Here is a 107067-nt window from a genome sequence, read left to right as displayed (position 1 = left end):
TAAGGCGCGTGGTGAGGCCACGTCACGGCCCAGGCGACATGAAGCTTCGCGATGGACGCTCACGCCTAAGCTGTATTTGAAAATTTCATAAATATCCTGACGAGTATAAAACGTTTGACAAAAAAATAGAGCAATTGTGTAGTTCTGCAAATAGTATAAACTCCGAAATAATATAAACTCCACCAAAATGTTCCGTAACAATTATTCAGCACTGTTATAATAGTATTCCTACTACGAGACAAATTATATCGCTGTAACTCAATGAATAGTGTCGCAATTGTTAAAAATATCATTATTTTAAAATGTCACCTACAAGTCATTGTATTCGTAAACCTATATACTTTACCGGCGGGGGAAAAATAAAAACAAAACTTTCGTGTTAAGAACCAAAACGTTTTACTTAGAAGATTGGTTGAGCGGCAAAGTGTTATGGGCAAATTTTTGTAAACACGAAATGTTTCCGGTTTGTAAATCCGAAAGACCAATGAATGTGTATAACAGAGAAATATGTAATATAATTAAGAGTAGACAGTATAACAACGTAACGTGGCATAAAATGTTAAATCAGTTTATACGACAATTCATGACAGATTAATGGCTATGTAAAGTCACCTGAAAGGCCTGTGTATTTGGCATAATTATTTGGATATTACATTTCTTGTTAGTAATATTCTCATAATCTCGCTCAAATAGGCTGTAATGTGTCTTGCGTAGACGACTCTTAAACAGTAGCCTATATAAAGTAGGCTACTTAAAACCCTCTGCACGTCTCGACAGTTCATACACCTTAAGAGCCATAAAGTTAATGCTATTGAAATTAATTCTAGAAACAGCGTTCAGTAGCTATTTTTGTGCAGCGATATATAAGCAAAAAACGGAACCCTCACCCAGTGCACAGAAAAGCGATGTAAAGGCGTTGACGGTGGCTGCTTTTACTAGTGGAAACGCGTTATGCGCGCAATAGCAAAGTAAAGATTTAAATATTCTCGCTCATTAATAAATTTCTGACTTGGAACGGGTTTGTCCGCACACCATGCTGTCTAGGAGGGTATGGAGTCGCTACTTATGCATGATCTGAGAGATTACATTATACAAACTACACACAAAGTGGACTATTTCGGGTCCTACCGTATGGGAAAGCCCCTGCAGGATACGCAGTCATGGTCCGTACCCGCAGTGCTTAAAGGGGGCCGCTACTCACCGGCAGGTAGTACCAATACCTCTTCGTTTTTCTCTTCAGAGTGTTGGCACGTCTTAGTACCTCTTAGTACTGAATAACAACGGGAGTGCCAGCACCTGTTTTTCTCCACTTAAAAAGCACTTCTTTCTGGAATTGCCATGGTAAGCACATAACACCTGTACATGCTTCGGTATCACTACATACTGCCTTAATATCAGTACATATCGGTTAAATATCAGTAGGTACTGCAGTGCCCACTGCCTTACTGTCCATACACACAGCCTTTTTATCTGTACACACTGTTTCAGTATCAGTACATACTGCAGTATCAACACACACTGGCTTAGTATGAGTACCTACTGCAGTAATAGTACATGCTACTTTATTAACAATACGCCCAGTCTTAATATCTACTTGCCAGCTGCAGTACGTGAGGCTTCAGAGAGGAAAGAAGCTGAAGTGGTGTCCCCACATATTATGATAATAAGCAACTACCATGTAGAGGGAATTTTAATGTGGGGCGTTTTGGCTTTACGCTAAAAGATGTGCGTATAACCTCTATGTAATCCATTTTTGCTGCATAAATAAGCTACTGTTTGAATTTGTGATCCAGCTCACTGCTACCTGTTCCTTGATGGATATGTAGCTGTTGTTGATAATGATCTGTTATTTTCCAGGCAAATCTCTTAATGTCCACAGTCACTATCTTTCCCTTTCACGCTGCGCGTGAAGAACCATAAAAGCAACTAATGAGGGCTCACACGAGGTACTGACGAGCCTTGATGGTAGCTGCAGACTTTCTAGTGAACACAAATGAGCAAAATAGGATGCTGATAGTTCGCCATAAATAACACAGAGTGCTGTTTTATTATTATTTGGAAATGTTTTATTCGTTTTTGGCGTAAATCTCCAATTACATTTCAAAGCCGTAAGCTTTTTTAAACAAAGCACTCATTTGGCGCCATCTAGCGAGCAACTTTATGAAAGTCTACTCAGACCCTACTGCGGTACCACCCGTCTTGTGTTTTCGAAAGGTTTTACAGTCTCTCCATGGTTTCCACAGACGTCTGTTAGTCATTAGCATGTGTTTGGGGTAGCTGTAAACGTAAATGCTACCGTTGGTGCCTTAGATAACAATGAGACCAAAGAAAGAAACGTGTCCAGCAGGTCTTCAGAAAGCAGGTGCTCAGAATGAAAATGGGCAGGTCCTTCGTACGGCATAGCTTCTGGAATAGGCTCCGGGCCCCCCGCCCCCAGCCTGCATAGGATAAAATAAATGGATGGATGGATGGATAATTATAATTCATTACATTATGTGTACTTTATTACCTTATGCTACCGACATAAGTGGTACAATAATCTGGGATTATCCGTTAGTAGATTTTTCAGTATCATGACCAGGGGCGTAGCTAGAAATGTTTAGGCCCCTGATAAATTGTCACCTTGGACCTCAGGGTTGTGCTGCCTCTTTCAGGAAACATGGGTCCCTTGTAAAGTGCTGCCCCCCTGAAACTGCCAGGATACCCTGCAATCAATCCATCCATCCATCCATCCATTTTATCCTATGCACTTCCTGATCATGATAATATGGGCTGGGTTAGGGATCTCAGTCCCAGAGTTAATTTACTTGAAAAACACAGAGTACGCCACCATATATAGAAAGTGTTTCGTTTACAGAAAGTCACTTTTCAATTTGAAGTTAATCGGTTTGCACCAAATCCATTATCGTGACTAGATGACAGGTTCACTCTTTTATTTTTAAGTTTATTCGGAAGAAAACAGAACACACTTTCACCCCAGCTCCCAGAGATGCCCAGTTTCTGGTCTTCTCTCAGTCTGATGCACTGTTTGTTTGCCACATTCATGCTGAAACTCAGACAGCTTGCATCACACTGTCCGGCGGATACCTGAGGCATCTTACAGCCTCATGCTGCGCAGACAATCTTTAAACGGGAATCAGTGATTAAGCGTTTGACTCACCCAAGCACACAGCACTAATCAACATTACACGAAGGGGCCCAGTGCTGTGACTGACTGACATGAAGGCATAGATTTCAGCTTGGGATAAATTTAGTCTTTTGATTAGTTAGATGTTACTAAAAAAAACTACAGCTAGTTCTCCTCAGAATGCTGGTCATGCTGCCTTTATGACTAAAGTTTGCTGCCTGACTGTTCTGCGTTCATGAGAAAAGCAGGTGGCGGAGTAGCTAAGGACATAAAATGCAGGGTAAATTGCAATCTAAGTGAAGTGATTCAAGGGAAAATAAAAGAAGAGCCACCAAACTGCAGGTAAAAAGAAAATACCCTTAAAACCTGATCACCTGTCTGATTTTTCAGCCACGTGTGCAATGCAGGGTGACAGGATGGTGCTGCAGACCAGGAGTCCCTCGCAGACAATGTATGTTTGTGGGATAAACGTGAAGCAGGGAGAACAGACAGAAGGCTCTAAAGATGGAGCCGGGGGTGGTAATTAGACACATTGGAGGCATTGTAAAAATACTCCTGTAATATTGTTGCAGGTGACCCTAATATCCACAGTTTTAAACAGACATCACATCTCTCTTAGTTATTTTAGAGATGTCAGTAACCTCTCACCCAGTTTAGAAGGCAGAATACCACCATTGTCTTGTTGAAATCAGGCTGGCATTTAAAGCAGGAGCTTCTCTGAGCCGTGACACTCGATGCCTCGGAGTATGATGTGTGTTTCTGTCTGCTTTCAGGAGCTCGCTTTAATGAGCAAATGTGTTCTAATCATGGCCCGGTGGCTCAGTAACAATGCAGACACTGAGCTGCCTCTGTGGTGTCTGAACCATCCCTGCAATGCCGGACCACAGAAAATCGACACCAGGGAGAGAACCGCAAATCACAGCGCAAAGTAAAATGTTCACAAAAAGAAATATTTTAAAGGGCTCTGGCAGGCCTGTGCCTGATCAGCTATGTAGCGCGGAGGGTGAGTCCCAGGAAAGAGTGAAAGGCACTTCATCTGATGTGCATCCCATCTGTTTATGACCTCTACAGCAGTTACCCTGGAAACACAGGATTAGTGGACACAGGGAGTAAAACTGGCTCTGGTAAATGGACAGAAATAGACAGAATCCATCTGAAAATGAAAGAAACATATTTTTCTTTAGAAATCAACAGCACCCCCACCCCCAAATGGGCTTGCTCACAGATCTGGGTGTAGAGCAGGACAGTCAAATCACAGTTGCTGGAGGACTTAGGTTCGAGGCAGCAGGCAGATGTTCCTCTCTGCAGAGCTCTGGCCTGGTGTTCGGTTCCGGCCCCCCAGTCCCCAGGCCACCCCTGGCCTATGGAACACTAGTGGTTCTGTGGAGGGGATGGTTAATTCCCAAAAGTGAAGTATGTATTCTAAGGCCACGTATATTTTTCATGTCGCTGTTCTATGTATGCGTTCGGATCACATGTAAAATAACAGAAACGGTTACATTTATTTAATCTACCCCACTGATTGATCTGCTTCCAGTACCCCTCTGCCCCCCCCCCACCTTCTTTGATAGGTCTTACTGTCTCCATGACATTTTTGTATGATGTAAACCGGTCCATGGACATCAAAAAGTGTGGAAGCCCAATCCCAGTGCACAACCACGAGAGCAGGGATGCAGCAAGTGCTGTCACATATGCAAATGTGTGTGTGTGCGTGTGTGTGCGCGTGTGTGTGTGCGTGTGTGTGCGCGTGTGTGTGTGCGTGTGTGTATGTGTGTGTATGTATGTGTGGGTTTGCATAGATCACATTTGAGGACCAAATTGTCCACAAAGTGTAGTAAAACCTGAAATTTCCCTACTTTTGGGGACATCTTTTGAGGTCCCCATTTGTATAACCTCAGTTTTATAAAAATCTGTGAATGCAATTAAAAAAGTAAAAATCTTTTATTTGGGTTGGTTACTTATGGTTAAGGTTAGGGATGGGTAGAGGTTAATGGTGTTGTGATTGGGATTATGCTTTTTCCCATAGAAATGAAAGGACAGTCCTCATTTAGATAGGAAGACCAACTTGCGTGTGTGTGTGTGTGTGTGTGTGTGCGTGTGTGTGTGCACATGTGTGTGTGCGCACGTGTGTATATGTGTGTGTGTGTGTGTTCATGGTGCTGAAAGGTACCAGCTATTATTGCTGTGTGGCAGCCACAGGTCAGACATATCTCACTACACGGCCGCAGTATTAGTGCTGTGAGGGTGATCTGTCCTGTGAGGAATGCAGACCACTGGGGGGGGGGGGGTGGTCTCACCATCCCTCAGCTGTGCTGCCAGCTCTGCTGTCAGTTATGGTGCCTCCTGCCTTTGGACTGTGCCAGACAGGCTGCTGATGCCTCTTTGCATTTATTCATTTAGCAGGTGCTGTTTACAAGTGGCTTACCAGGCCTTAGGGGATGAGGCAGGGTCTGAAACACAAACCGTGTGTGTGTGTGTGTGTGTGTGTGAGAGTGTATGTGGGTGAGTGTGTATGTACATCCACAGGGTGTCTCACACGGGTACGAACAGCCACAGGGTGTCTCACACGGGTACGAACAGCCACAGGGTGTCTCACACGGGTACGAACATCCACGGGGTGTCTCACACGGGTACGTACATCCACGGGGTGTCTCACACGGGTACGAACATCCACAGGGTGTCTCACACGGGTACGAACATCCACAGGGTGTCTCACACGGGTACGAACAGCCACAGGGTGTCTCACACGGGTACGAACATCCACGGGGTGTCTCACACGGGTACGTACATCCACGGGGTGTCTCACACGGGTACGTACAGCCACAGGGTGTCTCACACGGGTACGTACATCCACGGGGTGTCTCACACGGGTACGTACAGCCACAGGGTGTCTCACACGGGTACGTACATCCACAGGGTGTCTCACACGGGTACGAACAGCCACAGGGTGTCTCACACGGGTACGAACATCCACGGGGTGTCTCACACGGGTACGTACATCCACGGGGTGTCTCACACGGGTACGAACATCCACAGGGTGTCTCACACGGGTACGAACATCCACAGGGTGTCTCACACGGGTACGAACAGCCACAGGGTGTCTCACACGGGTACGAACATCCACGGGGTGTCTCACACGGGTACGTACATCCACGGGGTGTCTCACACGGGTACGTACATCCACGGGGTGTCTCACACGGGTACGTACATCCACGGGGTGTCTCACACGGGTACGTACATCCACGGGGTGTCTCACACGGGTACGTACATCCACGGGGTGTCTCACACGGGTACGTACAGCCACGGGGTGTCTCACACGGGTACGTACATCCACGGGGTGTCTCACACGGGTACGTACATCCACGGGGTGTCTCACACGGGTACGTACATCCACGGGGTGTCTCACACGGGTACGTACATCCACGGGGTGTCTCACACGGGTACGTACAGCCACGGGGTGTCTCACACGGGTACGTACATCCACGGGGTGTCACACGGGTACGTACATCCACGGGGTGTCTCACACGGGTACGTACATCCACGGGGTGTCTCACACGGGTACGTACATCCACGGGGTGTCACACGGGTACGTACATCCACGGGGTGTCTCACACGGGTACGTACATCCACGGGGTGTCACACGGGTACGTACATCCACGGGGTGTCTCACACGGCTACGTACAGCCACAGGGTGTCACACGGGTACGGACATCCACAGGGTGTCACACGGGTACGTACATCCACAGGGTGTCTCACACGGCTACGTACAGCCACAGGGTGTCTCACACGGGTACGTACAGCCACAGGGTGTCTCACACGGGTACGTACATCCACAGGGTGTCACACGGGTACGTACATCCACAGGGTGTCTCACACGGGTACGTACATCCACAGGGTGTCACACGAGTACGTACATCCACAGGGTGTCTCACACGGGTACGTACATCCACAGTGTGTCACACGGGTACATGGTCTTACTCTTTATAGGACAGGTCTGTGCAGTTCTGCTGTTTTTCATGTATATTAATTCATGGGCTGGCTTGGCACTTATTTAAATTCTGAATGACTCACCATCAGTTGTCTGACTCATACTGACTCTCAGTGTCATTCCTCTTATTACACAGTGTAAGCTGCCCTCACCAGAGCAGAGCAGAGTCAGGAAGCTGATACACTGCAGCTCGTCCTTAGAGTAACTCACACTGCCAGTTCACTAAACAGAATCTGTTACTTTGAATGCAGTTTGGTGTTTGTGAAATATGCAGTTGTTTTAGGTGCAGCATAACTGTAAGTAACTAGGGCTTTAATGAGCTCTGAAACTGTCGAGCTTCCCGTTAGATTACAGATTTGGTTACGCCAGTGAGTTCCAAATTCCAGCATCCATCTCCACGCAGGGACGGGGATCATGGACAGGCACCTCTCCCCACCCTGATCTCCCCTGCCCCCCACCACATTTCCATGGTGCCATCTAACGTTTACCCTTCTGAAAAAGCCAGCACTTCAGGTAATGATTGTGCGTGGAAGCAATTACAAGAAACATTGAAATGAAGGTCCTGCATGTACTGGGAGTTTCTGTGAAAGTGAGACAGGGCAGTTTGTGTGCATGTTCGTGTGTACATGTTCGTGTGTGCATGTTCGTGTGTGCATGTTCCTGTGTGCATGTTCCTGTGTGCATGTTCCTGTGTGCATGTTCCTGTGTGCCTGTATCGCATTAGTCCAAATGGGTGCATTATGCTTTAATGAAATAATACGAAATTCCTGCTTATTTACTTTACAGGTGATTTTATACAAACCAACAGCAAGTGGGGTTGGCCTTCATCAAGGGCTCAATGGTGCAATCACTCTCCTGACCACGGGATCTGGATCAGCAGAATTATGCTTACAGGTACAGCGTCCAATCCCACTGAGCCATACTTCACCCTTATATGGAGAAGCCTCAGCCAGCAATGGCACACTAAGACATTAATGACAGCAGTCCCGGGTAGCAATGGAAGTGGTTGCCATGGAAATCCACCACACCCCGCGGAGACTGCGCCTCATCCAATAGGGTATAGGGATACCACTGGCTGTGTGGTGTAACATTATAATGAATGTCCATTGTAATACATCTGAAGGAGGCTAAGGCGGGCGAACCACCATACGGAGGGAAATGCTGGTTTGAGGCCGGGCCCTCGGCGCTGTGCCCGCTGTGATAATCGCTTCCTTTATTACACGTTCACTGGCCGTAAGGCTCACCCCCGACACACGTCGCTGCGCTGGCCAGCCCTCGGGGGGGGGGGTGGCGGTGGGGGATAATAGAGGTGATTTAAATCCCCAGTTATTCCCAGCTGAAATGGACCTGGGCTGCCCGGTTTAGCTATCTGTAGTGCCGACATGCCCCTGCCAACAAACCCCCCCCTGCCATTGTTGGCATCCAGAAGCAGAAGCGGTCCTCTGTCCCCAGCACGCGCCTCTCCCATAACAGACCCACGTTCTCCGCGTCTGCCTGCGGCCTGGCTGGCCCCTCTCAGCTTCTCCTATTTCTAAAGGCTAGAGTACGACATGAGCTGTTCACCCTGCGTGTGCTGACGACGGGCTGGATCAGGACTTGGAATCCAGTGCCCTGATATACAGTTTCAGGAGGTCCTGCCAACGTCCCGTTCACAACGAGGGCAGCAGAGAGGGGGAATTGCGGCACTCTGTTCAAGTCTGCCCGGCGTCACCGATTACTGCCGGAGGAGAGCATCAGTGGGCTGTCTGCGGAATTAGTGGGTAGAGAAAAGAGCCTGAATGTGTGATCATGAAGCACGGCACCTCTCGCATGGATGGGGTGCGGGTGCAGGAACACATGCACAGGTGCGGTCATCACTCGCTGCATTGCTCACAATTACGTACAGTCACTCACTGTATGCCTGATATGGTCAAAGTAATGATTTAACATATTGCAGCGTAACAGAGAGAGTTACATGATGACATCATCACACCGCTCACGCAGTTCTGTGTACAGCTACTTGGCTTGCTGTGTGTTCTTATAGAGTGACCCACAAAGTAATACACACCATCACATCATGTAGAGTGACCCACAGAGTGACAGACTGCCACATCATGTAGAGTGACCTACAGAGTAATGCATACCATCACATCATGTAGAGTGACCCACAGAGTGACAGACTGCCACATCATGTAGAGTGACCTACAGAGTAATGCAGACCATCACATCATGTAGAGTGACCCACAGAGTAATGCAGACCATCACATCATGTAGAGTGACCCACAGAGTAATGCAGACCATCACATCATGTAGAGTGACCCACAGAGTAATGCAGACCATCACATCATGTAGAGTGACCCACAGTGTAACACTGGGGATTGTACTGGAGCAGGTCAGGTAGTGCTTCCTGGAGTTTGAACTAGGACACTTGGCCAAAGCCCTAGCAGACATCTAGATATAAATAACTATAGACTCAGTCAATAACCATATCCCAGCAGATTAAAATGAATAGAAAGATCATTATAATCACCTTATGGGTTATATGTGCACTAGACTGACCAGAAAATCTTGGTTAATCAGTGTTAATAAGTGGGAATGGGTGTTTCGGATGCCGAGACATTAGCAAAACACTGCATTCTGGGTAAAATTGTCACAGCTATATTTAATTAAATAATTACTATGAGGAAAGTCACTTGCCTGTAGTTAGGGTACATTCATAGGGCGTCGTCTGTACATCATCTTTAACGGGGTTCACTTCATGTACAGCTCTGCACATCCGTGCATTACAGCATAACTCTCAGTCCATGGGGCAGTCAATGTACACAACATTAATTCTGTAATATGGCTTAAAAAACAGTATTGATATGTACAAGGAGATGACACAGCACAAGTCCAGATGACCTCTGACCCTTGAGCGCTGCAGCTCGCTGATGCTTTTCCATCGTGTTTCCACATTCAGGGATAGCGGTATGCGTGGAACATGCAGCAGATCAAGGGGGGGTGTCCCTGAATTCCAGTCGAAACCCCCAACCAAAACACCACCTACTGCCTGGACCACAGGCTCTCTGAGATGCCAAGATCGGTACTCTGCCGCCCACACATGGTAACTGTACAGATGACACAGTGAGATATCATTACCCAGAATCCTTCAGTTTTCGTCGCGAGAGCATTGTGGTTGGGGCAGGTAGTCAGATTCACAATGAATATCGTCACAATGCTATAACATCTTACACAGATCACGCAAAATTTACAGGAGTAACAGCCAAGGGTCAAAGATGGACATGAAGATGTACTCAAATGACATGGTAATCGACAGAGTCTGTCAAAAGAGAAACACCACTCCGTGGTTTAAAATAAAATCCAGCTACAGGAGGAATGTGATTTCTTGCACAGAAAGAAAGAGATACACTTCAGTCTTCACCCTCGAGGAGCAGATGTGAGCAGTGCCCCCAGGGGGCGCTGCTGGCTGTGTCCCCGTTAAAGGTTTGCCACGTCTTTATAAACACAGCATGCTAGCTGACCAGCATTTTCCCATCTACCTGAGAAACCCGTAAATATTTTTACTCCGCCGGGCACAATTTCAACAGAAATGCTATTTGGTGTAAAAATCATAATTTTTTTTTTCTCCCAGAGATCAAATAAGGTGTAAAAATATAATGAAATAATGAATAAATCATTAGTTTGCTGTACCTTAGTAGGAGATTCGTGGGTTTCTGAAGACGTATAGGGTTGTGTGAAGACATGCAAAAAGGGGGTGTGTACGCACACGCAGATACACACAGACAGACACGCATACGCAGAGCAGCCAGAGTAGGGGCCACAGCACGCACTGGGAACACCAGGGGACCAAACATGACAGACATTCAGCGACGCTCCAGGCCCACCCACGATGCCGCTGGTTCTGGCAGAATGCCGACTGCGTGGTTCAGGCAGGCAGCTGTGCCAGAGGGTCCAGGTTTGACTGGGCCCTGCACCAATGAGGTATGTCTGACCCAACGCCCGAACCAAAGCATCAGATCATTCTGACAGTGTGCCGACACTATAGAAAGCTCTAGAAACCCTAGTAGGGTGAGTAGAGTTTAAAGAAAATCTACGTATCACACAAACGTGAAATCTGAGCATGCGTAACGATGCAATGATGAGCAGGGTTACTGAGGAACACAGCTCTGTGGAGGGAGGGGGTTCATGGGAGTTTTACTTGATGGAAAAATGATTGGTTCAGAAGAATAACCAATCAGAGTGTAGAGGAGGTGGGTCCAAGCAACTAGAAGAGGCAGGACCAACCAATCAGATCTCTTGGGCCCACCTCCTCTATAATCTGACTGGTTATCTCTCTGAACCAATCATTTTTCCTTCTGCCCTCAGAACATAAAACTCCCACAATTAGCCCGTAGGGCTAGGAGGATCAGCCACGGTGGGATCTCTGGACCTCCCTTCCTCTGTGACGTTTCAGCTCTACTTCTTCTACGAGGTCCACGCTACATGTATGTACATTTTCCCATTAGCAGCGATCTAAAACCTGGCGGGGTGGGCATGCAGCATCTGGGACGTGCTGTGAGGACGCGTCTCCACGCGGCTGAAGCTGTCCATGCGCTGAGTCCACCCAGGGGACGGCGAGACAACACCGTCGCCAACGTCATCCGGGCTTTGGAGAGAACTTCAGAACGTCCAGTCTCGGCCCAGGGTTAACATTTCAGCGCCTCGTGGTCAGAGGCCTCCGAGTCCAGCTCAGAGTCGAAGAGCGAGTGGCCGGTGCCGTCCGTGTCGGGTGAGTGCGAGTCGGGCAGGCTGTTCCCGGACACCTCTTCCCCGAAGGTCTCGGTCCGGGAGTACAGGCTAAAATCCAGCAGTCTGGATGGTGAGGCGCTGGATTCGCTCGAGCCGTCGTAATAGAAGTCGTCAATGTCCACGTACCACTCGGGCCAGAACTTACGACGGATCCGCTCGCAATACATGGCCAGGTTAATGAGCTCGCCTGCGGAGAGGGGACAGGTTACCTACCGTTTGGCACGAGAGCAGAAGCCACACTCCGCAATACCAAAACGTCAAGCTAACAATGTGCTTCAACCACATCTGTGCATTTAAAGATCTGGGAGGCACTTGTTTATAAATTCTCAATACATCCTACACTAATGTCTTTCTTTTGCTGCCAATACCATCTGTGATATCTACATACTGCCCCCATTTTCTTGCCACTGTACTGTACGACAGTGCCACCTAGTGGAGCTCACCTGACTTCACAGATGCACAGCCACATTGTAAGTGACATGCTTTCAATGTTTCCTGGCGTTTTTTTATTATCTCTGTGCATGCTTCTTGGTCTAAGTAATGTTGACAGACATTTCCATCATGATTCACAATCACACCCAGGATAACTGGTTAGGATGGACGGACTGGTTAGGATGGATTTCATAGTGATCAATAATGCATTTGAAATTAAGTGCATTTTTAGATCTTCAGCGGACACTTTTATCCAAAGCAATACAGGGTCAGACAGTCACTGGAGGAACTGGGGGTTAAGGGCCTTACTTAAGTGCCCAACAGTGAGATCTCTCTGCCAACCCTGAGATTTGAAACACTAACTAACCCAGACACAGTGATGCTAACCTGCGGAACTACACACCACCCCCAAATACAGAACACTTCACAAATTTGCATGTCATTCTTGCGCAAGTGCTGTACTCTTCTGTACTATTCCAGTTTTAGTGTATATGCTGCTGTAACATGTGCTGCGTGGCTTTTTCTGTGAGATAGTGACAGAAGGTAGCGAGCGGCTACGTCACCTTTAATGAGCCGTTCTGGCCGCGTGCCAGGCAGTGTCCACATGGCCTGGGCGAGGTGGCCGAACACAGTGGCGTCTAGCGTTGACAGTTTTGGTCCCATGATGTACTTTTTTTCTCCTGGAAAATGGGTAATAACAGCAATTTTCATTGATGGCCTGAATGTATCCCCAGAAACCACCACTAGACAACTATTACCCTATCCACACAATAATGCCCTGCTCTTACCCCCCACCTGCATAATTAATGCCCCACCCTCACAGTCAAACCCCCACCTGCATACATTCATGCCTCGCCCCAACACCTGCATACATTCATGCCCCGCCCCCACAATCAAACCCCCACCTGCATACATTCATGCCCCGCCCCAACACCTGCATACATTCATGCCCCGCCCCCACAATCAAACCCCCACCTGCATACATTCATGCCCTGCCCCTGCTATCAAACCCCCACCTGCATACATTCATGCCCTGCCCTAACACCTGCATACATTCATGCCCCGCCCCAACACCTGCATACATTCATGCCCCGCCCCTGCTATCAAACCCCCACCTGCATACATTCATGCCCCGCCCCCGCAATCAAACCCCCACCTGCATACATTCATGCCCCACCCCAACACCTGCATAGATTCATGCCCCGCCCCAACACCTGCATACATTCATGCCCCGCCCCAACACCTGCATACATTCATGCCCCGCCCCTACACTCAAACCCCTCCTGCCTGCATACTCATGCTCACACTCGTACCCAGGCTGATGCATATAATCCCCACAGTCATACCACACCCCTCACCCACCCAGCAGTGTGGCCAGCGTCCGCATGTCCTTCTCCATCAGGGTGTAGACCTCCTCCTTAGAGAAGCGTCCAATACCATGACCATACATCTCCCGCCTCACGATGCCACCGGTCAGGTGACTCAAGATCCACTTCAGGAGGTCACTTAGCGGCCCAGTAACCGCCAGCATTTTCTGAGTCTCTTCCAGGTTGTCCACCCACTGGCAGTATGCGATGGTCCTACATCCAGACATACAAAACACTATGCATCCGCCATGCTGATCTTACACGCAAAAATACATCAATGCTGATTTTCACTCCTTGTGACATGCATTAATTTGTCAATATCTATATTCACTCCATCTTGCACACACATTAATATGTCAATGTCTATATTCACTCCATCTCACACACAAATACACCAATGCTGATTTTCATTCCATTTCACACATCTCAAACAGACATAAATATGTCAATACTTGTTTTCCCTACCTCACATCCACATAAATATGTGGAAACCAATTTTCACTCCACATCACACACATAAACATGTCGAAACCGATAATCACTCCATCCCACAAACATAATCAAGTCAAAAGCGATTCTCACTCCATCACACACACTCCTGGAAACTCCAATTATCATTGAATCTATACACTCATCTGCAGACATAGATATATAACACACATACTCAATAATACAAGCCACATAATATTCATTTGGTACTGAAAAACAAAACCATTTGACTGCTTAATTATGTTGGTGCTTACTGTTAATGCAATCACTGGAGCAACATCTCTTTACAAACTTGCTAGGTAATAAGTAAAGTATGTAGATAAAAAGTAGCATTTCTGCAGAAGGGAAAATGTATTACATGTAATTTTTATTAAACATTTAATTAAAAAGACTGCAGTATAATTACAGTTTCTGCTATCATCTTCCCCGCTTGAGAATGGAAATGTTTGATTTAATTGAACCTTTCATTCAGAAACTCAAAGGATTGACACAAATGCTTTTCCACAACATGGACGATGAAATGCGCATATTCTGCAGTATGCATGGGGCTTTTCAAACCAACAGTCAAGGGGAACGTTGATTGGTTATTAACCCATATGGGGATTTGGGTTCCGGTCTGAATCTTATTTTACAAAGTATCCTTCTGATCTTCATCAATTCTATATTTTTGAGGGGTACTAGGATTTTCCTACCTACATACACGCAGTGCACTTTCGGTGATCACACGCCCAATTTAGCCTTGTCTACTTGTTCTTAGGTTCTTAGGATTTACTGAGCTGTTATTTCTGTACTTGGGGCATTCCTGTTAGCTGTAATCAGTCTGGCCGTTCCCCTCCGACACTCAATAACAAGGTGTTTTGAACAACAGAACAGCCACTGACTTTTGGTTTATTGCACCATGATTTTGAACTCCAGACACGAGACTCCTGAGATACTGAAACCACCAACAATCACACCAAGCTTAAATGACGGCACTCTAATGCTTAATCGAGCAGCAGCTGGACCTTTCCATCCTGCCTGTGTTTAGGGGTGGATCCCTAATGCTTAATCGAGCAGCAGCTGGACCTTTCCACCCTACCTGTGTTTAGGGGGCGGGGAGGGTTCCACGATGGCCCTTACTGCTAATGAGATGATGTAAAATGGATATAGTTCAAGGCATCAGCATATTCCACAAAGAATAAAGAAATAAAATGAACAGAAAAGCTTTGCCCCCCAGCTCACCAGTAGAAGTGCTCCTCCACCATCTTGGTGATGGCACGGGACACGGCCCTCTCCTGGGGGTTCAGGCTCTTGTTAAGGTCCACGCCCAGCTTCTCCTCCAGGAAGTCGATGATGAACTCAGTTCCTGACACCTCTTCATGGTTGTACTCGATCCAAGGCATCTGGCCTTGAGGGGACAGCTTCCCGTCAAAGTAATTCTGCAGGGACATGAGCAGCCTCGTGGGCACAGCGACCAGGAGTAAAGAGAGCATCACACAACACAGCTCCTTCTGAAGTTCCTCACAGTCACCATCATGCGCTCAGAAGAGCACCCACAGAAGAGAGCATCTGCAGATTAAGCTAATTTGACATTCATGTGTTCCCTACACAACCCCTGATGCACATCACCTGTCACTAGCTGTCCACAACAGCGTTTGTATTTATGCAACGAGTAACAACAATACCAGTGAATAATATCTACACTGCCTGAACATATTCAATACCTTAACAAACCTCTATACTCATCGTCTGTGATACCTGAACATATTCAATACCTTAACAAACCTCTATACTCATCGTCTGTGATACCTGAACATATTCAATACCTTAACAAACCTCTACACTCATCGTCTGTGATACCTGAACATATTCAATACCTTAACAAACCTCTATACTCATCGTCTGTGATACCTTAACAATCCTCATACTCAACATCCCCACTACATGATCACATATAACACGACCACACCTCCATATTCAACATCAGTACTATTTAAATACATACAATAATTGAACAACCCTCCATATTTAACATCTACACAACCTCAGTACATACAACACTTTATTAGCCCTCCATACTCATTCTGCCTGTATCATGAATCAGGATTACCTTCTTAGCTGGGTATTTTTTGTTGGATTTAAGGTAGAGCTGGGCGATATGGCCTAAAAATAAAATCTCCGATTTTTTTTCACAATAAATCCGATTTTCGATTTTAATCGATTTTCCCAATCCCCTACTCAAAATCAAACTATAGATGACAAATAAATGGTTCAAAACAAGTTTTAACTTCATTTTGATTTTTTTTTACTTTAGAGTTAAAGTGCAATCTGACAAGCCAAAAAAATATGCTTGTAAGTGAGATGGCAGACCACACCATTGTAAACACTTTTAGAAACTTGTAAAAACTTTTAGCATGTTAATGAATCCCGGCTTTTCCACAGTATGTATGGACACCGTGTCTTTTGCAATATACATCGCGACAGTGTTTATCGCCTTCCACTGTGCCTCATTCTTATCATATGGCACACAGTTCGAAAACGTGTCAGGGACGGTTGCTTGCTTAATTTTGGATGTTGTGCTGGTGCTGCGGGTATTTTAATTTCGCTGGGAGCTGCACTTCTCCCACTCCGCTGTGTGCCTTTGCTTTAGGTGCTGGAATAAATTTGTCGTGCTGCTTCCTTTGGTTTCAAGTTTTTAAACAGACTTTGCAACAAGGACTTGTTTGGTCTGTGACAGTGTCCGACGGCGCAAAACCGAACCATTTAATTGCCATGTTGTTTGTGAATCCACTACAGTGTTTGGGTGCGCCGCGCTAATTTACTCGTGAAGAACGGTGCGTCGCATTAGTTCCGCTTTTGGAGCTCGCGTGTAAAATAAGTACAGTAATAAAATCGATTTTCATAAAAACACATCGTCCTGAACTGTAAATTCGAATTAATCGATAAAATCGATTTATCGCCCACCTCTAATTTAAGGTAGTCCGGGCAAAATGTAAGTGAAATAAGATAAAGTCATTTAAATTGGGATACCTTAAATCTGACAAGTTATCTAGCTAACCAGCAAATCTCATTTGTGATACAGGTCCATTATCTCTGCTGCCTGATCACAAACAAAAAAATGTACATCCCTCGCTACCTGAATACATGTGACAGCTTAACAACCCTCCATACTTAACACCCACACTACCTGAACACATATAACATTTAAACAGCCCTGCAGGCTCAGAATCTGTACTACCTGAACATACACAACACCTTTACTGCCCCCTTATTCAACATCTTCATCCATATAATGTTTTGCGAAGTGGTAACATGATCCGTCAAAGATCAAATTGAGTAAATAGAGTAATAAGGTCAGAGTTATTCTCTTCACAAAGGCACGTGTCTTCTGCAGTCACCCTTCCCTTTGCTGGCACCGACTGGCATATCTTCAGTTTTGGTGCAATATTCCTCAAAATTTGAACAGGTATAGACCTTTCAGAGATATTGCAATAACAAGATCAAGTGCCTGAGGCTGTCCTTCTCTTTGCTATCACTGTGTGGCGCTGCTTTAATGTTGGTGTGATTTGTCTCAAATTTTGATCACATCCAGATCTTCACCCAAGCAATGTGTTTGCAAAGTTTGAAAAAGGTCTGTTGTCAGAGTTTTCACTCTCATCACGTCACCTAAATGCTAGTTCCTGTCAAGCTAAGCCCATAATCAGCCTTTTTTCCTCACCACGTGGTTCTGTTTGGCTAACTGGAGACAAAGGCACACCATCGTCAAGGAAACTAGGGCTGCAATGATTAGCCGGCGTAATCGACGACGTCGACTAAAAGAAATCGTCGACGCGGATTTTGTATTGTCAACGCGTCACAAACAGAACCTGAACTGAATCTTTTACACATTGTTTTATTTTATTTGAGTCTAAGCTTTATTTAAACTTTTGGACTTTAAGACACACCAGTGTCACCAATGTGCACTTTAGTTTGTATTGTTTAATGTATTTCTTTTTTATTGTGGTGGTCACATTAATATAAAAACATCTGATTATTTTCAAATTCATATGTTTCACTGGTTGTTATTTTAATTTGATTATTATAAATTTGAATCATCCTAATGCAGACACACCAGGGGGACATTCACAGGGGGACATTCACAGGGGGACAGACGTGAGCAGATGAGGTAAGACATGCACTGGAGCCCAGAACAGGATGTGCAAGCACAGGCCACAGGCATCAAGACAGTCAGGCATAAAATAAAAGTGACTAATCGACAAAAAATACTACCAAAATAATCATTAGTTGCAGCCCTAGATGAAACTATCAATTCTCACTAGAGTTGCCATTTTTAATCTGAAGAAATAAAAGAGGCCACACTTCAGGTCCACAGCAAAAAAATTTGTGGGGTGTGGATCGATCACATGATCCGAAAAATAGTGACAAATCATACCATTTTATTTTTCAATACAGGACAATCCAGTAATATATGGGATGGGTGCAAACACGAATCCTCACATTTACCAAAAGACTGAAGTGCACAACTGGACTGACATGTTTATTCTGCACAATAAAAAAGCGGAATAAATAATTAACATTACTATATGCACAGGATTTGCTACAATTAACAAAAATTGTATTTACAAATCAAATTATTTTTAACTCTTGGCTCTTTCAGTTAGAGTATACCAATTCCTTGTCCACAAACCAACAAGGAATATTGACAAACAAGTGAGTTTATCCGGCCTGATGGCTGAACATCAGAATGGTTAAAGGTGTGTCAGTCATCTTTTGGTCGAGAACACACAAGAGGGCACATAATTGGTAAGACTAGATGAGGCACCGCTTCACTGGCTATGTTTATATCCCGTCATATTCCATAACTATCCAATCAACTACTAAATAGAAAGTGATAAGAAATATAATGAAGTCTATTTGCTTAATGAAGCAGAAAATATTTTGCTTCACAGAAGTCCTTTTTATCAACCTGAGTGGTGCTGTTTTGCCCAATACTTCGTCAGACATTTTTTGAACAGGTGGTTTGACATGGGTATGGTCATTGTGACTGTATATTGGCTTTAAAATGATATTATTTGATTATATGATATGAATGTTACTTTTTTATTTCCCTTTTCGGTGGAGTTCTGCTTCACCTGCTGTCGTAAAGAAACATCCACTGCTGAACACATACAACAATTGAACAACTGTCCTTACTTAACACCTGCGCCACCGAAACACGAAACATACCTTAACGACTTTCCACACTTGCCCTATCATACAACTCCTTAGCAACCTTGCACGTTCAACAAATGTCCTACATGAACACATACACCACCTTAGAGCCCCGCGTGTTCCACACGTGTTAGAAATCCACTGCTGGAAGAGGAGAGCAGAGTAGGTGGCATACCTGATAAGGCAGATCCACCATACGCAGGTAGGTTTCCATCTTCAGACAGAAAGGTGAAAGGCTAGGGGCTCCACTTTTTGGCCTGGAGAATTGGTGCAAGATGATGGCATCTTTGGAATCTAACTCCTGCTCCTTCCTAGAAATGATGAAAGGCAATATTCACACATGTGCAGTCACATGACAGCAGGCTGCATTGCCCGGTCTACTTCATACAAAAAGCTGTCTGGACTCCTAGCATCTAAAGCTACGTGTATATAAACATACAATTGATCTGAGCCTCTATATTATAATAATGCAATTAAATGAAAGTTCTCTCAGTATTAATAGTGAAATTTCACATCCCCGCATCAGAATCGGTGTCTCTGAACAGCCCCATGTTAGGAACCAAGTTCATTTGCTTGGTATTCTATAATGTCCGCCTGCCCGTGGAGGTTGGACAGCTAGTCCAACCCCCAGAGGTTTTTATTCTCCTTACTCAGGAGTTTTTGGTTCCTCTTCTTTGTTGTTTTCTGGCTTTCTTTCTTTCCCTTTTTTCCCGCTTCTTGCACCATTGTGTCGAAATGAAGGTAGTGAAGTATCGCCACACACTTTTGTCAAAAGCCTTGAGGTGACTGTGATGTGAAAGGCGCTAAATAAAAAATACACTGGATTGAACGGAAGCCGATGACTAATGCAGTCACGCCCCAACCCCAGTGCTGTGCTGCCGAGGACTTACTGTCTGACCACAAATATGTGTGTTTGGATTGTGTGAGGGAACCTGGTGCGTGGAAGACAAAGCACTCTGGGAACACTGAGCTCACACAGTCCTGTACTGGGCAAAAAGCAAAGCATCAAACTGGGCCCAAGTCCTCAGGCCCCAGTGTAAGAACAGATTTTTGTGTAAATTGAGCTGGTCTGGACCAATTAAGCCCTAGACCTGAGACTCTTAACTGGATATGTGGTAAATTGATGCAGTGATAATTAGTAAAAATATAAATGAAATATCTTTTGAAATACAATCCTAAACCTAAAAAATAACTACACTGGTCAGTTTACACTCCAGTTTAGCCTAATTGATTAGGATGGTTGCTTGGAGCAACATTATCATTGCATAATTTCTCCCTTCAGAGCTGTCGAGCACCTGCACTTTGCCTGTTGTCAGGAGCACAATTTTTGCAGCTGGGGTGATAACCCCTGCACAGTGACACAGTGCCTCCTAGAGTACAGGAGGAGCAAACACACTGAGTCTGCACCACCCAGGTGAATATCAAAATTAATACATCTGAATTCCTAAATCAACTTGAAAATATATTTTAAATATCACTAACAAGTTAATCCTAAATGTCAAGTCATGAACTACATGAATAGGACGAATGACTTGTCAGTCATATAAAAGCACGTAACGTGCACTGGTCCTGAACAACACAATCCACCCCTATCTCACGTACACCTAGCTGTATAAAACAAGGTTTTACTCTACCACTGTCCCAGGTCTGTGGTGCCAAAATGTGACAGGGCCAGTCTGGTATACAGTCCAGTTTGTAATAACAATAATAATAATAATGACAATAATAATAACAATAACAATAATAACAATAATAAAAACAATAATAACAACAATAATAGTAATAATAATGACAATAATAACAACAATAATAGTAATAATAATAACAACAACAATTCTAATAATAACTACAGCAATAATAATAATGAGGACATTATTCCACCAAAATAAACCAGTTAAATATGCAAGATCTTAATCCGTCAAAAGTCCTTTAAAAGCTTTGTTATCTACTAAATGCTAAGTATGACTTTTCTTGAAAAACATGGTGTGTTTCCCAGCCGGTACAATACAGTACAGAGTCATTAGGTTCATATAAAGCTTCCGGTGGTGTGCACCAGTTATTCACCCGTCAATTAACCATCAGATCGCCAAGATAGGGTTCGCCTTAAAAACGTTAACGAGGCAGTCTCATCAGGCGGACCGTTTCATTTGCATGTATTAATTTAGAGGTCATTATAAGGGCACCTATGGGTAACCAGGCGCTGAAACCCGGGGCCGAAGGAACCCCACGTCCTTGAAGATTGGGGCACTGTGCGCACCGGCGTTGCGACCCTGCAGCCTGAATAATGCACTTTGATCCACATCTGCACCGATACAGATTAGCCTCTCTGTAAGGGCAGTTACATCACAAAGCACCGACTCCATGTTTTCAAGCATTTCAGCATCCCTGCACCCCACCCAACTACGGTTAAGATGAAAAGCAAAACAACAAGGACGCTGACGCAGAGGGATGGAGCCCCGCAGGAAAATGCACATGTATGTATCAGTGCGTGATGCAGACGGGGCGGAAGGGATCCTACCGGATCGCCAGTAACTCATGCAGCAGGTATGCGGCCGCGGCCAGCAAGGCGCCGCCGGTCACATACAGCGTCTTCCTCCACCAGGAGTCCGAGCCCAGCCCTGCCATCATCCCGCCGTGGTCCTGCAGAGGGAAGGCGATGATGCACCCATAAAACGAGTACTGCTCATCGGAGCCACTGAATCCCAAGGAGAAGCTCTGATTCCGGCCCAGATCAACTACACACGACCTGGAGGCGGCGAGACCAACACCCCAGTGCATTGTCCTTCAGCAGCCGATCCCATGCGCCGGCCTGCGGCTTCGCCCAGCGCTGGGGTATCGGTCAGGCTGCCGCCGAACCCGCCCGATGGTGGTCCCCGCCGCGGGGTCCGCTCGCACCCCTCTGCGGCCGCTAGCTGCAGCTGCGCCCCTCCCGTTTAAGCACGACGTCAGGGTCTGTGCAGGCGAGCTACGCCCCCTGCTCCCAAGAGCCCGACGTCAGTGTCTGCGCAGGCGAGCTAACCCCCACCGGCGCCGTTGAGGATACTGTAACTGTACGACATCAGTGTCTGCGCAGGCGAGCCGCCCCCACCACCCCATCCCCGCATCTGAGATCACGACGTTGCGGCTGCGCAGGAGACCCAGCCTCCCCCCCCGCCCTTGAGAGCACGACTTCAGGGGCTGAGGAAAAACAGTCGTTCAGAGGATGGAGATACACAGATCTGCAAAAATAATAATGTATTAAGAATAACGCATTATAACGAGTGAATTATTTCCCATTCTGTTTAAATATCCTTTAAACTCAACTGGAAGCTTTATTAATTATTATACAATGCGTTTATTACACCCATAAAAACTCAATATATCAAACATTAAAAAATACACTCAAAAGGGGGCTGTCACAGATGACAACTACATGGTCTAAGTCTCTGATTCCCTGAATATTTCTCATTACCAAGAACGCAAAGATCGTACTTGTGGTCTTGGCAGGATTGCCAAGGATTGCTGTCCAAGAACACAATGAATCATGGGCTTGGTCTCGTTCGACGGGGATGCAACTGCTGTATTCTTCATATTTGTGACGGGACAAGAACGACATCCGGGGATTTTTACCATCCCCTGTACTCCTGTTCTTGAGTACTGGAACTGGTCTTTGGCAGTGGAAGATGAGGTAAAACACTAGTACGGTCAGGTATGCATATTCAGAAACACCCACTGACTCACTGATTGACCTCAGATTTCCAAAATGCGGGCCATACGATGATTTCCAGAGCATGTTTTAATAATTTGTAACTGTAACCGCAAACACTTGATCTACAGTGGGATACCCCTAACCCCAGCACTATTATTTTGGGGGTCCTGGGCTGAAAGGTTTGGGAGCCCATTATATACCTAAATGAACCAGTACTGAACTGAAGTAATCAGCACAGCAATGACATAGAGGGCAGAATCAATCCAAATGCTTTCTCAAGGGCCCTATGGTCAAATCATTACTCTGCTGACCATGGGACTCAAAGCCAAAACATTCTGGCCAGATACCAAACCCACTGAGTTACGCACAACCCCATAGGAATACATGTGGAGTTTTGCTTCACTAGTGTCCCAAAATCACACATTGTATGTGTCATTGTACCTTTACTTAATATCATATACCATAGTACACCCAAGGGTGGGGATTTGTACCCCCAATACTGAATTTGCTTAGACCCGCCCCACACTACCACCAAAAAAATATTAGACCTTTAAATATAAATGGTGTTCCCCCTAATATTAAATATTCTCATATGCCCTAAGCAAACTCACCAGATTGCATGGAACTTAATCTGAAAGTAACTTGAGACTAAGCTATTGCAAGGCAGACATATGGATGTATTAATGAAAAGGACTAATAAACTTTACACTAATACATGAAACTTCTTATAATGACAATATTTATTTTATTACCATAAATGGGAGGGGACTCATAATGGTTAATGTTGTAATTGGCACTTGGTACAAGGGCACAAATTAAATTAAAAGTGCGGGAAAGAGTGGTCAAATATCCAAGCACATTCATCGTTAAAAGCAGGAACTAAAAACTAAAACAAACTTTTAAAAAAGCCTGCAACGGCTGGCATGACAAAGTGATAAGTACAAAATAGTCCCAATACACTGAAGGGATTTTCTATGCCACCATTCTTGTCAAGTTTACTGCCAGCAAGCCAAGCCAGCCACCATCACCACAAACTAACCCGCTACTGGCAGGGTCACAGGTCATCTGTTATCAAGTGTTTTTTTGTTTGTTTTTTTTTTTTTTTGCATTTAAGAGTCAGCATTTTGATATCCTTAAGGCAGTCAAGCACCATTAAACATCACAAAACCTAAAGAAGCTTCAATTGAGTCAATCAACGTTCACATTTATCTCACAAAAATATACAACAAAGAACAGTGACGGTTCAACACAGGCAGGAAGGAGCAGTTCTTGGCTGGACCTTTGGCCTTCAGGTGTGTGTAGAGAAGGACATTATACTTTGGAATCACACCACAACACCCCCCCCCCCCCCCCCCCTTACCAGCGAGAAACTTATCAAACTGGACAATGCTCTGCATTCTCACATTGTTGCAGAGGATCTATCTGGACCCAGAGTTAATACAGATGGACTTCACTTGGGCTTCCCGAATCAGAGCCAGCAGTGAGTACAGGCATCCCCTTTCCAAACAGCAGATCACCCAGCTGATCCGAGGTGTAGGAGGTGGAGCGGGCCAGGGCGTTCCGAGATCACGATCAGACGTCTTGTTCCTCTGAACGTTACCCCTGTTCCCTGACTAGTAAACATGACTATCTACAAGTCTCATTGAGCTTCTATTACAGTATTTTCTTCATCTAAAAATAAATTTCTCGCAAACTACAAGACCGCCGAAAACCGTGACGGTAAACGACGCTTGAATGCAGTAATTATCAGTTTCATGATTCGTGTGGCAAGTCAACACCGCTAGGCACAGGAAGGGCAACACAATAGATTTGAAGATTAATGAAGACATGGACAGACAGAGGAATACACTAGGTATGCTAACAGTAAATAAACCTCTGAAAGAAGTTTGTACCCCAGGAATTCACGAGGGTGGCAATGCCGATCTGCCAAAGGAAGGGGGACTGGTTAGCTGATGTCATCACAGACTGTGGACAAAACTTTTGTCTGTCCCTGAGGTATGACCCTCTGACATGGTCTGTCTAATCACAGAAAACGGCCCATTCATTCACTCTCACACTCTCTCCTCACACACACACGCACACACACACACTGTATAACTGCCCAGAGGGCTATTTCAAGGATGCCAGGATCATCCTAATCTAATATTACCCCCCACTCCCCAACCTGCTAACTGGCTACATCACAACATTTAATTTGGGTCTTCGACACGCCATAACAACTTCTCCTTTACCAGAGAAAGGCCATGAGCAGGTGACACACAACACCTAAGGACCCTAGAGGTGACTGAACATGTACGTGGAATGACAGGGAGCCCCATAGGGCTTCCTCAGGCTCCGTTCCTGGTGTCTCAGCCCATTGACTCGCACGTCACTTATGACTGGCTGTACGAGGAGTTCTGGTTGCCGTTGGATCCCTGGTCGTTCTCACTGGGAGGGGGGAGAAAAACCCATAAGAAGCAGACACATGGAGCAATTTTAAACTGCCTAAAATGGAAACCAAGTTCTCTGCCATGCAGGATCCAAGGGCAAAGAATAACAGAGCAGACATCCTGAAATTTCCTTATGGATGTATGAAGCTTGCTAACAGCTATGATCCTGCCCTTTATTAATAGTGTGCTCATAAATTATGTACTACTTAGAATTGCAGGCACTATCAGGGCACATGAATAATTTAGAAACTTCGGGGAGGAAACACCAGTGGCGGCAGACCCTCGGCCCACCTGTTGGGCGGGGGCTTCGGTTTCGGCATCTTGTTGAGGACGGCGGCCATCTCCTTCCTGTCATCGAAGTTTTTCCACTGGTCGTAGAGCTTCAGGATGACTCTGATAATTTCCAGGATCTGTTCATGGGCGTGAACGTTACTCCTGGCAAACGTGGCAGCAACTTTCGAAGTACGAACGTACAAGATTAACCCCCTGACCTTTTCCATGTCCACAGAGAGCTCGGCGAACCACTGCCGTGCGTCTTTCTGCTGTACCACACAAGCTACGTGGAGGCAAGCTGGGAAGAGAACAAAGCGAGAAGATCCTCCTGGGGCTGACCAGATATGTACAATACAAACGGAAGGACAATTATAGCTAAGTGGCAACCGCCATTTCCAGTTACCTAGTGCGATCATAAAGGGTGGATAAAGCAGGCAGAGATCTGTCCTGTAGGTGTCATTCACGATTCTCCTGGAGAGAAAGAACAGCCACATTAACAAGCAACCAAAGCACCACCCAGGAGGAGACAGGCCAGCAAACCTTACCATGCCAGAGGCAAGAGCATGTCTTCCTGACCCATGTCTTGGACGTACTGCAGCAGCGGTCTGTAGGGGTGGTACACGATCAGACAGCAGTCCTGAAAGGGAGAGAGGAACCTGAAGCCATCGAAGATGTCCCCTCGAGGACCAAGCACCATGTCCCCGACCTGGAACCCCCACATTATTTAGCAGACGCCTTTATCTTTTGAGCAATTAGGGGTGAAAAGCTTTGCTCAAGAGCCTAGCGATGAAATCGCTCTGCCATGCCTGGAATTTGAATCAGCGACCTTTCCGACCAGACACATCGCACCCAAACCAACTGAGCCATACGTCACCCCCGAGTCTAATGGGCAGGTTAACCCCACATTGTCTAAAGCAGAAATCCCTAGGATTCAAGCTCATGCCCCACAATCCCTGTATCCCGTGCCGGACTGAGAGGAAGCTGACATCACAGCTGTACGCAGGTGTTTCCTCAATCCCACAGCTGCCTACTCACCATGAGCTCCAGCAGGTAGAATTCACACTCCAGTATCTACGAAGAAAAAGCAAATGGACAGCTAGGCATAGTGTCCTTAAAAGAAGGAATTTGTAGCTGAATGGCTGGTTTTATCAGAAAATTAGATATCACTAAACATTAACGCATGTAGCGTTAGCCCAGCCCTCCTGGGCATCCTAAGAGCATCGACCAGCATCTCTATTTTAAAAGTGACCTCCGCCTTTATCTGCCAACACTGCCATCAAAAACCTCTTAGCAAATAGCCTCAAATATGAATAGAGCCAGTGTGAGATGCCAAGCTGGCTCAGAAACGATCTCCCATGGCTCTGAGAACTTCCCACAGCAGCGTGAACATCGGCTGAGGAACAGAGCATCTGACTGGATCTCACATGCCATGCCAACAGGCGTACGTCAGCTGATCTCACAGAGGGGAGAAGGCATTCCTCATCCGACGCAGGGCAAAGTGGCACTCACATGGTTCATGCGGTAGGGGAACTCTTTCGGGAAGGCATAGGAAAATCTAGTTTTCACTGGGGAAAAACAAAAATACGAAGAAATTTATTTCCATATCCAAATATTTTTAGCAATAATAACTACGAGGAGATGAACAATATTACATTTTTCTTCATCAACACAGACATTCATAGAGCTAAAAATTCTGATTACATTGGGAATATTTTTTATGGTCAAAAATTACACAACAGCAGGTTTAATGAAATAATGCTTTACTGACTAATTTGACTCAATTTGAGAGAATTGACACATAAAATGCCACTTTATAAGCTTACTCTGTACCTTATAACTAAATAATGATCTCTCAGTATTGAACTGTCAAACAAGAGGACATTTGAAGTACAATGTTCTACTTAAAAAGGCACCTTTCTCACACAAAGATGAGTCCGAGTGCAGACTGTGTGTTTGGCTAGCCGTTCTGGATTTGGGTCGCTTTATTATTGCATATTCGGTTTAATCCCCCTTTTCCGGGTGGTAAAACACGGATACCTTTTGTACTGCCCGTTTTTTGGGTCAGTTAATTGTACTATATCGTGCCCCCTCCCCATTCTGTTGTTCAGTGTAGGAAAGGTCGAGAGTCCATATGTTTGGATAGATTGGTTTCTTGTTGTTTTAGTGACATCCATCCTGCCACAGCTCCAGCCTAGACTGAGTTGTTACATTCACAAATAATCCCAGGCTGGGCGCAGTAAATTCTAATACAGGAAGCATAGTTTCTCAGAATTTCCTCCAATGACAAATTTGTGGAACCTTAATATTGGCGGAAATTTTTTGCAAACTGATATGGTGGTTGAGCCCTACAAACACTGCAAATAAGTGCAAGAGGGCCACTGTAATTACTCTAATGACTATGGTTTGCAGTGTGACATCACACTGGATTTCTCTCTGTGGTCTATTCCAGAACATTCTAGACCAGCTTTAATAATTCACTGGCTGTCACTTACACACGGACGTAGCTGCAGAGATCAGCCGGGTGTTTGAAACAACACCAAATTCCTGGAGGTCAGAGAGAAAATTAGGCAGCAGGTTTCAGTTTTACATCCAGGCCGATGTAACATTGCAGAGGAGAATAAGAGCTGCTATTCACTCACCTCCACTTTAGAGGCCAGGAACACACAGGTGGGTGCCATGAGAACAGGATCGATACTCTTCAGAGAGTACCTTAAGTTACAAGGACAAGGGATTACTTCCATGGAGTGACAAACGGCTGTACTGCCTGCAGTTTGCGGCACGGTGCTGCTGCTCACCTGGCATAGAAGCGCTTGAAGTACACAGTTGCTGTCGCAATGACCTGTTGCCTGAGCTTTAGGTGTTCTCCAAGGGCCTGGATTACTGTTCAGGGATGACAGATCACACAGTGCATCAGATGGGTCAGACTCATACCCAAAGCACTGAGCACAGCCCACACACATAGCCATGGCTCATTCCCCTACCATTAGCGAAGAAAATTTGCAGTTTCCAGTACTCTTCCTCTGTCAGAAACTTCAGGTCCTTCTGTCGTTCCTTCATCAGGTCTTGTTTGTCTAGGACCCACTGGAGACTGGCAGCAGGAGACCATGAGAGTCAAAGCTGTGAAATGTGTCACCTGGCAAGCTAATTGAATCCCAGACCAGCTAAAATCCCATTAATGCTTATTCTGCAGAGGACACCTTAACATAATTTTGGGTGTTCTGAGACTCCTTCATAGGAAGCTGATGTCTGTTTTTCTTCTCCTCAAAGGAGACTTGTGTATTTCGAAATACGCTAGGAAAAATTAAATAAGTATCGACCCATAAGTGCACCAAGCTCAATAATAACTAAATAAATTTCATAACCGGTATATTTCACCGATTCAAGGCTCCACATAAAAACAGACAAAGCGCCTGTCTACTAATATGGAACATCTGTTTTTCTCACGGAGCTGCGACATGATCCCGCAGAAATAAACTGCAAATAATGTCTAAGAAGTACACAGACAATACATGACAATAAACAAAGTGATTACGTTTCGACCTCAGCTCATTAAACGGGTTCTCCTTATTTAGTCAGACGTTTAGTTTCTTAAAACTATCACTGCAAATATAACTTTCGTAAATGTAATAAACAAATACATATAAATATTCGGCTAGAAAACGAGGTCTACTCATATTACTAGACATTTCTTAATGATCAGGTCCCAGGTGCGTCGCTTAAGGACACTTATCGTGTCCGAAATGGTGAAGACACATTTTTATCGTTTATATATTTTTCTTAGTTCTCTAGCCGAGGAGTTTCCTTTATCCACATACAGCCAGGCCCCATAACGAAGAAATTACTCGGCGAAGAAAGCAGCCTTTAAGAGCATTTTGCTTAATTACTTACTAATGCGAGCTTTGCCAGAAGTTCCCCGCCATGACCGCAGGTTTGAGGTAGCAAATGTAGATAAATATGGTTTATTTCGGTAAATATCACAGTAACCGTGGTGACTCTGTAAGCAGCTGACGCGCTGTGCAGCAGTAAACAGTTTCCGACGGAGGTGCGCAACGCGCCCCTATGAAAATAGTTCCACCTTACTGCATTCTCGTAGCTTTAAAGTCAAATATACGTTAAAATATACATGTATTTATTATCGTCCTCTGTATATAAATTAATCTACACAATACTGGACAAACATACAGGGGAAATCCTACTTCTTGTGAATTATCTATGTGGCAAGGAGAAGCTAACCGTGCATACAGGGTAGAATGTTGATTTAATTAATTGAATTAATTGTTGCTCAGTGCAGCTAGTAGAAAGTGCAGAAGAAATTGTTCTGGGATCCCTCCTCAGACTCGCTATTACACAAACCCAAGAGCTCAGCCCAGATAGTATTGGTCACTAAAATAACAATGAGAAAAATAATACTAGTTGTCTCACATCATCACTGCCAGCAAATCTCCATGTGGAGACACTGAAGAGAAAATATACATTGGTGTAGTATCTTTGCTGAAGTTATTAAAGTCAATCGAAGCTACTGTACCACGAAAATGCTCCCATACAGAAGATGTTATTTGAATAAATAAAATCATTGAAGTTCTGTCTTGCCTGAGTCAGAGCCTGGGGGGGGGGGGGAGGGGTTGATGCCTTTTTAACCAGCTCTTTATGTACTTGAAATATGTCTATTATATATGAATATTCAAAGGGCCAGAGTCCTTGTTTTTAAGTTTCACCTCTTTACTGTCTCATTTCCATAACAAATTGTGAACCTATTAGCCTTCCCTCCCAGTATCACTGGTATATCATTACATACATGAAAGATCCATTCACACCAGTGAGACATAAGCTCCACGCAAAACTCTGTGATTATCTGACCCTCAGTCTCTTCAATGCATCAGCTTAAAAGATTTCAATTGTTACATTATCCAGCACCACATAGACTTTTAATGAAAATGTTTTATTCATGATCACTATCCACAGTGACAACTCAAGATAAAGATACAGGAATGCCTGGTTTTGAATTCACTATATACTATGCATGTATGTCCTGAAGTCATACAGTCACTTTAATGTATATTCAGTGTCACCAACTTGTCAGTTGCCTGGTGTCATTTTACATGTATATAACAGTTTATATAAATAGTCTGTAGGTTTTGCAAACTACCACATTGTTTTTGATGCAGATAATTTTAGTTTCATAATGCAATAATATAAATTTGCCATAATATTTCTTGTGTGAGCGTGTAAGCGTGAGTGCCACGCCAAATGTGTGAGAGTTGGCAACCCCGTATATTACATATAAGTGCAGAAGGTGTGGATGTGGTGACAGGTCGGATCATCAGCTAAGACAGTTGTCTCACAACTTTCCAAATTTCCTCCCATAGTGCAAGCATATGCACTTAGGTGAACTGGAATCTCTTAATTGCATATAGTGCATGTGCCCTTCAAAGGACTTGCACCCGATTCTGGGTACACCCCTGCCTTGTGCCCTGTGCTGCTTAGAATAGACTCTGGGCGATCATGACCCTGTAATGGATAAATGGCTAGTTAGGATGTAGGAAAGGGTGGATGATAGGCCTGGCCTGGCCATCTGACATTCTGGGCATTATCCCAGTGGGCTGATGGGTTTGTGAGCCTGCAAATTTTATTGTGGTAGATCCACCCCACCCAGCAAAAAATCATTGAGTGAGACCACAAAGACCCCAGAACCAAATGCTGATTTTTAATCCTAGTGCGGTCCCGGTGGATTGGTGAAAGGTATGCATTTGTCTCTAAACACAGAGCTCAACAATGTCAATTATGCATCTGTCTTTCTGTGGCCAAGAACATCAATCCAAACCTCAGGTCAGCCACAATGCCATCCCCTGATATGTGACGCTTACAGAGCAGGGGACCGTAGCATGAGAGGAGTCTGACAGCCTGAGATCTTTGCAGGAACACCATGCCTGATGGAATCCCAGCACATAAGCACAATCCCTGTTATTTTTACCATGGTAAACGCCTCATAAGACTTTGTCAGATAGCTGAGAGGAAGGTTTGACTGGCTATAGTACGGAGGCTTCACATTCCTGAAGGGTCACTGCATCCTTCGGGCAGGGCTGAGTGGTGCTATAAGAGCAAGCTGAGCATCTCAGTCCGCATTCAGCTCAGAGCAGATCTCCGAGTCTCCATCTCCACAGCCAGCACTGAATATCCGCTGCAGGCCTCCAACCATGAGCCAGAGCCCAGAGAGGATCTCATCCTACCGCCGGCACTTTGAGGACGGCTCGCCCAGCCTCCTGCGTGTCGCGAGTCCGTCTCCGACCCGCCGGCATCGCTCAGCCAGCGCCATGGCGACCAGCATGCGTGTGGAGAGCGTGGGGAAGAGGGCGTTCTCTGGCACACGCTCGCCCCTCAGGGCCAGGTAGGACATGAAGCCCATGAGAAATGAGAATTCTCTCCTCCCGCCAGGCTGAACATGTGCTAAGACTTTAATATATTATATACATCTTTATATTTATATATTTTATATTTATATATCCCATAAGCATAGTTTCTAGCAACGTTAGCAACTTACATAGTTGGAACCATTGAACTGAACGGTTCCAACTATGTACGTTGCTAATGGGAGCGTTTGGGAAACATATCCATGGATAGGACCAGCCTAAGGCGCAAGTGAGCTAAGCAGCTGCTTAGGTCTCAGTGGCCACCAGGGGGCCCCCCATCTTATCAGGCTGACAGGATGGGGAGGAAGATGACAAATGAGTCAATATGACTTAATAATAATAATAATAATAATAATAATAATAATATAGTTTACTAAAATTTTGCTTAGGGCACCAAAAAGGGTTGGACCAGCTCTAGATATGGATCTATATGGTGTCAATATGCAAATCATGCTTTATATTTGTATAAATATCATACCATTTGGGGTGACAAACTATTAGACTGAGAGTGGGGCAATGGTGAAGACAGTCTATACTCTGCATCCAACCAAAATATGGGTTCATTTTGTAAGCACTTCTGGAGGCTGGCTGGGTCCAGCTGACCTGTTCAAGCTCAGGAGACCTTGAATTTACTACATGCGTAGAGTCGTCGGGATAATTTTCAGATTGAATCTGGCGTCTATTTACTCATTAATCCTTATATGTTTGGTATGACATGTTTCACAGTTGTTGCTAAGAGCCGTAAGCTAGCAGAAGTGGATAGATATATAGCTGATGTTAGTTGCTAAAGTATTTTTAAAATCCGTTCAACTACTGACTCTGTTCAACGATTATCCCATGTTATAAAAACAAGCTTTTCTGTCAATAATGCAGTTGCAAGTTGCTCAGTCTGAGTCCATGCTGATGTCATATGCTGAGAGAGATATGTCTCTACAGCATTAGCACGAGCGCGCTCTGTGTCAGCGCCTACATGGCCTCCGGCTTTGACCTGGACGCAGCCACTGCGGAGAACCAGCAGTTCCTCAACACGCGGAGCGGCGAGCGGCAGGAGATGGTGGTGCTGAATGACCGGCTGGCGGCCTACATCGAAAAAGTGCGACTGCCTCTTTAGCATCTATGCTAAATAATTTTCCTGCCACATAGGGCCAATTACCAGGGATTAACAGGAGAGCAGCATGCATGCATTGCTTAGAGAGTAAAGGAAACACATATCACTTCCTACTTTTTACTTGCACATTTTATGCATTTAACAGATGCTTTTATCCAAAGCAATGCACATTCTTGAGAAAGCAGGGTCTCTGGAGAAGCTGGGGGTCTTCTTAAAGGTCCTACTGTACAATCATACCAGCCTTGTGATTTGGACTGGCTGCCTTCCGATCACAGTCATAGCATCCCCCATTTTTCTATATGTGCACACGCCCTGTGATTCCAAAGAGGTAAGGGGTCATTTATGTCCCGTGCTCCTGTCGTATGGAAGGTTCGCACCCTGGAGCAGGACAACAAGCTGTTGGAGACGGAGATCAGTGAGCTGGAGAAGCGGTTCGTCAAGCCATCGGGGCTGCGGGGCCTCTACGAGGAGCAGCTGAGGGAGCTACGGAGGGTCGCTGAGCAGATGAAAGCACAGCGGGTGGGTCTCGTCAAGCCAATGCCATATTCACGTTACAGCTCAATGCTACATTGTAGCTTAAACGCTAGGGGCCATTTTCCGTAATCGAGAGCAGCCCATCGCCAAAAGCCTCTCAGTTAAATGGTTAAATTTTGGTTTGTAATCGAGGCAGTTCTAGGATTCTTTTTATGGTGGGAGGTGCCATAATTCATACAGAGGGGCCAACCATATTATTAGCCAATGATATGTTTTGAATAGGTTAGGGACAGGAGAGTGGGCAAACAGCCTTCATTTGGGGACAAAATCCCCTGTGATCCCCATCCCTGTCTGTAATACATCTTTATTCTTCTACCCTGGCTGGCCCGATAGGACCTCGCTCACACTGCAAAAAGTGCCATGGCGTCTCAGCTTGAGATGCTCAAAGTCAAATACGAGGAAGCAGCAGAAGCTCGGAAGAAGGCGGAGTTGGAGATCGAAGCCTTTCGGCCGGTGAGGGCTCTTACTGACTGCCCTGCAATAAAATAAGGTATGGAGAGTCTCTGACCCATGCGCATGTTTGTGTCCTCTTTGGCACCCAGGATGTGGACACGGCTACCTCTGCTCGTATCAGCCTGGAAAAACAGCTTGAGAACCTGCAGGTGGAAGTTGAATTTCTGAACAGGGTGCATAAAGAGGTATGTTGGGTTTCCTGATGCAGATTGACGTACACCTTTGCTGACTATTTTAGCATCAAACGTAACCCGCTCAATTATTCATGCTTTTTCCCTACCAGGAAATCGAGGAATTAATGCAACAGATTTTCAGCGCAGTTGCCAAAGTCGAGGTGGCCTTCTCTCTGCCCGACTTAGCTTCTGCCCTTAAACAAATCCAGTCTCAGTATGACGACATTTCTGCAAAGAATTTACAGGTAACCCGCAGAAATGAGCAATCGGGATTCTGCGGATGCACACGGGAGGTCTGAAAGGCGACACAATGACTCACCTGATCTAGTTTTTTTGTGTTTCCAGGATATGGATGCTTGGTATAAAGCGAAATTTGAAGACTTAAATAATGCGTCTAGTAAACATGTGGAAAAAGTCCGGAACGTAAGAGGAGAGATTTCAGAAATGAAGAAAGGTGTAAGTACCTCAGCTTTCCAAAGCAATGAGACTATATGGTCTCATCATTTATGGTCGGTAGGTTCATGGTGTTTATGGTGAAATCAAAACATAAACGAAAAAATCATTTTGAACTCATTATATTGCATATGTATATATGTCCAAAATAAGGATAACGCCTATGATGAATTCAGCTATAATTTGGGTGCGGAACTTGGTTTTACATGCTGCTTTGTACAGATTCAGAGTAAAGAGCGCGAATTGGATGCTCTGAAGACCAGGAACGAGGCTCTGAAAGTGAAAATCCGGGAGACTCAGGAGAGGCACAAGAAAGAACTGGAGGAACTACAGGTCATTCTGCAAATGACAACCTACAGTCTGCGTGTTCTTACATATTTAAATATTGATGTGTCAGCAAGGAAGGCAGTATACAGCTGTCAAGGAACCTACTTAGTTACAAGTGCTGCTAGGCTGTGCTTTCCGTGATTGGTCAGTAACAAGTGCAAGATAGTTGTAGGGAAAATACTCTCATCAGAAGTACTATACACACAAAAGCATAGAGTTTCAATAGTGCCAAGCAAACCACTTCCCAATGGGGCGATCCCACTGCAGATTGTGAGCTGTTGAGGCTTGGTGAGAGGTAAATACCATGGCAGTCGGCTTAGGAAATGACTCTCATTGTCTTCTTCTCTGTCCTTTCTGATAGCAATCGCAAGTCATGCCATGTAGCATTTGATTACATCTTGAGGATCATCTCTGCTCTGCCTTTGTTCACACAGGGGAAGATCGACAGCCTTAAACTCGAGCTGAAGTCCATCAAGCAGAAAATTGCTCTTCACATGCGAGAATATCAGGATCTGCTGAATGTAAAGATGGCTCTAGAGATAGAAATAATCACCTACAGGTAAAAATTGGCTGCAAAGTGAAGGAGCCGTAGGTCTCCCTTGGAGAAACATAATCAGAAACAGGCATTTGGTCTTTGACTCGTTAATGAAAGGTGATGGTCTGCATGCTTTCCACAGGAAGCTCATAGAAGGTGAGGACACACGCCTGACAGGCATGGTAAGAGGGACGTCTCTGATAAGAGGCAGCTCCGATGCCAGCTGGGGAATGACAGGTCACACCAGCGCCATCGAGAGCTATTCCAAGGAACAGGCAGTGGAGGTGACAGAGAGGAAGACATTGCTGATCAGGTAAAAGTATCGCAATCTTTTTGTTATTTAAACCCCGAACCTCATGAGAACTATACAAATTTTCTTACATAATTCCTAACAATGAATGAGTAAATAAGTTTTAATTGGTATCTTTGCTTCATCTCAGAACAGTTAAGGCAGAAGATGATGTCATACAGAGCGACATCCAAGAGCGAACCTTTAGCATTTCAGGTGCGGCTGATGACTCTGATGAAGAATAGAGAGCAAAGCTACTTTCTAACCCCCTTTGAAGTGTCCCAGAGTCCACATCCACGGGCAAGGTTTCTTTTAACCCTCTTTTAATAACACCAGAGTCCACAATCACGGACAATCATTCCTGTAACCTTCTTTTTGAAGGACCCCAGAGTCAACGTCCATGGCAATCTTTCTATTCCCCTCCGAAGGACCTAAGGGCTCATGCCCGTGTCCAATCTTTCTTCTAAGGCCCCAGAATCGATATCCATGGAATTTTACCCCCTTTGAAGGACCCCTGTGTTGACAGCCATGGACAATCTTGCTTGTAACCCCCCTTGAAGGACCCATGTGTCGACAGCCATGGACAATCTTGCTTGTAACCCCCCTTGAAGGACCCATGTGTCGACAGCCATGGACAATCTTGCTTGTAACCCCCCTTGAAGGACCCATGTGTCGACAGTCATGGACAATCTTGCTTGTAACCCCCCTTGAAGGACCCCTGTGTCGACAGTCATGGACAATCTTGCTTGTAACCCCCCTTGAAGGACCCATGTGTCGACAGTCATGGACAATCTTGCTTGTAACCCCCCTTGAAGGACCCATGTGTCGACAGTCATGGACAATCTTGCTTGTAACCCCCCTTGAAGGACCCCTGTGTCGAGAGTCATGGACAATCTTGCTTGTAACCCCCCTTGAAGGACCCCTGTGTCGACAGTCATGGACAATCTTGCTTGTAACCCCCCTTGAAGGACCCCTGTGTCGACAGTCATGGACAATCTTGCTTGTAACCCCCCTTTGAAGGACCCCAGAGTCCAGACTGATATCCAGCACCTTCGCCACATTATAACATTACAAACAGTCACAGAGGGATTATACTGGTATTCTGTACAAGTCAATGGGGCATAATAAGGAATTTTTAAAAATCTTTTTTGCTTAATCCAGCTTTTGCTTAAGAAACTGTCAGAAATAAAATTCTCAGCAAAATATTGTCTTTTCTTGCCACATCTCTTTGTAAAACATAGTACCGGAATATTCTGGCATCATTAACTGCAAATCAGTTAACACAGCGTGACTGTCTTCATGCAGTCTATGACACGACGATACAATAATTCATTTTCACCTTTCACAACTAATGATCATGTGCAAAAAACATCTGGTAGCAAAATATAGCGAGACAATGGAAAAACATGCAGATCTATACATATACATACACACACACATCATTCAAAATAAGGACAAAAAATGGCAATGCTACTAACTTGGCTACCTACCTATTTTTGGTACAGTAAATGCAAGTCTTTCAGACAATAATTCAAAAGGCCAGTGGTGTCTGTTTGATACACACATACAAACACACAAACACACACACACACACACACACACACACACACACAATCACACTCACATTTAGGCATTAATGTTTTCTGAGCGGTAAATTTTATTTTCTATTGAAATACAAAATTTGCAGCATTCTCCATAAATGATTGTAGTGATTATCTTTTTCCTTATATAAAAATTTCCATAGAAAAAGATTTGTTAGGCATGTGACATCAGGTAGTTTGTAGAGATGGCCACCTTAAGTTAATTCCACAGTACAGGATGAAAGTACTGCTAGATTACAGTATGAAGATGGCTGGCTCAGAGCTAAGCCTGCCTGCATGTGCACGACTGTCCGTGTGTTAGCGTGTGACAGACAGCACTAACACAGAGGCTGCGGCTCCTCTCCGACCCCCCCAGCCAGACGGTAAACAGCCATGCAAACTTCATGAGCAAGTGAATCTGTGTTTTCCTAAAACAGAAACAGAGCATACATGTCACTAAACACAATGTAATTATCACACACACACACACATACACACCAGTAATCATGGTGCACACACACATCCACACACACGTACATACACAACACTAATCAATCTGCACAGACACTGCTGCTGCCTTTCCCTGTGTGTTTGCATGCTCACATGTCCATTTTTAGCTGTGTCTTTGCCTGCACATCCGTAGTACTGTTTTTTCCTGTATGTGTCTAGCTGTGTCTTTGCTTGTGCATTTGTAGCTGTCTTTACCTGTTTATCTGCAGCAGTATCTTTGCCTGTGTGTTCTTACCCATGCGTCTGTAGCTGTGTCCTTACCTGTGCGTCTGTAGCTGTGTTTTTACCTGTGCGTCTGTAGCTGTATTATGGCCTGTGCATCTCCAGCTGTGTCCTTACCTGCGTGTCTGCTTCAGCATACACTCGAATCGTATCCTCGGTGCCAGAGGGACGGACGAACGCTCGAGACAGGCGGTACTGCTTCACCAGTGCGTCCACAGCGTCCTGCAAGCCGGCCGGACTGAGCGCCCGCCTCTCGGCGTCTGTCGTGGTGATCACGCTCTTGTCTGCCACCTGATGGACACAGCGTCATGCTGCAGCAGCTCACGGCCCCACGCGGCGTCTCACACAGGGAAAGAGCGTGCAGCGCACCTTCACTTTACGCTGCCTGTTGGGCAGGTCCGTGTACATGGCGTCCCACTGCTGCAGGGACAGGCCCTGCACCGCTAGCACAGCCTCCACAAGCAGCATGTCGGAGATGGCGTCGCCCACCGCCTGTGGAGAACCATGAGTGGACGGTGATGCATTGACTATTTCTGCCCCGACGACGCCCTGCAGACCACATCACCTGGTTGGTGACGTTGACTGTGTTCTCCAGTATTTGAGCGGCACTCTTCTTCTCATCGCTGGTGCTGGAGTCCATGGCTAGTTGCTGGATCTTCTCTACTGCAGACTCACTGAAAAGAACCTGGGAAAGAATCGTCAAACAAGTCCCAGTGGAGAACATTACGTTACATTTTTACATTGCATTTGATTTCTTTAGAAGAATATTTTATTGAGAAAGCATGGTCAGGGTCAGACAGTCCTTGGAGTAACTGGGGGTTAAGGGTCTTGCTCAAGGGGCTAATGGTGAAAACACTCTGCCGATCCTGGGATTTGAACTAGCAACCTTTTGATCACAGGTACAAAATCCCAAACTCCTGGGCCACACACAGGGAACAGGGTGTAGACCCAGCAGGAACAGATTAAACCCCTAAACAATGGGTTATTATCATTAGAAAACTTTTATTGAGCATCCTGTTGTAGGATTTAGATGTACTAGGAACTGGTATCAATTTGCCAAAGGCATTTCTGCTGCTACTTACCGTACCATGACCGTTGGCCTCAAAGTACACACCAATGTCAAATTCCTGGGCAGCATGATGCAGGTGCTTTACACCAGTCTCTACGCAGCGTACTGTCACCTGAGATGAGAAGCCAGAGGTCAGAATCCAAAAATCCAAATAGCAGCAAGTCTAAACACTACACATGGTTAGCAACCAGCAGATTAAAATAACAGAATTAGTATTTCATAACGTGATGCAGGTGCTATGGTAGAAAAACTGAAAACCAACTGATTGAAATCAATGGATGAACAGGTATTACATGCAGTGACACTGACAGGTATTACCAACAGTGCCACCTACAGGTACCTGACAGGAGGAACCTACAGTGACACCGACAGGTAGAACCTACAGTAACACCGAAAGATAGACCCTACAGTGACACCGACAGGTAGAACCGACAGTGCCACCTACAGGTACCTGACAGGAGGAACCTACAGTGACACCGAAAGATAGACCCTACAGTGACACCGACAGGTAGAACCGACAGTGACGCTGACTGGTATCTGACAGGTAGAACTTTCAATAACACTGACATGTATCTGGCAAGTATAACCTACAGCGACACTGACAGGTATAATTCACACTGATAGGTAGAACCTAGTGACATTGACAGGTAGTACCTTCATGTTGTTCTCCAAGTAGCGCGTGGAGCTCCCATTAGCATATGCTGTCTGCACTACACCAATCTGCAAGTCCAGACCAGCCTGGAACAAAAACACACAGTTAAAAAAAATGACCGGTTAACCAACCCAAGCCCTTAACCTCCAAGCAATGTGCTGCTGCAATTATGGCTGAGCTTGGTTCAGGTTCACCTGTGTGACCAGCTTTTTCAGAAAGGTGCTGATAAGTGTAGCAATCTTGTCACCATCCAGCAAGTGAAAACGGCCCTCGGAGTCACTGTAGTAGTAAACAATCCGATCTGCATCACCATCAAAGGAACAGCAGCGCTGACCCACAAGCATCTCAACTCCTGAGAGTGAGAGAGAGTGAGAGAGAGAGAGAGAGAGAGAGAGAGAGAGAGATGTGGCTGGCCTCACGTCTTATTCTTCTCTTTGTGGGAGATGGGAGAGATTTCCCTTAAGGAATGGGATGCCCTCAATGCTTTCATTCATTAAAACTGAGCCTTGGATTAAAATGACACATAGCATGTGTGTGTGCGCTATTATTTAATCATAAACTCAATCAGCAACTGTCAAAGTTCGTTCCAAGGAAGCCATCCGCTGAAGCTAGCCTCACCCAGAGGAGGTCCCTGCTGGACTTTGACATAGTCAGCACCACACTGGAAGTTAAGTTTGCCCCCAGTGCCCTTGTTGAACAGCGAGATCTGCAGCTCCTTCTGCAGAAAGGGCTCCATCTCCCTCAGCTTCAGGGCCCCAACACCATTGGCTCCATCCACAAGAAGATGCTTCTGGTCGTCAGTGCGGTTTGGGGCCTGAAAGAAGGCAAAGTCCAGTCAAACCTAGTCCAGATATACTTAGTCTACTTATACCTAGTGCATTTATACCTAGTGCATTTATACCTAGTGCATTTATACCTAGCCACATAATTACAGATAAAATCCTGCAGACTGGACAAACTTCAAGTGCAGAGCGTATTATATTCTGATGTAACAAATAAAATTTGCAGTTCCCCAGGGGGAAATGAATAAAAATGCTATCCTAGGCTGCAGCATAGGGCTCCAGCACCCCCCACCCCCCAAAGTGACATCACACGTAATCAATAATCAGCTAATTCTTTATAATTTCTATTTCGGATCGCTGCTTCGGCACCCCCATAGCCTCGCCCCCCCCCCCAGACAAATCCACCCCTTCAGATCCTGTAAGTTCTCATGTGAAAGAAGCCGTCATATGTGTGAGGTGGGTGTAGTGCAAACTTGGGCCAAGCTGGTTGCTCTCACATGCTTGACGAGCTGGACGAAAGCCTGCGACAGTTTCTGGTAGTAGCCCTCAGTGGTGGGGTTGCCATAGCGACTCTGCGTATTCTCACAGCGAACCATGAAGTGCAGCTGAGGGGTAGTCAGCACACCATAGTCTTAAGAGAGGAGAGAGTGTGAAGGAGTGGAAAGTTCTGGGAAAAAAAAAAGCTGGCTGTGAGCAGCATGCAGAGGCGTGCGGTATCTGAACATACCATGTGCGTGACCGGCCAAGGAGAGGATGCCATCCAGCACTGCCTGGCTCAAACTCTCACTGCTGGGCCTGAGAGGGAAGACAAACAGGCACGATCTGCGACTGAACCATCCTGAAAGCAACAGGGTTGAAGACTGGGAACATACCAAGAGCCCATCACACTGCAATCCCAACAACATGGTAAAGCAGTGAACCGAGCCCTCCACACACAGTACCTGGTGTCTCTGCCTATAAAGACAGCAGCCCCCTGATTGATGTCGATGGCCTCCCTCTTCATGATGTCTCCAAGCACTGTGAGGAGGGCCTCCTGTTCAGCATTAGCTACCTGCATGGCGTACTCCTCCCAGGTCGGGGTCACCATCTCACCCATGGGATCCACAAGCTTGATGCCATTGTCTTCCTGCAGGAGGATAGAGCTGAAGTTAACACCCAGAGGAGGCTGTGTTAATCTAGCCCAGCACATAGGACTGTGTTACTGGAGACTGTCACCACTGAGACAGCAATGGGAACATGTTCTGGGAAAAAAAACATAGGAAGCTCAAGGCTTATAAAGTGGCCCTATACAATTACTTTTTAAATTAAAGAGCATCCAGTAGACGTCTTGAAGGCAGAAAAAAGTAGATACCTCAGGGTTGTGAGACGCCGTAACCATCACACCAATGGTGGCTTTAGTCTTCTTGGACCTCAAAACTGCTAGTAAGCCCATCCGAAACATGACGTGATCCAGCTGCTCGGCGACAGTCCGAAACCCGGAAGTGCCATAGTTCAGCAGCAGCCCGGCAGGCTTTGGGTGAAGCGCGGATTTTTTGGAGACCTCCTCAAACAGAGCCATTCCTGAGGAAAAACGGAAAACGTGTGTGGACTTAAACAAGAAATAAGGCATGGCTGCAAGCCTGTCCTAAAGGCAGCGGTGTTTGTAGAATGTATTGTATAAACTTTGCTAACTTTCGACGGATCAGTTCATATCGTAGACATGGCCAGGCTGTCTGTAGGACACGCAGCACGATCGGTCAATGAAAACAGACACATGGATCCTTAAAACCTTCAAAATTGGCATTCACTAAAAATCGCTGCCATGCTTAAATCGGACAGTGTTTCATTCATTCCAAACCCATTTCAACAGACGGATGATTTAAACAATCACAGTAACGCGGTCCTAAGCTGGTTTAACTACCTAAAAGAGGACATATTATGTTGGTTTTGACGCACGCATATAACCGAATAAAATTTGAAGAGTGCGTGTTACATACCACAGACCTCTTTATAAAGTGATCAAAAAGTCAGAAACAGACTGCACCTCGACGTGGCAGCAGTTCCGGGTTTGCTTCCATCACCGTAATTTTTATAAAATGAGCGCACTCGAATGAGCCTGAGGAGACGCTAGACAGCATCACGACGCAGGGAACCGTAATACCGCATCCCATCCGTCCAAAAAAAAAAAAAGTTTAATCTCTTTCAATATGATAATAAATACACGAGTGCTTAATCCCTTCTATTGTGTCCTGCTTGTAAAATTTCAGAAGTATGACATACATCTGTGTGATTTAAACATTATTGTCTATGGATTTGTAGATCAGACTAAAATACTCATCCACAAAGGATAAAATTGGACGTAGAGACACATTCAGTCATGGAGATTAATTTAATTAATTACATTTGAATTCTCAGATGTTGCTATCGTTATTAAAACACTGTCTGTAAAATTATTTTTTTTCTGTCCGGGTATTTGACTCAGTTTATATATATACTGTATATATATAGTATTTATTTATTTGTTTGTATGTTTGTTTATTACATTAGCAGCATGTCACTGTAATATAGTCTCAGTGCTTAGCATTCAGCGACAACAGACGTCACTAGTGACCAACACTGTCACCTAATTTAAAGGGATATAAATCCACACGACGGCAAGACAATTAAAGGTCCAGTGACCTCCAAGTGTCCTGTGTGCATTTCTTTATGGAGATGTGCCCATGTTACTACCTATTGCCACATTAAACAAGGTCATTGAAGTGTCCGTGTGACAGAAGCGTGACGGTCGCCGCGGCAGTGTCCTTTGAGCAGCCGCCGATGGGGATGGGGGATGTGACCGACCTGTCACCTGACCGCCCTAAAGGTGACGAGAGAGGGGGAGAAACGCCGGAGTGAATAAGGGAATACGCATGCAGAGAAAGGCAGCCGCCTTCCGTCTATTCAGCAATACCGGCCTCTCCGTATAGGAGGGGAAAAGCGCCTGTCATCACCAGTGAAGATATTCAGCCTTTGAAATAAGACTCATCTCACGCTGCCTTTTTGGACCGCAGTCATAAACAAACGCTCTTAACATCCTGGGCTGCATACATCGGATAAATATCTTGTTTTTTTCCAGATATAACAATACAGATGGGAGATGAATGAATATGGTTTTTTTTTAAATGACAGACTTTGCTGCAGCAAAACGTCTGACATCAGAAGGCGCGTCAATTTACATCTTCCGTTTATTTGTTAAAAGAGAATTATTATTTTAATAATTTATTATTTTTTTACCAAGCCTGAGCGGTTACATAAGAGGGCACACGCTGAGCCAGGCGCCCGGGTAATCGACACAAGAAGAGCGCAGCCTCCCTGATCCCAGCCCATGCAGAGGCTCTGCGCAACCGGCCACAAGCGAACCTAGCGGCTCCAGCGCAGACCGTCGCCGCTTCTAAGGTCGTACCCTTGGATTATTTTGGGAGGACAGTTTGGATATAACCCTTTGCGCGGCTTCACATAAAAAAAAATTCGGTGAGATTTATTTCTTGAGGTTGGCTTTACCGAAGAAAGATGTCGGGGCAGACGCTGACCGACCGCATCGCCGCAGCGCAGTACAGCCTGACCGGATCGGAGGTGGCCCGGGCTGTCTGCAAGGCCACCACGCATGAAGTGATGGGACCCAAGAAGAAGCACCTGGAATGTAAGTGATGCCCATTTAGAGAGGAAATACGGCTAGGCGCCTTGGTATCGAAAAAGCAGCAAGCGAGAGAGCTCAGGTGACAGGTCACATTTGGACACGGACATTTCCTTTTCCTGCTTATACTGTGAAAGTTTAGGAAAAGCATTCAGAGCAATATGAAGATGGGAAGAAGGCAAGACTCTGCTCACGTGTCAAATCTCATAACAGTAATAACCCGAATCGCAAAATAAATGACTGAAAATCGGTGGAGAGTCCGCAGTAAGATGCTGTAATGTGGGTCAGCATTGAGCTGTTGTATGGTGGGACAGCGGTTAACTGGACTGTAAGATGAGTCAGTTCTAGGCTGTTAGGTATGGTTTGTCAGTGGTGAGCTGCACTGTAATATGGGTCAGTACTGAGCTGTGCTGTATGGTGGGTCAGTAGTGAGCTTTGGTATAAGGTGAGTCAGTATTGAGCTGTATTGTAAGGTTGGTAAGTGGTGAACTGTGCTGTTACAATGAATCAGAATTAATTGCATTGTATGTTTGGTCTGTAGTGATCTGTACTTTTAGGTGAACCAGTGGTGAACTCTGTGGCAGTGGTTCTCAACCTTTTTCCACCGCAACCCAATCTTTACCATGCCAGCTGAGTTGCGACCCTGTGTCAAGTATAGGTTTAAATTAACACTATGATCAAGCACACAGAGCACTTTGCAGTTTACGCCAATCAATGTCTCTCCCACAAATCTCATTGGTTGTGCCAGTGAATTTTAAATTAAGCATCTGTGGTGTGGCTCTGTGGATTGGTTGAGTTTTCACTAGTTTTGCGCTAAACATGTGCAGACCCAAGACCCGTTTATATAGGTTAATTCCAGGACTGGGGCTGGGGAATCTGATCGGGTCGTGACCCATGGGTTGTAAATCGCTGCTCTATGGTATGTTTAGTCAGTAGTGAGTTGAACTTTAAGATGGGTTAGTGATGAGTGGTTCTGTAAGGTTGGCCAGTGTGAACTGTACAGCCTGGATGGTCAGTGGTGAGCTATACAGTGATCTGGGTCAGTGGTGAACTGTATTGCATGATTGGTCAGTAGTGATCTGTGCTTTTAGATAGGTCAGTGGTGAACTGTATGGTATGAATGGTCAGTGGTGAGCTATACTGTAAGATGGGTTAATGATGAGTGGTTCTGTAAGGTTTGCCAGCCATTTACGGTCTGGTTGGTCAGTGGTGAACTATGCTGTGATCTGATTAATGGGGAACTGTATGACATAGTTAGTCGGTGGTGAACTGTACTGCGTAGATGGTCAGTGGTGAGCTGTACTGTAAGGTTGGTCAGTGGTAAACTATGATATAATTGGTCAATGGTGAACAGTATTGTCTGGTTGGTCAGTGGGGAGCTGTACTGACAGCTGGGTCAGTGGTGAATAGTATGATATGATTGGCCAGTGGTGAGGTGTATTGTATGGTGGATCATTGATGAATTCTATGGTATGATTGGTCAGTTGTGAGCTGCACTGTATGGTGGGTCAGTTTTGAACTCTATGGTATGGTTATTCGTTGGTGAATGAGGTGGGTCAGTGGTGCATATTGTTCTGAGACAAAATGATAACAGAAATGGGGGGTGTACACACAGAGCTAATCAGGAGAGCCATGAGGAATGTTACGGGTAGATTAGACCAGTGTATCTGGCAGTCTGTGATTACATCATTTACAGGATCTTAATGTTCCTTCGGGCTTTCGCTAGTTCAGTAAACACTTTTACTGGATCACATGACCATATACATCTCTGATAATACAAATTAGTGTCATTTAGCTATAATAAGTGAGCAGAAACGTACAGCAGATTAAGGAGCCACCAGCGATTCCAGCCACCCTTCCCCTGCTAGCATTCCCCTTCTCAGGTTCACCCCACATCAATAATGAATTTCTCAGCCAAAACATCCTCTGCATAATTTACGGGGTCAAAGGTGGTGTTGCTACTGCAAGAATAGGCTGGGGAGAAGCCTGGAGCCTGTCCTGTCTTAGGGGGGTCAGTCTGGCCTGGGTTCATCTGAGGCGGTTCAGAATGTCAGTCAGTATGTTTGATAACTTAACTGAAGCACAGCTGAGGGGTACTGAGATGTTGCAGTGCCTTGTGGTTTCCCCAGTAAGCTGGGAATGGGGATAATAACACTGCTGTGTTCATCATTTCCGAGGGGGGGGTTCTTTCTGATAAAGCTGTACTATTGCACTTGAAATATTTAGGCTGTTTTTCTCGTGTTGTGTCTCATTCATACGCAGATGGTGTCACAATCACGAATGTAGCGGCTTCGCAGTGACACGAGCGCGGCCTTTCGTCAGGCCCCGGTCACGGTCATAAAAGCTTAGCCAGTTTTTCCATGCACCTGCATCTGGATGGCTCAAGTACTAACCCATGACGGTCACTGCTGTGTGCGCTGAGACGGACTCCACTGCCCTGGCACTGGTGTGTCCTGGACGGGTTTCTGCCACTGCTTTATGGTTGGATGGGTTTACACAGTGTCGAGAGTGTTTTTCATGTGGGAGCCTGGTTGTGTTTTAATGTCATTTTAAAGCATGGTGTTAAGTCCCACTTTAGGGTCAGGCCCAACAAACATGAGCGTGAGACCACTACTTTATCTTAGTAATTTACTAGTCGTGGCAACAGCTGTGGTTCAGTGGGTTAGGATGCAGTGCGTATGATCTGGAGGTTGTCGGTTTGAACCACACAAAGGCCCTTAACCTCAAATGATTGACCCTGCTTCTTCAATTGTACATCGCTTGGGATAAAAGCATCTGGTAAATAAATGAGATGTAAAGTGTAATGTCTGGTTTTCGTGTGGTTTTGTGATGGTGGATTGCCGGGTGTGACTGTGTATTTGAGTAGCGGCGGCGAATCGGTCATTCAGGCTTAGTGTTGGCTTGTGCGGCTCGTCCTCATATATGGTGTGGATGTGTTTACAGTGTAACTCGGCCCCACGGTGTGTGTGGTTACAGTGGGACTCAGCGCCACCTCGTGTGGTCAGAACTGACCTGCGCTGAAGCGGATCAGCGCTGCTGTAGCTCGGTGTTTAAGCTGCGTGACGTACTGCCTAGATACATACACGCCTGTTATGCAGCCATTCCACACTCCAGGGTTGCACCCACACAGATGGTGCTCGTTCTGTTCCCACCATGCCCAGGCATCTCGGCGGATTCCCAGTGGAAGCCGGCTTCTCTGTGGCTACTATTGGGACCCCGTGGGTCACATGTAATCGTGGGCAGGTTTGTTATTTCTGGGGCGCCACTTAAAAAAATCGCTTTGCCTCCCCCGCAAGTTTCAATAACTAAGTAAATAGCTAGGGAGTAAAGTCAGAGAATCGTAGCGAGTTTGCTGTCAGAACATGCTGCTTCAGCATCTTCTAAATAAGAAATGTGTTTATTTAATATTTAGTGTAGTGATTGTATGTCACCACACACAGATATGTGTCTTGAATGGTGCATAGTGTCGAGGGGGTCCTCTGTGCCTACTCCCTCTCCATCTGGTGTTTTGTGGCCCCCAGCTTAGCGTGCTCATACTGTCATGACTGTGGGGGTCCGTCGTGTGACAACATGACACTACAGACTTAGTAGTGCATAGACAGAGTGCCACTGTTGGGGACAGAGTACTGTTTCAGTGTGCTTAATGCACAACTGTGCGCTGCAGAAACAAAAAATGGTTCAATCTTGAAAAAAATAGCTTACGATGCATGGTTTTGGCCTGTTCGCTAGTACTTACAATGATGATATGACACACAATTGTTTACTTGTTGAGTTACTGTGATTGTTAGACCTCGAAGCAGTGACTTTCTGCGTAAACACCCAAATGTTTGTCATTTTGGCAAAGCCTTTGGGAATCTGGAAGCTCATAATTCCAGCTTCATGAAGTGCACTGGGTTTCTGGGCTGGTCTGTGTTGGAAAGGACTTCCTGGTGAATTGAGCTGGGTTCTGATCCCCTCATCTGGACCGATAACCTTTTGTGAGGCTTGTACAATTTCACTACAACGAGATGTTCAGTATAGGTGGTGTGTTCAGAAGTAAAAACAGAGGGACTTTGGAAGGCGGAGCCCCTCAACGCTGCCATTTCTGAAGGTGAGCAGCCCACAGTGCCCGTGGTGGGCATCAGACCTGCATCGTGGCTCGGCTAATCTGGCCTGGTCTGGGCACGTCTACATAGTGCCAGTCCCCTGCATATCCTGCTGAGACAGGCACACCTCTCCCTCTCGGGATTACGCTCTTTATTTAGAAGATGCTGATCCTGATTAGCAATTGAGCCCCGGTGAGCCACCATTAGCACTTAAATTAGCGATTAGAGGAGCAAGTGCAACCTGGGAAATGGGGGACAAATGGGAAGGGAAGGATGAAAAAATGAGTAAATGAGGGAAGAAGGTTGAAATGTTTAAAATGCACGGTATTTCCACAGAAACGCTCAGTCTTTATATGCTTCTTAGCTGAGTTCTCTGCTTGTAAAATGACAATTAAAAAAAAAATTCTTAATTTAATGTAATTATTATAAATTGCCTGGGTGGCATGGTGCTACAGTGATTAGCACTGTTGCCTCACATCTGTAGGGTCTGGGTTTGAGTCTCCACCATCCCTCCATGTGTGTGGAGTTTGCATGTTGTCCCAGTGCCATTGTGGGCTTTCCTCTGGGTACTCTGGTTCACCCCCACCCCCACCCCCCCACAGTCCAAAAACATGTTGAGTTGAATTGGAGCTACCAAATTGTGGTGAATGGTTTGTCAGTGTTCCCAGTTTCACAATGGGTAGACACCCCGCCCTGGGTTGTTCCCAGCCTTGTGCCCCTACCCCCCAGGATAGCCTCTGGACCCCCCCGCGACCCTTAATATTACAAGCAGTATGGATGTATCAAATGTATGGATGAATAGGCTTGTCATGATTACACGATTGTTAAAAAGCATCAATTAAAAATTTCCTTCTCAATTACTGGGCAATACTGCAGAAGCAAGGCAGCGTATAGAGGAAGAGGGCCCAAATAAAGAGTGGAAGCACAATTTGTGTGGAAGCAAAAGCAGCCCAGCAGACTATTGCGATCATTGCAGTGTGACAATTGCATGTGCATGAAATGCAGTGTCATTATTAACATCACACATCGTGCAAGTCTTGTATTGAGAGTGGCACAGTGAGACTGGGCAGTGCTGTCACCACACTGTCGCTTCGCGTGTGGAGCTTGCACACGATCCTACGGTTTCCTTTCACTGTCCAAAAACATGCAACAAAAAAGTGAATTGGAGTGCCTAAATTGGTCATATGTGTAACTGGGTGTGCATCCTGCAATGTATATATTATATCTTATCACATCATATCATATTGTATTATATTATATTATAAATGATTACTTGATGATTTGTCTGATTAATTGGTAGATTACTCAATTATTTTGACATAATTGATAATGGCAGTCCTAATTATGAATAATTATTGATGATTGAATATATAATTTAGTAAATTATCAAGTAATCATCTGTGGTGCCTGTAGGTATGAAATCCTATTAAGATTGAGTTGCCCTTCACTAGGAGCCTAAGAGAGGCTGGAGATCAAGCCCACCCATGTATTAAAGAGCTTATGCTAAATGTCCTGTATCCAGAGACCCTTAAATACAAACTGTCACATTTGTCAAAAACAGAATAAACAGCAATGCAGGCAACATAAATCTGACTCGCGTAAATCCAGAGTTTCACAAAAGAAATTGAAATACATAGAGTTTACGGAAGTGCTTATGCAAAAAGGCAACTTGCAGCTGTATGTAAATCTATGCTTTGTTTTTTTCATTTATTTAATACGTGTTCTTTAGTACTTTTTATTAGTATATTTTTGGCTTGGTGTTTTTCGTTGTGAGGTGTCTTAAACGGCTTGGGAAGGTACATCCGACATACATAAAATCTGACTTGCATAAAGGTTTGTGGATCAGATTACTTACGTCACTCAAGAACTGTGTGTACTGCAGTCTATACTGTGCAGTATAGTGTGAAGGATCAACACGTTTAGATCATCATTCGTAGAATTAAAATACAAATACTTAAATATTTTATCATATAAATATTTTCAATTCCTAAAGTACTCTCAGTAGTTAAATATTTTGAGTTTATTTCATAATTGGATGCAAAGGTAACTGTAGATGAATGTTTGGCTTCCTTGTAGATGAATGTTTTTTGGCTTCCATGTAGATGAATGTTTTTTGGCTTCCTTGTAGATGAATGTTTTTTGGCTTCCTTGTAGATGAATGTTTTTTGGCTTCCATGTAGATGAATGTTTTTTGGCTTCCTTGTAGATGAATGTTTTTTGGCTTCCTTGTAGATGAATGTTTTTTGGCTTCCATGTAGATGAATGTTTTTTGGCTTCCTTGTAGATGAATGTTTTTTGGCTTCCATGTAGATGAATGTTTTTTGACTTCCATGTAGATGAATGTTTTTTGGCTTCCATGTAGATGAATGTTTTTTGGCTTCTATGTAGATGAATGTTTTTTGGCTTCCATGTAGATGAATGTTTTTTGGCTTCCATGTAGATGAGTGTTTTTTGGCTTCCATGTAGATGAATGTTTTTTGGCTTCCATGTAGATGAATGTTTTTTGGCTTCCATGTAGATGAATGTTTTTTGGCTTCTATGTAGATGAATGTTTTTTGGCTTCCATGTAGATGAATGTTTGGCTTCCATGTAGATGAATGTTTGGCTTCCATGTAGATGAATGTTTTTTGGCTTCCTTGTAGATGAATGTTTTTTGGCTTCCATGTAGATTAATGTTTTTTGGCTTCCTTGTAGATGAATGTTTTTTGGTTTCCATGTAGATGAATGTTTTTTGGCTTCCATGTAGATGAATGTTTTTTGGCTTCCTTGTAGATGAATGTTTTTTGGCTTCCATGTAGATGAATGTTTTTTGGCTTCCATGTAGATGAATGTTTTTTGGCTTCCATGTAGATGAATGTTTTTTGGCTTCTATGTAGATGAATGTTTTTTGGCTTCCATGTAGATGAATGTTTGGCTTCCATGTAGATGAGTGTTTTTTGGCTTCCATGTAGATGAATGTTTTTTGGCTTCTATGTAGATGAATGTTTTTTGGCTTCCATGTAGATGAATGTTTGGCTTCCATGTAGATGAATGTTTGGCTTCCATGTAGATGAATGTTTTTTGACTTCCTTGTAGATGAATGTTTTTTGGCTTCCATGTAGATGAATGTTTTTTGGCTTCCTTGTAGATGAATGTTTTTTGGTTTCCATGTAGATGAATGTTTTTTGGCTTCCATGTAGATGAATGTCTTTTGGTTTCCATGTAGATGAATGTCTTTTGGTTTCCATTTAGATGAATGTCTTTTGGCTTCCATGTAGATGAATGTTTTTTGGCTTCCATGTAGATGAATGTCTTTTGGTTTCCATATAGATGAATGTTTTTTGGTTTCCATGTAGATGAATGTCTTTTGGCTTCCATGTAGATGAATGTCTTTTGGTTTCCATGTAGATGAATGTCTTTTGGTTTCCATGTAGATGAATGTCTTTTGGCTTCCATGTAGATGAATGTCTTTTGGTTTCCATGTAGATGAATGTCTTTTGGCATACGTGTGAGGCTGCCATGTCTACAGGCGGACAGCAGGGGGCCGCCCTGTGTCTGTCTCCTGCTGTCCTCCTGCACCTTCTGGTGCTCCAGCGCTTGGAAGCTCTCTTGTCCTTACTAATGTGTGACCCGAATGGGCAGATTAACTGGACACTGCTGGTTGTGTTTCTTATGCCGTTGGTGGTGCTGTTTGAGAGCAGTGTTTGGGGCCGGTTCAGAGACAGTTCAGTCCCCCAAGCCGTCAGGTCGCTGAGCAACTGGTGACCTGCACCTGTTCCCCATTGCATTGTATTGCACATTGTTAATATTCCACTTCATAAATATTTATCTTACTGTACTGTGGTCTACTTGCTTCCTTATCCCAATTGCACATATTTATAACTGCTTATTGTTACTGATTTTCATATTGCACTGTTTTGTCTTGTATTGCACTACTGTCTGTCCAATCCCCTGCCCTGCCCCCTGCCCTGCAACCATGGCATAAGAATTTCACTGTGTTCCTCAGAACACGTGACAATATAACTTGACATTGGTAATGGCCCTAAAATGGGCCCATATTCACACTGACGGTGTTAATGCTGCCCCATCCAGTTCTGATCCATGCCACCAACGAGACGAACGTCAACATCCCCCAGATGGCGGAGACACTGTTTGAGCGGGCCTGCAATGCCAGCTGGGTGGTGGTGTTCAAGGCGCTGGTCACGACGCATCACATAATGCTGAACGGCAATGAGGTGGGTAGGACCCGGGAGCTGACTGGGTCGCTGGTACATTAAGGGCTACTCCTACTGTTTGAAATGCACAACACAGTAACAATTACCATAAGTATTGGCCAGTGTTCTCTAAAAGTCATGACATTGATATTGGTCCAGTGTGTCAATCGTGGTCGATATTGCTGACTGATATCTAGAGTTTAGTCAATATGTAAAGGTTAATAGCACCAGAGCTAAAGACATAATTACTAAAATAATGGAGATGATTGCATTGGACGATCATCTATAATAGGGGATGTGGGATTCTGTTGGCTCATTCACCATTTAGCATACCTGCTACAGTCTCCCAAGTCAACGCTACTTTGTTGATGTTTCGCTGCCTTGATAATATGGTGTGATTTTTACACAAATTCACAACAAGATCTTAAGAAGTAATGTCACAGACTACAGAGTTATGAAGCGCAGAGGTTAGCTGGTTATTGGTTAAACAATATTACGCAAAAATTTATCAGTTATCAACCGACATTTCCATATTGGTGCACCGCTATCTACTGTCACAATGCCTCAACAATCGATTAAATGATGCCATTTTATGAAGCCACTAGTTAAATCAGCTTAACCTGACTTGGGTTTTGAAATATGAGGGCCATCCTGGTATAAAGATCAAGCAGCAGTGGAGATCAGGAGATGCCAGAGTATGTGGTGTTAGACGTGTTGTGTAAAGGTCGTAGGGTCACACGGGAGACCCCATCCCAGAATGTCCAACCAAGCCTCTCCTTTTCCACTAAGGGATTTTCCTTTGCTTAATTTTCAGTAGAAAGTCTGTTTTTATCCACTAACTTGCTGTGCTGTATGACTTGTTTTTTGGTTCCATCTTCCAAAATGTGTCTGTTTGTCTGCATTTTGCTTTGTCCACAGAGGTTCATCCAGTACCTGGCATCAAGAGGGGCTCTCTTCAACGTCAGTAATTTTGTTGATAAAACAGGCGCTCAGGGTAAGAGTACCTGAAAAAGAGTACCTTCAGAGTATATCTGAAGGATCTGAGCCAACACTTGACTAACACAACCTAAGAGGCAGAACCGAGAAATATTATATTTTAAAATCTGTGATCTATTTTAAAACCAGTGGACACAACACCACACAATAACAGCAACAGGCCAGGGATGCAGCAATCTGCATATCAAATACAGGTCTGCTTATACAAACAGCAGCTGATTTTTTTGACTGATAAATGAATAAGTTCGTTGTAAACTCAGATGGCGATAGGTACTTAAGCTATTGCAATATACAGGGAGCTTTCAACTTACGTAAAAAACGACTCATGCAAAAAAAATATTTTAAATACACGGAGTTTACAGAAGTGCTAAAACAAAAAGGTGACAAATGGCTATAAGTAAATTTATGCTTTATCTTTTCATTGAATTAATACGTCTTCCAATATTTTTGGCTCATGCGCTTCTTGCTATAAAGTGTCCCCCGTGTGGGAAGTTAAATCCATGAAATGTAACTTATGTGAGAGTTTGTGGATCACTTATATTATTAGCAAACTAAGATCAGTAGTCTCCTGTTAGTCTGTGATGACTATTCTACACTCTCCCAGGTTATGATATGTCCACGTTCATCAGACGCTATGGCAGATACTTGAATGAGAAGGCATTTGCATATCGTCAGATGGCCTTCGACTTTTCCAGAGTGAAAAAGGGGTGAGACAACGGCTCCTTTACTACGGCACTCAGTTCACGAGAGACATCAGTAGCTATGACACGAGTGGTCTGTGCTAAGTGTGGGCGATTATAGGATTTTTTTAAGGTGGGGGGGCATAAGCGGGCCCTATTTCATTTCATGGGGCCAATGTTATTATTAGCCAGTAATATATTTTGAATCGGTGGGTGACAGGAGAGGGGGGGTGCCCTGGGGGCCAATCAGCTTTCAGCTGGGGCCACTGTCCCTGTCCCTGATTTCTTCTAACAAAATGTACAATAATAAATTCATGCCATGAGCCACACGAATGCTCTACATACATCCTGCCTCTTCTGCTTCATTTTGATTCTTGTGTTTATTCCAGTACTGATGGCGTGATGAGGACACTGGCCACTGACAAACTCTTGAAAGGGATGCCGGTCCTGCAGGGCCAGATCGATATTCTGCTGGAGTTTGACGTGAGTTGAGCCAGCCGACGTGCATCTGCCAGAAGTTGCTGTACTCCCACAACACATCCGGTCCTCTTCGGTCATTTACAATACAGTGATACTTGCCTTGTGATTCTTCTCTCACTCGTGCCACTGTCTTCTTTCTCTTGCAGGTTCATCCTAAAGAACTGTCTAATGGGGTCATCAAAGCGTCCTTTCTCCTCCTCTTCAAGGACCTGGTTAAGTTATTTGCTTGCTACAATGATGGAATCATTAATTTATTGGGTAAGTGTTTTATGTTGACTCAGTGCTGTACTACAGTAATCCTGCTTAATACGTGTAATGTTATTGCTAATATTTTGTTCCTTATGTATGTATTCATATATATTCATATCTATTCATATACTGTTGTGTATATGGGTACATGTGTTTAAGTATGTCTATTGGTGCCTCTAATGCTGTGATGTTGTATGGGTATGTGTATGAGTATGCCTATTGGTGCCTCTAATGCTGTGATGTGTATGGGTATGTGTATGAGTATGCCTGTTGGTGCCTCTAATGCTGTGATGTGTATGAGTATGTGTATGAGTATGCCTATTGGTGCCTCTAATGCTGTGATGTGTATGAGTATGCTTACTGGTGCCTCTTATGCTGTGATGTGTATGGGTATGTGTATGAGTATGCCTGTTGGTGCCTCTAATGCTGTGATGTGTATGAGTATGCTTACTGGTGCCTCTTATGCTGTGATGTGTATGGGTATGTGTATGAGTATGCCTGTTGGTGCCTCTAATGCTGTGATGTGTATGAGTATGTGTACGAGTATGCCTATTGGTGCCTCTAATGCTGTGATGTGTATGAGTATGCTTACTGGTGCCTCTAATGCTGTGATGTGTATGAGTATGTGTACGAGTATGCCTATTGGTGCCTCTAATGCTGTGATGTGTATGGGTATGTGTATGTGTATGCCTGTTGGTGCCTCTAATGCTGTAATGTGTATGGGTATGTGTATGCCTGTTGGTGCCTCTAATGCTGTGATGTGTATGGGTATGTGTATGTGTATGCCTGTTGGTGTCTCTAATGCTGTGATGTGTATGGGTATGTGTATGAGTATGCCTGTTGGTGCCTCTAATTCTGTGATGTGTATGGGTATGTGTATGTGTATGCCTGTTGGTGCCTCTAATGCTGTGATGTGTATGGGTATGTGTATGTGTATGCCTGTTGGTGCCTCTAATGCTGTGATGTGTATGGGTATGTGTATGAGTATGCCTGTTGGTGCCTCTAATTCTGTGATGTGTATGGGTATGTGTATGTGTATGCCTGTTGGTGCCTCTAATGCTGTGATGTGTATGGGTATGTGTATGAGTATGCCTGTTGGTGCCTCTAATGCTGTGATGTGTATGGGTATGTATATGTGTATGCCTGTTGGTGCCTCTAATGCTGTGATGTGTATGGGTATGTATATGTGTATGCCTGTTGGTGCCTCTAATGCTGTGATGTGTATGGGTATGTGTATGTGTATGCCTGTTGGTGCCTCTAATTCTGTGATGTGTATGGGTATGTGTATGTGTATGCCTGTTGGTGCCTCTAATGCTGTGATGTGTATGGGTATGTATATGTGTATATGCATATGAGTATGCCTATTGGTGCCTCTAATGCTGTGATGTGTATGGGTATGTGTATGTGTATGCCTGTTGGTGCCTCTAATTCTGTGATGTGTATGGGTATGTGTATGTGTATGCCTGTTGGTGCCTCTAATGCTGTGATGTGTATGGGTATGTGTATGTGTATGCCTGTTGGTGCCTCTAATGCTGTGATGTGTATGGGTATGTATATGTGTATATGCATATGAGTATGCCTATTGGTGTATAGCTGTGTATATAAGTATGTCTAATTGGTGAATTTGTGCTGCTATGATGAAATGCCTTGCGATTACACCACAAACTTATTTCCCAATGGGGACGAATAAAGTCTATCTAAAAAAAATTATAAATAAATATATCCATATTTTAATGCCTTATTCAGTATCGGGTTTTTTTTGGGGGGGGGGGGGGGAGCCAGACCCTATGCTAGATAGCACAGGGCACAAGTCAGCAGTACACCCTGGACAGGATGCTAGACCGTGTGTCACACTCATGATCACATGATCACACACCCTGGACTTTTCTTTGGGTTGCTGGAGGAAACCAAAGTACGTGAAGAAAATGAACACAAAATGGGGAACTGCACATACACTGGGGACGAGCAGAACTCAAACTGCCCCCCCCCCCAGAGATGTGAGGCAGCCATGCTGCCCACAGGGCCTCCCTGCCATGGCCACATATTCATGTATCTATTTAATTTGTATTTGTGCAGAGAAATATTTTAAAATGAAGAAGGCAGAATGCAAGGACGGACTGGAAATATACAAGAGGTTCTTAACCCGAATGACCCGGATCTCAGAGTTCTTCAAGCTGGCTGAGGTAAAGACCCCAGCCTCGTGTTGAATCAGATCCACCTTGTATGTTCTCATTTTCAGAATGTCTCTTTCTGCTCTTCCTTACACAGCAAGTTGGGGTCGACCAAAACGACGTTCCTGACCTCAGTTATGTAAGTTCCCCATAATCTCAGGCTCCTATTTCAATCATTTTATTTTCTTTACAACATAACATGATACACAAGCCAAGCTCTGCTGGAGGTCCTCTTCTGATAATGTCAGCATTCATTGGTGACTACTGTGCATGAATTATGAATCATTATATTACAGATTATAGGGTCATAGCTACCTCCTTGTCTTCCTCCTTAGTAGCACAAAAGTCATACATGGCTTCTCCTCTTCCATTTTTTTACTATCCAGTATCAATATCCACTTTGGCGAACTGTCTTTACCACTTTTTTGACAGATATGCACTCTAGCTAACCATCTTGATTACTTTTGTCACTGACAGGTACTCTAGCCAATAACGTCTATCACTCTGGTGACTGACAGGCACTTTGAGCAATCATCGCTACCACTCTGTAAACTGATACACATTCTGGCCAATCATCTCTATTACTTTTGTCACTGACAGGCACTGTGGCTAGTAACTTCTGTCACTCTGTTGACTGACAGACGCTATGGCCAATCATTTCTACCCTTCTATAAACTGACACACTCTGGTAAATGATCTCCACTACTTTTGATAATGACAGGCACTCTGGCCAATAACATCTGTCACTTGACTCTGGCCAATAACATCTACCACTGCACTCTGGCCAATAACATTTGTCACTGCACTCTGGCCAATCATCTCTAGCATTGTATAAACTGATATATACCCTAGCAAACAATCTGTATTACTTTTGTCACTGACAGGCACTTGGCTAATAACGTCTCTTGTGACTGACAGGCCTTCTGACCAATCATCTCTACCACTATATAAACTGATACACATGCTGGTCAACCACTTCTCTCACTTGTATGACATTTTGCCTCTGCTTTGTAACCTTCTAGAGGTGCAGCTTGATCTTGGAGGCTGGCAGTGTGAGTAGTGGCCAGTGCATTTGGCTTTAGAGATCACAAAGTGGTCATATACGTACACTGCACCTACACTGCACCTGAGGATTCACTGGAAAGAGATCAAGTGTATGCCCAATGCTCTCCTGCTCTGCCTGTCTGTTATGCGTATGATGTGTATGAGGTGTGTACAGAGCTGTCCATACATACTGTGGAAGGACTAGACCGGAGGATCACTGGGGACCACCTGTGGATGGCCATTTGTCCCTGTTTTGGCAGATTGAACAATCTCAGATTAAAGGATTATTTCAAGATCATTTCAGAGAGATCCAGTGATGGGTGAATGGGAATGTGGAGAGAGGTGACTCTAATTGAATGCCCAGATATGATCTCTGAGAGATCCAGTGACGAATGAATGTAGGCGTATTGAGGAGTGTTGTTTTGTAGCGGTTTGATTTTGTTCTTTGTTTATTCTTCGTTCTTGAGATTATAACTGCATTATAGCTATATCATGGTGAGAAGTGTTTTCCGATATTTAGAAAGGGTGATTTTACCATTTGGATTCCTGGTTTTACGTGCAGGTTTGCTGCACTGTTTAAACAAGAGATAAAAACCGGGAGCTAAAAACAGAATGAATGACAGAGAGAATGATGAATGATTTATGTCACAACTTCAGGTGACGGAAGACCAGGGACAAGTTTCGCTTCTTGGTCAGTTTAATTCTCTAAGGATATCAGTTTAGCTCTCGCCCACATCTATCATTTTAACGCTCTATTTAATTGGCGTTTCAGGCGCAGTAGCCTGATTGGTGTTCCCCAATTACAGTGTAGTATGTTTCTTTTGGCCTGTTACAGCGGAAACACTGAAAGCCAGGTTGTTCCAGTAGAACCTCTTGGTTCAGGTCGCTTACAGACAGGCTTCCTGGTCACGCCCTGGTGCATTACTCTTCATGAGCGTACCTCCCCGCAGTGCCTGCACCCTGGTGTGGTGGTGGACCTGCATGACTCTGACGATGAGGACTGTCCCTTTAAGCTGCGTGGAAAGGAAGAGCCGGTAACCTCCACCCCAGAAATGCCCTGCTGGGGAATGTGAAGTGTGGTTTTGCCCCTCTCTTGTATCTCTGCTCTTATAAATAAACTTGACGCAATTCCACTATAACAAGCCAAGTCTGGGACGGTGCTTTCAGTCCTGCGCGTGGTTTTGCTAAGCGTGATGTCCCCTCTGGGTTTGATGTCTTGTATGCCTGTGGTATCTCCTTTGGATGTGGTGTCTTCTATGGATGCGATTTCTCCTGTGGATGTGGTGTCTCTGACTGTGGCGTCTCCTCTGGCTGTAGTATCTCCTATGAATGCAGTGTCTCCTCTGGGTGTGGTGTCTCCTTTGGGTTTGGTACCTTCTCTGGGTGTGGTGTCTCCTGTGGGTTTGGTACCTTCTCTGGGTGTGGTATCTCCTTTGGGTTTGGTACCTTCTCTGGGTGTGGTGTCTCCTGTGGGTTTGGTGCCTGCTCTGGGTGTGGTATCTCCTTTGGGTTTGGTACCTTCTCTGGGTGTGGTGTCTCCTGTGGGTTTGGTACCTTCTCTGGGTGTGGTATCTCCTTTGGGTTTGGTACCTTCTCTGGGTGTGGTGTCTCCTGTGGGTTTGGTGCCTGCTCTGGGTGTGGTATCTCCTTTGGGTTTGGTACCTTCTCTGGGTGTGGTGTCTCCTGTGGGTTTGGTGCCTGCTCTGGGTGTGGTATCTCCTTTGGGTTTGGTACCTTCTCTGGGTGTGGTGTCTCCTGTGGGTTTGGTGCCTGCTCTGGGTGTGGTATCTCCTTTGGGTTTGGTACCTTCTCTGGGTGTGGTGTCTCCTGTGGGTTTGGTGCCTTCTCTGGGTGTGGTATCTCCTTTGGGTTTGGTACCTTCTCTGGGTGTGGTGTCTCCTGTGGGTTTGGTGCCTGCTCTGGGTGTGGTATCTCCTTTGGGTTTGGTACCTTCTCTGGGTGTGGTGTCTCCTGTGGGTTTGGTGCCTTCTCTGGGTGTGGTGTCTCCTGTGGGTTTGGTACCTTCTCTGGGTGTGGTGTCTCCTGTGGGTTTGGTACCTTCTCTGGGTGTGGTATCTCCTTTGGGTTTGGTACCTTCTCTGGGTGTGGTATCTCCTTTGGGTTTGGTGCCTTCTCTGGGTGTGGTATCTCCTTTGGGTTTGGTACCTTCTCTGGGTGTGGTGTCTCCTGTGGGTTTGATACCTTCTCTGGGTGTGGTATCTCCTTTGGGTTTGGTGCCTTCTCTGGGTGTGGTATCTCCTTTGGGTTTGGTGCCTTCTCTGGGTGTGGTATCTCCTTTGGGTTTGGTACCTTCTCTGGGTGTGGTGTCTCCTGTGGGTTTGATACCTTCTCTGGGTGTGGTATCTCCTTTGGGTTTGGTGCCTTCTCTGGGTGTGGTTTCTCCTATGGATGTGCTGTCTCCTCTTGGTGTAGTCTGCCCTATGGTTGCAGTGTGTCGTCTAGGTGTGGTCTCTCTTATGGATGTAGTGTCACCTCTGGGTGAGGTGTCTCTTCTGGGTGAGGTGTCTCTTCTGGATGTGGTGTCTCTTCTGGATGTGGTGTCTCTTCTGGATGTGGTGTCTCCTCTGAGGATGTGGGGTCTCATGGATGTGGTGTCTCCACTGGATGTGGTGCCCCTTATGGATGTGGTGTCTCCACTGGTTTGGTCTCTCCTATCGATGTGGTGTCTCCTTTGGGTGTGGTGTCTCCTATGGGTGTGGTGTCTACTTTGGGTGTAGTTTCTCCTATGGATGAGATGTCTCATCTGGGTGTGGTCTCTCCTATGGATGTGGTGTCTCCTCTCCAAGATTTCTAATGTGGACCTGTTGGTTTTACCTTTCTTGCATAACAAATCTAACTTGTGTGAGTTTGACATGACTAATTAAAGCTGGACTGTCAGATATGAAATTGATGTAGGCTTTGAATCCTTTCCACCATGGTACTTTGAGTTGCTTGCTCTGCTGTATTCTGCATGGGTTAGCATGCTGCAGTGCATTCTGGGCTTTGTGGGGCTGGATGTTCATTAGCACGAGCTTGCGCTATTCATTGACTGTTACAGTGCAATGGGAGTTTTTAGGGGTTATTCTATTTTGCGTTCCACCCAGTTCCATTCAATTTTCCTTTTTATCCCTATATATACTATACGTGTGTATCCCGACCTCTGACCCCTTTGCCTGGCATTATCACTGTCCCTTATTTTGAGCTGTTCTGCTCACCTTAAGCCTTGTGTGTTTTGGCTCCCACATTTATCACCCACAGGCTCCCAGCAGTGTCCTGGAGTCCTTAGAGGCACATCTGAATGCGCTGGAGGCAAAGAAAGGGTAGGTGCAGCTGTTGCTTCCTGTAGGTGGCAGTGTAGCTCTGTTTATGGATCTGAAGGTTAGTTGCAGCTGTTGCTTCCTGTAGGTGGCAGTGTAGCTCTGTTTATGGATCTGAAGGTTAGCTGCAGCTGTTACTTCCTGTAGGTGGCAGTGTAACCAGTGTTGGGTATTTCAAATCTAAACCAATATTTTGTTTCTACCAACCAGGTGAATACTCTGTGACTGTGACTCTTTATGCTCAGCTGGTCGGTAGAAACAAAATATTGGTCTGGATTTGTAGCTTCTGGACCTGAAATGCCCAACACTGAGCGTAACACTGATTAAAGGCTAATATTGTAGTTGAAGATGATGCTTTCTTAAAGGGATACAAGTTTTATATCCATTTTATCATTGGCTAAATCAACTTTTTTGCTTAAATTTAAAATAGTAATACCGTAAAGATATAATAACAGGCATCTTAGGCTCACACTCATTGCAGTGGCTCTGTGCTAATCTTCCTGTTACTTCCTTAATAATAAGACACTAGACAGACTCTTTCTACACACACTTATCTGAGCTTTCCCCTTTATTTTTGTCTGCATGGACTTTGCAGTGATGGGTGAGTGTTCACTGGGCTGGGGAGTTTACAGTATTCAGTGTTATCACACATTCCTCATTCTCACAGCGCGCTGTTATTTACAGAAACAATATCACCTGGCAGTTAAGCATTGATTTCTCAAACACCATAATGAGGAGCTGTTTGTAATTGCTGATGACCCATTTATTATTGTAATACCATAATTACAAGTTTTTCTCTATCTTGCTTTTAGGTCACCTACCAAGGTGAGTAATAATATATTATCTCTTTCTTTTGTTTCAGTGCCTCACTGTATTGTTGTTTTGCGGGCTTACATTACATATTTATGACAGGAGAGGTTTTTGACATTATGTGTCAAAGCAGTTCTGAGTTCGTTCATTGTTGTATCACATTAGGAATTGATGACACCATGCCTTAATGTCTCCTCCATTGTTTCACGCCATTTGTCTGTTTTAACCTTGTTCGTCTTCCAGGATTCCCCTACCAACAATGGACATCCAGCCTCAGCTGCAGACAGCGCTGCTGGTGATGATGCAGCCACCAGCCAGCCTGCTGCAAGGTGAGTGTCCAATCATTGCTTCCTTTAAATGGTCCTAGTAGGCAGAGGTGGACATTTCAGGTCCAGAAAGTAAAAATCCAAACCAGGATTTTGTTTCAACCAACCATTTGAGTATATAGAGCCACAGTCACAGAGTACTCAACTGGTTGGTTGAAACAAAATCCTGGTTTGGATTTTTACTTTCTGGACCTGAAATGTCCACCTCTGCTAGTAGGTGACATCTCTCTGTTTGTGTTGGGATAGTGGTGGACGTTTAGGGTCATGTCCTTTGCGGAAGGTTAGGTCACTGCAGCTTTCCCCCTCTGTAGTTCCAATGACCTGCTAGGTCTGGACCTCCTCGCTGAGCCCTCCCAGCCAGCAGAGGCAGCTCCGGCAGCTGCGACAGCTGCATCATCCTGGGGAGGTAACCTGCCAGTGCTCCCGTACATTGGCCGTATCCCCCCTTCACCTTTCACCTTATCTGACTGGCTTTGTACATTTATCTGGGTGCCATAGCAAGGAAGTCCTGATATCCATAGTGACAATGCCCCGTTAGCCATAGCGAGTAAGCCCTGTTAGCCATAGCAGGTAAGCCCCTTTGTCAAAGCAAGGAAGCCTCATTAGCTTCAACGAGTAAGGTCCATTAGCCATAGCGAGTAAGCCCCATTAGCCAAAGTAAGTAAGGCCCATTAGCCATAACAATTAAATCCAGTTAGCCAGAACATGGAAGCTCTTTTAGCCATAGCAAGGAACCCTATTGGTCATAGTGAATAAACCCTTTTAGCCATAGCAAGTAAGCCCCATTAGCCATAACGAGGAAGCCCTGTTAGATATAGCGAGGAAGTCCTGTTAGCCATAACAAGGAAACCCTGTTAGCCATAACAAGTAAGCCCCATTAGCCATAGCAAGTAAGCCCTGTTAGCCATAGCAAGTAAGCCCCATTTGTCAAAGCGAGGAAGCCCCATTAGCTATAACGAGTAAGACCCATTAGCCATAACAAGTAAACCCTGTTAGCCATAGCAAGGAAGCCCTTTTAGCCATAGCGAGAAGCCCCATTAGTCATAGCGAGTAAGCCCTGATAGCCATAGCAAGTAAGCCTCATTTGTCAAAGCGAGGAAGCCCCATTAGCTATAACAAGTAAGGCCTGTTAGTCATAATGAGTAAACCCTATTAGCCATAGCAAGGAAGCCCTTTTAGCCATAACAAGTAAGCCCCGTTAGCCATAGTGAGGAAGCCCTTTTAGCCATAGCAAGTAAGCCCCATTAGCCATAGCGAGGAAGCCCCATTGGTCATAGTGAGGAAGCCCCATTGGTCATAGTGAGGAAGCCCCATTGGTCATAGCGGGGAAGCCCCATTGGTCATAGCGGGGAAGCCCCATTGGCCAAAGTGAGTAAGCCCCATTAGCTGTAGAGATAATGCCCTGTTAACCATAGTAGGTAAACCCAATTAGCTATAGAGAGGAAGCCCCATTAGCCGTAGTGAGTAAGCCATAATAAGGAAGCCCCGTTAGCCATAGTGAATAAGCCATAATGAGGAAGCCTCGTTAGCCCAATTAACCATGTGAGGACCGGCTCACGTGTATATGGGTGGTGCAGGGTTGGTATCTCTCTCGCATCTGGTGTGATGTGCTTTCAGACTCTCACGCTCAGACAAGAAGTCTTATGGTAAACCTAAAATTAGGTAACATCAAAAGCTTTGGGGCAGTTTGCAAGCCCTACAGACTATTTACAAGGTAATAAAATTCGTAAATACACGTGTCTCAAATTGGAAATCTCACTCCAGCCAGCTGACCTAAGTTGGCAGCCCTTGCAATGTGTGGTGTATAGATCTGTGCCAGTGGCCAGAACATTGTGGGTTCAAATCCTGTGCTAGCAGTGTAATCATATCACTTGAGCCCTTGAGCATGTCCCTTATCGTCTAGGCTGACTATACTCTCTGAGCCCACAAAACGTTTCTCACTTGCGTCTGTTATATATTTAAATGTGACCTTATGCCTTGTCCGTGGTTCTGATCCGTTCCCTCGCTGCTTATTATTTCTCCCCTCTGCCTCGTTCCCTGGACTGCTGCCCCAGATCTGCTGGCGGAGGGTGAGTACTGAGCAGACAGCCCCTTCCACACGGATGCTCTTTTCTTATTCATGGCTCTTTCTTGCCTTACAGCATCTTTTGCTACTTTTTCCTTGCTTTGCATTATATTTCTCTCTCCTTACGGCCATGTTTGGGGTGTGTGGCAGAGTGCTTAGTCGTGCCAGCTGTTGCCATTAGCTCTGCCGAACCCTCTGCTGCCGTAGACTCTGCGCCCGCTGCTGCTGAGGCGACCCCCACGGCTACGGCGGGTGAAGCTGCCCCTCCCGCGGCTGCGGCCTCCGGTTCCACTGAAATGGACCTTTTCGGAGGTTAGTAAACGTCCCTGTGCCTTTTTGAGACTCACTAGTTAGGGAGAGGCTGGGAAGCGTGCTTGAGAAGTGTTGCAGACACCTCCAGTGTTTATGCTGTGCATCCTGGGAAAAGATTAGCTGATTCCCGAAAAGAAAATTATTGGTTTGGGTTCATTTGCCTGTATGTGTAGGAGACAAATTAGTATTTCAGAATATCTCCCAAAAGCCCCCAGTCTAGAAAAAGGAAAAGCCACTTACTAGACACCGTCCTATGTTTTATAGCTCCATATATTTTCGTATGGAAAATAGTTAGAAATATCAGGTTCTATTGTGAGTCGAAATGCCATACAATGGTGCATAAACACAGAAGATACTGAAAAGTTCTCTTTGAAATGCCATCATCAGCTATGTGCCATCACCATTTATGTACAATTCCTGTTGTATAAAATGTTTGTGTTGTGGTATCAAATTTTATTCTCGTCTCTGGCTGTGAGGCTTTTTCTCTCAGTTCAGGCTCTCCTTGTCCCTCCACTGTTGGCTGTTATTTCTTTGTTCTATGATACGTCATTATTCTCTGTCCTCTGATTGGCCATCTTTTTTCTTTTTTTCCACTCTATTTTCTTTTTGTACTCTTGGTCCTATTTACCTTTATTCCTCCCATGCATGCACCCGTGTCCGCCTGAATATCCCAACGTCGTAGATGCATTTGCAGCGCCATCTGGTGGTGGTGCGATGGCTGGCGAGGCAGGGGTAGCTCCGCCCGCGCCGGCAGCTGACGCAGCTGTTGGATCTGGTGGGTGGCGAGACTGTGTGTTTAGTGTGCAAGGTCTCTGTCTGTCCTTTCAAAGATTGTGCGTGTTCAATGTATGTTTTGTGTGTTTTTCTGTGTATGTGAACATTCTCTCTGTTCAGTGTATATTCACTTATACACAATTATTTGAATGTGTGTGTGTGTATGTTCTCTGTATATTCTTTTGGTGTGTATTCAGTGTATGTTCTCCATGTATATTCTTTGAGTGTGTGTTCAGTGTTCTCCATGTATATTCTTTGAGTGTGTGTTCAGTGTTCTCCATGTATATTCTTTGAGTGTGTGTTCAGTGTATGTTCTCCATGTATATTCTTTGAGTGTGTGTTCAGTGTATGTTCTCTATGTATATTCTTTGAGTGTGTGTTCAGTGTGTGTTCTCCATGTATATTCTTTGAGTGTGTGTTCAGTGTATGTTCTCTATGTATATTCTTTGAGTATAAGTGTATGCTCCTGAGTGTGTATGTGCATTGTATGCTATGGATGGTGGATCTCCTGTTGTATGTGACTGTAGCTCACTGTAGCTGATGGTGTCGTGGGGATGCTTATTCCATTGCCCATCAGACTGTCCCCTGGGTCCTTCTGTCCCTCACCCATATTCTCTTCTCCTTTCCCTCCATATTCATCCATCTTCTTTTCCTTCCACACCCTCCCTTATTATCTTTGAGTAGAAAATCACTTAAATCCACATTTTTTGCAGTCAACTTCAGCTGATCAAAGCAGCAATGGGCCTCATGTGTCTAGCCAGCAGGGGGTGCAGTCTGGCCTAAAGGTTCTTTTACCCGGCTATAGCTTGCAATGGCTACATCTCACTCAGCTGTCAAAGTACTTGGATGAAATCTACACTCCTGACTGCTGAGGGAATACTTTTAGGACATGTATGAATGGACTTTGTTCAGGAGAACCTCAGAGGAGCCCTGGTAGGGGCACGGCGGCTCCATCCTGAGAGAGCATTTTGTAGAAGCTTTTAGCAGGTTCTGCATTAACAACAGTTCGCAACATTTCCTTTATTTTCCATGAATAATGATTCTTTTGTCATCTGAGCTTCCTGCCTGGTCTGTGTCAGTGTCTGTTGAGTAACCGCTTCCTCTCCTTTGAAGACGCCTTTGCGGAATCCATGGTTAGTGCAGAAGCTGCCCCTGAGGTGGATCTCTTTGCTATGAAGCCCGCAGAGACCGCCCCCACTGCAGTAGCGCCCCCTGCTGCCTCTGCAGCTGCCTCTGCAGCTCCTGGGCTTGACCTCTTTGGTGGTAAATCTTCAGCTTCACTACATGCCTTCTCCGCTCCTCTTGGTTCCGTTGGCTTTTTGCTTAGTTAAATGAAGCAGTCAAAGGCTGGATTAAAGGAGCAGCAAAGCCGGTCAGGTGTAGGCCAAGAGCAGGTTGAATGAAGCGGGAGAACTTTGGATGAATCATCTATAATGGCTGGGCTCGGATCTCGGATCAGGCTTCAGTTTAACTTCCAGATCCAGTGGGGTCTGGCAGGGAGCAGCTTCACCAATCACAGGAAATGTATGAGTTTTCCCTGGCTAAACATCAGGTATCTGTGCTGGTGTATTGGTCTTACCTGAGCTTTTCCTGTCCTCTCTTCAGTGGTAACTTTTACCAAACCAGGTGATTTCAGATGGTTCTTTTATCTGTGTGATTCTTTCGTCTTTGTTCGCTGATGCTCTACCACCACTACCCCCAGCTCCTACTCTGATATTTCTCTCAGATAAAAAGTGTTTTCGGCAGCTACACCGTTCATTTCACTTTTTAATTTTTTTCCCATAATGCACTTCCTCTCCCTTTGACACATTTGCATTTATTCACAACCCTGAATGTTTTGCCTGGTGTCAGTGTGTTGCTTTTGGAGGCTGCTTTGCTCATCCAGATTTCGTATGGCTGCCTCTCTCCTCCTGTCTGCCCTCACTGTCCTTCTCCCTCACTTGGAAGGCCCCCCTGCCTCCTCTCGGGGAGCTTCTCCTCTCCCGGAGGCCGCTGGTCTCTTGCCGGGTGAGTGCCACTCTCCCTATCTCACTGGTCATGCTCTTCCTGTGCTGTAGGTCTTATTCTTGACTTGTGTCGTTTGTGTCCTTTGTGGATGTCCTCATACTTCCTGTGGAAAGAGTGTCAAAGAATTAATAAATGATGTAATTATATGGTGGTTTTTGGGACATCAGAATAGTCTATAAGTCATGACGGGTCATACACCGGTTATGTCATGCAAGATATCCTTTCATCCAGCCTGGAAAATGTGAGACGACATAGAGGCGACTTAATATTTAACATTTTAATAATTCAGAATTAGGAATCAAGTAATGTGTGTGTTTGCATGTGTGTGTGTGTGTTTGCATGTCTTTGTGTGACTGTGTCTGTATGTCTTTGTAAGTATGCATGTGTCTAGACGTGTTTGCATATCTGTGTGTTTTTACATATGTTTGTATGTCTGTGTGTTTGCATGTATGTTGAAATGTCTACATTTGCATGTCTGTGTGTGTGTGTGTTTGCATGCCTGCATGTATTAGCGTGTGTTTTCATGTCTGTGTCGTGTGTTACACACTGCAGATGCCTTCTCCGCCTCTACACCTGCGGCCTCTGCAGTGACTCCAGCCAAAACTGAGGCAGAATCCATCTTAGACCTGTTTGGGGGTGTGTACCTCCACCTTTTCCTGGCTACTTTGATCCTGGATTTGACACTTCAGCATTGCAACATTCCTGACTTTATCTTCCTGACCCGATGAACCTTTATGTCGCACCTTTTTCTGGAGCTTTGCTTGGGTCATTCGCAGTAAGGAATCAGCATGTCGTAGATCTAACTGTGCTCACCAGATGCCTGACAGAGTCAGCCCCTCTTGAGGACTTTTTCTAGAACATTTTGTAATCTGCTGTCTGCTTTCCGGAGTTCTTGCAGATTGTGTGTGTTCTGAACTGTTTTTTTGATTATCATACACTTCCTGTAAGTATCAGAGTCGAAGTAACCTACCCTCTTACCTGTAGGACCCTCTTTGGTAGTCATTTAGAGTAGCAGGTCATAGCACATGGGGATCCTGAGTGTGTGTGAGCATTTGTGTGATCCAGGTATACCTTACCTTGTGGGGACCAAATGTCCCCATAAGGTGATGAATACCTGTCTTTTTTACCTTATGGTGACCAGTTTCTTGGTCCCCATATGGGAAAATTCAATTTTATAAAAATCCGTGATTGCAATGGAAAAACAAAAAATGCAATAACTCTTGTATTTTGCTTGGTTACTTATGGTTATGGTTAGGGCTGGGTAGGGGTTAAGGTTGTCATAGTTAGCATTAGCATTTTTCCCATAGAAATGAATGAGCAGTCCCCATAAAGATATGTTTACCTGTGTGTGTGTGTGTGTGTGTTTATGAGCCATGTTATTTCAGTAAAAGGCTCTTTGTGTCCAGATGGTCATACCATTCTCTACCTTCAGATCCCTTTGGTGGATCCACCACAGAGTCCCAACCAGCTGCTGCTCCTACGGTTGGCAGTGACCTTCTGGCTGGTACGCACAACACACCACACGCACAACACACCACACGCACAACACACCATACGCACAACACACCACACGCACACCACACGCACAACACACCACACGCACACCACACGCACAACACACCACACACACACCACACGCACAACACACCACACGCACAACACACCACACGCACAATACACCACACGCACAACACACCACGTGCACAATACACCACGCGCACAACACACCACACGCACACCACACGCACACCACACGCACAACACACCACACGCACACCACACGCACAACACACCACACGCACACCACACGCACAACACACCACACGCACACCACACGCACAACACACCACACGCACACCACACGCACAACACACCACACGCACAACACACCACACGCACATCACACGCACAACACACCACACGCACAACACACCACACGCACACCACACAAGCAATACACCACACGCACAACACACCACACGCACAACACACCACATGACACCTCAAATTACACCCATAGCATCTTAAAGCACACCCAGCTATACACAAAAGGATTTTCATGTACATTTAGTCTATTCTGTCTCAAATCATCCTCACTGTGTGATAGACATGACTCGTTAATGAAATCTCAGTAAGATCTGTGTTTGGTTATTTATCCACAGATAGACACCTCTATATTCCTTTAAACATTGGTGCTGACTGACATGCACGTGAAGAATTGTGCGCTCAGTGAAAAGATGATATTTAGTGATTATTTGTATCCTGCAGGTCTCATGAGCACTAGCCCAGCTGTCGCTGCAGTGACGGCAGCACAAACCAACGCGCAACCTGCTTTGAACATGGGCTTTGGATCTGCTCCAGCCCCAGGAGCGCCCTCCGGTGGCCTGGATTCCTCAGGTTCGATATTTATAAGGACGGATTTTTAGGAAAACTGTCGGTGTCATATTCATTATATGATGATGTAACTGCACTATTGTAATGTTTTGCTGCTGGAATGTTAGTCTTCCTATGTATAACAACAATAACAACAACAATAATAATAATAATATGTATGGCTGGTTTGATGCCATGTAATCATTTTAACTGCTTGGCCAGATGAGTCTTCCTCCAGGATAAGTGATATTCCAAGCCCTGTTAACTCCTCTGTGCCCCTAACTGTTGTCACCACGGTAGGATATGGACACACAGATCCCAAGAGCACTATGGTTGGCTACTCTGCCTGAGCCATTGTCTTCCTCATATTAGTGGCTGCTGTTAATTCTGCTGTCTTCACCATGATGTTCCTCTCTGTCCCTCTGTCCCTGTTCCGGCCCCTTTTCTCTTGAACACCTGTCTGTGGGCCATGCTTGCCTCCACTGCATGATGGTGAGTTCTGGCTTCGGTTCCAGCTTTTCTGAGCGCGGTAATCTGTAGTATGGGCTGTGCTGGTGTCAGAATTTGCAAGATGCAGTGAATATTCTGTTCTACATGACATCTGTCTTATTACCCTATATGACTGTATCAGGCAAGCATGGGCAAGATAGGATAACTTAAGGAGATTAATGAATGACTGTGGGTGAATGACTTGGTGGGTTAGGATGCTATGCTTGTGATCAGTAGGTTGCTGATCCAAGTCCTATGGGGACCATCCGGCCCCGATTTCTCAAATTGTATGTCGTTTTGAATAAAAGTGTCTGCTAAATTGTAATGGAGGTCTTTCTATTTCTAAGGACCATAATATGATGAAACACATGGATGCACATAACTGGTACGCAAGTACATATGCACTTTCAATGGGAAACCACAATTTGACTTGATTTAATAGCATATTTCATACTTTCTAACAACCTGTTGTGTCACCCTAAGGCCCCAAATTAGGGTTAGCTAACTGAAGCTAGGATTAGTGTTACGAAGGATACAGGCTTTTCAACCTTCAAAACCTGTTTTATGGTAGTTCAGGGCCCCCGTATAAAGGGAAACCACAGGTTAACTCGATTTAATAGCGTATTTCATACTTTCCAAAAGCCTGTTGTGTCACCCTAAGTCCCCGAATTAGGTTGAGCCAACTATAGCTAAGGTTAGGGTTAGAAAGGTTATGGCTCAGACATCAAAACCTGTTTTTATGATTGTTTAGGGTGCCGGCTAAAAAGCAGTATGTGCAGCAATCAATTGTTGTAACAGTGCAAATGCGTTTCTATTTTATGCAAATTTTTGCTCCTCCATCCATCCATCCATCCATTTTCTGAAACCGCTTAATCCCAACTGGGGTTGCGGGGCATTTGTGCTCCTATGACCAGAAATTACCATGCATTTCAACCCTTATACCCCAAATGAAATACAAATTAGCATATGAAGGTTAAAATGCATGATAATTTCAGCGCAATTTGATGCAAAATAAGTATGCATTTGCACTGTGATAACAATCGATTGCTGCACGTATCGCTTTTAAAAGTGATACCAGTTATGTGCATCCCTGCATATACTCTGTATTATTCTGCTCTAGACTATTCTGATTTCAGCTTATATTTATATGTTGTTTTCTTATATTTGTTTTTTCATCATGTGTGTTTGTACCTGGGGAGGAGAAGCTGAAATCATTTATGTTTGTTAAAACGCTGTTGAATTGACTTTAATTACACTGTAGATCAGGGTTTCCCAACCCAGTCTTTGGGGACCCCCAGACGGTCCACATTTTTGCTCCCTGCCAGACAGGCCACATTTCTGGTAGGGAGATGGGAGGGAGCAAAAACGTGGACCGGATTTCGGAGACACTGTTCTAGATCATTTCTTTGTCATTGCATCCTGTCAGCTAGTTGTCAGTCCAGTTATAGTCCCGGCTGTCGTTGCCATAATACCGTATGGTTGTCATGGTGATCCTCCTCATTGTTACCGCAGTGAAATAAGATTTTGGGGAATGAATATAACTTCTGTTTGTTGTTCTTTCTTCAATCCTCTGTATCTTTCCTACTTCTTCCCAAAGTCTTTGATGGATTAGGGAACATGCTCGCCCCTGCCTTGACCCCTCAGGGCCCCGGAGCTCCCCTAATGGCTGGAGGCGGGATGGCAGCTGCAGCTCCTGCAAAACCCATCAGTGGTGACCTGGACTCTTCCTTGGCAAACCTAGTGGGCAGTATGTATTAATTACTTAGCAATTAACTAACATACAAATAATATCCAAATTATCAAATTACTGAGTGATTCGTTTTGAAATGAAACATAAAAGTATTACTGAAAGCTCAAGAACAAAGCTTAATAGACTACAGATGCATAAAGATATAGAGTGTTAAACAAAAAAGTAACCCAGCTTACCTTTGTCCCACTTAACCAATAGTCACCGTAGACATACATAATTGCATGTATTTTCTTTTATTCTGGGGAGGAAGTATTATTAAATTTTGTATTCATTATCTCTATGTTTTCTTCTCACTGAGACTCTAGTTGTTCCATTTTCTGATATTTTGACATTCTTGCTCTGATAAACACCCCTATCACATGACCTCGCTGTAACCAGTGAGAGTGTTTTCCCATGCCAGTGTCGAAATGGGAAGCCTGTTCAGTGGGATGCTCTAAAACCTGCCTAGACTATCACGGTAAACCATGCTGTTTCTCCTCTTACAGATCTGGGGATGACGTCTCAATCTAAGTAAGAACAAGACTTAAATATGCTTGAACATGAATAAATGTTTTCACCTCTGTGAAAGTGTATGCATATCTTCATTTGTCGATTTCTCATAAAGCAACGTTGTGTTTGTTAAATTCAGCCTGTTTAATCTTATGGCCACTTACAATACTAAACACAATAGAAATGGGAACATATGTGCTGTTAGTTGAACTTAGGGCTTGACTGACATTGCTCAAGTGATTGGTCAGCATGCAGATTGACACTGGCTTGCATTGCTCAAGTGATTGGTCAGCATGCAGACACACTGGCTTTCATTGCTCACGTGATTGGTCAGCATGCAGAATGACAACGGCTTGCATTGTTTATGTGACTGTTCAGTGTGCAGAATCAAACTAGCTGGCATGGGACACATGATTGATCAGCTTGCAGAATGATATTGGTTGGTGTTGCCTACATGATTGGTCAGCCTTTGGAGTAATAGCTGATTATTCTCCTCCCTGCAGCATGCAGTGGAATGAGAAGAAGATGACAGGAGGGGCAGCCTGGCAACCTCAGGTAGCTCCCACTGGCTGGGCTGCTCCTGGCCCCTCAATGGTAAATGTCGTGTGGAGTGCTGTGGGTGTGAGCAGGCCGGGAGAGGTAGGTATGGGGGTGGGCAGGTCGGGAGAGGCAGGTATTGGGGTGGGTAGGTCAGGAGAGGCAGGTATGGGGGTGGACAGGTCGGGAGAGGCAGGTATTGGGGTGGGTAGGTCAGGAGAGGCAGGCATGGGGGTGGGCAGGTCAGGAGAGGCAGGTATGGGGGTGGGTAGGTCAGGAGAGGCAGGCATGGGGGTGGGTAGGTCAGGAGAGGCAGGTATGGGGTTGGGCAGGTCGGGAGAGGCAGGCATGGGGGTGGGCAGATCAGGAGAGGCAGGCATGGGGGTGGGCAGGTCGGGAGAGGCAGGCATGGGGGTGGGCAGGTCGGGAGAGGCAGGTATGGGGGTGGGCAGGTCGGGAGAGGCAGGCATGGGGGTGGGCAGGTCAGGAGAGGCAGGCATGGGGGTGGGCAGGTCAGGAGAGGCAGGTATTGGGGTGGGCAGGTCGGGAGAGGCAGGTATTGAGGTGGGCAGGTTAGGAGAGGCAGGTATGGAGGTGGGTAGGTCGGGAGGGGCAGGTTTGGGGTGGGCAGGTTAGGAGAGGCAGGTATGGAGGTGGGTAGGTCGGGAGGGGCAGGTTTGGGGTAGGCAGGTTAGGAGAGCCAGGTATGGAGGTGGGTAGGTCAGGAGGGGCAGGTTTGGGGTGGGCAGGTTAGGAGAGGCAGGTATGGAGGTGGGCAGGTCGGGAGAGGCAGGTATTGGGGTGGGTAGGTCAGGAGAGGCAGGTTTGGGGGTGGGCAGATCAGGAGAGGCAGGTATTGAGGTGGGTAGGTCGGGAGAGGCAGGTTTGGGGTGGGCAGGTTAGGAGAGGCAGGTATGGAGGTGGGTAGGTCAGGAGGGGCAGGTTTGGGGTGGGCAGGGTAGGAGAGGCAGGTATGGAGGTGGGCAGGTCAGGAGAGGCAGGTTTGGGATGGGCAGGTTAGGAGAGGCAGGTATGGAGGTGGGCAGGTCGGGAGAGGCAGGTATTGGGGTGGGTAGGTCAGGAGAGGCAGGTTTGGGGTGGGCAGGTTAGGAGAGGCAGGTATGGAGGTGGGCAGGTCGGGAGAGGCAGGTATTGGGGTGGGTAGGTCAGGAGAGGCAGGTTTGGGGTGGGTAGGTCAGGAGAGGCAGGTATGGGGGTGGGCAGGTCAGGAGAGGCAGGTTTGGGGTGGGCAGGTTAGGAGAGGCAGGTATAGAGGTGGGTAGGTCAGGAGAGGCAGGTTTGGGGTAGGCAGGTTAGGAGAGGCAGGTATGGAGGTGGGCAGGTCAGGAGAGGCAGATGTCGGGGCTGGTGGATGGGGAGATGTGGGTGTTTGCTTCTGGTGCAGCAGAGAACTGCACACTGCCACTTCCTCCCTCAGAAAGGGAGTTTTAATGGAGCAGTCAAGTCACAAAGACACATTAAATAAATGCAACTATTAAGCCAGCAATTTGGTCTGTCTATGTTTAACAAGTAACCATAAGTAAAATAACTGGAGCAAAACAAATATCTTACTTGATAAAAAGTCACCTTGGAGACAATCGTGTACAGCATTGTGCAGTTTTTTCCGCTGTTGACCAGTGTCCTGTGGTGACATGTGAGTTTATAGACACACTATGGATGAGTGTAACTCATGCCTAACCCTACCCTCCGTAGGTAGGTTAGATGTATCAATGCTGATTCCTTGCTGTGCACTGCTCAAAATATCTGTGACCTTGCAGTTTTAGTCCGGTGTTCCTGTAGATGTAGGATAGTAATGTTCCTGTACGCTTCCTGTGGCTCCTCCCAGCCTGGCCCCTCCCCCGGGGTTCCAGGGGGTATTCCACCAATGGGAATGATGGGCACACCCATGGGGGTACAGCCTGGATTTGGAATGGTAAGAACTCTGTTCAGCTAGCCTTATCTTTTTGCTGTATGGACATCACTGCTGCGGATGGGCCTGCCTCCAAGAACTGCAAAAACCATCCCTGCCCTGGATGGCCCTGTTTCCAAGTTCTGCTAAATCATCTCTGCTCCCATTGGCCCTGTCTCAAAGTTCTACTAAACTACCTTTGCCCCAGAAGGCCCTGTATCAAAGTTCTGCTAAACCATCTCTTCTCCCGATGGTCCTCTGCCGAACTCATCCCTGCCCCAGATGGCCCTGTCTTAAAATTCTGCTAAGCTACAGTATCTCTGCTCCAGATGGACTGGTCTCAGAGTTCCGCTAAGCCATCTCATATTCCAGATGGTTCTGTCTGAAAGTTCTGCAAAATCCATCACTGCTCCAGGTGGCCCTGTCTCAAAGTTCAACTAAAACATCTCTACTTTAGTTGGCTCTGTCTGAAAGTTCTGCAAGAACCATTTCTGTCCCAGATGGTCATGTCTCGAAGTTCTGCTAAACCATCTCTGCTCTTGATGGCCCCATCTGAAAGTTCTGCTAAACCATCTCTGCTCTTGATGGCCCCATCTGAAAGTTCTGCTAAACCATCTCTGCTCTTGATGGCCCCATCTTAAAGTTCTGCTATTCCATCTCTGCTTCAGACGGTCCTGTCTCTAAACCGATTCTGCTCCAGACCACCCTGTCCCTAAGTTGTGTGATGTTCTCACTATCTCCTTCTGTCCTCCCTAAACTCACAGGCTTCTTCAGGACCCATGATGCCTCAGATGTTCCCCCAGCAGCAGCCAATGATGAGGCCACCATTTGCTGGGCCAGGTGCCCCTGGAATGGGTCCAGCTGGAGCAGCGGTAAACCCCTCACCACACAAACATACAGACCCACATGCACACTGGGATAATTGTCATACACACAACATATTTACTCTGTGCTATTAGTGCAGCACTGAGACATATCTATCCTTCCACACATGCTCTTCCCTCTCCCCCAGATGTCCCCTGGGATTCCCCAGAGCCCCAGAAAGCCACCCCCTCCCAAGGACCCCTTGGCAGACCTAGACCTTAAAGATTTCATGTAAAAGCTGGGTAGGTATAGCTATGGTTTCTGGCTATTGGTTGCTGGGTCACTCCCTAACATGTCGAGTAATATTGAGTAAATGTTGACTGTAATAGTGACTAGAATATCAACTACACACAGCTCTCATCTTACATAGAACCAACTTAAGTAAATCCGGACTTATACAAAAAATTTCCAAAGTACAGAGTCTATGGGAACACAAAAAGGTGACATGCACCTGTAAGTAAATTTATGCTTCATTTTTTTCCGTTTATTTATGATGTGTTCCATAGTACGTATTACTAATATATTTTTGGCTTATGTGTTTTTTGCTATAAGGTGCCCTGAATGGTATGGGAAGGTAAATCTGTCCGATACGTAAAATCTGACTTACATAAGGGTTTTGGGAACAGATTGCTTGCATCAGTCAGGAACTACATGTACTTGGACCTCTGTAAACTTCATTGCTTAATGCTATCAGGTGGTAAATGTTTTTAAGCATTCGTATATGTGTTCTGTAAAACAAGTAATTTCAACCTGTGGTCCATGACCCCCCACCCCTCATGGGGATCTTTATGGGAGCAGCTGCAGGGGGTTTGTAGATACATTGACAATTTGACTAAATGTCAGTATAATGTCATGAGCAAGGAACATGAAAATCTGCCCCCTGGTGGTCCTTAGTTTTCAATTAGTCATCTGCTTATACTGTACTTTAGAGGCTCCTTGGTATAAGAGAGGCTGAAAATCCCTGCTATTGGAAGCATTATACCAACAGTTTAATGTCTTTCTTTTAGATCTGTTACAGCCGAAGATAGGATTTTATAGCCCTTGGTAGATGTAAAGTGGCTGTTGATGATCCTATATGTTAGACTTAAGTGATTTACTCTTGCTTTTTGCCAAGATCATTGTCTGACTCTCACTTTAACCACTCTGCCTCCCTCTAGTGGCTGTCTGTGTGACGGGACCCAGAACGCCCTCCATGCTGTGCCCAATGCAGCACTGGCGCTCCACAGTCTCCCGTCTGGTCCAAATACAGCATTTACAGTTCGGCCCGATGTTGCAAGACACTGTGAAAATCAGTTGTGGGGAAATTTCCGCTCCTCTGGACATTATCCTTTACCTAAACACAGTAACTGACAATGCCGTGTATTTTTGATGTTTGCCATGTTGAGAAGTAGCTATCATAAGGGATGTGTGTTGATCTGTTTCCATGACCCGGTGCCCTCAAGATGACGCTAGTGTGAGCTTCCTGTTGTGAACTGTTAACGTTTGTGTGCACAGCTCCCATGCGGCGATACCAGTAGCTTTCCTGTTCCTCTTTGAAAACGTATCGATGTGAAGCAAAAATAGTCACATGACCCTAAACATATTTGTAGCCATAGTGTTGGATGTGGCATCAGTAGTTTCTCACTTCTGACATGCTCTGGGTTGGGTGTTTTGCCCTTTTCTGGTAGTGCCGTGTGCTCCATCTTAGCTGTTGTGTATACTTAACCCGGTTGCTCGTATCTGTTTCATTGATTGTCAGTAGGAGATATTCTGACAAATTGTACCATATCTTCTGTATCTTCTAAAATGGATTGTAATTTAACTATTTTCAAATATGAAATGTGCTTCATTTGAATGGGATGGCGTTCTGCCATGTCAACTAAGCTCAGGCACGGCAAGAAACACAGATAGGCACCTGTCTTTGAGAAGGAATAAAGCACGTTTACATTCCCGTCTGCTCTGCAGCCTTCTCACTGTCAGAGCAAACTGGTTACCAGCACTGTACTTTTGGTGTTAAACTGGTTATTAAAAACTAAGTAACTCTCCTTCTATTGCACATATGCAAATGTAATTGCAACCCCTTCTGGATACTTGTGTTAGTGCAATTTTGACACATTGTTGCTGCATGCATAGCAGTAATGCCGCACCTGCAATGGTGTGGAATTGGCGTGGTACCTGACAACCCATTCACATGCACACACACACACACACACAAACACACGCACGTACACACACACACACACACACACGTGTATCTTTAAGGTTTATATATATTTATATACAAACGTACATACATATATATATGTGTATTGTGTGAATATACGTGTGTGTGATGTGCGTTTGTGTGTGTGTGTGTATGTATGTATGTATATGTGTGTGTGTGTGTGTGTGTATACATACAATACTGTGCAGAAGTCTTTGATAATAAGTGTATATTTGCTCAGAAAGAAAAAAAACACGAATATTACAATATATACTAATCAATGGTAATGCAATTGAAATGGAGAGGAATTTCTTATAGTTACCGATGTCTTGTTGGACGGCTAGGAGAACGATGGCTAGGAGAACGATGGCTAGGAGAACGATGGCTAGGAGAACGATGGCTAGAACACTGATTCCCAAATCGATCCTCAGGCAGCCATTCCGTGTATTTGTTAAACTTCACCACCAGCTACGTAACGAATGAACTTAATCAGTTAATAAACTTCATGGGGTATTGATTAGCCAAACATTGTGTGTTGTGGTTCTTAATACCTCATTCTCACCGGTGTGTTGTGGTTCTCAGAAACTGAACACTCCAGCGGGTGTCTTGGAAGAGAAGCTCAGTAAAGCTGCATTCATGCACTTGGTAGATGCCTTCGAAATGTCATCACAGGAAGTCCACAGTCTTTAGTACACAGTTATTTTAATGCAGCTACTTTTGATGTATATTAAATAATATAAATCCTGGGAAAAAAACATTTGCATTCAATACAGAGACAGTACAAAACACCTAGAACTTCAAATAAATTTAGCACCAAAATAGTCACTTAATACAGCAGCTGAAACACTAGGTACGGACCAAAGGTAGAACAACATTTTATTTTTAGATGTGAAATGAAAACTATACGTATCAAAAACAAACTGTAGGCTTTAATGAAAAGAAGACATTTCATTCATATATAAGTGAATCATAAGCAACATTAATGAAGAAAAAAATATCCATTCAGTCTCATCAAGATGAATCAAATTGTTCTTCCAAAAACGATTGTCAGTTGTTCACAATTTTATGCCAATTTGAAAGAATCATTTACAAATGCATCTACCTACTGTTACACCCAGTTAAATACTTTCTGGTAGTAAATAAAACTAGATAAAATAATCCTTATGCAAATGCATGGACATCGCTCTACTCTGAAGCAGTGGGAAGCTTTCATTGATCTCTCCTATTTAGCTAATTTCACACATCTTTTAATCCATCCTAATGTTTACAATCAGCACCGACTATTGCCTTTTGAGAAATTTATTCAAATTATATATTTGCATTCAATACTTAAATAAATTAAAACGCTGACCATATATACGCATTTTAAAGTCTTCTGATATTGTTTGTACAATTTTTAAATCGACAGAAATCTTCCGAAGCAAAGAATGTTTTGGGACAATAATCTTTTTATATCAGTGTTTTTCACCCCAGTCCTCAGGGAACCGCAGACAGTCCACATTTTTGCTTCCTCCCAGTTCTCCACACACTCACACTAGGTATTTGGTGCACTTGATTGTTTGGTTCAGGTGTGTTGGGTGGGAGCTGGGAGGGAGCAAAAATGAGGGGCCCCCTGAGGACTGGGGTGAAAAACACAGTTAAACATCATTTTAAAGCCAAACGTGGGAGGTAACGCACAGCATGGCTGGACCTGGTTGGGCCTGCGGCTTCATCAAAGCTCACGGCACAGGCTGGAGTCACCGTGAATCCAGTGACAGATCTGGGCGTATTTCGCTGGCGTGATCCTCACTGCCACATTGTAATCCCGCTGCTCTCCGTTCACGTCCACCCACTTGTGACCCGAGAACACCGCGATGATCTTCCTCTTCCACTTCTTCTTTCCCGGCTCCTTCAGGCGGATGTAGACTCCCGAGCCACCAGAGCCGGGCCGGGCGTCGCAGAACTGGTATAGCAGGTCACTGGACTCGTCCGACACCGTGCAGAACCGGTACACCAGCTGCTCCGGCCGGTCGTCGTCGAAGCCGGAGAAATGGATGCGTCCGGCTGGCAGCTTCTTCACGGACGGAATGATGCCCAGATCCATGAACTTCTGCTTCTGTGGGCGCTTCAGATCCAGCAGGGCATAGTCGTAATCCATGGCCAACTCCTGGGATATGTTCCCGAACCAGCCTTTGGGAATCCGCATCTGCTTCACCCGCGTCCATCGGAATGAGGGCCGCGTGGCTTCGGTGCTGCGCCGGCCCCGCCTCTTCTTCCCCCTCCGCCTCTCGCCTTCCCCATCTTCCGCATCTCCTCCCTTCCTCTTCCCTCCTCTCCCTCGCCCCCCTCGCCTGCCCGCCCCGCGCTTCGATCTCAGCTTGAGCATTCCCACGCGCAGCCTCTGGGCCCCTTTCAGGTAGTCCCGGCCGTCGTGGATGCAGTGGGCGGCAGTGAGCACGTGCCTCGGGGATAGCAGGATGCCGGAGCAGCCGGTGGAGACCTTCACGGTGGTGGAGAAGGGGTAGTTGGTGGTGTACTGCTTGTCGGCGATCACAAAGCGGCTGTCAGTGCCATAGACCTGCCGCTTCCTGCGAGAAGGAGCGGGGGTGGAGGCGTTGTAGCCGTGGTTGGCTCGTACCCCTGCCAGGCCCTGCAGGGACACCTCGGTTAGTGTACGGTCGCCGCTCTCACTCACGGTCTCGTAGGACAGCAGCTCTTCCAGATCCGCCATGCTAGGCTCGGGGATCCGACTCTGGCACTCGATCCCACACATGCTACGTGGCTCCCTCCCGGCCTCCGCCATGAATGCCGGTTGCGCCAGGACCACTGTCTGCTTGTCCCGCAGCACCGGCATGGTGTTTTGTGGCCAGGTGTACTCATCATCATCATCCTCACACTTGGCCATGCCCACAGCCACACCCAGCGTCAATACTGACAGCAATATCAGGGGTACAGGGCCCATTGTGCAGCTGGTCCCGAGTCTGGGAAGAGAAGGAAAGACTTTAATTAAATTTTAGGCTTACTGTTTAAAAACATCGTCGTGCTGACATTTCTTTAAGTAAGCCTGCCTGGGCTGTGGAGGTTCACTGTCAATTCTTTGGTCATCAATACATTTCCAAAAGTCACAATGGCTCCGTGGGTAACACAGTGACCTCACAGCTTTAGGGTTAGATCGCCAGCCCTGACTTCCTGCAGGAGGAGTCCTTCCGGGCCAGCAGATGGCGCTCAAACCCACAACTCCGACAAGACATGCAGTTTACCGAATGTTACAGTTCATATAACCCGTAGCGTAAGTGAGCGTGTGCCCTGTGATGGGCTAGCATCTTGTCCAGGGTTTTGTTGTTCCTTGTGTCCCTATACCTTGTACTTGATAAGTGTTTGAAAACGGATGGTGTGGGCAAGTGAGCACCAACTTGCAGGGTATGAAGGCACACGTATTACCAAAGAGCACTGCGAACACAATAAACGGGAAAAATATCACTAGCTTGTATTCTGATAATCAACACAATGTAAAATAAAGTTGTATCATTAAGAATCCAATTCCGTTATTAGGATTCTTTTTTATTTCTCTAAATATTATTTCTCTCACATGTGTTTTAAATAACTTTGACAAATGATTTGGACAAATTAATTCTGGGAATCTTTTTATAAGAAATAATTTACGTCAGAGTTAGGATTATTATGTGTGAATTGTTTTCATAAGTCGTCCAGGTTGCGGGTTTTAGTGGAGCAGCGCCAGATTTCAAGGATAAAGCTATTTGGATCTTTAACCATCAGGTGGCGCCAGTGAGTAAAGTACGACCAAGAATTCAAATAGGTAATTTAGTTATTTCTTTTTAAATTACCATTAAAGGTAACTTTTAACCCAATAAAGTAACCTCCAAATACCTTTCATAAAGTTACAAAGCACACTGCTAAATAAGTTATACGGTACCATTAATTATTGAAAAAAACACACACACACATTCTGGTTCGTCATAGAAATTAATCGCAAACTAAATATTTAATTAGTTTTAGAATGCCACAGCAAGTTAAAATGTAGAGTAACCACTAAATTAATTCTGAACGCATGCGTCAATTAAAATCAGACTGACTTCAACCTGACAGTATATATGAAACAGTTGATTTCATATACATAAAGTTAAAACAAATAATTATAGGGGTAGCATATGGATTACATAACCGCAATTATAGTTTTGGTTTACCTTTATTAACTAAATTTAACACTGACTCGAAGGTATTTTTTTTATACAAACCCAGTGTATGTAATATGTAATGATAGTTTTATAAAGGCACTATAACAACCACAGACCGCCCTCTGCTATCAATCAAGTAAAGTTAACTTGGAATAATGACTCAAACCATACCTGTAAGCATTCGATTAGAAAGTAATACAGATCCGTAAATGAGCTTGAATATATGCTTATGGTCCTCTTTGAAAAGGAGGCTCCTTTACCGAAGAGCGGTCCTGTGTACGGGGAATAGTGCACTTTTCTTCATAGCTTTTGTACCAAAGAAGCAGGACCTGAACCCCTCCGAATGGACTCGACTTGATGCCTGTGGGGGAAAAAAAAGCTGGGAAGAAAAGGCTGTTCATTGTGCAGACGGTGACTGGCGTAAGGGAGGGACCAGGAGACGGTGGAAGGTCTCTGCCGGCTGCGGGGTGCAGCGAGGCGCCCGCCTGCACGCATTCGCTGCATCTGGATTGCGCGGCAGGTACTTTCATACAGTATGCACCTGTTATAACGTTTAAGCGCTAAAGTGAACCCAAACAAGCAAACTGGTCGAGAATTTCTCTGAAAACATATACAGCTACTGCAGTCTATACAACAGTCTACACAAAACAATTATGGACTACTGTCTATCCACGTGGATTTCGCCGAAACGCGACTTTTTTTTACTGTATTTACGTAAATGGATATTCATATGTGCTTCAGTTAGTGCAGTGTGGTGTTTGCAACAGGAATGCGGTATTTTTAGTGCAGTACAACTGGTATGTTGCAAATAGTGCAGTGTTAGTGTAATTCAGTGCTTGTAACTGGCATGTTGTAGTTTTAGTGCAGTGTTTGTAACTGGCATGTTGCAGTGTTAGTGCAGAGCAGCTTTTGTAACTGACATGTTGCAATTTTACTGCAATGCAGTGTTTGTACAGTAACTGGCATGTAACAGCCAATAACACAACTGCTAATAACTTAATACTTTTAATAAATTAATGGTAGTTATTACATAATTGGCTTATTACATTATGCACAAAAAGTTATGACATTTTGGTTATGACATTGGTTCAGAAATTTTATTATATTACTGGTAAGTTATTACACTATCAACTTTTATTGCATTAAGAATGGAAAAATTATTGTGTTATTGGCACGTTGCAGTGTTAGTGCAGTGTGGTGTTTGTTAATGGCTTGTGTTAATGCTAGTGAAGTGTGGTGTTTATAACTGGTATGCTCCAGCTTTAGTGCAGTGTGGCATTTGTGACTGCCTTGGTGAAGTGTAGTGCAGTTTTTGGAACCCACAGCTGAAAAAGTCACAGAACTGCACCATCCCATATCAAGCCCGCATGAAAATGTTGCTCTGCTTTGTGCTAGTCTCTGTTTTCTTGTGTGTGATTTATGTTTGGATAACATGTGAACAACATTAATTCTTCTCTCTGCATCATTTTAGGCATCCACAGTACCTAACACCATAAGGCCCTAAACATGGTACCACATACCCCAAAATCCTAAAGCTGAGAAGTGAAACTAAAGGATTGCAGTGGAAAAGCAACCTTAGAATCTAAACCCAAGAACTAACAAGAACCTGAACACAGCACCTATTAGCCTGACAATCAAACCTCAGATGCTAACAGTCCAAGAATCATTCTGTAGGAGTTAACAGTCTAAGGACCTGAATACAGTTCCTAATTTCTTAAGAATTTAACCTACAGTATGAGCAAACAGCCTCAGGACCTAACTGCAGGAACTAACAGTCTAAGGACCTGAATACAGTTCCTAATTTCTTAAGAATTTAACCTACAGTAGGAGCTAACAGCCTCAGGACCTAACTGCAGGAACTAACAGACTAAGGACCTGAATACAGTTCCTAATTTCCTAAGAACCTAACCTAGGAGCTAACATTCTTCGGACCTAACAGCAGGAACTCAGTCTAAGGACCCGAACACAGTGCCTAGTTGCTTTAGAATGTAAGCTAGGAGCTAGTCTCAGTACCTAATTGCAGGAGCTAACAGCCTTCAGTTAACATAGCTTGTTGATGCATGTTACCCAGCCCCTTACATTGCACATAAAATACACTCAGCATGATGCATACAGAGAGGTCCGTTTGGCTCTTTGCACTCAAATCAACCCCTGAACTGTAAATATTTACATTCTGTGACTGAGTGTATGTGTTATGGTAGCAGACTGAATCTTTGAAGAATCAGCTTTAGCAAGAAGCCAAAATAAATATAGCCAGACCCAGGCTCACACGGACTCTGAGTCGATGTGTTGAACACAGCCGGGAGCTAAACCATCTCCTCTGTCCACCACGATACAGTGAGGCTAACGTGATCTCTGAAATGTTCACTACGTAGAATGTCTCCAAAGAACACTGTCAAAGGACACCTGTGTCTGTAGGCACAGAGTGCTAATCTAGACTAAAGAGGCAGGTCACTAACCTGGGGGCAGATGCAGGTTATGAAATGATCCCTTATTTGCGATTTGCACGAGTACAGCTACACTGGAATTCTGTATTTTCTTCCTTCCACATATTCCATCTTGTGCTCCTTTGAGGCACACATATACTTGCGAAAGTTAAACTTGGGAATAGGGTCAGCCATTTATCCAGCACTCCTTGGGGGTGGGGGGGGGGGGGGTTAAGGGCCTCGAACTGGTAACCTTCTGATGAGACGACAAAGAAGCCTCACCTGCAGCACTGCGGACCACCCCCCCCGGATGTCCGTGGACGATATGAAGAACGCCAGCATCAATCCCACTACCCAATGCCTCTATCTATCTATCTATCTATCTATCTATCTATCTATCTATCTATCTATCTATCCATCCATCCATCCATCCATCCATCCATCCATCCATCCATCCATCCATCCATCCCACTACCTTTTGCACGATAAGTGAACACCCTACCATTTCAGCTAATTCCCCTGTCTGGTAGTAACACAATCACATTGGCAACACTGATGCACTGACATGTACTGTAGGGATACAGTGAAATGTACAGATATTTCTGATATATACACATGTTCACTGGTGCTGATATAACTGTGAATCCAGGGTTCTTGCATTAAATGGGCCAAATCTTTTTAAGACATGGGAATTCATTCACGTTGAGATGGATTAAAGTAGTATGTTCATGACTCAATTCAGATGCAAAGTACTGGGCATTTTATTGCAAGATTACTTCTATTCATTATGAAGTTGATTACTCATAGTTGGACTGATATTCGATCTGTTCAGTGATGATGTATCATCCATCTGTATATACTTACCAGTCAATCACAATCACACCAGAGATGGCTTTTAAAAGTACATTCTGTCCAAATGACTCGTCTGTTAGACGATTCAGGCAAACCACACTACAGAAGGACTAGGCAGCGAAAACTTGAGCTTTTGGATGCCGGATGGATGGGTAATCTCCGTCCACAATGACGGCCCTAGTACAGTGCTCACTGCACTACAATTATATAAGTGGGTGAACTAGTAATAAAATACTGGCATAAATAAAACTGGATTGAGGCCCCAAAAAGTGGGTTTTTTACTTTATCAGCATTTCTGTGGTGAGAATCATACTGGGTACTGGGTAACTTAGAAAAGCACAAATATCACATTAAAAAGATGCAATAAAGAGCTCCAGCTACTTTCCGTGGGAATCTGGGAGATATTTACGTATTTCTCGTGCACGTATGCAAATCAGGCATTCTTAAAAACAGGCACATAGCATAACTTGTCTAAGTATATAAAATGCTTCTTGTAAAAATGATGGAAGTTAATGGGATGCTGACTTACAACATTTCGCTGTCAGTGTCTGATGTCTGCAAGAACAAAATTGTTGTGATGAAAGATACATACTGTATATGCTTGGTGCACAGGTATTTGGTTCCATAGAGGGACTGATTCCCGATTCCCTGTCGCGTCGCAGTGAAACGCTGTTTGGCTCCCTGATGGCGTGTGACTGTGTGTGATCAGCTGGTGATTCCGGCTGCAGTAACGTGTCTGGCTGTGAATGAGCTGAGCGTTTCAAGTGCTGGAGTCTCTCCAGTATGATTGAAGCTCTGTTTCCTCCAGCGAGACTCTCTGATTTTTTAGGCGTTCAATAAAAGAACAAAGCACACTATTGAGAGATTTCTTCGCACCAAACCGTATTTGTTTTTCACATTTGCGTGCAGCGAAACTCCCATCTGCAAACTGACGGTAATTACATGCCCGGCCTGTGAAAGGCGCCATTGTGAGCAACGCACACAGGATTCAGCTTCGTGACAGAGGTCACCATGGAGAACATTGAGGGGATTGTTTTAGAGGAGCCCCGTGCTCGCTTGTCCGGCGAGGTGACCGCTGCCGTTCATTACGGTGTCTCGGGGACAGGGGTATCTTATATCACCATCTGACAGCTGAAGAGTGCCCACATAAAACGGTGAAATGAGATGGCGGAGCCACGAGCTGAATGTGAAAGGTCCTGTGAGCACCTGGCGTCCGTATCCTTAGCTATTAAAGTATCCCGCTTTAATTACAGGCACGTAAAACTGACTTGCGCAAATCCAGACTTACGCAAAATATATCTGAGATACACAGAGTTTGTGGAAATGCTAATGCACTAAGGTGAAGTATGCCTGTAAGTAGACTTACACTTCATCTTATTTTAGATGTGTTCTTTAATACACAATGCTAGTATACTTTTGGCTTACTGTATGTGGTTTTTGGTATAGAGTGTCTGAATGGTAACATTTGTGTAACACATTACTTACACCAGTTCAGAGCTGCCTGTAGTAGTGTGTTGGCTCTCATGTCACGCTTATACCATGAAGTATGACAAGCCGCATAGACACATGCCTAGGCAACGGCGTAGGGGACAGTTTGATATTGGGAGGCTACAACTACATCATTTAAATGCAGAGCTCAATTTATTGGGTGTCAATGAAGTCAAATACAATTTTGGGGGGTACAACCCCCCCACCCCCCCTCCGAATCCCACGCCCCTGGTGTAAACACAACTTACCTGCCAGAGGGTTGCCAGTTGTTTTTGGAGTTATTTTGTGCATCTCCAGAGTGCTTGGAAAAAAACCCATGTAGACATCATGACAACATGTAAATTCCACACACACACCAAGGTTGGAAGGCAGTTATTTCCAAAACCCCCTAATTAATTTAACCTCATTAACATGAAAGCACTAACATTTCTGGTAACAGATACCTACCACTTCAGTTAGGTGTGATTCTATAACTCCATCACCCCTCTATACTCACATTCCCTACATTATCATCTATCTATTTATCTACCATGTCACAGAGGCACCTTTGTAGTTCTTTGGTCTTTTTTTGCAGCTGTACTATTATGGTTTTTAGCAACTATTCTGTTAAATGTCTGTCTATTCCTGTCACACAGCTGACACCCAATGACACCAATCTATCTATCTATCTATCTATCTATCTATCTATCTATCTATCTATCTATCTATCTATCTATCTATCGTCACCCTTTATCCATGCTGCTTCTGACTGTAGTGTTAAAAGTATGTGTAAAATTTCATGCGTACATACTGTACATTGTCTTGAATTGTCCTGTGTGTTGCATATTATACTGGGACTCACCCACTATAACACATTCTTGTTATGTTTAACATACTTGGCCAATGAAGATGTTTCTGATTATCAGCCTCTGGAATAACAAAATCGGCATCTAGCTTTCTCCCGGATGGGGAGCTGGACCTTCTGCGCGGTGTGTGGTGGGAATGAGCCTGACATTCCACGTAACAGTCTGCCTGATTCACATCCCGCGTCTCCCACATGCACAGTCTGCCTGATTCACATCCCGCGTCTCCCACATGCACAGTCTGCCTGATTCACATCCCGCGTCTCCCACATGCACAGTCTGCCTGATTCACATCCCGCGTCTCCCACATGCACAGTCTGCCTGATTCACATCCCGCGTCTCCCACATGCACAGTCTGCCTGATTCACATCCCGCGTCTCCCACATGCACAGTGACCAGGGACCACAGGGACCAGGACCTTAACCCCCTGAGGCCTGAGGCCCCTCAGCCACTTTCGGGGTAGTCTGACATGCCTTGACATTTTAAAATATTTCACCTATCTAACCTAATGAAATCTCACCCTGAAAAAATGTGCATCATTCTCTATACTGATGTCATCTGAATGAATGTTACATTTATACAACACATTACAGAACCAACGGGGGCCAATTCAACCACCACCATTGTGTTGCACGCACCTGGATGATGCAGCGGCAGACTTTCTGCACCAGTACGCTCACCACACAGTAGGTGGTGAAGAGGCAGGAGAGAATTCAGTATTTAGATATAGGGGATGACTAGAGGTCAGATTTAAAAGGGCCACAGTGGGCAGTTTTAGCCAGTCAAGGTACCACCCCTGCTCTTCTGAAATATGCCCACGGATCTTTTTTGGCCTCAGTTTTATATCTCATGGAAAAAGACGACACCATTTTTACAGTACAGTGTCCCCATCACTGCACTGGGATCCACACAGACCACAGGAGGGGCTAACCGGTTCGCCACACCAATACCTGTTCCAGCAAAAACCCAGCTTTCCCAGTTCCCAGGTCTCCCAGCCAAGTACTAGCCAGCCCCAAAGCTGCTTAACTGCAGACAGATTGTCTAGCCTGAACTGCAGGTGATATGGCTGCTGAATGGTTTATTATCATGCTCCGTTTTATGCCATAAATACTCTTTTGCAGTGAGACACATCAGACAAATATGCGAATATTAAGTCTCAGATAAAGTTCAGTATAACACAGGGAGAGAATCAGTCATTAGAGTTTAAGGGAATGTGCGCGCCTTCAGCACTGTGCTCCAGTGAAAGCTGCCTCTTCGCTGGACAGGCTGATGCATCTCTGTGACACTGCCCAAGCCAGTGTTTCCAGGGTCTCCAGTTACTTCACTTTCAACATGAAGAAGTCCTGATGTCTGATGGCTTTTACTTGTCAGAAGAAGGAAGGAAAATGCAAATGAGACTGTGAATACGCCATCGTCATGCTGAGCCGGGGCATGAACGAGGCAGCACAGGACACAAGGCTGCACGCGCCCTGGTTGAGTTCCCCATACTCCACAGGGAATAAATTCACTCTGGATAATTTAGAAACACAGTCTGGCCTATTTACATGTTTTCGGTAACACCTCCACAACATGGGAACATGCAAACTGCACGCACACAGATGAGCACAACCCTGACATTACCCAGTGAGCCACCAATTGTAGCACAGCCATTGATGTATGCAGAATAACATTCAAAAATTATTTCAGTATAAGTAACACGATTCCTGACTGTCTTCAGTCTATAAGCTTAACTTTTCTGAATATCACTCATATTTTTCGGCATTTAGTGGTCAGCTCCTACTGTGTCCCACTTTCTGCTTCTCCCATAATAAGGAAAAATATATAAAATATTTGATTTCCGAGGAATTCTACATGCTCTTTTTGAGCTTTTCTAATTTGCTATAACCTAGTTGCATACGCATTTGATCAATGAAGTGCACAGTAAGGTCCTGAAAAACATATAATTATTAATGTGCTATCATTATTAAAAGTCTAAGTATAAGAAAGCCAGAGAGAAGAGAAAACTAAAACTATTTTGGTAGTTATGATGACAAAAAAAACTCTCTGGGGTGAAAGGCCGTAAGTCTGCCCAAGATAAATACCGCCTGTGTGTATCTGTAGGTGTTGTTGAAGCTGGCATAGCTGATTATTTGTGGAAAACCAATGTCACTCATATTTAATCATCAAAAGAGGCCAAGATCCCAAAATTCATGACCGTTCCATCCATCTATCCATCCATAGTTCAACCACTTATCCTGGTCAAGGCTGTGGGCAAAAATGTGTACAGGCAGTTCTTCAATGACTTAAGTGATCCATTCCACAAAGTAATTATTTACATAAGTCAGATTTACTACCCCTAGAGAAAGGTAGAAGTGTAATATCCAGAGCTGATGATTGTTTGCTTATCTGGCAGGGGGTTGCAGGTCGGGCCAGATTCCTTTCTCTGTATAATTTAGATTGACCAATAGTAATGATCCTAAATAAATGTACTTTGTTTGTATAAAGACTGGGATTTATCGATGTAAAAAAAATGAAAATCACATTCATTTTGAAGCACAATGCAGCCATAGAGTTTGTCCTGATAATTTACAAATATCTCGGCCCAAAGAAGCTGGAAGCATTTCTAAGGCAAAGAGTGATGGAGCATTTCCAAGAAAGACAAAGGAATCAGGATGCGGGAAAGCTGCATTGGTGAAACTGCCTTTGATGTGATGAGACCGTTTTAAACAGCTTGTGGTTTAAACCATTGTTAAGACCATGGGATTTGTGCATTTGCCTAAGGTCTAAATGGCTCATATTTCGAAGTAAATCTTAGTATTACACAGAAGTGTTCGAAAGTAGATTTTAAAAAGAAGCTATTATTTTATGCATATATCCACACATCAGAGATTGAGGTAGAACTTTGTGGAACAACAGATGCAGGGCAAGGGAATGATGTTGAGTGGTTCTGTCCCCTTGATCGGTAGATTGCCGGTTCAAATCCTGTGGTCAGCAGACTGATGCTTCTGTTGAGCCCTTGAGCCCTTGAGCAAGGCACTTAACCCCCAGCTCCATTGGCACTGCACGCTGACTGACCCAGTGCTGTGACCTCCAAGCTTGCTCTCACCTGTATATGTGTCTGTGTATCTCATGGAGTATGAGATGGGATTGGTGGAAAGGAAAATCCCCAGAGGGATCAACCGAGTATCACTGTTGTATTCTGAGCTCACAGACTGATCAGAGCCCAGAACCTGATGGCCTCTGAAGGTAGGTCCATGGCCCTCAAGATGGCCGTAAGATGATTGAGCTCTATGATGCAGCTGGTTCAGTTCCCGCTCCCTTTGTGTTCAGGCCTCCGGTCTCCCCCCGGAAGCTGTGGTGAGCAGGATACGATTGGTGAGTGGATAATGGAGCCAGTGTGGAATGGAAGAGAGCCACAGTGGCGGAGGAAGCAGGGGAGTGCCTGGCTCACAGGCCCCCTCTGTCTCCAGCCACTGTCGCTCATTAATGAAGCGGCTGTTTCTCCCCATTGAAGAAATGCTCTTCACACTCCAACAGCGGCCGCATTTCACCAAACAGAGGTGGAGTACGGCCATCTGGACAGAAGTGCATTCACTGATTTCAGGGTCATCGGGAATCAGAACTCAAGTGCAAGGAAATGACACCAAACACTCCAAGGCGTCTGGAGCCTCGTGATGTCTCAAGGCTCAATTTAATTTGATTTTTGTATAGAACCTTTCACAATACTGTTGCCCCCAGGCACTCGACAGAAATGTGTCCGTTTTCTACATCATTTATACAAAAAGGTATGAGAACCATGGAAAAGGGAATAAGGAAAGACGATGGAGGAGTTTAACCAAAAACTCCCAAGTAAGGAGAAAAAAAAAACTCTGGAGGACCAAGATCAGCTGGCTGCCAAACCCCAAGGTTGCATCCATAACTTTATTCCAGCATCATGTGGAAGCTCATCCTGTTTGGCCTGCAGAGCATCTTCTGGTAGTGGGCTTCCTGACACCCAGAAGATACCAGCATTCTCAGACAGGCAACCAAACACAGAATGCTGCAGAAGCAGCTGTTTGATCTCCCAAGGTTTGGGTATGTTCCATAAAGCATGTGTCACATATGAGCCGTCTTAGTCCCGCTACACTGTGCCCTGCCTTACCATGTGCCTTCACTGACCTTTCCCTTCCGTGTAAAAAAATGCTGTGGGAATGTCACATCACAGTGCTGCCTGACCCCGAAAGGACACAACCTCCCCATTTCACCGAAATACTTTCCATTAACCAAATATTCCATGAATCCACCTTCCAACTGCTTATCCAGTGCAGGGTTGTAGGCAGTCTGGATCCTATCCCAGACAGCTTAGGGCACCAGGCAGGGGAACACCCTGGATGGGATGCCAGTCCATTCCAGGTGGTACAAACTAGCTCACAATTTTGGCAATGTAGAGACACCAATTCACCTACCTGCATGTCTCTGGGTTGCAGGAGGACCCAGAAGAAACACAGGGAGAACATACAGACTGCACACAAAGTCTGGAAACTGGATGCAAACCCCCCACCGTGGAGGCATAAGGCAGCACTGCTGCCCAACATCCTTAAAGAAATATTTCCCTTTTCAAAAGACACACATGCTTGTGAAGGTCTTATTTTTCCTGGCTGAGAAGCTGCCATGCAAATATCATTAATGAGAAAAGAATCTTTTCAGTTTGGTAGGTTAGCTACACTGATTCTGAGAGATAGTGAGATGTTTATAGAAGCCTAAGAATATGCGCACTCCTGCCCTAAAAGCAAAATAATCTGTCCCTAAATATCAGTTTGTTTGCAGTACAAATGAAACTGAATAAAAACTCAATATTTTCAGTTTTTCTGTGTCTTCTAAATATTGATTTGAAAGATGTTGACTGGTGAGTTTATTTGTTTGTGATTAGTTTCTGTGTGAGAAAAGGAATATAGGTCAAATAATGCTCACAGGGGTGGTGCAGTGTCTGGCATGGGTGCTTCGCCCTTTTAGAGACCAGGGTACTAGTCTCCATCCCAGCTCTATGTAAATGGCATTTGCATGTTCCCCTGGTGTTCTTGTGGGGGTTCTTCCAGATCCCCCCCCCCACTTCAAAAACATGCTAAGGTGGAGTTGCCAATTTGCACATGATCTGTATACCATGTGATGAGTTGGCACCCCATCCTGGGTTATTTCACTTGAAATGACCCTGACTTAAGCTAATAGGGTTACTGGGTTATATTTAGCATTAGCTGCTGTGTGATGTGTTACATCAGACTGTCTTAATCATTCTTATACAGAGCTCTCTCACCACTTGTTCTGGATTTGACCATACTGCTACCCCACCCTATTCCACCCTGAGTCTCCTGTAGCTGAAAAAAAAAATTCCTTTTGTGCAGATTTACACAACACATCCAATATAAGTATGAATTATGAATATCACGCAATGTGCGATATCCATGATAAATGCAGGAACACCCTGTGCTGACTAGTCTTTGGAAGAACAGGCAGGGGCACCTTCAGTGGTCAAAGGGGAAGCTCAGAGTGGCTGGTCATGGAGGAAGCTCACAGAGGAAGATCAGAGGTTGGTCACTGAGGAAGCTCACAGAGGAAGATCAGAGAGGCTGGTCACTGAGGAAGCTCACAAAGGAAACTTACAGAGGCTGGTTACAGGGGAAGATCACAGAGGAAGCTCACAGAGGCTGGTCATGGAGGAAGCTAACAGAGGCTGATGACAAAGGAAGCTCACAAAGGAAACTTACAGAGGCTGGTTACAGGGGAAGATCACAGAGGAAGCTCACAGAGACTGGTCATGGAGGAAGCTCACAGAGGAAGCTCAGAGGCTGGTCTCAGAGGAAGCTCACAAAGAAAACTTACAGTGGCTGGTCACAAAAGAAGTTCACATTGGCTGGTCACAGAGGAAGTTCACAGAGGAAGCTCACAGAGGCTAATCACAGAGGAAGATCACAGAGGAAGCTTGCTGAGGCTGGTCACAGAGAATGCCCATAGAGGCTAGTCACAGAGGAAGCTCATTGAGTGTGGTCACAAAGGAAGCTTATAGAGGCTGGTCATAAAGGAAGCTGACAAGTCCAAAGAGAGCGGAAAACAGCAGAAAGTGAAACAGGCGGATAGAGGTGTTGCTGTTAAGGCTGGATTGAATGGGTCATCATTGTCACTTCATGAAATCGATTTGTTCATGGTGGGATTGCTAGCATTTCCTTCTGAAGTCCTGTGGCTTTCAGAAGCAGCCCACTCTCCTCACAGCATGAATACCAGCATTCTCTTAAGTTAGGGAGCAGCCTCTGTCTGCAGCTGGCGTAATGAGTCCTATATCTTCACATGACAGTGGTGTGTGTGCAGCTGGGAGGGATACATGGAGCTGGAAGGCCAAGGAAGGCCAACTGGTCAGGGGAGCGGGCAGAGGAAGCAGAGGGGAAAAGTGGGTAGGGAAAGCAGGCAGGGGAAGCAGACCGGAGAAGCAGGCAGAGGGGGTGGCTGGGGAAGCAGAGGGGGAAGCTAGTGGGGGAGGCAGAGAGGGAAGCGGGTGGAGGAAGCAAAGGGGAAAATGGGTGGAGGAAGTAGAGGGGGAACCGGTGGGGGAAGCAGAAATCATTCTTAAACTGAAGATATATTATCTCTTTGAAATGTCTGAATTGTTTTGCAGCATAAACCTGAGAATCTTGAGGAGAGACCCTCTTATTCTTGTTTTAAGAATTAAAGATTAAGCAGATCAAGGTTGTCTTAGTCTCTCTTCATCAACTGACCCATTTTCAGATGTTAAAAGTTCTTTTCAGAAATCACAGACAGCCCTGCTATGAGTGGTTTCAGATACATTGCTGATGTTGTGTATTTTCTTTCCAAAAGCACGCAAAGGCAGTAATTCCCATGTCTAACTTTATATTATGTGTCCCATAATTAATAGGATCCTAAAAAGGCTCCCTTACTCTCCACCACGCTGGATATTTCCAGACTGCGCTGCAGTTCACATTTTTTTTCTTCACTGAACTTCTGTTCACTAATTTTTTGATAAATAAATGCTTTGCTTGTAGTCTGTCAGATCTGTTAATGGTGCATTTTTACCCCCGTTGTAGGGGTACAGGAAACCTGCATATAATGACCATTTATACTCCACCCACTTAGGAGACAAGGCTGGGGGGGGGAATCCATGTATTATTGTTACTATTTTTATTATTATTATTTTTGTTTATATGTTTATTGCTATATTGCTATTATAATAATTTTCTACTAGACTCTCATTGACACTTTTAAGCAAATGTTGAAATGGTGAAATGGTGGGTTGTTTAGTGTGATATTGAGAAAAATAAGTATAATTCAGAATTCAGATTCTGTGAAATCCTGCCGTGAAGTACCATAAACATGTCGGTGAAGTCTATGCGTAACTTTTATTCAGGTTACCTTCACTGTGCCAAACTACATTACTGACCACACCACCAATTCAAACTGAGTGACTTAATCAGATGTCAGATAGACTATAGTGTTTGATATAATGATGCAAACACACTGCAAATGGTGTTTTATTAGAGCCCTTGATTGTGCCTTTGAAATTAATGTTTGAGGCAGTCAGATCTCAAGCCCTTCTGTAGTTAAGTGATGTTAAACCTGAAAAAGTGGCCTTGTCTCCATCTTGAAGAAACACCTTGTTTTCAGTTACATCCGTATGCTTGAATGTGCTGTTTTTGTCAGAAGTCATTTATTTGGGTTATTTAATTGAGCCACTTTTGAACTGGATCCTGCCCATGTCCCAGTTCTATGCCTCTGCATCTCGAGATAAACTGTTTATGGATTTCTGCAGATAAACCATGACTCTTGAACATCTCTGCAAAGACCAAGGTGCTAACTGTCGATGTGACCATATGTGATAGTGGTGATTAATCATTCAGTCATCAACACAAACATCTACAGGGTCACAGTGGAGCCACCATCTGCTTCAAAAAGGTTTTGGGGAAAAAAGAAAAACATTGTTGTTAGCTGCTTGAACTCAGACATGCTCCCTCATGGAAAAACATAATCTCAAAAAAAACATCAGAGAGTTGACATATGGTAGGACGTTCTCAGAAGCGTCCTTCTCGTCAACGTGGTGCTGATGCAGGTTGCTACCCTAGCAGCTGGTCCATGAAGTTCCTGATGGTTGGTGGAATGTTCTCAGAAGCATCCTCCTTGTCCATGTGGTCCTGATGTGGGAATGCTACCCAGACATGGCTGCTGGCCAATGAACTTCTTGGCTGTTGCTGAGTTTCTCCTCATGGCAGCTTGTGAATGAATCTGGGAGTGGCCAAGCCCCACCCCGTACGCATCTTCATATAGGGAAAGATTGTCTGGGTGTTTATGTCTGTGCAGAGATGCCATATCTGATAACAAAAAGAACTGGCATTCGTAATTAATGCAGGGCCGTTTCTCTCTGGTAATGCCTAATATATCCAGTGCTGTAGAGCTTTAAATAATGGAGCGTGTGTGAGTCACTCTCTCCTGCAGCTGTTCCTGCGGTAAACCAGGCCAGGTCTTTGTCAGCCAAACAACAGTAAATAAAATGTAGCAAAATCTCATGTGAAGAAATTCTCTTTGCAATTCTGACTTGTTTATTTGCTTCAGTTCAAAAAAGCTTTGTTAGACTCTGGATTCTGGACATGTGTCTTGCTCATTTTAGTCCCTGTGTTTCGTTTCAGTGATCACATGCAATGCATTTATAAATATGTTTGGTAGTGCTTTACATTAACTGCACCTTCATAATGCATTGATTATGCATTCATAGAACATTCAGTGCACCTTCATAATGCATTCATAATGCATTCATAGAACATTCATAAGCAGCTTGCAAGTACACCTTAACACCGTAACATCCCTTAACACCTTTATTATACATTAATAACAAACATTACATTATTATACAATTATAATGTTTGTCATTATTATATAATGTTTGTTATTAATGTATATTACAGCTGTTAAGGGATGTTAGGATGTTAAGGTATACATATATGATATTTTATGAATACTTAATGAATACCTAATGAAGGTGCAGTGAAAGTTTTAAAAATGAAATATAGAAGCATTATGAAGGTGCAGTTAATGTAAAGTGTTACCTATATACATACATTTTTTTGTACCCTGTCATGCACTTTCTTGATCTTTTGATCTTCTGAGCAGTTGTAACATAAGCAATTTCCTCTGGGGTTAATAATGTTTTCTGATTCTAATATGATTAAATATTACTTAAGTCATTATTTGAATTTATGTCAGTTTGACCTTCCAAAAGCACTTAACAGTCAAGCGTCGGTGTCATTTACTAACATACAACGGTTTTGGGTCAAGAGGTACATAGGTTCTGTAGAACCAGGAAAGTAACCTAACCAAACCAGCATCACATGCGTTGTCATATGACTCATTCATCTTGCAGTAAGTGGCTCTCTGAAGACCAGGGTGGATGGGCTCAGAGGAGCACTGAGCCTGAAGATACGACAGAGCCCCCAATCGTGGCTGAGGCCCAAAAGGCACCCCCCCAAAAACTGATCTGCATGATGTGAGAAACGGCATCCATGCCGGAAAAACAGGGAGACGTATCATAAAAGAAAATGGACTTTCCAGCCCTGTTCATCATTCAAGCCTACATACTTCCCTTAAAACACTGCCAGAGTTTGAATGAAACTGCAGACACATTTATGCATTCATAACTCACAGTAACACACCGTGTTACAGAGCCCGTAAAGCCTTATTGTAATGTGCTACAGGGCCTGCTCTGTGGATTAGGGCTCTGTTACTTAGGGCTCTGTGAGTTAAGGCTATGTGGGTTGGTGTTCTGAGAGTTCGTGCTCTTTGGATTAGGGATCTGTGAGTTAGGGCTCTGTGGGTTGGCATTCTGAGAGTTAGTGCTCTTTGGATTAGGGATCTGTGAGTTAGGGCTCTGTGAGTTGGAGTTCTGAGAGTTAGTGCTCTTTGGATTAGGGATCTGTGAGTTAGGGCTCTGTGGGTTGGCATTCTGAGAGTTAGTGCTCTTTGGATTAGGGATCTGTGAGTTAGGGCTCTGTGGGTTGGCATTCTGAGAGTTAGTGCTCTTTGGATTAGGGATCTGTGAGTTAGGGCTCTGTGGGTTGGTGTTCTGAGAGTTAGTGCTCTTTGGATTAGGGATCTGTGAGTTAGGGCTCTGTGGATTAGGGCTTTCTGAGTTAGGGCTCTGTGGGTTGGCATTCTGAGAGTTAGTGCTCTTTGGATTAGGAATCTGTGAGTTAGGGATTTGTGGGTTAGATCTCTGAGCTACTGACAGTGGTCTGAGTATGGAAATACCATGATCCTCTGACAGGGTGTAGGGCCAAGAGAGATGTGAACAAAGGCTATATTTGGTACAAAACTCAGATAATTATGGTGATGGTCACAGGAGTAATGTGTCATGACACAGTGCATGAAGCTCTGCCGCCTGTGGGGGGGTGTAGCCACGGATTGAACTTGTCAATCCAATGCATCTCCCAGATGCTTGACATGTACCCAGCGATCCATGTGATGCCACAGAAAACAGGATTCTTCAGACCAGACAACCTTCTCTCATATCTCCAAGGTCTAGTTCTGTTGTCCTATGAGATTAAGATCCATGCTGTAGCTCTAGAAGAACTAACTGTCATGTCCTGCATATCTACTGATATGTAATTCTGTTTCCATTGCAGTTTTGTGAATTACTTTTTTAAAATTTATTTATTTTTATTATTATATTTTTTTTTATATTTTATTTTATTTTATTTTTGGCTCGCCAGAAAAAGCACCTCAACTGAATCCACAAACGTTTTTAGCAATACTTGAGAGATTTTTCTAAACGTGAGAGTGTCCGTTAACGGACTTTCGGTTCGCATCTTCAAAATGCGCAAAATCTACATCAATGGAAACGCCACCATAGTCTGCTCAGCTGTGCGCAGGCTTTGCCGCAGTTACCGTCTCACATGTTTTCTCTTAAATGAGAGAGCTATTGTCTTCAGCTTTGAGAAAATCGTAAGCACATAATTCCTTGAAGAAACCTCTTTTGTCCTACAGTCCACAAAAGTGCTGGATTCCCCACGGAACTTGCATTTCTTATCCGCTGCGATGTCGCTAGGCAGCCTGCCTGTCCCGGCAGTTCCTGAAATGACAGGGTTCCGTGGTCTGGCACAGGCTGTAGTGAACCATGTACTCGTGGGCATCAAAAATACTAACCTCAGATGTGGTTGTGTGCATTTGGATGTACTCCTTAGAATTGTGCCATGACTATAGGAACAGTGCGTGCCTCAGCGAGGTATAACGGTATTCCTGTGATTGGAAGGTCGCAAGGACAAATCCTTGGGCCTCCAGACTGAATATTTCACCTTTAGCCCCTGAGAAAGGCCTTTATGCCCAAATTGCTGCTGGGACAGTCTGACCATGCCCTATCAAAAAATCTATGTCACTATGGATAAAAGTGTGTAAAATAAATAAAATACAAATGCCTGCGAGTTTACGTACATGACCAGATTTCACCCTCATCAGTCCTAAATATAAAACTGAAATGTGCTTGTTATTGATTAGATACTAGCTAGAAACAGATGGAGCATCCAAGCAACTTTAAGTCCTTCAGAAACAGAAATAAGTTTATTTTCCATTAAGGGAAAAACTTAGTGAAAGTGTTCAGCTGACAACAGCCTCCACATTGATGAAATGCAGGGCCCAGTCCTGTCCTCTGCATACTGGGGCAAACCGGATTGATTTTTATTTATTTAATATAAACTTTCAAAATTGCATTGTTGCCTTTATTTACCTGATGGTTTATGTGTTCGTTATGTTAATACAAAGAAAGTATTAAAAATTTAAAACAAGATGATTTTTCCAATCACGCACATACAGTACTATGCAAAAGTCTTAGGCAGCCAAAGAAAATTATATTTAAATTGTTTTCATGTTGGTGTAAAACAATATGCTATTATGCCTGTCAAAGTGTGTCAAACTTCTGCTAAAATCACCCCAGTATTTGCAGCAACCATACAATACATCTACATATTTTTTTATTCGAGCAGTAGCACACCTCATATAGCTCAATATCTCATTGACTTTTTTTAACTAATTAAGTTAATTAATTAAGTGAGCCGGAGGTGAAATTTAATAAACACACGGAATGCCTGGGGTGCCCCTGAGGAGAGGTTTGGGAACTGAAGCGGTTTTCATCTAGCTGTCCAGCAAGATATCAGAAACCTTTTGGAGAATGGAAGAAGTTATTACTAGCTTTTATTGTGTTACTGTGTATTCTCACACACTGCCCGGCCAAAAAAGGTCACCATTTCAATTTGTATCAGCAAATACTTAAGAGCCAATTACTGGATCATTATTACAGCTCAGCAACGTTATGCAGCAATAAAGTAAAGTCAGCTGAGTACCTGAATCTACTGATTGGCCAGGTTACACCTCCATCCATCGTCAATGGATTTTTGTTTTCCCTGTTGGCATGGGCATATTCCAGGACAAGAATGCCAAGATTCTTTGGGTTTGAATTGTCAAAGAGTGGTTCAGGGAGCATGAGGAATCATTTTCACGTACGACTTGGTCAAAACAGGGTTGTGACCTTAACCCCATTGAAGGTCTTTGGGATGTGCTGAAGGAGGCTTTATGGAGGTTCAACTCACTTGTCAATACAGGATCTCGGTGAGAAATTAATGCAAATCTGGATGAAAATAAAGGGTGAGATGTTGCAGAAGCCTGTGGAAACGATGCCATGACAAATGTGCGCCATAATCAAAGCTAAAGGTGCTCCTCAATTCAAATGGCAACTTTTTTTTGGCCCAGCTGTGTATGTTCTAATGTTAAATTCTGTGTTTTGTTCTGAGCCAATGGGCACTTACTACCCAGATAAATAGCATTAAACATTTCTTTTGACTGCCTAAGACTTAGACTAGACTTAGACTCTTTTGACTGCCTAAGACTTAGACTAGACTTAGACTCTTTTGACTGCCTAAGACTGCACAGTTCTGTAAGAACTTAGAAAATATGTTTTGTAAGTGAACATGTTTAGTTATCTTTTGTCACTGCTGTCCTCAGAGCCAAATCAAAGTATAACTTTCACATAGCAAGCGAAGAGAATATTCTCCACATGACATAGACACCACCTGGCCACACCCACAAGCCCTGCGTTCATGGGTGGATCCTGGCAAGGGCACGATGGGCGATTGCCAAGGGCGGCATGTTCTTGGGGGGCTGCCAACTTAGCAAACCTCCAGTGCCCTCTGCCAGCTTCACTCGCCAGCACCCGCACCCCTTGTCCGGCACGCACCATCCGGGACAAAGTGAAATCGTGAAATGAAGTTTTCCCCAGGGGGCATCAATGATGTGGCTTGCCTAGAGCACCACATGTGCGTTGCCTGGCACTGCCCGCCTTCATTGTGTAAATCACTCTGTCACAAAATTGGACTGTTGCTATTGGTAAAACTGTCTCATGCTAAACTTTCAGGGAAGCTTATAATCAAGTCGCCAAGCAGACAACCATGTCCTTGTTTTATATACCTATATATGTTTTTATGAATAAGTATATATTATGTTTCAGATTCTTTACAAAGGTAACTGGAAAAAGCAAACAACCTCATATGACCTCTGCGACCTCAAGTTCTTATAATAAGCAAAATTGTAATTGAAAGGTTAGGGTTCCTTTCAGTCCCGAACGTCTGCCAGACACTGATATTCCTGAAATTTGGGCCATTGAGGGCATTCAGAATAGTAAACTGGAAATGATAGCTTTGAGTTACGCAAAACAAAGAACCACAAACAAGCAAACAAACAAAATATCAAAGAAAAAGGTTTTGGTCCTCTAAAAACATACATGAAACTCAGGCATTTTTATTGGTGAAAGAACATAAATGTCAGTAAAAGCTGAAAATAAAAAGCGAGCTTTCTTTGAAAGTGGTCTGCAGTTTTGAAGGCATGGAGTAGTGATGCAGTTCTATGTAAGTCCGTTCTGAACAGTAAGATTCTCACAGACTTGGCTTATCGATCAGGCTGATGCATATCTACTATTGAACACCATGTTCATTATATTTGCAGGTGGACTGAATCTCAAACAGTTTAACTTATAATCAGCACTTGCTGATGGGAAACAGGCTGGCAGTAGGCTATGCTGAGTAGCAGGTTGGGTCCAGGTTCAAAATTTCTAAGGCAGCAGTACACAAGAATACGGTGAAGCAGGAGACACTGGGAATGACCAGAAACCAGCCAGGTAGAGGGCAGAAGTGACATTTTATTTACCACATTATGTACAGATGCAAACCCATAAACTGAGAAATGAGTGAAGCAAAAAATTGTGCTGAGGTCGCTTTATTTTTTCTGTGGCTGTATAGTGTCTATTTACCATGTTGTACAGCACTTTGGCAAACAGTGGTGTTTGTAAATGTGCTTTATAAATAAAATTACTTTACTTGACTTGACATTAAAACCAACTGTAATGAGTCCAGGGGTTTCAGTGACTCATGGATTTTGTATTTGAATACGGTGATGGCCTTTCTTCCTCACCCCTAACCTGATGGGACGCTGAGCTGGTTTTGGTTAGAAGATCTCCAAACATTTGATTTTTAAGATGTTGTCATTGGTTTAAATTAACTACGAACCATAACTGAGATTCAGAAATATTTACTGAGCAGCTGCAATACTGCGTTCCCTGTGGGCTGTTGTTTAGAGGTCAGTATGTGTTTTGAGAAAGTGATGATAGTTATAACTAATCCCAGCACGCTGGCTCCTGGTCACATGTCCCACCCATGCTGTACATCTGGCTCACTTCTATTCCTTCATAATTATGAACAAAACTCCAAAGCTGACTCTTGACTAGAAGCACTGTTTCTTATTCTGGGGTGTCTCTGTTACAGACCACAGGTCAAAGGTTACGTAGTGGGGTGTGGAAGACAGACCTGAGTGGAATGGCAGGGCACCATGAAAGCAGAGGGCAAACACTTGGGGTGATGGATACGTCTGCTGATGTATACGGTGAGTGTGCCACGGATTCCTCATTGCTGCTTAGACCTCAGAATTAAGCTTGTGTGCATATATGGAGGAAGCAATCAGAGTACAGGACTCAGAGAGTCATCGGTTTGTCTGTATGTGTCTCCCACAATGTAATAAAAACCTGTTATTTTGACGTTGTGGGGACCATTTTTCAGGTGCCCACAAAGATCTGTGAATTCAATCAAAAAAGTAAAAAGGCCATAGGCCTAAGTTTCATATTTTTTTCATATTTTTGGTTACTTATGGGTAAGGCTGGGGCTGGGTAGGGGTTAAGGTTGTCATGTTGGGATTAGAGTTTTCCCCATAGAAGTGAATGTAGAGTTCTCACAAAGATATAATTACAAACTGATGTGTGTGTGTGTGTGTGTGTGTGTGTGTGTGTGATGCTGAGGGCCTTGTGCCCAAACTAGAGCTGCATGATGTTATCTCCAAGTTAGCCCACACTTCTGCACCCAGTTATAAGTCTTTCAGATCCTGAGCGTGGTCAATTAACGTCATGCTCCTCATCCATCCTCATCATTTTCTGGTTCTCTCCCAATCCCCCCACACTCATGATAACTCATTTTACTGTTACGTTAAATAATTCCTATGAATGTACATTTACATCTATTTGACACACGCTTCTGTACAAAGTGAGGCAGATAGTACGTTACAAGCATACAGCTGTCAAGGAGCCAACAAAGATACAAGCATCTGGGTACTAGTGAGAAGTGTAAGTAGCGTGGAAGCAAGAGGTACGGAGCATAGCAAGATAGCAAGGACCCAATAAAGAACCATTTAAATGAAGACAAATTTCAACATTAAGAGCACTGAGGGGCCACAACAGACCAGCTGAGAGATCACAGAGCAGGACAAAAGTGTAGGGGTTGTAGAGGTACTCCTGGAACAGATGGGTCTTGAGGTGTTTCTTGAAGGTGGACATAGACTTTGTTGACTGGATCTGGTTCAACAGCTTATTCCACCATCTAGGAACCACACATGAGAAACATCTGGAGTGATACTTCTTAGATGGTCAGTGTATCTCCAGGCAGTACTAGTTTGCTGAAGGAAGAGGGCAAGACTGGATGTGGGTCTTGATGGAGGTGGGTGTTTGCTCTCCTTTTAGACACACGCACACAAAAACTCTATATACACACACAGCTGAGAGCGAAACTTGGGGTCAGAGCAATCAGCAATTTTTCCAGTGCCTCTGGAGCGTTTCAGGGGGTTAAGGGTCTTTCTATGTGACTATTCTGCCAAGAAGAGATTTAAAGCAGCAACCTTCTGAACACAGGCACAGAGACCTAAGCCACCAAGCCACACACTGCTTCATGGCGGATGTGAACACCTGCAGGGTGCCAGTGAAGGAAGACATGGAGGAGTGTAGCAGGAAACATCAGCAGCCACAAGAAGCACAGGAGGAAATTATTGCCAATCCAGCCTTAGACACAAGCATAGAGCCATTATGGATGATATTGATGAACAGGTAATAAATACATAATATATAAATCCATTCTCGATAAAAGTGAGGTAAATCAGAGGTATACGATCAGCAATAAGCCTTGGTCGTAATTCATTCTCTTTTAAAGCAGCTGTCTGATGACAGGACAGTGAGCTGTGCTCAGTCTCTGTGCAGTTTCTGCAACTGCATGAGCCTCTTCTGACCTGGAATGTACTTGACATCGGGGCTTCTGGATGGGAGAGGAACAAGATCCCAAAATATGAGGCTCCATAAATAAATATGTGCACTCTTTGGGACACCATTAAAATGGCTTGTGACTAATACCTATCATTACAAGTGCCCATCCCTGTCACCGATTTCTTAGGTGGGTCCTTTCAAGAGAGCAGCATGCAGTTATGGACCCATCTCAGAGTGTTTCCATGCTGAAGTAAGGCTCTACTGCGAGGACTTTCCACCCCGCGGCAGTCAGAGGCGTTGTGAGGATATGTGCTTTCCAGAGCTTCACCCCTGGTGCCAGGAGCGAGAGAAAAAAAGCAGCCGTCGGCATGTGGGTGTGCTGACTGCATTTTCTCTCCTCATGCTGAACCGTTTCTACAGCGCACCTCCAAAACAGCAACTGGGACGGATGGAAATGTTTCGCCCACTGTCCTCTCATGCCCCTGCAAAGGTCTGGATGATCCGCTCCACAATGGCCTACATTCTGCACTTTACTGCTCGCACACGGAGTGGCAGAATGGCTGGTTAGGAGATTAGGAAGGGATGGGGAGTAAGAGAAGATTGCTATGGTTTGAGGATAGTCATGATGGTTAGGGCAGTTATTATGTTTGGAAAGGTTGGGTAGATGAAAAGGTCCCACTACTCACCTGTAATAAATTAAGTTAATGAACGAAGTCGTGTCCTTACAAGGGAATTGAGAAAGAGACGATGATCAGGGAGCACTGATCCAGCTCTCGGGGCGTCCGGCTCGTTCATTTTTAATCAGAGAGCAAAAGGCTTATTTTCAGAGGTACTGAGAGACTCGCTGTTCACCATACAGACCTCAAGGGTGAGTCAAGCTAAAATACAAATATAAGCAGAGGTAGCTAGTTCAGGTCCTGAAAATACAAATCCAGACCAAGATTTTCTTTCAACCAACCAGCTGAGTACAAAGAGCCATAGTCAAAGAGTCTTTAACTGGTTGGTTGAAACAAAATCTTGGTCTGGATTTGTATTTTCTGGACCTGAACTAGCTACCTCTGCTTATATTTGTATTTTAGCTTGACTCACCCTTGAGGTCTGTATGGTGAACAGCGAGTCTCTCAGTGGTTTAGGACAGAAGGTCAGATCCCATACTTGGCAAAGTGGTTCCCCCATTGGGCCCCTGAGCGAGGCCTTTAACCCCGACTTGCCCCAAGACCTTGCTGTCTGACCCTACTTTCTCTCAAAAGTGTACAATGCTTTAATAACAGTGTCTGCTACATAAATGATTAAATGTAAATGTATCCCAGGGGTGCCAGTGAAGCCCCTGGATTCCTCAGCAAATTTCTCACAGCTGTCTCGTCAAATTATTACCCATTTTAAGGTCGATTTGAGGTTTCTAGCAAATGGGAAAAGCATGTTGTATGTAAACATATCATAGCTTGTATAGAAATTCTTTCGCCTGGTTGCAGTGAGTCTCCCCGTTCTTATTTATGAAGTGAGAGGCAGGCTGTCACCTTAGCTGTGACAAGGACGGGGCCTCACACCAAAGGCAACACCCTGAGACTTTTCCCATCTCCTCTAGTGGGCCTTAAACATCACAGGCCCTGGCAGAGTCGGGCCCCAGCTGCTTTCCATTGTTCGGTCATAGTTGCCATTCAAGGTTGAAGATTGAAGATTGAGGTTCTTTATTAGCCATGTGTAGCAGGTGCACTGGAATGCTGAGTCGCTCAGTCTTACAAAACAATACATGACAGTGCAAAACAATACAATACAATGCAAAACTAGACAGTACAAAGTCAGTGATGGATAAAGGGCAGTATCTGATCAATAAAGTGCATGTACTATGGGAATGACTGTTATGGTAAATGCAGATGTTGGAAATTTGAATTCCTTGGAGAAAGAGGCTGTTCTTGAATCTGCTAGTCAGAGTTCTGATGCTGCAAATCCAATCTCAGCCTAGTTGCTGCTGTCTGCCTTTATACTATCCCAGCTGAAACTTTATAATCTCAACAGATGTTACCAGATGTCACTACCTACTACAGATTTCTAGGAGCTATTAGAGGTATGTTGGCGTGTTCAAGTCCTGCACTCACCAAAGAGTTTAAGAGTAACTGTTCCA

General features: G+C 44.6%; 6 protein-coding genes and 1 pseudogene across 14 annotated transcripts; 2 read left to right on the top strand and 5 right to left on the bottom strand.

The window, feature by feature from the left end:
- Window positions 1-9736: 9736 nt before the first annotated feature.
- Window positions 9737-22465, bottom strand: faxca (failed axon connections homolog, metaxin like GST domain containing a). Of its 3 annotated transcripts, XM_023826584.2 has the most exons (7): window positions 22104-22463; window positions 21879-22000; window positions 19536-19671; window positions 15392-15588; window positions 13677-13894; window positions 12878-12994; window positions 9737-12069 (listed from the first exon to the last, which is right to left on the bottom strand). In XM_023826584.2, exons 2-7 carry the CDS (start codon window positions 21986-21988, stop codon window positions 11780-11782), a joined length of 1068 nt encoding a protein of 355 aa, XP_023682352.2. In that variant the 5' UTR covers window positions 21989-22000; window positions 22104-22463; the 3' UTR covers window positions 9737-11779. The 3 variants fall into 3 exon arrangements, with proteins under 3 accessions (XP_023682352.2, XP_023682351.2, XP_072558693.1); XM_023826583.2 differs by having other exon boundaries at window positions 21879-22465; XM_072702592.1 differs by lacking the exons at window positions 21879-22000; window positions 22104-22463 and adding an exon at window positions 20011-20231.
- On the bottom strand, window positions 12723-12820 carry LOC111851575 (U6 spliceosomal RNA; annotated as a pseudogene).
- A 1305-nt stretch (window positions 22466-23770) lies between the features above and the next one.
- Window positions 23771-29814, bottom strand: ccnc (cyclin C). Its single transcript, XM_023826585.2, has 12 exons — window positions 29639-29814; window positions 28732-28838; window positions 28546-28630; window positions 28390-28459; window positions 28243-28294; window positions 27260-27315; window positions 26786-26821; window positions 26296-26387; window positions 26154-26221; window positions 25969-26048; window positions 25769-25887; window positions 23771-25475 (listed from the first exon to the last, which is right to left on the bottom strand). Exons 1-12 carry the CDS (start codon window positions 29668-29670, stop codon window positions 25421-25423), a joined length of 852 nt encoding a protein of 283 aa, XP_023682353.1. The 5' UTR covers window positions 29671-29814; the 3' UTR covers window positions 23771-25420.
- A 2062-nt stretch (window positions 29815-31876) lies between these two features.
- On the top strand, window positions 31877-37234 carry ngs (notochord granular surface). Of its 2 annotated transcripts, none has more exons than XM_023826618.2 (11): window positions 31877-32135; window positions 33094-33250; window positions 33635-33784; window positions 34133-34252; window positions 34342-34437; window positions 34536-34670; window positions 34771-34881; window positions 35101-35211; window positions 35640-35764; window positions 35883-36053; window positions 36186-37234. In XM_023826618.2, exons 1-11 carry the CDS (start codon window positions 31945-31947, stop codon window positions 36187-36189), a joined length of 1371 nt encoding a protein of 456 aa, XP_023682386.1. In that variant the 5' UTR covers window positions 31877-31944; the 3' UTR covers window positions 36190-37234. The 2 variants fall into 2 exon arrangements, with proteins under 2 accessions (XP_023682386.1, XP_023682385.1); XM_023826617.2 differs by having other exon boundaries at window positions 36181-37234.
- Window positions 37235-37666: 432 nt separating this feature from the next.
- pgm3 (phosphoglucomutase 3) lies at window positions 37667-42906 on the bottom strand. Of its 4 annotated transcripts, none has more exons than XM_023826613.2 (13): window positions 42821-42906; window positions 42196-42404; window positions 41786-41970; window positions 41572-41639; window positions 41342-41475; window positions 40681-40876; window positions 40257-40414; window positions 40065-40148; window positions 39424-39522; window positions 38907-39026; window positions 38711-38833; window positions 38459-38632; window positions 37667-38037 (listed from the first exon to the last, which is right to left on the bottom strand). In XM_023826613.2, the coding sequence occupies exons 2-13, from the start codon at window positions 42400-42402 to the stop codon at window positions 37948-37950; spliced, it is 1638 nt and encodes a 545-aa protein (XP_023682381.1). In that variant the 5' UTR covers window positions 42403-42404; window positions 42821-42906; the 3' UTR covers window positions 37667-37947. The 4 variants fall into 4 exon arrangements, with proteins under 4 accessions (XP_023682381.1, XP_023682382.1, XP_023682384.1 ...); XM_023826614.2 differs by having other exon boundaries at window positions 42828-42906; XM_023826616.2 differs by having other exon boundaries at window positions 42868-42892.
- A 530-nt stretch (window positions 42907-43436) lies between these two features.
- On the top strand, window positions 43437-79124 carry LOC111851565 (clathrin coat assembly protein AP180-like). Of its 3 annotated transcripts, XM_072702547.1 has the most exons (27): window positions 43437-44502; window positions 52653-52795; window positions 53693-53768; window positions 54375-54477; window positions 54840-54933; window positions 55077-55188; window positions 57256-57362; window positions 57448-57489; window positions 59345-59428; window positions 61653-61714; window positions 62524-62536; window positions 62765-62850; window positions 63159-63253; window positions 64902-64916; window positions 65120-65224; window positions 65907-65999; window positions 67112-67261; window positions 68558-68641; window positions 69438-69509; window positions 70274-70402; window positions 72465-72614; window positions 73103-73127; window positions 73610-73700; window positions 75490-75576; window positions 76317-76424; window positions 76565-76658; window positions 77574-79124. In XM_072702547.1, the coding sequence occupies exons 1-26, from the start codon at window positions 44373-44375 to the stop codon at window positions 76649-76651; spliced, it is 2343 nt and encodes a 780-aa protein (XP_072558648.1). In that variant the 5' UTR covers window positions 43437-44372; the 3' UTR covers window positions 76652-76658; window positions 77574-79124. The 3 variants fall into 3 exon arrangements, with proteins under 3 accessions (XP_072558648.1, XP_072558649.1, XP_072558650.1); XM_072702548.1 differs by lacking the exon at window positions 59345-59428 and having other exon boundaries at window positions 43439-44502; window positions 65063-65224; XM_072702549.1 differs by lacking the exons at window positions 59345-59428; window positions 62524-62536; window positions 62765-62850; ... (13 more) ...; window positions 76565-76658; window positions 77574-79124 and adding an exon at window positions 62307-62331 and having other exon boundaries at window positions 43453-44502.
- A 159-nt stretch (window positions 79125-79283) lies between these two features.
- Window positions 79284-83370, bottom strand: LOC111851529 (inactive serine protease 35-like). Its single transcript, XM_023826542.2, has 2 exons — window positions 82945-83370; window positions 79284-81558 (listed from the first exon to the last, which is right to left on the bottom strand). Exon 2 carries the CDS (start codon window positions 81537-81539, stop codon window positions 80310-80312), a length of 1230 nt encoding a protein of 409 aa, XP_023682310.2. The 5' UTR covers window positions 81540-81558; window positions 82945-83370; the 3' UTR covers window positions 79284-80309.
- Window positions 83371-107067: the final 23697 nt, after the last annotated feature.

This window comes from Paramormyrops kingsleyae, chromosome 19, assembly GCF_048594095.1.
Source record: "Paramormyrops kingsleyae isolate MSU_618 chromosome 19, PKINGS_0.4, whole genome shotgun sequence".
In the NCBI taxonomy this organism is placed as follows: Eukaryota; Metazoa; Chordata; class Actinopteri; order Osteoglossiformes; family Mormyridae; genus Paramormyrops; species Paramormyrops kingsleyae.
The sequence above is the reverse complement of the archived record's forward strand: the minus strand, read 5'-3'. Positions and strand labels throughout refer to the sequence as shown.

Bases quoted from the DNA above. Each gene is read 5' to 3' on its own strand.
- faxca (XM_023826583.2), bottom strand. From the start codon at position 22,138: ATGCACTGGGGTGTTGGTCTCGCCGCCTCCAGGTCGTGTGTAGTTGAT. The intron at 12,995-13,676 runs GTGGGTGAGGGG...CCCATTTTCCAG, and splicing joins GACGCTGGCCACACTGCTGG to GAGAAAAAAAGTACATCATG. The intron at 12,070-12,877 runs GTGACGTAGCCG...CCCTCTCCGCAG, and splicing joins GCCAGAACGGCTCATTAAAG to GCGAGCTCATTAACCTGGCC.
- LOC111851529 (XM_023826542.2), bottom strand. From the start codon at position 81,539: ATGGGCCCTGTACCCCTGATATTGCTGTCAGTATTGACGCTGGGTGTG.
- ngs (XM_023826617.2), top strand. From the start codon at position 31,945: ATGAGCCAGAGCCCAGAGAGGATCTCATCCTACCGCCGGCACTTTGAG. The intron at 33,785-34,132 runs GTGGGTCTCGTC...CTGGCCCGATAG, and splicing joins AGCAGATGAAAGCACAGCGG to GACCTCGCTCACACTGCAAA. The intron at 35,212-35,639 runs GTCATTCTGCAA...TTGTTCACACAG, and splicing joins AAGAACTGGAGGAACTACAG to GGGAAGATCGACAGCCTTAA.
- pgm3 (XM_023826613.2), bottom strand. From the start codon at position 42,402: ATGGCTCTGTTTGAGGAGGTCTCCAAAAAATCCGCGCTTCACCCAAAG. The intron at 39,523-40,064 runs GTACTACCTGTC...TTCTCATCTCAG, and splicing joins ACTTGGAGAACAACATGAAG to GTGACAGTACGCTGCGTAGA. The intron at 38,633-38,710 runs GTGCGCTGCACG...TGTGTCCATCAG, and splicing joins ACAGGCAGCGTAAAGTGAAG to GTGGCAGACAAGAGCGTGAT.
- ccnc (XM_023826585.2), bottom strand. From the start codon at position 29,670: ATGGCGGGGAACTTCTGGCAAAGCTCGCATTA. The intron at 28,460-28,545 runs GTGAGCAGCAGC...TTGTAACTTAAG, and splicing joins TTCAAGCGCTTCTATGCCAG to GTACTCTCTGAAGAGTATCG. The intron at 27,316-28,242 runs GTAAGTGACAGC...GTTTTTCCCCAG, and splicing joins CTCTGCAGCTACGTCCGTGT to TGAAAACTAGATTTTCCTAT.
- LOC111851565 (XM_072702547.1), top strand. From the start codon at position 44,373: ATGTCGGGGCAGACGCTGACCGACCGCATCGCCGCAGCGCAGTACAGC. The intron at 66,000-67,111 runs GTGGGTGGCGAG...TCTCCTTTGAAG, and splicing joins TGACGCAGCTGTTGGATCTG to ACGCCTTTGCGGAATCCATG. The intron at 70,403-72,464 runs GTTCGATATTTA...TTCTTCCCAAAG, and splicing joins CGGTGGCCTGGATTCCTCAG to TCTTTGATGGATTAGGGAAC.